Below are 121,896 nucleotides of genomic sequence, written 5' to 3' on the forward strand. Positions count from 1 at the left end.
AGAACAGAATAACAGGGTTGGAAGGGACTTTGGAGGTCTTCTAGTGCAACCCCCTGCCCATGGTTGGAGATCCTATACCATTCCAGATAAATGGCTATTCAGTCTCTTCTTGTACTCCTAGCAATGGAGCCCACACAACTTCTGGAGGCAAGCCATTCCACTAATTAATTGTTCTCACTGTCAGGAAATTTCTTCTTAGTTCTAAGTTGGATCTCTCTTTAATAATCTTCTATGTTATTTTTTGTCCTGCCCTCAGGTGCTTTGGAGTCCCTCAAATACTGGAAAAATACTATCATATCACTCCTAATCTCTCTTTTTATTAAACTAGACATACCTAGTTCCCTCAGTCATTCATCATATAGTTTAGCCTCTAGATCCCTTATTATATTTGTTGCTCTTCTCTGTACTCTTTCTAGTGTAGAAAGTCAGCACCTATCCCCTCCTAGAAGAATGAAATACTTTGAGGAATATTTTTAAAAGGTAGATTATATTTCCCTAAATGAGAAATGGAGAAACATGTTTTTAGAGGCAAAAAGCAGCCCCCACCTTTTCTTAATAGCCCACAGCAGATGTCAGCACTTAAGAGATAAACAGCTTATTGAAAGAAGAAAAGTATCTAGATAGCTGTATTTATAAGCAATACTCTCACCCAAGAACCAAAACAGGACTAAAGCCATTAAGCCACAATAGGAATTGCCCAACACCCTTTCAGAGCAGTCCAAATTTCAACCAAACTTTGCTCAGAAAAATACCTAGGATTTGTGTTTCCTCTTTGCCTATAGAGCCAGCTATGACCCCTACATGACCCCATAGGAATCTGACAACAGCCAATAGAAGACATGTTCTTGCACAGGAACAGGGAGCTCAAATACAAAGCTCAAAGAAGTTATAAAAATCCCTGAATCTCAACTCCATTTTGTCAGCTTCCCAGAATCACATGTATTTCTTCTTCAACATTAAACCATCTTTCCAATCAGTCCCCATAATGTTTCAAGTGCCTTTCTCCTAGCTAGGAACTGAACCAGATAGATATTTCTTCCCACACTAGAGCCTCAACTGTTGCGGCAGTTTCTGTCTTTTTTTTTAATTGTGGTAAATAGAATTGGATACAGTATTCTAAGTGTGGTCTCATCAGTGTGGCATAAAGTGGTACAATCACTTTATATGATCTTGAAAGTATCCCTCTGTTGGTAATAAGATCCTCTTGTGTAGCATGATTTGTACTTTCATGGGAGGCAATGTTTGACTTGTTCTAATTAGCCCATCATGCCTGGGTTGGCAGCATTATATAAAGGGGCTCTATACAAAATTGCAGCGTGAGAAGATATGCTGCTATCGTGGACATACAGGAAACAGGAAGAATTTGAGTTTAGGTGCGAGATAAAATAGTTTTTGTACAGCAAATGAAACCAAAATGAGATTTCTTTGTATTCAATATTAACAAGGAAGGATAACGTGTGATATTCTTCAATTGCTGTAAATATGAAAGCAAGTGAAAAAGCTTGTTTCAATGGACTCTTACATCCAAAAATATTGGGAAATTGTTTTAATTGTGAGATTGGATGACTTGGATAATAGAAAGCTCATCACTTGGAAGTCTCCTGAGATCACAATTCACTGAGGACTTTGCACAGGTGAAATGAATATAGTTAGCTGGCTGCAATATTTCTTTGGCTGAAATCTACAATTTCTAAGTGACAAATTGAATCAGCTTTAATCCCCTTAAAACGTACGTGTTGCCAGGGCTGATTATAGGGGCAAATCATTGCTGAAATGGTTGGTTCATTTCTATTCAGCTACTCAACTTTCTGTTCAACAGATGACATAAATAATCCAAATAATTTGTCTTTTTTTCATGCTGTCAAGGCCTATAGCAAGATAATGTGTTTGCATGTACATGTCATGAAATAATATGCAATTTTTTTTCCCCAGTGGACAAATAACGTCCTATGACTGCTTATGGTAAAACTTATGAATGAAAAAATATCATCTTATATAGCAGGAATCATATATACAAATCATGATTGAAGCCCTAAAAAGGGCAACAGATCCAAACAAAGGTGACAGTACAGAATCCTTACTTGAAGTGTATTTTTGTTGGAGGCTAATCTGCACCTGTATTTTTCAGAATTGGAATTCCTTTTTTGCTATTTCAGTATTTCTTCTGAACAGTTGAGCACTTGATTATATATCCAGCAACTTGGTTTAAATTTAGCTGGATTTTACAATTTGTAGGCATGCTTCAGATAACAGGATTATCCAATTGATGTATCTGTCTGTTCTGCAATACAGAACAAAGGGAAACACATTCATTTGCCAATGCAATACAGAACAGCATTATGTTGTCTGCAGATGGAAAATGCTACCCCAGAGTCTCTGTACCTAGTTAAAGGGGTTCCATTTCACCACGGCTTCTTTCATCTATGGAGATCAAAAGCTGTGCTGTAAACTGAATTACCCCAAACATGTAGCAACCTATAGAAACTGTTCTGTATGATGTTTTAATGGCTCGTGAGTGACACCCTGCAAATTTCTTTTCCTCTGTTGTTGGAGGGACAAGTGAAAAAAAAAATCAATAATACGCAAAAGAGAAATATTGATTTTTACTGGAAATGATTTCTTCCTTCTCCAAAGTGTCATAGGTTGTGTTTAAAGGAGCATTGGGTATTTGATATGCTTAAAGCTTCAAGCAAATGCTACATTTAATAAAGCTTTCAGATCAATGTGGGTTCTATGTAAATTTCTTTGTAGAGGGAAAGTGAATTAAATCAACCCGTGGCATAAGTCTTTTCTTTATTCTTGTATTCAGACTAAGATATAAACTTAACATACATATTAATAGTTAAACTTCATAAGAGGATGGGGCACATACCTTTCCAAAACTGGAAAAGAGAAACAGTAACCCCTTTCCATTTTAATTTGGATTTATTTTATTTTCCAGCTGCTCAATAACCACATTTACCTAGGCTAAGTCCGTACAGTATAGCATATAAAATGAAACTTAAAATAAAAGGCTGATGTTGTTGCCTCCTGGAATGATTTGTTTTCCTTTGCCCAATGTAGGCCTGGCCCTGTTCCCACAAGTCTCTGATTCTTTATACTGGTCAGTGTCCACATTGGCATATTCTTGGAGATGCTTCACAAGGCAAGGCAGAAGAATACATACTTTATGTGGGAAAGACTCCAGATGTTCTTCCCAGGATCTTTGATAGTAAGGACATCTTAAATCCTGAGAAACTGCTGTCTGCCAAGAAACAGCAAAATTGGATTGAGAGAATTAGAGGCCTATCAGCCCCTTCACATAGCTGGATCCTATTTAGCAACATTCCCAACATTCTGTTGAAGATACTTGAATACAAATCTACACAAGCAATTATGAAAAGTAATTTTTAAAGTTGGAATATGAATTGATGGGGAAGGCAATGGTCCTTAGAGGTAGATAAGACACCCTCCAAAACTATCATCTGACCAACGTCTTGTGGCCACAGGTCCTGTTCAGAATAAGGTAGACATCTGAGCCAACATTAAGCATAAGAATGAAAAATAGTAAATTCAATTTGAAATAACACTGGAGGTATAATGAAGCAATGCTTCTTCAGAATTGTTTTTCAATAAATGATGCTTTGATTCAATAAAATTATTAACAGAAGAAGAAATGTTTCTTTGACGTCATTATCAGGTGATTTTGTAACAGATAGAAATTATCCAAAGAATATTTTTGTCAATGGCCCAATACTGTCCAATGGTTGCTTATTTACATCATGCAATGACAACTATTACTAGTTTGAAATAATTAGTACGAATAATTGGATGTTCCTAATTTTTTATACATTATATTTCTTATGTCTGATAAGCTGTTTTAATGATACAACGAGCATAAAAAGTGTTGTAAGTTCTTTCGGGCTTGAAGGTCACATATATTTAGGAGTACGGGTTTGTGATTACGAAATGGTGTCACACATCTTTTAGCACATTCTTACTTTATGTTTGGGCACCAATTAGCAGTGTCAGAAAAAATGTAAAGAATTAAGCAATATCAGACTTAGAATGTAAAGGATAAGCTCATGTTATAAGAAACTCATTAAACAACAATTAAACTGTCCTTATTTCTTAATGAGACATGGGGATAAATCTTTACAGTTCCATTTTTCTTGTTTAATCTTCTCTCATGCTGCATAACTCATGCTGCAGTTTTTCTCTTTTTTAAAAAAAAAATCTTTTTTCAAGGTCACTTGCTACCACTTGAGAGAACATGTTTAATTTTTCACCAGAGATAATACAACTGTTTCTTAATATTCCTGGTGTAAACTTTTGCTTGCTCATTTTATTTAACATATGCTCTGTTACAGTTGTACCTACTGGGACAGAAAAGTGTAAAGACTTCAAGATTACTGGCAGGATATCTCTCTGTTTTTCTGATTTGCAGTTAAACAGAGGGGCATGAATTTCTGTGAGAGTGCAATACCTTTTTTTAAAAAAAGATTAAGTTGGCTAGGGAAAGGTTCAAATAGGAAATGTAGCTTGCATTCTACTTCATGGTTTCTCATGCTTTTCCTTTTTTTTTTTTTTTTTTGAAAGTTTGATTTGGGTTTTACAAAAACAAAATACAAATAAAACATCTTTTTTGAAAATAGCATGGTCCCAGGTTATCATTCCTTCATATAGACACCAAACTCAATTTCATGCTCATTTTTATATTCTATTCCATATCTTATTACCGTTTTATATTTTCTACATAGTTTTTCCCCTCTTTTAATTTTCTCAACTTTATTTTAATTATCTCATCTCAATCAAATCATTATATTTATACTTTTGTCTGTCTTGTTTCAATTTCATATTATCTTTTCTTATTAAACAATCTTTTCCCTGTAGTTACCAACTGGAGTATGACACCTTTATATCTTTTAATTTTATCCATTCAAACTCTTATTTAAGCTTCAATGTATACCTTTAAGATTATAGCATTCAATATAATACATAACTTCCAATCGAATTCTGCTTGGTACATTCTTAAAATACACACTATATTCTTAAAAAGAAAAGATTATATATATATATATATATATATATATATATATATATATATATATATATATATATATATATATATATATATATATATATATATATAGCACACATTCCATTCCAGTTCAATTTTATCATTAATATTCATTAAAATCTTAACATTTCTTTTCAATTAAATATCATACTTCCTTGGGAACACTTATAAACTTTCCATAGTTAATTCTTTTTTTTCCCCATATTTCTCACTTATATTTTTATAAATCATTACTAATAATTAAAAATGTTCCCATTTAATTCTCTCAATCATTTTAATTCATTTATTTGTTACCAAACATTCAACTACATTAAATATTTTATCCATCATTTTAATCATATTTTTAAAAATTATTTCTGTTTATAATATAACAATGCTATCTTATGTACCTTTGCAGAATCCCTTTTGCAATTAAATTTTCACCCATTATCTCTAAACAAGCTTATAGTTACAATCCTTATATCTTTTCCCTGTTTCTCCATTTCTTGTTTCTGTCTTTTACAACTTCTTTTCCTTGCCTTCTTCCCCCTCTTCTTCTCCCTCCCCTTTTTACCCCCTCGTCTCTCTACTTCTAACTCTCTCATCTGTAATCCCTCTTCTGTTGCTTTCTAATATTATACTTATCTTTCAAATTCTTCTTCTTCTTTTTGGTTCATGCTTCTTTCATGCTTTTCCTTGAGGCATTATGAAACTAGGGACATCAGGAGTGCCTTTGACATCTCACTGAAGTTAATGCAAAGCTTCATTTTTATTACAGGTCAGGATTATATCCTTTATAGCTTGATGCTATAAGCAATCTTGCCACAACATAAGGCTATCATGTAGAAAGTATATGATAAATTGTCCCCTTCAGCTCTAACACTTATTTGAGAAATTATTAATCACCATATTAACATCAGTTGCCCGATGGCATCAGAGTCATGAAATCCTGACTTCTGGGTCTTCAAAATACAGACAGCTTAGTTTCTTTGGACAAAAGAATGGATTCAATGTTAAGAAAAGAATACAGAGAATACAATAATTAGAATATATATAACATGTACTGTCATTGTAGGAGCTTCTAAGATCCATTGGGTCCACCTTGAATGTGCTAAAAGTATTTAGCTGATATATCATAATGAGTCGCTGTATAGGACAGGCCTATCTCAGTGCAATAAAAATCTCAGCCTAACAATAGAATTCTAAAAGTTACAAATTCTCCTAACTTTTCTGTCTCATGGGCTTTATTTCCCATTTCTGGAAGCAGATGTGTGCACAAGAAAGTTCTAAGCCTTCACATTACGGTAATCTTTCTAACAGTGGTTAAATTATTACCATTATATCAGTTCTCCAAAAAGGGCAAAATAATGAACATATAGTTCTCACATAATTTTTTCATTGTGATTTAAGTTGTTGAAAATTTTAGGGCACCCATTTTGTCCATTAATCTTCCATTCTTGAGTGTGGGTGGGTGGGTGTGGGTGTGGGTGGGTGGGTGTGGGTGGATGTGGTGTAAAATTTGATATATCCATTGGTGTAGGCTCCATGGATTGAAAAAGAGGTGTAGTTTTTTTTTCAAGCTGTGCATTTCTCATCCTTGATTTTGGAGTTTTTATCATACCCTTTTATTATGTTTAAGAGAATAGCAAAATCAATAAAACAGTATAACACTATCAAAATAATAATAAAAAAAACCCTCAACAAAGCACAGTCCTACATTTAGGTTTTTGAAAGTAAATTGTATTTATTTCACTTAGGCTTAATTTAAAGGCCTCTTCAGATGTTAGGAATCTGTATACTGAGCCCACCAATCATTCCTTGGGCTTTGGAGATCTGACATGGGTCCTTACTTGAATGTGAATACCGCTTCCTCCACAATGAGGAAACCTGCTTTATTGGGCCCCAGATCACAGGGAATGCTGCATTTGCATTCAAATAAATATGATTATAATTCCTTTTCAGAATTTGCAACTGAACATGTGAACTTTGGGGGGGGGGAAAGGACATTCTCAAGCCATTTTCAAGCATTCAGCTGAACTTTAAAAAATTAAAATGCGAGTCACAATGGAGGGGAAACCCAGATCACACAAATATAGCTAAAAGCAATTGCAATTAAGTTTTAATTGCTTTATGGTATCATTTTTCTCCATCAGTATAAATTGGGGCCTAATAATTTGTTATCTGTAGATTTTACATTAACTGGGGAGCATTAAGGGACGATTCTTGCAGTATGAAGGGTAGGCTTAAGCTACATTAGAATTGAGTCTGTTGTATTCCATTCTCTCTTCCTTCAGTTTTCTCTCTGTGCTTCTTTTCTACTGTATATCTATTGAACATATTCAGTCCTTATTGAGTTACTTTGGGATTATCTCTTATTTGTGTTTGTTTCCTACAAATGTTTTTTCTCCTTCAAATCTCAAGGTTCCCCCAGGTTTGCTTCTATCTATCCTGCATGTACTTTAATAAAGAAGGAAGATTTTTGATGGTGGAAACAATAATTAATCAAAAAAGATTTTGATAATAGCAATATATACACCAAATAATAAGCAACAAATTTTGTACCAATAATTACATAAGAAAATATTGGAAATGGAATATCCAAACATTTGTCATTTAGGACAGGGTTCGCCAACCTTTTGGACCTTGGGGACCACCAAACTCATTATTTTAAATCCCAGGGACCACTAGTGTGAATTTTGACTGATGTGGCTTGCTGCCATTGGTGAGAGGGAGAAGGAGAGAGAGACAGAGAGATCTGATCTAACCTCGGAGGGCTGGTGATGTTCTCTCTCTCTCTCTCTCTCTCTCTCACACACACACACACACACACACACACACACACAAACACACACACACAAACACTCCAAGGTAGCCCCATTCCTATCCTGCTTTGAGCTATGTTCTCAGAGGGAGGGGGGAAAGAGAGATCTAACCTTGAGGGCTGGTGATTTTCTTTCTCTTTCGCTCTCTCCCTCACACATCCCCACTCCTTCTAAGGCAGCCCCATTCCTAGCCTGCTTTTGAGCTCCATTCTCAGGCTACGTGGAAGGAAAGCAGCAGAACTCTTTCTTTCTCTCCCCCCAAACTCTGCCAGAAATGAGTCTGCTGGTGCAGCCTCTTGGAGTAGGACGCCTTGCAGGGTCCCAAAGACTCATTTCTGGTGGAGTTTGGGGGAGAGAAAGAAGGACTTTTGCTGCTTTCCTTGCATGCAGCCAAAAGCAGAAGAAGAAAGAAGCAGAAGAAGCAACCCGGTGGCCAGGCAAGTTCCCTCCTCTTTCCCCTTTCCCCGCTCCCCTCACTACCTCATGTTGTTCCTAATGCAAGCAACACAAGCCTTGTGTTCCCACGGGCCATGTGGGTGGTGCAGCCTTGTGTTCCCCCACAGCCTGGGGGGGTGCTTTTGGGTGGCATTTCTCTGTGGACCACCAAAATTTTCTCGTGAACCACCAGTGGGCTGCAGCCCACCAGTTGGTGACCACTGTTTTAGGAGACTTTAATGCAATTGTGGATGAAACACTAGACTATAAAATCACTAAATTAGGAGGGAAAGGAAGAAAAAGATTACCTAAGATGGTTTTTTTAAAAACTTCTACCAGCAGATATATCCTGCATGTGATTTGCAGAAATGGGGGCTTCTTTGTTAACTAATGAGAGGACATGGCATAATGGAACAATTGAATGTGAAGTTTATTTCTTTAGAGATGCTCATGTAGATTCTTCATTTGTTGTCATGCAGCTGAGAATATTTACTGCCACCTATTTGATACTTAGGATATACTTGCACATGTCTCTTTCAGATAATTGGACGTTTAATACCTGTGGTGCCAGTGGATCACAAGGGCCTACTCAGACCCAGTGCAATGATATCTATAGGAGCACTAATATCAGCGTACTGGTAGGAACAGAGGAACATTTTCCTGGTGTACAAATATGGAGAGTTCCTGCAGCCAATATATACAGGTGAGCTTTCTTTTATTTACTCATTGAAACATTGATATCCTAGTCTTCAGCCCTAAAATGTTCCCAGACTGACTTAATAATATGAGCAAGACAGTTGCTACTCTAAGACACACACACACACACACGTGCGTGTGTGTGTATAAATATACAATAATATAAAACATGATGCATGTATACAATACCCATGCAGCTCTTGCAACATGGTAGCAAGTACAAGTACAAGAAGCAGAAGCAATCAGTACCACCAGAAATACCAGCACTGAAGGCCAGAAGCAGTATAATGCAGAGGCTATATTGCAAGGATAAAACAACTCTTATATGCAAATCAGTCAAACTAAGCCATGGCCAGGCTCTGAGATGTCTGGGTCACCAAACAGTCCCCATTGGCTGACTTGTTACCATATCTATTCCAATTCATGAACTCTTATCATAATGTATTAGTTTCTTACAACAGTTACTATGTTAAAAATGAGCTGGCAAAAAATCTGCAGAGCTTGATCTCTAAAATCTATTTTCACTAAACTTTGAAGCTTTAAAACATGAAAAAATGAAAAGATTAAGAAATTTCCCCATTGCCTTCAAGGGGCAGAACTGGATTTTATCAACTATTTCAGAGACTAGAAAGAAAGAAAAAATCCTTACTCCTGAAAAATGTAGGGTGAACTAATGACCGTAGATTTTATCTTTGGCCAGTTCCATTTAAAAGAGCTTAATTAGCCTGTTGTGCAGATCAGCCCATTTCTAAGAGGTATGATTAGCAATTACAATTGTAGCAGATATGAAATGGCATAAGGAACTCTCACATCTGTACTATAGTATGAGTAGAGCAGTAAAGCTATCATACTTTAAGGAGAGAATTGTGCAGAGTTAAATATGAAACGTCTAGTCTTATGGGAGTGGTAGCACAGTATCCAAGGATACCATAACACCTTTGGCAATTCCAAGAAATCTTTCTCATCCCATTATAATTAAATAAATATTTAAAGCTTATGGTGTAATCCAGTGCAAGAATTTAGGAGATGACCAAAATCTTGCAAGAACTTATTGAGAACTCCTCAAGGTTTTCTTTTGTAATATCTTTGTAGTTTTGTATAATTGTCTCCTTTTCTGTGTGTGTATTTATGGGGAGCAGGAGTTGTCAGATTTGCTATTTCACAACAGTTGATGACTTTTGGTTTAGAATTTCTAGATTTCAGTGAATAATGAAATTACCAAAGGGCTGCCAACCTGACTTAATCCAAAGTGCTGCACAGAAACCAATATGAAGTATAGAATTGTTATACAGTTGAGAAGCACAATTACAATGCTACTAAGTTCAACCCATTTGTAGGTTTAAAAAAATTGCCAAAAGAATCACGTTTGGCTGTTTCTGTAAAGAAATGAAAGTACTGCATTGTTTAAAAAACATTGGAAAAATTGAGAAGATTGGGGTAGGCAATGTGTGATTCAGTTTATTTCTAAACTGTGCCACTTCCACATGAATTAATATAGTTGATCCAACCTACAATATAGGTTGATATATATATGAATTAATATAGTTGATCCAACCTACAATATTTTAACATTGCTTTTCTTTTTTCCAAAATATACATATTTGTTGTACACATATCATACAAAACATTTTTTGAAAATGCATTCTCAGTTGCAATGTATTTTCCATAACCATATGGTGTATTTTTGAGCTTCAAACTGTATCATCAAATTCTGAATTTTTAAGCTAAACTGTACAGAAAATGGAATCTTGCCTAACATCAAGGTTGCCAAGGAGTACCAAATGTTGCAAAGGGATCTGCACTGGGATGCAAGGAGTAAGATAATATTTTAATGGCACAATTTTACTTTTGTCATTTATTTGTCACCTCATAAAGCATTCCTGGCCTGCTCTTGAGTTGCCATAGTCAGGAGGGGGGGACTGACGGAGCAGCAGAGCAGCCACAACCAGAAGCACATTCCACGCATACCTTCTTCAAGGCTGTATCCCAGGTTACCGGGACCAACCAGAGCCCCCAAAAGTGCTATGTTGGAGAATGCGATTTATGACACACCCTGCGGGAGGGGGGAAACAGGGTCATAGGTGGACCGTAAATTACATGAGGCAGAGCTGACTTCATTTGGCTATGTGCCGACATGTTGCTCCTAATAAATAACTGGATTTCTTTTGAAACTTGGCTCAAGGCAGCGTGGTTTAATTAGGGCATCTGTCAGAACCCTGACATTATTAAATATCATTTTTATTAAGAATATTAATTACAATAGTAAAATTAATGCAAACTAAATATAGAGAAAGAGAAAAGAATGGAAAAAAGAGTGATAGTGCAGGAAAAAAAGAAAAAGAAAAGAAAGAATATAATATAGAAAAAGAAAAGAATATATAAAGAAGTGGTTTCCAACCTTCATCGCAACAGGTATGAATAAATTCATACTCCAACAGATTACAAACAAATATATTTTCATCCTGTATACATCCCTTATTTATAAGCAATTCCTTAAAACATTAACTTTTCAATTATTATGTCAAAATAAAGGGTTATCATGCCTTTGCAGAAAATGCCTTCAATCTTGATCAGCTAAACTAACTAAATATCCCTTAATAGTCTTAAATTTCAATCAAATATTGTTGTAGGAATTGATATCCCTTCAATTCTTTATCCCATTGCACAGAATTCTTCAAAGCTTTAACGAATCTCTTTATTAGATTCAATAAGGAAACATTTTCCATATCATTCTCTTGGTTTATCATTTGTATTTCCCTTGCAATTTTTAAAACTTCAACTAGGTTCTTATGCATATCCAGTAAATCATCCTTTTCCAAATCATTCCCATGAGCTTCTTCTACTTTTCAGATAAAATTTGCTCCTTATCTGTCATTCCTTCATTAACATATTTTAAATGTAGTCTAGCATTGAAGCAAACATCATTACTGACAGTGTTGATATTGCAGTTAGTAATTTCTTGTTCCATTCTTCAAAGATATCCTTTAATATTTTCACTGTTATAACATTTTGTGTTTTTTTTAATTCACAGTATAAACTGATATAAAAAATAGGCTTGTATTTTGTTTTCTGCTTAGAACCTTTAGTCCTCTCTAGCATCCAATTTCTAATATTATCACTTATCTTTGTTCTGATGTTGGATAGCCATAATAAATCTGTTTCTCAGTAGAAACTGTTTATTTTTAATAGCTAATTCCAACCTCTAATAATAAAAATCAATGTTCCATATTTATCTGGACCATTAATCCATATATAACTTTCTTAGATAAAAATCCTACTTAGTTTTCTGCTATTTATTTCAAATTCTTTTTCTTAAGTTTACATTTAATTTTTCTTTTGTTCAGAGTTGAAAAAAAACTTACCAGATAGACTTTTCCAATACGGTATTTCAAAGGCCTCTAATAGTTGGTTGTAGGCAATTTTGGAAATGATTAGAAAATACAGCTTGTGAATGTATTGTCATTTAAAAGACTCATTGATGAGGAAGTTTGCTGATCATTTCAATACCCAGCACTCAAAATGTCCTGTGGTCTTCTCACGAACAGCAGTTGTCTAAACTTAGTACACATGGGTGATCTTTAATCCTCTTCTTATCCAGAGAGGTTCTAAAGAACTAGTCTGTTCATTGGAAATTCCTATGATTCCATTTTCCTGATTATTCTGAAGGGCTATTTCTGAATATTCTATGATAGATTAGATAGATGATAGATAGATAGATAGATAGATAGATAGATAGATAGATAGATAGATAGATAGATAGATAGATAGATAGGCAGGCAGGCAGGCAGGCAGGCAGGCAGGCAGGCAGGCAGGCAGGCAGGCAGGCAGGCAGGCAGGCAAAGAAAGCTCCCTGCAGTGCCCAGATTAGCCCATAGTAATTTAAACAGCTGAGACACAATTTGGTGAAATTGAGTAGAAAAAGTACCCAAATCTGCTCGCCTGTCCATTTTTAGGGAAATTGCTGGTAATGAAAAAAAAAATAGTGTTTCATTCAAAAGAATGACTTGACCATGGGAGAGCAGGTGAGAAGAATTTTTCAAGGCTAGCATGTAGTATGAGTGCATATAAAATATTGCCCTAATGTAAAAAGAGAAAAGTACTAGATTATATGTACAGAAGTCTCATTTATTTAATGTTAATGCTGTGGGAAGAAACAACAGTTAATAGTATCCCAAGGCTGATTTTATTCTTTAATACACTAACAAGTAGATCCAAACTTACAACTCATTAATATAATGTCTAGCTTTTTAAATGGGATGTTGTGCATTTTGTCATTCATGTTTTAATGCTTAATTCTGCTTATTTTAGAGATATGCTAACATTCTCCCTATTGCAAGATATTTTAACCTGTTGCACAATACCAGACATAGAAGCTTATATAGAATATCATGGAAGCACTTTCCTTTGATTGACATCTCTGGCTAAGAGAAATTACTGCAATTGGCTTAGCGGAGTTGATCAGAACATTCCTTTGGGTCAATTTCCCTAGCAACTTATATTGTTTCTGTTGTTAGATCTTCAGTATTCTTGGCCCTGGTTCCATGAATGGTATCAGCTGAAGCTCTTTGGTCCCAAGACATCATGGGGTGTGGGGTATGACATTGGACAAAAGGATGGTTTTCATTTTTGGCTAAACTATGACAAAATGAATGAGCATTTTGCTCCCTTACAAAGGAGCAAAAAAGCGAACAATTAAACGTATATGAAATAAATTGTCCACGTGGAGCATTTTATTGGTGGTTCCCCCTAAGATTAAGAGTCTAGTATATCTTTAAGGAGAATGAGTTCAGTTAGATTCCATATAGACATCAATGATAGAAAAATCTGATACTTGATTTATCTATTGGAAATCAGCACTATGCTTTTGAACACCAATTAATCCATTCCAACAATAGTGTTTCTCAACCTTGCCAATTTAAGATATGTGGCCTTCAATTTCCAGAAATTCCCCAGACAGCATGCTATGCTTATAGGCTGCTTGTGATGAACATTTTCAAATCTCTCTCTCTCTCTCTCTCTCTCTCTCTCTCTCTCTCTCTCTCTCTCTCTCTCTCTCTCTCTAAGATGCATTTCAGTAGACATTTGTTCTTGCTGCCTACTCCTTGATTTTTCTTTCTTCTATTATTGCCATGGAATGAAAGCAGACTAAATTCTTACAAATTTAGTGGAGGAAGAGGATTATTTTCTTAAATACAAACATTTATGGTTTTAGTGGTTTGGTTTGGTGTGGTTTGGGCCAAGAAAAGCCCATTGCCAATGACTTATTGAAAACCAGAGACATTTTCCCCAGTTTCCAGCTCAACTACATCATTCATTTCATTTCTTAAGGCAGAATGAGACTGATTCAAATTGTTAAGAAAGGGCAGAAAAACATTATTTTTAAGGCTATTGTTGGAAGCAAAGTGCTTGGAAGTTTTTCTACCTGACATGCAAAATAACATAGTCAGCTATGGGTTATGTGCATTCTGATGTATTTTGGAGTGAAGACACCACTGGTACCAACATTCAGCATTTGTGCATTTGTTAGGAATGTAAGTCACATAACAGCTATTTGGGTTGGAAATATATAAACCAGGATAGACATTTTAATACTGTCTCTTTAAGAGAATCCAAAACTGTAATTGGGTGTGGTTTCTCAAATGGCCATAAGATGGAGCCAGAAACCTGGGTTGTCTTAGTCTTAGTCTCAGAAGAAGTCTCAGTGAGTCTCTTTTTCCTTCTGTTGGAGATTATTGCCGTTCCTTCTAATTGACTGCTATTTCTGGATTTGATGTAAGTCTGATACTGAACTGTTTTTTGATACTGGACTTTGTTATTGGATTATCCCTGGACTGAAAATTGACTGTCTTACCTGTGAATGACTTTGGACTGCTTGTTTTGAACTTTGCTTAAAAGTTTCTGGAAGTAAAAACCTACATTTACTGTAAAGTGTATCTGTGTGCTGTGTGTGTATTATTCAAACACTACTCTCAATACGTCTCCCTGTATGCGTTCATTTTCCTAATGGGGAATTACCTCAACAGCATTGCCCTTATTACATAATCTATGTTTGTCTATAAACAATGGAGTAGTTCTCATTGCTGATAGAGGTTTTCATCTCAAACTGAACTAGGGGGAGATGAGTAGACATCAACAACAACTGCAGGAACATTATGATTTTCAGTATTGTGAAGGGACTTGAGCTCCATGAGGTTCCTTACAGTGGTGGTATTTGAAAGTTCCCACCACCATTTCTATGGGCGTGGCTTGGCAGGCTTGGCTGCAGGGGTGGGATTGCATGACTTGTGCGCTGCATACAATCATGCGATTATGCACACGCGCCAAACACATGCTTTGTGCATGCATTAAAACAGTAAAAACTAAGCTACTGCACCTCACAACTGTTTATAACAGCAATCCGCTCTACTGCCCCAAACAGCTGAGAGATTAAAAAGGACCAAGGAGCATGGGCCGGCAGGTGGGTCCAATTGTAGAGCGTTGGAGAGGCTCGGAGCAAACTGGTTCTCTGCCAGCTGATCTTCAGTGCTACTGGTGCACCAGAACCAGGCCGAACTGGTAGAATACCACCACTGGTTCCTTAATTATAATCATTCCCTTCTTATTTTGTGGCAATGTTTCCTTTTTTTAGTCAGGCAAACTGACAATATGCCTTCATCTAGCTGGTGACTTCTAACAAGTAATGAGTCTGGTCTTCTCTTTCATTATTCTCAACCTTAGCAAGGGTCCTCTGAAACTAGTTCCATCTTCCTCTTTAAGACACTTTATAGATATAATACTGTTTACAAACTAAGAAGCTTTCAGTAGTGCAAGAAATACTTAGTCCATTTTAGAATCAATCTCTACAGTAGTTTTTCTCTAGATTGAAACCAGCAACCCATCTATAACAACCACTAGAGTTCTTGGGCTGAAAGCCATCAGCTCTATTTTGAAGCTGCTTCTTCCCAGAAGTTTTCCTGGGTGATATTTAAAATGTGTCCTTTTGCCTTACCATATCTGCTGCCTCTCTTTTTCTCCTAAATCTAAACTTTTTTTTTACAAATATGGATAATTTTTTTTGATTGCGTGTCCGCATGGATGCATGAAGAGCCAAAAGAAAACTAATTCTGAGGACAAACCAGGGGTGGGCTTCAAAAAAATATCAGCAACCGGTTCTCTGCCCAGTTGCTGGGTGGGTGTGGCCATGATGGGCATGGCCTAGTCAGCCTCCTACACCATGGCGGGGAGGGCAACAATGGCCTCCCTGGGTTCCAGAGGCCCTCCAGAAGCTGGAAACAGGTCCATTTCCAAACTTCCTGTACTTCCAGTTTGGCTGTTCTTTGCCTTCCCCGGAGTCTGGAGGCTTCCCTTGGGCCTCTGGGAGGGTGAAAATGGCCTCCCCTGGGCTCCAGAGGCCCTCCAGAAGCCCATTTTTCACCCTCCCCGAGCCTCCATGCAGGCCCTGTACTTACCTGCTATCCAAAACAGGCTGTGTGGGGACTCCTGGGAGGGGAGGGGAGGGGTGGAGGGGCCAGCCAGGGGTGGGATTTGCGAGTTTGCTGAACCATGCAGAATCTTAGCTAAAGGATTGCCCAAACCCATGCAAACCCAAAGCAGCCCATCCCTGGGGCAAATTCATCATAAGAAGGCTCCATAGAGTTCTTCTAGTATCTGCAGATTTATACTGTATATTAGTTGTAAAATATATATTCTCTTCCCATTTTCAATGCACGTAAGGACAATTCATGCCCTCACAGGCTTAAGCACTTTCTCTTAGGACTGGTGCCCAGCTCAATTTCTTTTTTCTGTCATTTGGCTGATTGATTATTAGTGAAGGGGCAAGGCACATATAATTGATTCTGTCAGCAGCAGCAACAAAATATTAGGTATATTCAGATCCAACTCCTTATCATCTTTGAGAAAAGCCTAATGGCTGTTCCTTAGCAGCAAACCTTCACTTTTGAAATGCATTGCCAAAGAAGATACTGGGTGTCTGGGATCCATTCTTATTTTATTTTTTTACATCAGGATACAATTTTTTTTTAAATTCTTCCACATTTGTTAACTTTTAATTTTAATTTTAGTACCACAGCCTGTTCTGTTACTAATTTTATTCCTGCTATTTAATGGTGACAACAGAATGGAAATTAATTTTATATGTATTTTTAAATAGCTTTTTTTGCTCTATGTTGCTCTGGTAAGTGCTTTATAGGAAAAAGAAAATTAAATAGAACTCAATGAAATACATGCAATCAATCCAAGGGAAAAGAAGATGAAGATCTCAATTTGTTAGTATTTTCTATCTACATTTCTCAGAACCCCTCAAATTCTATAGCAGTCAGTCCAACCCAAGTCATAGAAAAGACCATCCATTGGCTTCTTACAGCATGATTTAGTGTCCCTCAAAATAATAATAATGCAGCAAGCATGGATTTCTTTTGCAAAACAAATCCCCATTTTGGTATCCACAGATATTGTCAAAAACACCATTGTATGCTTTCTTGCTGCTTCAACTACTGTCATTCATCCCAACAAGATGATAATTGGCACTATAGGAGCTGTGCAAATTTGCCATGCATTATCGATAGCAGAACAAATTCCCTCTTTGTAGCTATAAGCTACGACAAATATGTAGAGTTGTAACCTGAAGCTAACTGTTCTTCTTTTACAGCTGCTGAATGAGGCACTAAGAGCATCTCTCTGGGTTCCTGACTTTATTGCTTATATGCAAAATCTACTCTTACACAGAAAAATATGGCCCCTAATTGCTGCCAATTAGCCCTGCCAGCTTGCCTTGCTGAATAGCGCACCTCATTAGCCATTACAGTTTCCTGCTGAAAATCAGTTCAGTGCCTCCTGCTCCTCCTAGCATCTGTTCAGGAGCTCCTATCTCATGGCCATCATGTCCTCTCATGTGTCAATTGCTGCCTTATTAAAGAATGATAGCTTGGGTTATGGAAAGTGACACATTAGCACCATCAGATCAGATTCCAAGAACTCCCCCTACTTTATGAGCTATTTGGAGCTAGGGAGCCAATTTTTTCAGCAACTCCTTTGCCAGCTTCTGATCATCTTGAATGAGTTTAGATTCTGGGCTAGTTAAACCTGTAACCAAGATAGAGCAAAGAAGTATCACTTAGTTGTCAAGCAAATGTAAGGTTTAGAAAATGACAAACCCGGGAAACAAAATCTGTACTAGGTTATTCTTTGGCCAGTATAAATAATTCTGGTTGTATTTCTCCTATGACTTTTTGCCTTTTTGCTCTTTTGTTATTCTTTTACCTGCAGCATCTCAGGCTATGGAGCAGCTGGTGGCAAAGGGAAAAATAGCATGATGAGATCACATGGTGTGAGTGTTGTGGGAATATTTCCGCTCGAGAAGAATGATACTTTATACATCTTGGTGGGACAACAAGGAGAAGATGCTTGTCCCAGTGTAAGTGATTGTCCTTCCAACATACATGATGGTATTTCTTCTCATTTCTGTGCAGCTGCTAAAAACTTGGCATCCTGAGCTTCCCAGACTTTGTCCTATTGATTGTAGCCTGTTCTTATATGCCTCCCTTCATCCAACAAAAGTATCTGGCCCAGGAAAAATGGCCTGTCCTGATCCAATGATGTCCCCACATACAAACATTTCCTCTGCTCCCTGCCAAGTGCCACTGTAGATCAATCACTCCATCTGCCATCCTGACTGCACACAGCCTATCATCACATCAGGCAATGCATTTTCAGATATTTAAAATGATGTCCATCTTTTGTCAAGTCTGTTCTTCTGAATGGGAATTTGATTTCTGGTATAAAATGCTGCTGCAGCATCTGGATAAACTGTCTAATGGAGGAGGGGAAAGAATGGATGTGACTGCTGATAAGTTGGGTATCAAGCAAGAAGCTGGTACTAACCATTGCTACAGCTCTCTACTTACCCAGTAAATAAAACTCATCCATCTTGGGAGTTAGTGTGAATGAAGCATCTTAGTGTACAAACTGGAAGCTTGCTTGGTTCTAGAACACCAGGTATGGCAGCTGGATTCCTGCAGGCAATTGGAGGGGGGAGATGGTAGGACAATGATTTAACTGAATTATGAGTATGGTGGATTCAGGCACTTTTTTTTTCAATTTCATTTTTTTAATTTTGATTTCTTTTTCTCATGGGAACTCCAAGATGTGGAAAATATTCAGTGATATATTTTGAAAATGCCCAGCTTTTTGCTCTTTGTATTCTTCAGGGCTCTTGTCTTGAGGATCTTTTGAATGGCTAAGATCCAAACAGTGGTTCTTTATGAACAAATGAAATTGGGGGTCTCCATGGCAAGGGTTAACTGCACAATTTTTGGAAAAATAGCTATCTAACAAAATGAAATTCAGTGGTGAGAAAAAGTAAGGTTCTACATTTAGGCAAGGAAAACCAAATGCATAGGTGTAGCATAGGTGGTACCTGGCTCAACAGTAGTAACTGAGAGAGGGAACTTGGAATCCTAGTGGACAATCACTTAAATATGAGCCAGAAGTGTGCTGCAGCTGCCAAAATAGAGTCTTAGGCTGCATTAACAGAGAGATAGAATCAAGATAATGTGAAATGTTAATACCACTTCATACCACTTAGTAAGTACCACACTTGAAATACTGCATCCAGTTTTGGTTGCCACCAGGGGTGGGATTCTACCAGTTTGCACCTATTCGCTACAATCGGTTGTTAACTTTCTAAGCAGTTCAGAGAACCGGTTGTTAGAAGAAATTACTGGCCTAATCCTGTAAGGAAGGCAGGAAGGAAACATGCTGGTGTTGCTTATAGAAACTGCCTCTCCGTTAACCCTTATTACATTCTTGGCAGGACTAGACTTCCTGTCTCAGAAACTTCTCTGGAAATTTTTTTCCCCATCCTTTGCTGGTACTTTGCTTGTGTGAGTGACCATTCAAAGTTACAATGGCACTGAAAAAAGTGACTTATGACTGTTTTTCACACTTATGACTGTTGCAGCTTCCCCACAGACATGAGAGGCCAGGCTAGGAGATGCGTGCCTCGATGTGAGTGATATTGAATTGGCCATGCCCAGCCAATAACATGACCACCAAGCCACATCCACCCAGTCACATGACCACCAAGCCATGCCCACCAACTAAGTCATGCCCACAGAACCGGTTGTTAAAAAATTTGAATCCCACCCCTGGTTGCCACGATATCAAAAAATATTGAGACTTAGAAAAAGAACAAAGAAGAGCACAAAGATTATTAGGGGATTGAAGGCTAAAATATATGAAGAACAGTTGCAGGGATTGCATATGTCTACTTAAATGAAAAGAAGCACTAGTGCTTGATATGATAGTCCCAAAAGTGCTTTTACAAGAGGCAACTGGACTTTCTGGTTTTTCTTTGAAGAAATCCATTCATTTTCCCTCACTATTTGAAGGGTGTTCATCACAAAGTGTATTGCTAAATGTCTGTGGAGATTCTCAGTCATCCAGGTCATGGTTGTCCCAAGCTGCTTTTTCAAGAAGCAACTTTTTTTTCAAGAGGCAAATTTCTTCAAAATTTCTTGAAAAAACACTTTTGGGACAACCATGACCTGGATGACTGAGAATCTTTCCAGGCGCTTGACATGATGGCAGTGTTCCAATATCTAAGAGCTGACACAAAGAAGAGGAGGTCAACCTATTCTCCAGTACATCTGAAGGCAGGACAAGAAGCAAGGGATGGAAACTAATCAAGGAAAGAAGCAATCTAGAACTAAGGAGAAATTTCCTGACAGAAGAATTAATAAGTGGAACAATTTGCATCCAGAAGTTGTGGGTGCTCCAAAATTGGAGATTTTTAAGAAGAAATTGGACAACTATTTGTCTGAAATTGTATATGGTTTCCTGCCTGCAGAAGGGGCTGGACTAGAAGACCTCCAACATTCTTTCCAAGTCTGTTATTCTGTTATTCAAATTTCCCTGTTGTTGCTTATAAATGAATACAAGAGGTTGTTTGTCCTTTTGGAACCACTTTTGTTTATTTTTTTATCAGTGATCTGGGCATTGTGGCATTCTCTAATATATGAAGTCATTAAATTACAGGCCACTGTAATCTTTACAAGAATTTATTGAGTGGTAATGTAATCAAGGCAAAGATATTGCATTGACTTTGTGAAAGTAGTAGCACTTCATTGGATTATAATCGGTTATGTGTTTGCTTGAAGTGTGTTTCATATGTATAGTGTGTGTGTGTGTGTTGTGGGATTCAAAAAAATTTGCTACCGGTTCTGTGGGTGTGGCTTGGTGGGCACGGCAGGGGAAGGATACTGTAAAATCTTCAATCAGAGGTGATATTTGCCTGTTCTCCGAACTACTCAACATTTCTTCAGAACTGGTCAGAAACTGCTGAATACCACCTCTGGTGTGTGTGTGTGTGTGTGTGTGTAAGAACCCAACCCAACTGTGAGATGTCACAATTGGAGAAGCAATGGCTAATCAAACAGCTGAGTCACTGCAATGAAGTTGTTTGATTAGTCATTCCTCCTCCAATTGCGAATTGGATGGAGCTAGTTGATCTTTTCTTATGCCACCAAATGGCCCTTGAAGGACCAATTCTAGTCAAGTGCCTAATGATCAACAAATTAAACATAAAAGATATATGTTTAGTAAATTAGTACTGATTAGGTTCTCTTTTTCTTCTTATAAAAGTTACATTATTGTAGCTGGTTAATAATGTAAACTACAAAGTAAGAATAATGCATGTTTTTCTGTCTTTGAAATACTTATTGTGAAGCAGTATCATAATCCAAGATCTCTCCCTTTTGTATGTATGATGATGTGGCACGCACATACAAAAGGGACAGGGTTTGGCTCACAATGCTATGCCTATCATCTTCTAGATTTTGAAAATGCCACAAAATACCTTCGGGTGCAATAAATCAGTTGCAAAAGAGTCACCTCCAGGTGAGATGGGAAGCATATAAGATGGATGGATGGGTGAGTGAGTGAGTGGTGAATGAATGAATGAATGAATAAAACATTCAAGGAAGTACATAAATATTCTGTGGCTATTTGATCACTGTTCAGAGACAGAATAATGGATTATGACGAACAAATGATCCAATTTGATTGATTGATTTAAATGTTTATGGCTGCCTATTTCAAATTCATGACTCTGGGAAGCTAACAGCAATTTAAAACTATACAATAAAATAAAACAATTTAAAAAAAACAGCACAAATATAATTGGCTTCTACCTGCATGGCCAGTTCAAAAATTAGGCAAGCAGACATTCAAAACATCTAGAGGAAATTGGCCTCATTATCCTTAGAGTGTTGGGTTATGAAATCAAACTCCTATTGAAGTGATTATTTTTCAACATAATCTTATCCCTCAAACATGAAAAGTCAGGTTTGTATGTCACCTTAAAATTCACGGAAAAAAAAAAAGCTGGAATATAAGTAAGCATTTTAACAATGTTAAACAGGTTTAGTTCCAACCCCTGAATAGGCTCTGGGGTGAATGCATTCAGTCACAGGTAATTTTTCATCTGTATGTTAGAAGTTCCCTAGAAACAGAACATATCCTTTTTTGCACTGTGTCTATTCTGGCAATAAAAGTTTATTAACAATATTTATAAGACATCCCCATCCACATGGACTGTGTGCCAATTTAAAGTATCCAATTTTTAATTAGTACCTCTCCACACACAGCATATGTCTCAGTGTGTAAGCCTACTTTTAGAAAAGAGTATACTGAACTTCTGAGTCTCACAGTAGTAGTATGCTAACATACAATTAAAATTTGTGCTGTTTCCCAATACAGCTGGGGTTGAAGCAAGGTCTTCTTGCTGGGCCAAGGAGCAGAATGACAGACCCAACATTCATAACTCGGCTACTTATGTCGTCTCTGAGCTCAGTAGAGCAATGTGGTGCATTAGGAAATAAATTTGTAATAATTAAGCTTTGATGACAAATCTCTTGAAATATTCAGGAAGACCAAATGGTTACTGGCAGGAAGATGGGGTTGTTTTTCAATCATCTCTTTGCAAATAAAAATACACCATTGCCTGAGGGAATTGCCTAGCACTTTTATCATTACATTAAACAGCAAATTAGCACAGTTAAAAGCCAGACAAGAACCTAATTTCTATTCCATAGCACCTGTAACCTACTGTCAGTTTCCTGCCAATTAGCTTGGACCTGTTCTAGACATGCATCAGAATGAAGTGATGCTGTAAATCCCATGGTGACTCCTCAGTCCTTTTGCTGCAGACTGTCTTACTTCATTGCTTTCTAGTGTGTCATGCTGTGTTTCCTGTAATAAAATTGAAAAATCAAAACCTATCAGGAAGTAAAGGTCTCTAGCATACTTCTTTTCATACTAAGCTAATTGCAAACTGTTCCTTATGCAAAAGAGGACTCAGCCACAGTTTGAAAGAGCCAGACTGTAAATTTAATAACAAAGGTTGACGATTCCAGAATTTAATGTTCCAGTACAACTGAGGACAACTGGATTAGAGAAAACAGCTCTTTCACTTTGGAATCTTCTCCTTCTACTCCAGGTGTAAGCTAAGAATTAGCTAGGAATAATACAGGTTGTGGGTAGCTCTGGTTTCTACGGAGGGAGGCCAAGAAGAGGTTTCTCCATCTGAATTTGTTTACCTGGTTGTATGTGCAGATCCATCATGCCGTACAGAAAGTCTGCCGTGGAGAGAATAATGTGGTTGAAGATGAAATTAAAGCAAATGGAAGCATCCAAGAATGGGCAGGAGGAGGAGGTGGAGGAGGAGGTGCAACTTACATATTTAAGGTACTATTATATTAAGGAATACCTTATATTCTGATTATGAGCTCTTCTTTTGGCGGCAGAGGGTTGAATTTGAAATGTTTTTTCCAGGCAAAATATTTCTCTAACATTGGGTTGTATTAAGAGAAAAGGGTAAGTAGAAAAATTGAGGGTGTCAAAAACAGAATGAGCAGCTCTTTAGGAATCTGGCTTTGGGGAACTACCTCTGAAAGAATGTAAACCTTGAAGCAAAGCCCCTGGTGCCGGTACTTACCTTCCCTCTTTGATCACAGCCTCAAGAAAGTCTTTATTTCTTTTTTTTTCTTAATTTCACTTGAGTACTGTGCCCAAAGCATTAACTGTTTTTAGACGTTTTGGCTTATTGCAGTTCCTTCATAGGGAGGAAAATAGGGCTTTCTTGAGTGACATGGTCCATATTTAAAATGTATGCAAGGTAAAGAGCTGCAAAGAAAATTACACATGAACAGGTTTGTGGTTTTAAGGGTTGCCTGCCACTTTTTTATACCAAGATATACCTGTGTAATAGTTTGCATTACAGCTTTTCTATATTTTCAGCTTAAAGTGGTAGAAAACTGTCACAGGTTTTCAGCGAACATGATGAGCCAAGTCAGTTTATAATCTTACCAAATTAGTAAAGCTTGCTGTTTTTAACTGAAATGAAAAATAGCATTTTTAAAAGGTTGATGGTATTAATTCTAAATCCTGCAATTCTGCAAGTACTGAACAGCTATAGCTTATATATTGTCTATTATGCTATAGATCATTGTACGCATAGTGGAGAATGACAAAAAGGTTAAGTCAAGGTAATGATTAATATAGACGATTTAGTTCTCTAAAGAATGATTATATTTTACCATAAACATCTGGAACAGTCTGTAGGCCACCAACATACTATCTGGAAGACTTCTCCATCAGTTCATGTGGGATAATTGGGGGGCACCAACTCCAAAACGAGACTGGGCTAATTAAAGCAGCCTGCTCCAAATGCCTGATGTATCTGGCAACTGGTTTTTCTCCTGATCTTGATTTGCATTGAAGCTGTCATCTATTGATAGGGTATTATCAATACACTGATGACATCCAAGTACATCTCTCTCCACTGAGCTGGGAGATCTGATAGAAGTCCTCCTCCAATGCCTAGCCTCTGTCAGGGCCTAAACAGTGAGAGGCAGATTCAGTCCAAGCAAGACTGGGTGGCTCTTTGTTCAAATTCTGAGGTGATTTCAGTATTGAAGGGTTTGTATTAAAAGAAAAGACTTGTAACCAAATAGCCACCAGTGTATATCACTTATACTGAAAAAGCAGTAGAGACAGTGACCAGGAGGGTTTTTGCCCAGGTGGATCAGGACATAACGAAGGCAACCACTCACATCTTTGACACTTCACAGTTGGATTTCTGAAATATGATCTCTTGCCCTTGAAGACTTCCTGAAAACTTCAGCTGGTGCAAAATGTGGTTGCCCATGTGCTTACAAGACAATGACAGTATAGTCATATGATACTATTCTTATGGGATTTGCACTGGTTACAATTCATTTCTGAGCATAATTCAAGGCACTGGTTATCATCTACAAAGCTCTACATGACTCAGGGCCTGGGTATCTTCGTGACCACTTATCCTTCATAAATTCTGAACAGAGACTGTTTGTGGAAAGTACCTTCTTATCAATAGGTACAACTGAAGGGAGCATTGAAAAGGCATTTGTAATGGCTGCTTCCATGTTTTGGAATAGCTTAGCCTTCAGAGCAAGGATCTTATAGCCATCTGGAGAATGATTAATCCTAGCTAGTTCAGAAGGCCACAGCTGAAATCAGATCTGTGGCCACCAGTGACACTGTGATTGTTATTGTGTTGCAGTTTTATCATGTATCATTGATTTTTTATCCGTATTGCATTATGCATTGTTTGCAGAAGAGTGAGGCAGTTTATAAATTGATCAACTAGGGAAGTGACTCATACATTCTAAAATTGCTTTTTGCTGCCCACCATTGGATTCTTTGAAGCCTTTAAAGCCACAGTAGCAGCACTTCAAAATTAAAGCCAGAGGACCTAAAACAACAAATACCAGCCCATCAAGATTGACAGTACAGGCACAGAAGCAACAGCTGTCTGGTTTATTTGGGGGGGGGGAATAAACATCTGTAAATTGTGGGTGGCATCCAAAAACAAAATTTGCCTATAGCATCCAAAATCTATGAAGCCAAGATTTGTTAAATCAAGGGTTCACTGTGCATAAAAATGCAACAGTAATTTAGATCAATCTACAGCCCTGTGGGGCTTGTGAAGTACAGCTTACACATAAGGAACACGTTTATTATTTGCACACCTGGCACAGTTAAACTCTCATTTTATTTCTACCTTTGAAGATGGAAAACGGAAAGCCGGTGCCCTTGATTGTTGCAGCAGGAGGAGGTGGCAGGGCCTACAGAGCCAAAGCCTATGTATTAGACCATGAAAGGCTGGAGAATGATATATCTATTCCGGGGTTCAATGGGAAATCTGGAGCCGCAGGTAAGGAATTATTCCAATCTCTTTGCCAGGCTTAACAAAAGATTTGGTGTAAAAGCCATGGCTTGTGAGCCACAAAGGAATTTCCAAGCAGTCAGAGCATGCATTTGGCATCAGTTGATCTATTTCTGCTGCCTAAAAATCAAGGGTTGTGTGTTGGAAAAGCAGCGGTCGGTGTCCTCAGCCTGCTGCAGTGACAATTCATCAGACTAGGTTCCCACTATCCATATGTACATTCATAAAATTATTTAGATCACAGCCATGAACATTAGTGAAGAAGGATTGCTGGAGCACTATTGGTGGGAACGTGGAATCTACAGCTGTTGTTTTTTTCCCATATCGTTTTGCAGAATTATTCATGTTACTTTGCCCAAATTATAAATATTCATGAGATTTGGTCAAAGAGAATGATGTGCTTCTGAATATATACAGTGCTTGAAAAGCAGAAAAAGTCTAAATTATATTTTGACCAATTAATCAGAGTAATATCTTCCACAAGAATTTAAGAATAAATAAACTCAGAGTGAAGATTATTCCCTACAGGTTAGCCATCTTTTATCCTTACGGCATATGGCAACAGTTTGTCTTTTCAGTTTAATAGATTTAAAATCATTTTAGTATATATGTCTTCTGCTCTATTGTTGATGAAAAAAATAATAACTTTTGCAAATCAATCCACCTCTAAATGTTTTTTAATTATCATATAGGTTAATACAGGATTTAAAAAATGTTTCTCAAAAATGTATACTTTAGAAAGGGATCTTTTGCTCTGTTATTCTTCCAGAGTCCTAATGTAGCTTCCTGAGGCTAGATCAAGGATTTAAGGACAATTTATCTTTAAAAATAATAATTTAATCCCTGTTGCTGACTATGGGGGTAAAACCAATATATGCTACTTATTCTGTGGCTCTGTGCTGAGTTAGAATGATCTTGCAAACAACCCATGTGTCTAGCTTGGTTTCATGATCATTATTTCTATTATAACAACCATTTTAATGTAATAGGTATTCTATTCAGTCCAGACTTCTTCCTTACAGATAATCAGAGTTGGAAGGGACCTTGTAAGTCATCTAGTCCAATCCCCCACCTAAGTACACCATTTCTGACAAATGGCAGTCCAATCTCCCTGATTTTTCCTTTCTAACTGCTCAAATTCCTTCAAAATATGAACTTAAAAGGTGCTCAGACTGTGTAACTTTCTGCCTCTGGTAATGCAAAAACTGTCTGAGACTGCTCGGTTCAGACTTCTGATAAGAGTTGCCGACTGCTTCTCTGAGCACATGCTGTTTGGGCGACAGATGGGCCCACAGGATATGGTCAAAAAAGTCATGATAGCAGCTCTAACAATGCAAGTTTTTTCCATCTTCCTTCCTTTCTCTTTCTTTCTTTTTCTCTTTCTTTCTTTCTTCCTTTCTTCCTTTCTTTCTTCCATTGTATGTTAAAAACAGTTAAGAGCTTTGATTGCATCTGTCACAGGCATCACCTTGACCATAGCAGCAGACACCTATTTTGGGAGAGAAAAAGCAGGATATGAGAAAGAGTAAATGGCAGTTTTAATGACTTTGGACACATTCCTTCCCATCACCAGCATGTCACCACCAATACATTGTCACAAGGATATATATGCAGTTTTTGACAGTTCAAACGCAAATGAAGACATTTCAATGATCTTGTGTACTGGACGTAAATGTAGACAATAAAATGCTTACAAAGTGTATTGCACAGAAACAATGAAAAGTAAATGTCAGTTTGTTATGTCTGGCTCGGGTGGGATTCAATTTTTTTAACAACCGGTTAGTTGGTGGGTGTGGCTTGGTGGTCATGTGACTGGCTGGGCGTGGCCAACTCAACATCACTCACATTGAGGCACACATCTCCTCGCCTGGCTTCTCGTGACCATGGGGATGCTGCAATAGTCATAAGTGTGAAAAATGGTTTTAAGTCACTTTTTTCAGTGCCATTGTAACTTTGAATGGTCACTCCACACAAGCAAAGTACCAGCAAAGGAGGGGGAAAAAACTCCAGAGAAGTTCCTGAGACAGGAAGTCTAGTCCTGCCAAGAATGTAATAAGAGTTAATGGAGAGGCAGTTTCTGTAAGCAACACCAGCATGTTTCCTTCCTGCCTTCCTCACAGGATTAGGCCAGCAATTTCTTCTAACAACCGGTTCTCCAAACTGCTTAGAATGTTAACAACCGGTTCTAGCGAATAGGTGCGAAACTATAGAATCCCACCCCTGGTCTGGCTGACTTTGTGACCAACAATAGTAAAATAGGAAATTAGAAATATAAATAAAACAGCTGATATGAACTACGGAAATGATAAGTTAGGAAAAGTAACAATAAAACCAGTAATGGCCAGCACTGAAACTATTCCTGGCAGCTTAGTGTCATCTGCAAATTTCATGAGTTCCCCTTCAGTCCTCTCGTGTAGATCATTTATGAATATATTGAAGAGCACTGGGCCTAATACAGAACCAGTGGGATACCCCACTGATTACTTCCCTCCATGCGGATGTAGTTCCATTGAGTACAATTTTTTCAGCCAGTTGCAAACCCATCAGGTGGTGGTGGTATATATCCCACATTTTACTACCTTGCAAGAAGTAGATTCTTCAAAAGAAAGAACCTTCAAACCTACGTCTTCTGTTTTTCTAATCAAAAGGAGACATTTGATTCATTACCACATAGTTAGATCATCAAATATTTGAAAATAACTATTATCAATAAAAAATCATCAGAATGTTTCTAGAAAAATTAATGAAACAGTGGAAGACAAATTGGTAGTTGGAAATGAAAACTATGGGCTTGTCAATATTAGGGGAGGCATCTTCCAGGGCTACTCATATAACATTTCTTGTTATGTGCCATTGATATGATCCCACTTGCAGTGATTTTGAAGAAAAAAAATCTTGGATACCACACAGCAAAATATGCTAATAGACTCTCACATCTGTTTTATATTGATGATCTGAAACTTTCTGGAAAATCAGAAACTGAAATCCTTAATTGGCAAATACTGTAAAAGATTTTAGCACAGCTATAGCCATGGACTTTGGCCTAGAAAAATGTGCTGTGGTAGCAATAAATTGAGCTAAAATCAGTAATGGAATTGAAATGCCAAATGGCTAAACCATTAGAAGCCATCAGGACAAAACCTACAAGTGCTTGAGCTTTTTATAATTGGATAACATGAAGTGTGGCCAAATGTAAAAAGTGATTAGTAAAGAATACATCCAGAGAGTGACAAAATTGAATGGAAGAAACAACATCAAGGCCATGAATACCTGGATCATAACAATAAACTGCTAGAATTATTAACTGAACATAAGCTGAGCAGGACAGTTTGTACCAAAACACAAGAAAACCTATTACTATTCACTATGCATTACATCCCCATCATGATATTGATAGATTATACCTGCCCCGCAGCAATGGCGGCAGAGATTTATTTCAAGTCCAACAAACTGACAAAGAAAAAAAAGTATACATCAGCTGACTATGTGAAATACAGCCAAGAACAAGCATTGATGCAAGTTAAAAATGGGAACTTGCTGAATATGCAAAACCAAAACATGACTATTGAAATAATGTAATAAAAGTATTCACAGATTGCTGGCAAGGGAAAACTCTGCATAGTCAATCTCAACAAAAGACAGAGGGCAAAGTGGATAAAAGATAAAACTTGTCAATAACTTACAGTTGGAACATTAAGAAAAGAAACTGAAAGCTAGATTTGGGTTGATCAAGACCAAGCTATCTATACCAATCCAATTTAGGCTAGAACTTTAAAATTGTCAAATGATTCAAAGTGCAGATTGTGCAAAAAAGCAGAAGAAACAATAAATTACTTATTCAGTTTGTGCAAAAAGTTTCACAAACAAATTATAAACGACATGATGTCAAAAATAATTCATTGGAACATCTGTAAAATTATAAAGTACCCAATACTGAAAAATTGTTGGGATGATAGAGTTGGAAATGTAGTTGAAAATGAGCAGGTCAAAATATTGTGAGATTTCTTTGGAACATATTACCATGTATGGTGGAAATGTGAAAAAGCCCAAATATATTGACTGAAAATCAGAAGTTGCTTAAAAGAGATGTGTAAAATTAAAATAGAGTTCAGACCTGAAATTTTCTTATTGGGAATTAATGTGGGGAAATATAATAGATAATATACCTAATAATCCATGTCAACACTGCCGTGAGACCAGCTCTTGCCCAAAGATGGAAAGGAAATGATATGCCAGAAGAGAAGGAAATAATTAGAAAAATTTGGTCATGCACTAAAATGGATAGAATAACTCAAGAATTAAAAGATAAGACTGAATCTGATTATTACAGAATTTGGGAGTAGTTTTACCACTGGTTTTAAAAAAGAAAGGAGTAATTGTAGCAAAGATTATCAATATTTATGTACATATGTACATTTGTATTTTTTGTTATGTATGCACCACGTCCATTGTTTTTAATGTTTTTTTCTGTTTGTTGTTCATTAATAAAAATTTAAAAAAATATTGTGAGATTTCTGTATGCAAACTGGTGAACTCTTGGATTTTAACACAGATTTAACAGCGGTTGAAAAGAAGAAAGTGTAGATAACTGATGTGGCAATACCAGGGGATAGTAGAATAGAAGACAAAGAATTGGAGAAGTATGACATAAACCAGCATGATGATCCCAGTGGTCAATAGCACATTGGGTACTATACAAAAAAAATATTGGATGGCACTTCAAAAGTTTGCACATTGACAAAAAATTCCACCTGTCAAATACAGTGCTTGGCTCAACATATATATGATACAATGTGAGATCATAGTTTCTTGGAAAGAACTTGATGCATATGAAGATAAAAGAACCTATGTGTATGAAGGCCTAAATAACTGGCAGGTGTGACTTCACATGATTGTGAACAAGTCAGCTTTATCCTAAACAGCTTACATCCTGCAATGATATCTGTAAGACCATCAAACATCCACACCTGCCCATTCCAGCTCCTTGGGAAAAAGTCAATAAGTGGACAAAAATGCCAAATACAATCTGAACATCTGGCTGACTGTGACAAACCACAGTAACAACAGAATAAAAGACAAAGAACTAGAGAAAATCACAAAATATAAAGATCTACACATAGAAGTAGCAAAACTCTGGCAAAAGAAAGCAAAGGCCCAGTACTCTTCAATATCTTCATTAACGACTTAGATGAGGGAATAGAAGGGGAACTTACCAAATTTCCAGAGGATACTAAGCTGGCAGGAATAGCTAACACCCAAGAAGATAAGCTCAAGATCCAGATGATCTTGACAGACTAGAACACTGGGCCATATCTAATAAAATGAAATTCAATGTAGAGAAAAGTAAAGTCCTACACTTAGGCAAATAAAAACAAAAGTACGCATGTAGACTGGGTGAAACCAGGCTCAATAGCAGTAACTGTGAGAGGGATCTTGGAGTCTTAGTGGACAACTAGCTAAATATGAGCCAGCAGTGTGCAGCAGCAGCCAAAAAAGCTCATGCAATCCTAAATTGCATTAACAGAGGTACTAATCAAGTGAGGTACTAATACCACTCTATAAAGCCTTAGTAAGACCACACCTAGAGTACTTCATCCAGTTTTGTTCACCACATTATAAAAAAGATGTTGAGACTCTTAAAAAAGTACAGAGAAGAGCAACTAGAGGACTAGAGACTAAAACATATGAAGAAAGGTTACAGGAACTGGGCTTGGCTAGTCTAATGAAGAGAAGGACCAGGGGAGACATGATAGCAGTCTTCCAATATTTGAGGGGCTGCCACATGGAGGAAGGGGTCAAGTTATTTTCTAAAGCGCCTTTAGGCCAGACAAGGAATAATGGATGGAAACTGAACAAGGAGAGATTTAACCTGGAAATAAGGATAAATTTTCTGACAGTGAGAACAATTAACCAATGGAACAGTTTGCCCTCGGAAGTTGTGGGAGCACCATCACTTGAGACTTTCAAGAAGAGATTGGACTGCCATTAGTCAGAAATGGTGTAGGGTCTCCCGCTTGCGCGGGGGGTTGGACTAGATGACCTATAAGGTCCCTTCCAACTCTGATTATCTGTTAAAGAGAGTACAAATAGTAGTGGGCAGCTGGGGTGGATTCCTAAAACATCTGGAATATCACTTGAACACCATCATCATTGACAAAATCACCATCAGTCAATTGCAAATAGTAGCATTACTTGGAACAGATCATATCCTGTGATGATACCTTTAACACCATGAAACAACATATTGAGAAGGGTTCTGTAGGTGGACAAAAATGCAAATCTAGTGTAAACATCTGGCTGACTTTGTAACCAAACATCTTCATCATCATCATTATTGCAAAAAACAGCTTTACTCACAATCTCATCTGATATCTTGTGATGATACCTTTAACACCATCAAACATCAACACCTGCCTATTCCAACTCCTTGGGAAAGACTCGATAGGTTGATAAAAATGCTAAATCCAGTCTGAACATCTGGCTGACTGTGCAATGAACCATAATAATAATAAAATCCCAAAGAGAAAAGGTTTAAAGAAATATAAACATGGTACTGCTAGGAAAACAGGCAAAGAATTGTTATGCAATTTCTGTTCCCTGTTAAGCAGAGGTTTTTTTAAAAAAAAGCTGCAATGCTATTTATTACATTTATGTTCTGCATCTCTTGTCAAAGTTACTGCTGAATGACACATAATTATTTCATGGGAATACAGTTAGGAACAGGTTTTATGCCTTTAAGTCTGTTTTGTACTAATCCAGTGCCCACTCCCAGATGTATTTAATTGTATTTCCAGTATACAGCAAGCCCAAGGGTTTGCCTCTCTATAAATATCAAGACAGCTGCTCCTATGAGCCTTAGACAGATCAGATTGTGATAATGTTTCAGAGCATCAGTGTGTGATGCTTTATTACTTATTTTAATTTCTAATGTCATATTTCGCACTATTTGTTTTTCCAATGGCAGCTTGTATAAACATTTTAAAAACAATGTGTAAAATGTTATTTCTAAATCATTTGCATAAAAATACATTGAAAAGGAAACAAATGAAATGGGCTAAAATAAATAAAGGGATAATAACAAAGAGTAATAAAACAGCAGGAGTCAACAGACACAAAAGTGTAATTAAAAACCCATAATGTGGGACTAAGTACAAAAAAAAGGAAATTAAGTTACAAAGCTTAGGAGCATTAAAATGTACTATATTTATCACAAAGGAAGACAAGTCCAACTGTCAGGCAAAGTAGATTAAAAAAACTGTAACTCTATACAATGTGCATTTTCCCATTTTGTTAGGATTGCAATTGCTTGTTGACATTGTTCCTTGCAATTTTCCCTTCTGTGTGTATGTGAGAAAAAGAAACAGTCTTGTATTTATAGGTATCTATTTTAGCCAACAGGAAAAAGGAATACAAAAATACCTTTCAGTGTTTTCTAAATAAACCATATGGCTGATCATTCACTTTAGGGGAATGAAAATTCCTTCTATTTCTTAATTTCTCAACCCCTCTTCAGCAGTGACCGTAGTGAAAAGGTTCACTAGAAAAAGTTGCTTTGGGATTTAAGTGAAGCAGACCCCCTGGAAATTTCAGGACCCTGGAGACATTCCCACATAGCCCTTAACCACCTTAACAACAAAAGAAGTCCAAACAAAAAAAAAAAAAATCACAATGGGCTCATTTCTCCCAAATTCTCTTCTCCTTTGAAAGCATTTCTATAGGAAATTCTCTTTCATTATCTTGAATAAGATCCACAGAGGAACAAAAATGATATTGTTACCACCCATTCACCGTAGGCAGGAGGAAATATAAAGAGCATGGGGAAAGCATCAAATTATTACAGAAATATCATTTGTTCTGGGCTCCCTTTAACCTACACTATGCTTAATTCTATTGTACATTTTAGGGACAAGGAATCTATTAGATATTAGAGCAGGTTGTTTGTCAAAATTGTCTAGGAGACAGCAATTTGACTTCCTACATTCCTGTATGTGGCCCCCCTTTTTTGGCAGCACTCAGTTTTGTAGTTGAAAATTGGTGACATCCTAATTTTGAAACGAAAAACATTCAGAAACTTTGCTATAAATGTAAAATCCTACAGCTACTTCATTTCTTAAACTTAGTATAGTCCTATTTCAAGACATAGATTCTCAAACAATTTGTGTTCTAATCATGCCCATTACAGCATCGGATAATCTCCAAACAATGCAAATTATAGCTATCAAAAGATTTGGTCCAATCTAGTCTACTCCATCTGGTGGTGGCTTTCAAGAATTTTCCATTTAGTATGGTTATCTGCTCTTTTACTTGGAAGTGGCAAGAACTGGATCTTGGTTCATCTGAATGGCAAACCTGAATTTTGGCACCCTATTTTTTTCTCCCTAGAAAATCCTATTTCCAAATGCACCAACTATACATGTGTGCTGGGAACAGGAGATATTTATAAGTTTCCTCATATTGATTATTTCAGTACCAAGGAACACACCACACACACACACACACACACACACACACACACACACAAGCTAACAGTAGACTGACTTTGTCTAAGAAATTCAATTCCTGAAACAGGCAAATGTGTTTTACTCAGATTTAATATATTACATGTACTTTTACACTAATTAGATGGCATTTATCTTTCACATACCAATGTGATATCAATTATTTGAATGGATAAGTTTATAGACAGGGCCATACTCCATGAATCTAACTGGCTCAGTAACATCATATAAACCTCTTCCAGGATGTGTATGTCCTAGGACTGCTGTATAATCTGTACTCTAGATGAGCAGAATTAGGTTTAAGAATTTAGGTTTTGTTGCCTTGAGAGGATTGTTAAATGTGTATGTACAGGCTTGCATACTACACTACAAAGCCCAAAGAAATGTTTAGCCTTTCTTAGGAAACCTGTACAAATTCTTCCTACGGGAAGCATGATTTCATCCTGATGGTCTGTGCCTTCTAAGGGACTGCAATAAATACCTTATGCATGTTATTTTTCCTTCTGTTGAACTGCAGGTGGTGGAGGCGGCTGGAATGATAACACTTCCTTCCTCTGGTCGGGAAAATCCTTGCTGGAAGGCGCTACCGGAGGAAAATCCTGCCCCCAAGCCATGAAGAAGTGGGGGTGGGAGACAAGAGGGGGTTTCGGAGGGGGTGGAGGGGGGTGCTCCTCAGGTGGAGGAGGCGGAGGATATATAGGTAAAGTGGCTTTGTGTTCAAGGTGTCCCTTTCCCTCCCTTAGTGCTAATACTCAGCAAAATCTTGAATTTTTTCCCCTATAATTGACATATCTATATTTACCTTGACATCTATCTGTATATGAAATTTTTCATAATGCTGCATATTTATACAGGGTGTCCAAGAATCTGCATGGTTGTATTATAGCAACTTACCCATTGCTAGATTTAAAATTCTGTAGATAACCTTGGCTAAAAGGCAAGGAAGGACAGTAGTGAGGAACTTCTGTTTTTCCAAAGGCAAAAAAAAGCATGTCACTTTTCACAGCTTGACACTAAGATGCATAAGTGTTCTGGAAAGTGATCTTCAATGTTCTTTGCTTTCCGATTTCAAATTGTGCAATGACCATTCTGCAAAAAATGGAAACCTACAAGAAATTATACCTGATTGATTTCAACTATATGTTTTTAGGATCTTTATTGACAAACATTGATTTGGAAAAAATTGTATGCAGAATTCTGGACCTCTGGGTATATATTGCCTTTTAATGCTAGGTGAATGTTGTCAAATATATTTTAATGAAAAGCAGCCCAGAGAAATGAAGGCTGGTGTATATCCCCATGGTTGGAACTGGGAGAGAGATATTTAGTTGGCATTACTTTGTGACATCAAATCTCTGCAAATTACATTAGTATCTGTGTCAAACTGTTGAAATATCCCTTGGCATTAGTGCAAGTCCAAATCTGTGGCACAGTCAATGTGGCAGAACGTTTGACAAAAGTTATTCAAATGCATCTTATTTGGTGAAAAGAGAATTCTAATGAGGACATGCCATCAACCTTCAAGATTCTGCTGCAAATGTTTACGAGATGGTGGTGTTTGCTTTTTGTTCCTTAACTTTACAAAAGAGTAAATCACACAAACCATTGGATGGTATGGATGTGGTGATGTCAAAGTACTGTTTTCATTAAGAGGTTTTTGTTTTTTTTACCATGAACATCCCTCAGCCCAAAGTTCAAGAGATTAAGCAAATAAATCAGGGCTCTTATCTTCTTTGCAAATGGATTGCCGAGAAAATTAACAGAACCACCAGAATAGAAGGCTTACAAGAATAAGCCTTAGTGCTTACTGGCTGTTAGACACTGTCTAGCTTAAAATGGCCATTTCAAGGAAAACAAAAATTTTGCAAAAAAAAAAATCATCTTCAATTACTTTGAGCATCCTGAATTCCCCTTCTTCTCAGTTATAGATAAATTATGATACCTTATATTACTAACACCTTTGACTACAAGTGAGGTAGATGTGCTGATTACTGTGTTTTTATTATAATGAGTTGAATATTTTAAGTTGATTGTTTGAATACCAGAATGTGAGGACCAGTTCTATATCAAATACATGGTAATCTGTGCAGTTCAGAAGAGCTTGTAGAAAATCCTATTCCAGACACATTGTTGACTGATGCAAATGGTACAGATGACCTTTTACACCAAACTAAAAGCACATTAGAGTAACTCTATCATGGTACTCAGCTCTTCCAAAATATATTTGAGAATCTCGGAGGAAACTAATAAATATTTACAGCATTTAATTTAACCACAGATGTATTACATAAATACATCTAGCACTCTCAAAAGATATTTTGGATTATAATTGCCAATAATCAGGAGAGATGTTATAACCCAAAGATTTATCCACATTCTCTCATATGCACATACTTTCTCTTGGAAAAAATAGAATGATGTCTCCTCTATGAATATTTAAATTTACCTATGATTTAGTTATGTATTCTACTCTTGAAAAAGCAACTGGGAATGGTTGAATGATTGGTTGGTAGATTGGCTTGAACAAAAAAGTAGAATGGAATGGATTGGAATGGAATGGAATGGAACGGAACGGAAAGGAACAGAACAGAACAGAACAGAACAAAACAGAACAGAATAGAAGAACAGAGTTGGAAGGGACCTTGGAGGTCTTCTAGTCCAACCTCCTGCTTAGGCAGGAAACCCTATACCATAGGATTAAATAAATAAATAATGAGAAATAAATGCACAGTTTCATAACCCAGTTTAACATTGGCTGCCATTTCAGAATTACCATATTTATCCATAAGTTTCCATACTGGAGAGATTGTTGAAGACTAAATAAGCTAATAAAAATTATTACTATTGCTGTGTATAGCTTAATTTTTGCATATCATGTTTTTTTCAGTCTTTCATTCAAATGGCTGTACAGAGTTTATGTTATGCCTTTTTTTCTAATTTGTCATCGTTGTGGTGGGGACTTTGCCATAATGCCCGTTTATTTCATTAATAACCAAAAAGTTTTGTTAATCTGAGATTCAGAATGTTAGAAGCTTAAAAAACCATTAAGCTGCAACCATATGGAATTTATTGTATATTTTGCCAGGTGTATGCTTTTTTTTCTCTGTTAGATGTTTTTTGTTTTGAAGTGTTGATCACTGGTATAATTTATTTACCTGCATTTGACAAATACCAAAAAGGTAACCATGTTGCATGAAAAAAATGTTTTGTGTCACCTGAAAGATATATTGTGGCATAAACCTTAGAAGGTCAGACCACTTAATCAGATCTATTTCCACTGGTGATGAATAGACAAAGTATCTTTAAAGTATAAACAAATTCTTGAAAATGGATAAGTACTTTCTAGGGCTCCAAGTCTGTAAGGTTGAGTTTATACATATATTCCAATTGGCCGAATGTATGTGTATTAAGTACAAGAATTTTGTAAATCTATGGTAGACTAAAATGATCCTTCTTTGATTGTTCAAAGGGAACAATCAAAAGAGAAAGTTACATAGAGGCCTTGATCTCATTTCTCTGTCACTGGAGAGGGAATTCACAAACCTTCATGTATTTAGAATTCCTGATCACAAGAGGTTTCTTAAGATGATCACTTTAATTGAAGTTGGAATACCCAAAGTGAATTGTCCAAACATCTGGTGATTTTTTTTTCATGAGTGATATCTTTTTTAATATGTGATAACTTATGGTATCTAGTGGTCTGTTATCACTATGCCAATGGACCATTTCATCTATTGGATTTAATTCTATATTCATTTGTATTCAAAATATAATTTTATCTCTTATACTAATTGGCCTTTTGGCCTCATTATCCCAAAAGATGGTGAGTTTTATTTTTTCAACATTCATGAAGATATATTTATATCAGATTACTCACATAAAGCTCACACAAAAAATTATGCTACAATGTATTATTTAATTTTAAGGTGCCGCAAGAGATTTTGTTGTTCTTTGATATGCATTAGTGGAATCCATACAACAATTATTTAAGTTGTTTTCCAATTCTGTAGGTGGCAATGCAGCAGAACAAAATGACCCAGAAATGGATGGGGAGGATGGTGTATCCTTTATTAATAGCCAGTATGGTTCACTCTTTACTCCTGCGTTAAAAGGTATTTTCCGTTATTTATTTTATCACATGTACAGAAGAGATAGAATATCAGCAATATGTCTTCTGAAACAGCTTAAAAATATTCCATATTAAATTAGGCATTATAAAAACCTCTTAGGAAGGTATTAAGTTCTACATTCCTAGAGAACAATATTTTCTAAGCTAATGCTCTTCAAATGTTTTGATTACTATTCCCCTAAAACTGAAATATTATGCCCAGGAAATGTACTGGTTAGGAACTATAGTTCTAACATAACTGGAGCAATACCATGTTGGGAGGGTGATCTCCCACAGAGATGGGTAGAATCTGGAGCAATTCAAACCCAGTATCTTCCAGTAAAGGTCGAAAGCAGAGTGGGACTAAGTTTACATCTCCTCTTCTGTATATGTTCATTTGTAGTAAAAAAAAAATCCGTAGAAAAAAAGAATCATATACAAGTATAATTTGAGCATAAATCATATGTGAAAATAGTAATATTATACTATGACTGAAAACACAGGGCAGCTATTCCTGCTTACTACCCCCATCCTGCCACTTCCAATAACTAAAGCTATTTGACACCATCAGTTTTGCTGGTAGTTTCACAATTATCCTACTTGCTGTTTTTTTTATTTAGAGTGTTACGAATGTTTGACCTACAGGTATTATACAAATCAATAATTCTTACATCTACTCTCTAGTGACAGAGGGGCATGGTGAAGTCAGCATTAAGCTATATTTGAACTGCAGTCATTGTGATCATGATATGTGCCATGGAGATTTGAAAACTCAGGAAATTGTTTGCATTTGTGGCTATGGATATGTGTTGGCTAATGACGGTGTTTCTTGCATAGGTAAGCATTACAAACTTTAAACGTTTTGCTCTCTGACTATGTTGGATTACCCCCAATCAGACTCCATTGCTGATTTTGGATTCTGGTTACAGTGGCAAAAAATTTTTTAGGGCAGCTCATTGTGGAAGTTTAATTGATCATTTGTGCAATGATACTAGATACCTACCTCCACATGACACTACATTTTTAAATGTGTGCATCCAAAACATCTTTTTTACTAATACAAAAACATGTGGGGTTGGAAGTTTTCTACAGATACAGATTTTTTTTTTTGAAGGGAAAGGTAACAGGAAGAGAAGTTGAAAATAACTAATGTGTTGTCATGTTTATATTCCAGATGAACTGATCCTGCCCACCAAGAATCCTCCTCTTTCTTTGGTCTTGTCAGTAGTGACTTCAGCTCTGGTTGCTGGTCTTATTCTAGCCTTCTCAGGGATTATGATAGGTGAGTTCTTTGTTCACACCCAATGTATAAATTATCCACATAACTCATTGAATGACTGACTGACTCGCTGGCCAGCTGGCTAATTGATTGATTGATTGATTATGTGCCATCAAGTTGGTGTTGATTCTTAGTGACAATGATCTTCTCCAGGATGATCTAACCCCAAATAGGATCTTCAGAACTCCCAATGGTGTACCTATTGCCACTATAATTGAGTCCATCCATCTTTCTGCTGAACATCAACTTCTATTTCCTCTTTTCCCAGGATTATGGGCTACTCAAGGGAGTCTTGGCATAGCACATTCACAATATCTAATTTATCCATATAAATTACATTTGTGCCTCAAGTAAGGATTCTACATTGAGTTTTTCTATGGTTCATTTGTTTGTTTCTTTTGCTATCTGTGATATTTTCAAGTGTCTTCTCCAACATCAAAATTCAAAAATGTCGATGCTCTTTTCATTCTACTTTTACACAGTTCAGTTTTGTGGAATATTGTACAATAGTCCTCATTCTGTTAAGTCTCCTTTCTCAGTTATTGTATATAGATTGACCTCTTCCAATCTGTTGCCAAGTATGTCATTCGCCACATTTGCTGGCATAATTAAGTTAGAACCTTTACTGATTTTTCTTCCATTGCTTGCCATATTTTTATAGATATTCTATCAATTCCTTTAAACTTCCACCTTGTTAATGACTGGGATGCCAGTCTAACATCATCTTCTAGTGCTAGAGGTAAAAAGGAATATCTTCTAAGATATCTTGGATGTTGATATCTTTATTGTACAGAATTCCAGTAAACACCTTCCATCTTTGTTCAATCTAATTCAAAGCAATTACTATCTGTCCATTGGCATTCCTTAGTGTAGCAATTCCAAATTGGAACCTTCTCTCTGAGTTTGGAGGTCTTTTAGAAGACTTTCCTTGTTTTTCGATGTCTGTTTCCATCTTGAATGTCTTTACAGATGACATTGTAATACTGTTTCTTACCTCTTCTAACAGCACTCTGAAATTCTTGTTTTCCTTTTTAAGATTTTTGTCTTTCTTGGCTTTGGCTTCTCTTTTCTCCTTGGCAATTCCCATTGTCTGTTCTGACATGCTGTATGCTTTCTTCTGTTTCTTGATCTTTAGCAGTCTCTCATTCATCCTTAATAACTGCTTTGATTTCATTCCATAGTTCCTATCAATGAGGTTTCCTATCAATGAGGTTCAGGACTACAAAACAATTCCTGTTATTCTCCCTGAAAATGGTGAGTATCTAGTCAAGATCCTATCATGGAAACTGTCTGGCTTTGTTCTACTACTTTATCTTGACTTGGAACATCCACATAGCTCTCAATTAGTCCTGACCACAACATTGCTATTATAAGTGAGCCTTTATATTAATAATATAAACAGGTATTTGTATAGTCCATCTGGTGACGTCCATGTTTGCAACCATTGTTTTGGTTGTTTCAAGAACTGTTAGCAATAAAGAAACAAATAAGTCAGACTGATAAGTCATTCTTCTACTTTTTTCTTTTCCTAGACTATATTGTCCTATGTTTTCCTCCTTATTATTTCTAACTTTGGATTTCAGTCTCTCCAACCACAAAGAGACATCTTGCTTGCGTATGTTCTGTTAATTCTAGCTTAAACTTGACATAAAATTCATCAACCACCTCTTCTTGGTTGATGGGGCATAAACTTGGATAAGCAATATATGCCAAATCTAATTGATACTATTTGGTCATTGACTGCATTGTACCATGTACTGTCTTTGTTATATCTTTTTGGACCATGAAAGCGGTGCTGATCCTTCTTTGTTTTTCACATCCTGAGTAATAAACAATATGGATTTCTGACTGAAAGTATCCAATTCCAATCCATTTCAATTAGTTCATACCTAAGATAACAGTCTCTTATAGAGGCATTTCATCTTCCATTGTGCAGAGTTTTCTCATGTTCAAGTTTCTTACATTCCACATTTCCACTGTGACTTCACAATTGCAACTTGATATTTTTCTGCATGCAACATCAGCAACTAGACATCCCTAAAGCTTTATTATAACTGCATAAGTACCGTTATTACTCTGAAAGATCCTCAGTTGTTCCTCAGTAATATGGTGAATGCCGGTCAACTTGAGGAGCCCATCATTTGGCACTATATTGTCAGTTACTTTATTTTGTATATCTGTATGGTTTTCCTGATCAAATACAGGAGTGGTTTATAATTGCCCTTTCTCATGCTGTTTGCAATGGATGCCTTTGAAATTGTTACTAAATAATCATTTGACTTCCTGCTTACTTTTACTAGTCAGATGGGATGATGTGCATAGCTTGGGTGACCCTGCTGGGAGTATATACTCTTGACATACATTCCTGCTGTTCTCTGCTTACCCCTTCCTGGAATATACACACACCTCTGCCACAATAAGGCAACATGGCAGGACTTGAGAGGCAGAGACATTTCCCGCTATGTATCAACTGTGTAATCTGGTGCCCTCAAGGCTAAGCTTGGTGATATTTCTGTCACTATGATCCCAATGCATTTCAATGGCACAAGGTTGGTAAGGCTGCTTAATTGACTAAATGACATGAAAAGGTATTCATTCTAATTATTTTAAATATTGTTGCAATTTAGATGCCATTGCATCTGTCCTCTGGAACATCTTACCCTCCCACCCCAAGTGGGGTCATCTCTGCCAGTTGGCTAGGGGCTCCAAAGGAGGGGTTTTCACATTGGGGTGGCTGATAAATTAACAGCCCCCTTCTCATTGTCAGCATTCCAACTAACAAACTCCAACCCAATAAACTCCAAGGCAAGCATTTTCTCAAAGTTCCATTTTATTAGAGTTGTCATATTGGCACATCTGGGAAAACCCGAATCTGAGAGTTCCAGGTTTTCCCTCCCAAAAGAAATTTAAAAATCCATTCCCCCACACCCCCCAGTCCATCACATTTTTTGAGTGCGGCAGCTGCTGGAGCAAATGTGAGTTTATCTTGTGTTGATTTTGCTTATCTGTGTTCCTGGCGTCTTCCCAACCGTGTTGATTTATTGCTGTGCTTTCACATCTGGAATTCTTGCTCCTGCCCTATCGGAATAATTACCTCATTTTGCCTTGATTGGACTTATAGTTACAGTTTTTGTTGACCACATTTTGGATTTGATTTTCTGCAGCCAAAGACTGTTCCTGGGGGAATTTTTCTCCAGCCAGAAGGTAACCAGGACATTGAGGGCAAGGTTGGAGCTAATAAAGGCTTTCCTACTGATTATCTGACTTTATGCCACTCCTTTGTGCCACACCCCGGGTCATCACAAGCAACATTGCAAGTAAAATTGTGAATAACAGTCTTAAAACCCTTCAGATATATTCTTCTCTGCAATCCTTATAACATTATGCAGAACAGGCCAGCTTTGTAATTCTTATTATTGTGGTTGGGAAGGTGAGAATAAGCAATAAAGATTTAATTAGGATCATCTTATGAATTCATTTGAGAGGCAAGATTCAAACCTGGAAAAATATGGTCTCGTTACTTTGGACCATAGAATATGATTCCAGGATTAGATCCTGCCTGTGACATGATAGACAGTCATTTCTTCTCCAAACAGCCAACAGATTAGGTGTAAATTTCTGGAGTCAGAGCAAATACAATAATTAACAGATAGGTTTTAATTATCTTTTTAGAAATTAAAAAAAAACCACTATATGTGTGTGGGCAGATTGCGATATTTTCTAGCTGCTTCCTCCCCCTCCTCCTTCCCAAAGACATTAACTTCTTATACTCTCATTACAAAATTTTGAATGAATATTTTATTTGACTTTTAAAAGCCATCATCCTTTATTGGGAGAAATTATAATTGGTTTCTCAAATCCTGTCCTACATCTTGCACACAGCCTAGTAATTTATCAGTTGAAACAGAAATAATGTCACTGTGGCAAAATCTACAACACAGCACAGGGTTAAATTTCCCAGAATCAAGAACGTGCTGTGGGAAATTTTGTGCCCAGTTCCAATTACTCTTTTAAAGTAACTTTTTACATGTCCAATTAATTTTGATCTACACTCTACTTCTCCACCATTCCCACCCACCCCATACAGCATGTATTGCTCCCACAGGATTTTGAAAGGTTAGAACAGAGGCTAGTTGAAGTCTGAAGACCATATAAAGTTATTTATTTCCTTTTAAAAAAGAAAACCTCAAGAACTTCACAAAGGCAAAATAATATTGGAAAACTAGCAATAAAAATAGGCTCTAAAATATATTTTTTTAATACTGACGATATTTACACATATGTCCTTATTTTATGTTTTGTATGAATCATCTCAAAGTTCAGATGAGAAAATACTTATGAAAATTGTAGAAAGGGGTTCAAACCCTTGCAGGTATTGTCTGATCTCACAAAGCAGAAATACCATTTCAGTTTTGCTAGCAGGAGAGAACGCTTTTTAGGGAAGGACATGGTTTATTCATCCTGCAACAGATTTGCATTTTTAAGGCTGTTTTATTATTCAGAAGAGACCAAGTTTAGAATGTTACTGATAGTTATTATCTCCTATTAACCTGATAAACATATAAAGGTATCCAGGGGCCAATGCAATTTTGAGACAATCTTGGGAACAATTGTTAAATAATAGGAATGATAAGCATTAAAATTTTTAATTGCACTATAAGACAGACAGACAGCATCATCTTATCCTAAGCACTCTAGGACTGTATATAGGTACTTCTTGACTTGTGACTACAATTTGAGCCCAAAATTTATGTTGTTAAGTGTGACATTTGTTAAGTGAGTTTTTCCCCATTTTACTACCCTTCTTGTTAAGTGAATCATTGCAGTTGATAAGTTAGTAACCCAGTTGTTAAATGAATTGGAGTTTGCTTGTCAGAAGGTCACAAAAGGCAATCTCATGACCTTGGAAGACAGCAATGGTCATAAAAATGAATCAGTTGCCAGGCATCTGAATTTTGATCACATGATCATAGGGATGCTACAAAAGTCATAACTGAAAAAACATTCCTAAGTCGCATTTTTCAGTGCGGTTGTAACTTTGAACAGTCACTAAATGAACTATTGAAAGCCGAGGACTACCTATACAGTAAGTAATTATTAAAAAAAATAAATGAGTCTCCCACTTCCCGGGTTTGGGACTGCTGACAGCAATAGACTCCTTTGGAGAATAAAAACCAAAACTAAAGTTCAAATGATATTTCATATCATTGAATACAGTTTTCAGGCCCTTGTAGGGAAAACAAAAACAAAATAAAACAGAACACTAGATCATATTTAAAAGGTAATGACCTCTGAGGATCAGAGGAATAACAAGGAAAAGAATTGTAGTAGTTGGTAGATATGTAATTTGATATGGACCAACTAGGCAGGCTGACTCATGAAATATGCTATCTTTTGAGAGCATGAATCAGAACAATTACAAAGATACTTCAAGATAATTTTAAGGTATCCCTTCCTGCTCTACCTTCTGGGGACAGACAATGTGAATTTCACCCATGTGAATTTCTATCACATCCTCTCTGACTTTAGAATGTTAGAAAGAAACCTGAATCAGTCAATTCATAGTTCCACATCATTACTCATTGGTTAAATTCAACTGGAGCCTAATTGTGGACACAACACCATGTGAGGGTTCTTTGCTTTCCAAGGACTTCACGTATCATGACATAGCAAATCTGTACGTAAATGCTTTATGGCAATACACATCTTCCCCAGCAACAGGCTATTGCTCTGAATCAACATTCGAGACCAGATGATGTTGCCACAAAAATATGCATTTAATACTCAGTCCTTTGTACTCTGTCTTTCAATATTCAGTTCAAACAAAAATCTCAAATCCTACAAAGTAGCATATGTTTGCCTTTTTCCAAAAGTTCTTGTACTAGTTGGGATGAAGTGCTGTCTCAATGCGGCAATTCCTTTTCTAATAGCTACCAAGCTCTTGGCAAAATTCCAAGCTCCATGCAGGACTCCTACCAGAATGTCCTGCTCATCATAGCATGTGATTCAGGCAGTTGAATGAGTCCTGTTGCCTGCTTGTAACAGCTGCCAATCTCCAGACATTGCCTCCATTTCTCACCTTTGGAGATAACCACTTGTTAGGAATATGAGTCACCTAACAACTATTTGGGTTAGAAATATATAAACCAGGATAAACATTTTAAAACTGTATCTTTAAGAAAATGCAAAACTGTAATTAGGTGTGGTTTCTCAAACAGCCATAAGATGGAGCCAGAAACCTGGGTTGTCTTAGTCTGAGTCTCAGAAGAGAGTGTGAGTGTATTTCTGTTTCCTTCTGTTGGAAAGGATTGCCGTTCCTCCATTTTTCCTAACTGACTGATATTCCTGGATTTAATGTAAGTCTGTTACTGAACTTTTTTCTAACACTGGACTTTGTTATTGAATTATCCCTGGATTGAAAACTGACTGATTTAATGTGTGAATGACTTTGGACTGCTTATTTTGAACTTTGCTTAAACCTTTATTGAAAGTAAAACCCTACATTTACTGTGCAGTGTATCTGTATGCTGTGTGTGTATTATTCAAACACTATTTTCTATATGTCTCCCTGTATGCCATCATTCTCCTAACGGGAAATTACCTCAACACCACTCACTTTGCTCATCATTTTTCCTCCTACATCCATCCCACTCTCCACACTCTGTTTTTGGCATTTGCTTTTGTAAGCTAAAGGCTTGGGTTCAGTGAGCCTGCCTCTGGACATTACCACATTCTTGAAACAATCAAGGAGTGTTGTTCATTTATCACAAGCAGCTTGGGTGCTTGGGAGTAACCAGATTGGGTGCTTGGGAGTAACGAGTTATCTTATGAGTGAAGGTATGAATGCAAGAGAGAGGCCTTTCTGCATGAATGCAGCTAGTTTCCAAAAGAGCAAACAGCAACCCCAAGTTGACTCCCTCACAGGGAAGGAGAATTTGACAATGGGGTCTGTAAAGGGTAGCAAAGGGAATAAGGAGAATTATAAAGGGAGACTGTCGTAAAAGGAAAATATTTAGCCTTCATAAGACTATGGACAAATATGAATGTACTCCTCAAATACCTGAAGATATCATACAAAGATCTATTCATCATATTTATTTATTTCCAGAGAGAGACCTCCATCAGATCTGTCATATCAAAATATAGAACAAGAAATAATAGCTTAAAGTTACAGGAAGGTATATTCCAGTTAAATTTCAAAAATACTTCTTATAGTAAGAGCAATTTGACTGTAAGAGCTAAGAGACAGATTATGAATTCCTCTACATAGGAGGCATTCAAAAGAAATTGGACAGATCAGAGATGCTTTCATTTGAATTTCTGCACCAAGCAGGGGGTAAGACTTAACCGCATAAATTATAACTCCATGTTGTTGTTGCAACATCTCAACCAGAGCACAACTACTTTGGGTGTCCTTGGGGAAAACTGCTGGATCAAAGTTTGAGACAAACATTCCCCTAAAACAATAAAATTTTAGCAAATTGTCAGCCTTTCCCGGTAGTGTTTTCAAGAAATTGCAATGCTGTTTCCTCTAAGCACCTCATCATTCTGAGCTGGTGACAAAGAAGCCTTCCAACTTTCCTGTTTCTGGGAAGGCTGTCACTAAAAAATAGCATTTGGTATCTGAAGCATTAGCTTCAAGGGATTCTGGTTGCTAAGAAATTCTGAAGTACCTCGGACCTCTTTCTCCCATTTGATTAGGTACATTGAGGGGCTGGCAATAAAAGTAATTTTTATTTCCGTTATAATCATGATATGTTAGTAGCTCACTGTTCATAGCAAACTGTTGAAGATTGCTTGCCTTCAGAAGTTGTGGGAGCTTCACCACTGGAAGCTTTCTAGAAGAGGCTGGACTGCCATCTGTCAGAAATGGTATAGGGTTTGCTCCTTAGGTGAGGGTTTGGTCTAGATCAGGGGTCTCCAACCTTAGCAACTTTACAACTTGTGGACTTCAACTCTAAGAATTCCTCAACCAGTGCACATCCACAAGTTGTAAAGTTGTCAAGGTTGGAGACCCCTGGTCTAAATGACCTAGAAAGTCCCTTCCAACTCTGTTATTCTGTTCAGATCTCAAATCTTCCTCCTTGCAGAAATCACGTGCAAATTCTGGATTAGTCTTCTCTGGATTAGTCTTCTCTCTTAATGGTTACAATCATGTAGTAATGCCAAACCCATTATTTCCCTGAACAGTGCTCCACATAAAACCTTTTTCTTTGTCCCCAATATCTCACAAATAGTTATTGGTGAGTATGTAGCCTTATTCTATAAGTCGCACTCTTGCCTGTCACTCTTGAAGTCAATCTGCACAACACAATCCCCATGTATCTTTGTGTGCTTTTAACCTTATGGCATTTCTCAATCCCATTCCTGATTCTCTTACTTTTTCTAGTGTATCGGCGGAAACACCAAGAGCTGCAAGCTGTGCAGATGGAGTTACAGAGCCCTGAGTACAAGCTGAGCAAGCTGCGCACTTCCACAATTATGACAGACTATAACCCCAATTACTGCTTTGCAGGAAAAACTACTTCCATTAGTGACCTCAAAGAGGTGCCCCGGAAAAATATTTCTTTGATAAGGTAAACCAATCTGCCTGGCTTCCTTATGTTCACATTTAGTCTGCTAGAAATGTGGGCACACCAGTTCACATGTGTGCACCTTTTGTTTACTCTCAAAAGTCTCAAATGGAGTGGAGAATATAGTTGAAATCTGAATTTCTAGTCTGATCTAGCAGTTCTTAAGATTGACAGTTAAATCTGTTTCCTGTGATTGATTGAAAAGGTCATCTTTTCTAGGAGTTGAAGTCCATTTATTTTAAAGACAGTGAGATTCAGAAACAGTTTCAGTTTAATACATTATTGGTAGCTGCAAGGTCATTTTGACTTGTAAACTTACAGGGTAATAATGCCTAATTGCTGGCATGCCATGCAGCCCTAATTCACTAAGAAAGCAAAACATCAACAACTGTACTCAAAACTTTAATCAAATGTCTAGAAAGTGTAATATAATTCAAGCACTGCTTCTAATGTTTTGTATCTACTCAGGAGGGGCATGAAAGACAAAGCAAAACCTTTACCACATGGCTTATTTGATTCTGGATAAAAAGCTTACATAATAAAATATATGTTTTTTTGACCAAACCCACACCTCACAGGGGATAAAAGTGGGTGTGTTTTCTCCTGAAACTTTGTACGGGAAAAAGTTTAACCTGACTTCAGCTTTTCTTCATGAATGACTATTTTTGTGGGCTGCCTTGTGATTTTCTGTGAGTAAGACTTTATCAGTTCGGACTTGGCAGGCAGGACATGTGGGAATGCCAAGAAATACTTCCTCACTAAAGATATCCTATGGAGACTGATTCTGACTACAGTTACTATTTTTTCCAGAGGCAGGTTAATGTTTTTTTCTCTGTCATTTTTACTATTTAATTTTCCACCTGAAGTTCCTAGTATTCCTATTTCCTAGGGCACAATCCAGATATTTATTGTTTAAATGTGCAGTTACCTTCTACCCAATCAGATCACTTGACTGTTTAGTTCATATTCTGGCAGCTAGAGACATGGACAGATTTTTTTTTTTCTCAGAAAACCTATTCAAGTCACTTTCTACTGACTTCAGCTCCCAGAATTCCTGAGCTAACAGGACTGGAGGAGGAAATCTGGGTGTTGAAGTCCACGTCTTAAAGCTGTCAAGTTTGAAGACCCCTGTGCTGGTGTCATATTCAGGACCCTTTCTCTGCCACTAAACTGGACTTCTTTCAAAGCAAGTCTCTTAAGCAAGTGAGAAGACTGGGAGAATTTATATTGGGAAAATATAGAAAGGAGCTTTTTAAAAAAATAACCCTCTTCAATACCGTCCCATTTAAACTACTCGGAAGATGCTATAAAGTTTTTTTTAATCTGGAAGGATTATATAACACACACACAAACACACACACACACATTGATACACATATACATATACATGGATATACAATGGGGGAGAATCACAGGTCAATGTCTTTCTTTTCAGGGTAACCTGGTAATGAAGACAGGTGCTATCCCGCTTTCTGCCAAATATTGTTAGTAAATGTCACATGATAGTACAAAATTGTAAAACTTCTGCCTGTTCCATTTGAACTGTGCTTAGCTTTCCATCCATCCAGGCCACTGACCTTAACATTGATCCTTCTTATTTTGCTCTACAGACACCATGCACAAAGTATGCTGATAGTTTTCTTAGGAAAAACCAACTACGGCACTTTTCACTTTGTGAGAAATTGCATTTTGAAAGTATGCAATATACTACCGTGTTTCTCTTATAATAAGGCCAGGTCTTTTTTTTTTTTTTTGAGCCCCCCAAAAATGGCTAGGCTGTCTTTTCGGGGGTGACTTAATTCCCCCCCCCCCTTGCATCTTCAGGCAGGTGGCAACGGCTTGGATGTTGACCTTGGCATTGGTGGGGTACTTCGTATCGGGGTCAATGCAGGCAGCACCATATCCAGGTGTGCAACAAAAGTACTTCCTAACAGCAAGCCCCCCCACCATTCCCCCCATTTCACATGTTTTAATTTGGGGGGAGGGGCTTAATTTCATTTCATGCCTATAAAATATGCTGGGACTTCCTATTGGGGGAGGCCGTATTGTTGGAGAAACAGAATAGGAACAAAAGTATCACTATTTAAACATAAAACTAAATCAAACATTGAAAAGAACTGAAGAAGAAAGCCTCTTGATAACCTCATCATTCCACTATTGGGTATTGATTTTATAAGTTCTAGTTATAAAATTCTGCAAGATCAGCTTTTCAAGACAATGCTATGAGGCTCAGAAAAACCATCCTCTTCTTCCCTCTTTATATTAGTTTGTAGAATAAAAAATGAATTTCATTTTTTTTTAATGTTGTGTTTTCCCACAGTTGCTTTTCTTGGAAGGGGGTTATCTGTGATGTCCTCTTCTTTTCAGTTTCTTGCTGTTTCTTGCAGTTTTGAAGAGTGATTGTTATTCTCTCCTATCTGTATAAAACCAGCCAAATTTTACAATTTCTACACACATGGAAAGAACTCACTTTCCCCTTTAATACCCTATAAGCAGCCCTACATATTTTTTTAAAAAAATGCTTTTAAAAAGTTTGCAAATGTTTCAACTCAACAATCCCTCAACCATGTTATGCTTCTGAACCTATAACTACCTCTTGGGATTTGGTTGTTGCTGCATGTACAATATTTTTTTAACACTTTTATTAATTGAATCCTGAAATGAACAGTGACAGAAAATCTGTATAATGAGCACACGGGAGAATATATATAATAGAAAGGTGTATGATTTATTTATTAGGTTTTTTTTTCAATTTTCCTAAATAATTAACCCTCCAATCCTCTTTATGAAACTTGCGCAGTGTCTACAGCAGAGGTCTCCAAACTTGGCAACTTTAAGACTTGTAGATTTCAACTCCCAGAATTCTGGGAGTTGAAGTCCACAAGTCTTAAAGTTGTCAAGTTTGGGGACCCCTGGTCTACAGCAATAATGTTTAGGCCCAGATGTAATGAATCTTACATCTAATATAAAATTATTTCTTTCCAGTTTAAGGACATAAAAGGCTAATATTACAACCAGAGGACTGTAGTTAGCAATTGCAAGAGCAGTTGACAAAGAGATCAATATGGTCATTTGGATGGGTGACATCTGTCAGGAGAGACACAGGAGGGATTTGATTTGATTCATGTTTCTGTGCCACTCAGCATTATTTTTAACACAAGCAACTGTAGTTTCGTTCTGAATATCTGGGATGAGAATTAGTGGCACCAGATGAAATGACCGCATAATACAGTTTCCATCTGATCCAAGCTTCTTTCATACCTTCCCCTTAATCCTTAATATGAATGCCATATTAAGGATCAAGGCTGAACAGAAGATAACATTTTGAGACATCTCTTTGCCCTTGTTGCTATTATCCTATAAAGTCCCTCCTATTTGGCTCCATCTTCTTTTCAAGATCTCCTTGAAGCTGGTGAGGTTCAAACTGAAGTTAAACATGTAGCAACAGCAATAGCATTTAGGTCTGCTTTACAGTACTATCTGGGTGGCTTACATGAAAAGGCTTTATTTTCAGACCCTCATTTTGCTCACCACAAAAGGATGGAAGGCTGAGTCAACCTTGAGCTCTGTCAGGATTGAACCCCAGACTTTGGGCAAAGCATGCCTGCAATCCTACACATAACCACTTAACCACTGCACCACCAGGGCTCCTGCATATAGGATGCAGATGGCCTGTTTCCTTTTTTTAATTCTAAATAAGCAGAGTAACAATCAACATAGACATTGTCTACAATGCAAAGAAAGATTTTAATGCTTCTAATCAGCTGCTTGCTTCCTGAAAACTAACCCTGTACATGGAGGTAGAGTGGAGTTTCCATTGGTGCCAACATTAATAAGATCAACTGCATTCTACTTATTTATTATATTGTTGAAATGGTTTCTGGATGGCACTACTGAAGAGAGATGTTGCCATGAAGCAATCACAATGTACATACTATAAAAAGAATCAGGTTTTAGACATCACAAGATTTAGGGGTGGGATGGTTGAATTTCTGACATTGCTTGCTGGTTTGTTTTTCTTAGTGCAAAAAAAAAATAGCACACCTATCTCTTTTGGAAACTATGGCATTCTAGTACTCCTTGTCCCACCTAATTCACTGGAGGCAGTAAAAAATAATGAACTAGAACTGGAATGTAATTATTGACTATGTGAGAGCCAATAAATTGGTGCTAACAGTTCCACAATATTTTTAGGCATTTCTAAGAGTGCCTTCTAATCAGCCTTGGCTGGCATGCCAACTTGCATTTGTAATGTAGTTTTTATTACCCTGATTTGCTAATTTCTAATTTTTAGAATAACACACTATACAGTAATATATTATCCATGAGGCTTCTTTTTACAGATAATATGAAAACTGCAGTTATTTCAGATAACTGGGAAATAGGCAGTTCTCCTCTGTTTAAATATATGCGCTGTCTTGATTCCTGCTTATTTCAGGATCCAGAATATGGGTTCTTATCTTTCAAGGTCTGTATAACTTGAAAGAATAAGAAGATCTAGTATTTCAGTGGGAAAAGATTCTAACATAGTTGATATCCTGCTGTGCTTGGATTTTTTTTTTAACCTGCAATGATGCCTTTTCTTCATAGAATATTTAAACATTGAACTCCCTTACAGGCATGTGAATGAAATCCGTTCTAGCATAGAAAACCATGACTGAATCTCCTCTGTTTTAAACCTAAAAAAATGCAAACCTATGTATTTGGTACTTGATAAGAGTTACAGGAATCTTGTTCTCTAATATCAAAAATTGTTGTTCTTTTGTGTATAACAGCTGCTGGTATTACAAATGAAAGAAGAAAGACTGGCAGTGGTATGACTATGTGGGCGTAGTGAAATTGACTCCTATTTTTAAAAAATATCTCTTAGAGTAGTTCTTTTTTTAATATTTCCCTTGAGTAGCTCCTACATTGGATAGTAAGACTGCATTAAGAAATCTCTCACTATTTACATAATAGTTCAATGCAGTTAATAAAACACCAAGACGTTTCTATTTGAACATTCTAGTATATACAGTATTTAAGAATATATATTGTAAGAATTGTGCCTTTGGGTTATGTTAAAATCATCTTCCCTCTTCTGGTTTTGTCAGGGGTCTAGGCCATGGAGCTTTTGGGGAAGTATATGAAGGCCAGGTGATTGGGATCCCCACTGACCCCACTCCTCTTCAAGTGGCTGTAAAAGTAAGTTTCAGTGAGACAAATCTGCCTCATGGGACATGTCACATAAGGAAAGGGCTACGGTTGAGTTCATTTTCTACTTTTTCTGAGTGGAAAAATGGTGAATGTATTCCTGATTATAGACATTGGAGGTATTAAGAATCCAAAACTGCCACTCAGATTATTATTGCTGAAGTTCATAAAAGTTATTAATTTCAATTCATTGGCGTGTTTTTGAAACTCTGGTTCTTTCAAATATTACTGATACCAAGCAGGAAATACTTGGATTATGTTCCCTTCTCTCCAAAAGTATTGTCATTATGACTCTGATAACTTCTATATCAGTGGCTATTGTCCATGCTAGTTGGAAATTATGACCATTTAATCTAGCACCTATACAACTATCCATTTGGGAAGTTAGTTCAGACTTTTGCTATTTAACATCCTTATCCTGTCACAGTTCACCCCTCTATGTTGTTGTTGATGTGCTAACTGAAAGCTAAAGTTTTCTCAAAATAGTTGAGTGATGGAAGAAAATGTTTGTGGTTATTATTGTCTGAGACATATGTATTAAATCCAGTGTTTTTTTTTCTGATAACATGTCATCTTTCTCAACTTGGACTCTGCAAATAGTGTTGAACTACATTTCTCATCGTTCCACCCAGAAAGCTAAATAGTTGAGTTTCTTATATGGAGTTTCTCTAGAGAATTTCTAATAGGGAGTTTCTAAAGATTTAGGTATCTTTTAAATGGCTTAGAATAGTCTTTGGAAAGTTGATATCTAAAACACTTTCCACATGAAAGAAATTTCACTTTCCCTCTCTTCTTTCTTGACTAGACATTGCCAGAGGTTTGCTCAGAGCAAGATGAGTTGGATTTCCTAATGGAAGCTCTTATAATAAGGTGTGTTAATTCAAATTGGTTGCCTGCTTTTCTACTTCAAATGCATATCTACCAGTATTAAAAGCACTGGTCATTTTTACTCTCCAGCTTTTATACAGATGAATCACATATAAATGAAGTAAAATTGTCCAAAGCAATTGCATTTCCCTTATTTTCTTCAAACTTCACAATTTGCTTATAAAATAATCTTCTGTCAGTACTATCATTCATAAGAGATGGGATTAGTTTAAAATCACCACAGAAGACAGATAAATTTAGGATTATCTCCTAAATATAACACTGAGGTTATCTTAAAAATCTCAGATTTTCTGGTTTGTTAAAGAGTCTCTTAAAATTATAAGAATACTTGAAATTCACAGAGTAGTAAAGAATAACATTTTAGTGAATGTTGGCTTGCAATATTCTTCTATACTCCAATCTAACAGCAGTTTTCTCTTGACCACCATACTGCATTGATCTGGCTTAACAGAAATGTTGATCTGTAATTCTATAATGTCCACTGAGAGCCAAATGTGATAGGCACTAAAGTCCAATGCACCAGGACAGCAAGAGAGCTAAAAAGTGTGTTGAGGGGGGGGCTTGGTTAGATAAACAAATCACAAGGCTCAATCTGTGTCTTTTGCATTTAAAGCCTTTTCCCCTCAATCTTCCTTGCAGCAAGTTCAATCACCAGAATATTGTACGCTGCATTGGAGTGAGCTTACAGGCTCTGCCTCGCTTTATCTTGCTGGAGCTTATGGCTGGAGGAGACTTGAAATCTTTCCTGAGGGAGACACGGCCAAAGCCGGTAAGAAAAAAAAAAATAGTTCAGTGTAGTCTCAGCTTCCAGCTCACCTTGAAAGTTTTGCCTAACTTAAATGTAGCCTAGTTCTTTTTGCTAATGTTCCATATTTGCTTTTAAAAGCTGCAGTGTTACAAGGATTTTTAGTACTTTGACCGATTAAATTGAGCAGGTCTTATGTTGCTGATTAGGGAACTGAACAATAGATTGATTAAGTGAACAACTCACCAGCAGTTACTTTGAAGGAAAGTTGATTTAGCATATATTTAGGAGCAATGTTTCACACTTAAAGTGAACCAACTCTAGCACCGCTACTGATTCAAAGAGTAGCCTGCACTAAAAGAGAAGGCACCATTACTCCTCTATAAGGGCAACACTATATAATTCCAGGGACTATTCTTCGCTTGTGCAACTCTACCAAAATTCTACCCAGCTTGTGGGGCAAATTCAGCCTTCACAAAGGGAATTCTGGGAAGTAATGATCTGGAGAGCAGTAGGTTAGTGAAGGTTATTATATCAGTTGACTCAATTAGGCATTGTTTTCATGTTTTCCAAGTAGGACAAAAGACTACTTAGAGAGGACCACCACTGGTGAATCCAAAGAAATAATCCTCTGTACCTTGAACATTCAAGGTATATAGGATTACTTCTCATGCATAAACAGCATTGCTGAAATAAAATCAAGAAGATATAATTCCCTTATTATGGTTGAAGTGTCATATCACCATTTTTGTTGCTGTTCCCTCACCTCCACTGAAAAATGTACTATAAGATGCCAAGCTATCTAAAGATTTGTTGTTCGTTTTAACAACATAGTAGCATGAGATTTTAAAGCTGTTATACTCTAGACCAGGGGTGTGAAACTGGCGGCCCATGAACCAGATGCGTCACACACAGGCCACATCCACCCCAGCTCCACGAAGGGGAAAAATGTCGTGAAATGTCATGTGATGGCAATGTAGTGCCATGAGTTTGACACCCATGCTGTACAGAGTCTTTTCTACTAGTGACCAGCACCTTCTACATATAAGTAATTTGGGTTTTCCATGGAAAATTAACTCTTCCAGAAGCCTTTGAAGAATTATACCATTGGTTAATTGTGTTGCTGCTGTTGCTGCTGTTAATGATAGTGGTGATATTTTTATTTTATTCAATATTACTTTGTACATTATGTTGTGGGGTGTGTGTGTGTGTGTGTGTGTGTGTGTACCATTGACGTTTTATTATAGCATATGCTATGTGGTTAAATCTGTGGCATAGCCTCTCCTTGAAAATTCAGGGTAAAGGAGCAAACACAACTTCTGTAGGTAATTAGTTTCCATGTCTAACATTCAATTGGACTCGGCTTCCTGTAACTTAAATCCACTGTTTTGTGTCCTGCACTTTTGGTGATAAAGAAGAGGTCTTGACCTTCTCTGCATCATCCTCTCAGATATTGAAGTGTGCTATTACATACAGCTCAGTCATTTCTTCCTCAAGGCTAAAAATTCTCAGTTCTTTTAGCTTCATAGTTTCTAGTTTTTCTAGGCATTCTAGTTGACAAGAGGGGAAAAAACAAGAAAACATACTCATTTCATTGTGAATGAAACATTTTTTTAAACAATCACTTTCACATCAAACTTAGCCTATGAACAAGAAAAGCAGAAAAAATGAATTCCCATGCACATGAGTTTAAATGCAAACATAAAACCAGAGAGACAGATCTATGAACATCTTTTAAGACATAGACTACAACAGGCAACCTTTCTGCAACTGTTGAATGCAATTTTCCACTAAGGCAGGGGTGTCAAACTCACATCACAGTGGCATCACGTGATGTATTGGGTCTTTTTTCCCCTTCACAAAACCCATCATGGCCGTGGCCAGCATGTGACGCCTCCGGCCTACAGGCTGGGAGTTTGACAACCCTGCACTAAGGAATGTGGCAGCAGTGCAGTGATATCACCACAGAAGACCGAATTCCTTGGAAGAGGAGAGGTAGCCAAGAGTCTGCAACCAGAAACAGAGATCAGAAAATGTCTACAGGAGCTAGGGAGATTTTTCAAGGGAGCTGAGAGAGAGGAGAACAAGAGAATAGGACACTGAAATAATCACATCATTAAACCTAAATTAATAATCATTACAAATCCAGAGAGGTGAATGTGTGATGTTTGTGTAGATCACATGATGCCCCTGGTGTGAAGGTTGCTCACATTAAGCATCATCTAGATAAGCTGCTGGATAATGCACAGAAAGCAGTGGTAATGGTCCACATTGGCTCCATGATATTAGAACAGGGGTGTAAAACTGGCAGCCCATGGGACGGATGCATCATGCACAGGCTACATCCATCCCAGCTCTGCAAATGGGAAAAACGTCACAAAAGTCACATGACAGCAACATGACGCAGCGAGTTTGACACCCATGCATTAAAAAATTGATGTGTCTTGGAATGATAATACCAGGCAGAGAGGCACTGGGTTAGGCACTGGGAAACTTTTTGGCACAAACCAAATCTTTAAAAGAGACATACTTCCACATGAACCAAAATAAAACCAAACTGCTCATACAGTAACATCAGAAAGATACTAAAGCAGATTTTAAAAATATCTCTGGGGAAAGGTTAACAGATGATGGATAAGATCTAGTTCAAAAAGGTGGAGATGTTTCAGAAAACACTTTAAAGGTGCAGAAACATAAGTTAATGGGTGGATATGACAGGAGATGAAAAGAAGACCAAAAGGATCATAGCACATTTGAAAAAGAACATGGTATATAGGTGTCCACATCAGAGGTGGTATTCAGCAGGTTCTGACCAGTTCTGGAGAACTGGTAGCAGAAATTTTGAGTAGTTCGGAGAACCGGCAAATACCACCTCTGACTGAAGATTTTACAGTATCCTTCCCCTGCCACGCCCCCCAAGCCACGCCCACAGAACTGGTAGTAAAAAAAAATTGAATCCTACCACTGGTCCACATCAATGCTGGAAGCCTCTGAAGCAAAGTCAAATGATGTATTGTTAAGAAAAAGTACTGGTTAAGATGCTCATATGTAAAGCTAGAATTAGAATGTTGATATATGAGCATTGGCATTGTTTTACTTTTAGGCAATTGGGAGCTTTTTTAAAAAAAACAAATAAACTTTTGACACCTATTTTTCCTTCCATTTAATCATGTCCAATTTTTGAAGACTACATGGAGAAACCTCTTAGCAAAGGTTTTGCAGAAATGGTTTGCCATTGCGTCCTTCCTAGGGCTAAGATAAAGTGACTGGCCCAAGGTCATCCAACTGATTTCGTGCCGAGGCAGGACTATAACTTATAGTCTCCCAGTTTACAGCATAATGCCTTGCCCACTGCACTACCCTTTATTATACAGAACATATAATTTCCCTTTAAACAAATATTTTCCTTCTAAATGCTGGAGGCACCATTTTCAATAGCTCTTATGGCTACAAAAGAAGCTGAATGCTGCCTATTATGATAAACTGAAAACTACTCAAACCATACTCTATTTGGTTTGGTTTGGTTTGGTTAGCTAGACTTACTATTTTTCTTTCAACTCCTCCAAGTCCATTTCAATTTAATTCAGAAAGTTTTTAATGGTAAGGTCTTATTGCTGCAAGAATATGATGCTAATAGAGGTAGAAATACAAGACTATTCATATCTTCAGAACTGAAATGAGCAGAAGCTCAGAACATAAAACTATTTCTTAAGCAGTTAAAAGCTTTTTGTGCATTAGAAAAGCAATTGGGAGAAGTTTGGGGGAAGAAAAGCATTAATTTCTCTCCATTGTATCATACAGCTTGGTGCTCAGAGCGGTGATTATGCTGAACAATGGAATCAATTTGTTTTGCAGTCACCTTTTACAAAGTTTGACCTAACAAGGGAAGGTGTTACTTTAACTCTTCCCAACCTGATCCTGCAAATGGCAGCTACATCCTTTCTAGCTGGCTGCCTCATTCTTTCATCTGGGTGAAGAGCAGCCAAGAACCGGAAAATGAATTTCCTCAGCATTTCAAGGCTACCACTGCACTCTGCCTCTCTCTACAAAATGGGTGCAAACGCTTCACATCTCAAACAAATTACTCTGTTAAATTGCCCTTGGTGGAGAAAGAGCTTCTACTTCAACAGACATAAAATAAAAGGCAGTACAAGAGGTTTTCTGTTTCCATTAATCCAAACTGTGACAAAAGCTTTGCATGACATTTTTACATAAAAGGTATATAGTCTATTTTCCATCATCCCCAATCCCCAAAGGTCAACTGTGCTTCCTCATCATGGCACGGGAAGGGGGTGTCCCTGGGAGGGATGAGTAAAGAACATCCGGAGAGTATGTCAAATGTATATTTCTCAGCAAGGTCACCCGAAGCATCAAGGTCATCCCATCTTCCCAGTTAAAACAAGTAGGTACCTATACTGGACAGTAGCATATAGAAAGATTCAGGAGGTAGATGATCACTTTGGTGACAATGGAAAGGCATCAAATCATACCGCATAGGTAAAAGCCATGGTGAACCACTCCTACACTTTTAACCAAGGAAACTGCAGTGATAGAAAATATAAAACAATTGACTATACAGTATCAAAGTAGGTGGAGGGGAGGCAGGTCAGATGGCACTCAACATGCTACTGAGGAAGAGCTGAGGTTCTTTTAAAATACTAATGGTGTTTATGACATAGCTGGATTAAAGCCTTTCACATGTCTAGTTCTTGATGTGGCCATACAGAAGATGAAAATCCAAAGCATCTCTTTTTGAAGATGGAACAATTTCACAAGCAATAAATAAAGTTACCTTATATTTTTACCCAGTAAAAAGAAAGAAAATGCAAAAAGTGTTTTTTTTAGCTGCTTTAACTAGTCAATGATACACCAGATGGGAGCAAAGGAGAAAAAAATATAGAGATATTCAAAACAGAAACAATGTTTTCAAAAGGATCTCTCTCCCTCCTTCCCTCCCTCCCTCTCTCTCTCTCTCTCTCTCAAAAAAAGGGATAGTGCAAGATTGGAGCAGATAACAAATGAGGATAGATTTTCTCCTAATATAAGGAACTTGCCACAAGATGTATCAAACATAGAGTAACTGAACTTTCAGAACAATAATAGATATACTGCAATGGACACTCCAAACATCTTAAAAACACATTGAAGATAAATATCCCTAGTACAATACTAAGTAGACATTTACTCAGGGGTGGGATTCTACCAGTTCGCATCTATTCGCTAGAACAGGTTGTTAACATTCTAAACAGTTTGGAGAACCGGTTGTTAAAAGAAATTACTGGCCTAATCCTGTAAGGAAGGCAGGAAGGAAACATTCTGGTGTTGCTTACAGAAACTGCCTCTCCATTAACCCTTATTACATTCTTGGCAGGACTAGACTTCCTGTCTCAGGAATGTCTCTGGAGTTTTTTTTCCCCTCCTTTGCTGGTACTTTGCTTGTGTGGAGTGACCATTTAAAGTTACAATGGCACTGAAAAAAGTGACTTATGACCATTTTTCACACTTACAACTGTTGCAGCATCCCCACAGTCATGAGAGGCCAGGGGAAGAGATGCGTGCCTCGATGTGAGTGATATTGAGTCAGCCACACCCAGCCAATAACATGACCACCAAGCCATGACCACCCAGTCACATGACCACCAAGCCACTCCCACCACCTAAGCCACACCCACAGAACTGGTTGTTAAAAATTTGAATCCCACCCCTGCATTTACTACTTGTTGAATCAGAACTCCCTGCATGATTGACTTTTTCTTAGACTTGTTCTTTGGTTTTCTACAAATTCTTAACCTTTAATTGGGGGTGAGGGTTGCTTTTAAAGCTTACTCCTTTAGCTCCTCTGGGGATTCTTTTCTCCGAGTGGTTTTTTTTTTTTTTTTTTTAAGATAGGTATTTTTCTTTTTAGCAGAAGTAGGGAAGGGAATAGGAGTAGCTTTGCAGAGGGAGATGGGCAGCATATAAATTTACTCTATAAATACATGAACTGGAGCATTTCACACTCTGATGTATTAGCCATTTAGGATAAGAATCAACAATCTGGAGCCTTCCGTGAACATGAACGTGGATGTGCTTATCTGAAAATTTTCTATAATCCTGAAATACTTACATTATTTGACCCTTTACTTTCTCATTCATTCTTAGTTCTATCAGACTGGCAGAGATTGTTTTATTGCAATATTTTCCTGCATGTGGTTTTTCAGGTTTCCTAAAAAGAACTGCCTAGTAATTATTTAACTCCATGCTGGATTTGCAAATGTAAATGTTTTGCAAAAGAACATAGAGACATCATGTTTCTGCTTGGAAAATAATGAGGACTTAGGAAATCCGTTGGAAAAAAACTAAAATAAATAAATATAAATATAAAAATGTAAAAAATAAAATTCCTAAAAGGAATTGGGGGAGATGCAAGTGTTTTGGTACCATAAAATAGGGCGAGACTGGCTCAATTGTACTGGTATTTTTCCAATGAAAAATATTTTTTGTTTATAATCTCCTCTGCCCCTGGACTATCAAAATCTAGAAATGCTGTTTATCATGCCAGAAATAATTTCCCTGGTGGTCTCTATTGGTCTATATCTGTACAGGATCTGATTTGAAGAAAATCTGTCTTTCAAAACAGGCAGATCATTCTGTCAAATAATTTCCTGGGTTCTTGAAATGTGGGGGAAATATTTGAGAACTGTTCTTTTTTATTATATAGTTTCATGCTTCCTCTTCAGAAATTTAGGTTCTGTAGTAAAATTTTAAAAAAAATGGTGGAAGGGAAGCTCATTTGAGCACTAGAAATTAACACTGATGATGCACTACCATATATTTAGTTGGGAATGACTTCAAAGATTGTTCAGTCAAGCTTCTGCTGATTAGAAAATTTGTCCCTTTATTCATGCTTGCTTTGCATAGAATTGTTTATAAGCAACAAAGAAAGAAGAGACAATGGGATGCCCAGAAAACAAGAGGATAGTCCCTTTGAAATGCAGGGATCAAGACCTTAGGAAGAAGCATTTAGAATTGCTAAAATGTGCTGGAGGAGGAGGGGGAATATATACACTTTTGAATTGTTTAGCAATAACTAATTCTAACAGATTCTGAGATTGCCCATTAAAAAAAAGTTTCTTGTAAGCCCTTTAAATGAATTCATGCTCCTGAAATAATTCTTTGATTCTTCCTTTTAGACCCATCCCTCCTCGCTAACCATGCTGGATTTGCTCCACGTAGCTCGTGACATTGCTTGTGGTTGTCAGTATTTGGAAGAAAATCACTTCATTCACAGGTCAGTAGGAAAAGCTGTTATTACAGAAGGACCATTCTCTCTCTCTCTCTCTCTCTCTCTCTCTCCCTCTCCCCCCCTTTCTCTCTGGGGGGGTCATGTGGCTGACTTGCATCAGGTTAGTATACAAGCCACTGACAACAATGGTTGTGTACTACCACCCTCTAGAGGTCTGTTGTTTTGAACATAAAAAGAAGAAAGAACTGAGGCATTGTGGTTTTTTTTTAATTTCTTGAACAGATTTATATTCTGCCTTTTCTTCAGGACCTCAAAATGTCCTAGATATAAATTATTATTTTTCAAAGCAAGTTTGAAGTTTTCTACTTCTGGATTTTCTAGTTTGGCTTTCCTATTTGGAAAATGAGTGTGCTCAATTGTTTTAACAATAATAGTTTTATTATTAGCTTTCCAGTAAGTTAACAGCTGGTCTGTCTAGGTTACCACATGAATTTAATTTTATTAATCATTTTTTAAACAGTCAATGTTCTTTCTCTAGAGACATTGCTGCTCGAAATTGCCTCCTTACATGTAAAGGTCCTGGAAGAATAGCTAAAATTGGAGACTTTGGGATGGCCAGGGACATATATAGGTGAGAAATATTAGCTATTATTTCTTATTATAACTTCTATAAAGGAATATATAACATTCCTTTATATAATTCTCTCTCTCTCTCTCTCTCTCTCTCTCTCTCTCTCTCTCTCTCTCTCTCTCTCTCTCTCTCTCTCTCTCTCTCTCTCCCTCCCTCCCTCTCTCTCTCTCTCTCTCTCTCTCTCTCTCTCTCTCTTGAATGTAGGCTTCCACAGGATTTATTTCATTGTATGCATTGGTCTTTTTCAGATATTTATATTTTGCAAGATTCAGGAGCATACGTATGCTGTCTTCACTAAAATTCTATGTTCAATCTGTGGAATTTTCCCTGGCTTACTTTTATTATTATTTTATCAGACACTTTCAGTATTGCATTGAAACAGAATCCTCTTCAATCTTGTTTTCTCTACTTTCCTCATACCAAAAACAAGACCTTCTCCTGAAGCTTTATCCCTTTAAGTGTTGACCAGACCCATACACGCCCTTGCACTGCTGTCTCTGTTTATCACATATAAAAGTAGGAAAGAAGGGTCAGGAGAATGTAATTACTGACTCTGGAATTTCTCCAGGGCACCAGGATTAATGATTCTGCAGTTGTTAAATAGGAAGACTTTAATAATCTACTATAATACAGTAGATCTTATTGATAATGTACTGTTACTGTCCTCACAGTGCCCTCTAATGTCATCCTGGGGAATTACTTCACCTCATATTTCTGTACAGTATTGATTCTGGCAACAAACCAAAAGCTTGGACTATTTATAAGCAGGGTTGGATAAGGGGAGTTTCTTGACATTTTGCAAGCTGAAAACTTCCCTTTGAGAATGCATTCTTCGTAGTAATCATACAAGACATAAAAGAAGTGAATTGTTTGGATTATTCATTCCAGGACAATGAGGTTTATGGGCATATTGCATGTCAAGCAACTAAAGTGAATCTACAATTCCTAGTATTATTTTAGGCAGTGCTGGATAGAAATGGCAAAAACCCAATGTAGCTGGAGAGTTCTAGTTTCAGGAGGATGGTTAATATAGTCATATCACTTATAATACCTGCATAAAACACCATGGCTCAGCCCAATTTGCAAATGAGATAACCTCAATTCTGCCTATCCTTTGTCAGATGAGCTGAAAACAAGGGCAGCTTTGTCACAGGACCATCGAAAGACAAATACAAGATGGCAAGAACCATAATCAGATCTACTGACCTGTGAAAATAAAGAAATAATTAAGGAAGTATAAGAGAACCCAGATCCAGACTAAACCATTCATGTAAGGGGACACAGCTTTGGCCAGCCTTGAATGGCATCATATGTTGGAGTCAGTGAAGCCAGGAAGAAACCTAAATTTGCTTTGATTCTTCTGAATTAAAACTATATACGGTTAATATCATTACCAGTGGTAGGATTCTATTTTTTTTTACTACCGGTTCTGTGGGCATGGCTTGATAGGCGTGGCAGGGGAAGGAGACTGTAAAATCTCCAGTCAGAGGTGGTATTTGCCAGTTTTCCGAACTACTCAAAATTTCTGCTACCAGTTCTCCAGAACTGGTGAGAACCTGCTGAATACCACCTCTGATCATTACTCTCCAATTATGTATTTACATATTTACCAGATAGGGAGAGAATTTTTCTCCAAGATGTGAATTGATAGGAGACCTCATATAGGGGGCGTGCATAAGCGCACTAAAACGTGCCTACCATCCCTGTCCTATTGTTTCTTTTTTTCTTATTCATATCCATTTCATGTATTTATAACCATGTTTATACTTATACCTGTAATCTAATAATTGTTTGACAAAATAAATAAATAAATAAATTCTCTGATTGAGAATATTAAAAGCTAAAAGAAGACTTTTTTTTGGAAACTAAGGTTGCCAGAGAAGTGTGGATGGCCATGGGTCTTCTACTAGGAAGAAGATCTCTTTGAAGAAGAGCAGGAAGCTTATGTCTTGCTTGGAAGGGCTGGGGAATTTCAACTCTTTGTAATCCTAATTGGGTTTTCTCCCCTTTTCATTTTCTGTTGCATTATTCCATGCTTTGGTTCTGTACAGTTCTTTTTAAACTCTTTTTTGCCCTTTCCATTTAGTCACAATTTTACTTTTTCTCTCTTTTTCTTTTTTCCCCAACTTTTGCCATTTTTATTGGAAGAAAGGAGGTCAATCTGTGTGTTTCAGATATAGGATGCATTGTGTGATTTTGTGTGAAATCAGACTTGTCTCTGAGAAAGAAGGGCACAACAGTAAAGGATTCATTGGCTTGCAAATGGAGTACATTATTTTGCAGACTGTTCATCTCATTAATAATTAATTAATGCAATATTATTTGTGTGGAATGTGTTCCATACAAACATTGACTGATTGATTGATTGATCGATCTCTGGCAATGGATTCATATAGAATTGACAAATCTAGATGGACAAAGTAGGAAAAGCATTTTGCTTTTTGATCACTTATTCCTTATTTATGGGGATCTCCTGAGATTTAAGGCCATCTGTCTTTTGGGTAAATGGCTTAAAATGTCCTCTTCTTCTACATCTTACTGATTTCTAGGCCAAATTCTAAGCTTTGTGTTTTATAGTCTACCTTAAAGAATAAAGATTCCAACCCTCCTTCTCCACATACTATTCTGTCAAATGCCAGGGAAATCGGGACATTCAGGCAGCTCAAATGAGTGTAAAGATTTACTGCAAGCTTAAATTCACTACAAGAATCTAAGCTACTAACAGTCAAGAGAAATGAGCAAGATTAAGAAAGCATTCAAGGTGAGCTGGACTTAGATCTCTTTTGGGGGCATACAGGGACTCAACTGATGACACATTTATCTTCTCCCTCAGGCTGAGCCTGGGCATCTCCTACATATTCCTGATATTCTACCTCTAGTCCCAAAGTCATGACAAAAATGCCACACACACCCCATCTTCTGAAAGCAGGTACATCCCTGAAATTCTTACCTGATTCCCACATTGCAATTATAGTCACAGTTTGGTATCTCATACTCAAACTGTTGCCATCGAAGAATTGAACTATTGCTTCAAGCAGATTTAAGGAGGCAATTATATGTAACAAACAATCCTCAATGTCATTTCCCTCGTTTAGAAAAGTAAAAGAGGGGTATTCCCCCTTTTTCTTATAAAAGGGAGAATTTGTCCTATTGTTTCAGAAAGGAAAAAGTCTCATGTCTGCCATCAGCAGAGCTCTCAGAGCCACCCACTTCAATCAACCGCTGAAGGAGCCAATACTTAACTCTTGTTAATATTCTTGCTTCAACTGCAGAGCCAGCTACTATAGAAAAGGAGGGTGTGCAATGCTGCCTGTCAAATGGATGCCACCTGAAGCCTTCATGGAAGGGATATTCACGTCCAAAACAGATACCTGGTAGGCTTGCTCAGAATTTTCTTTCCATTTTGCAAGCCAACAGCTGCTTGGGGGTTTAAAATATCACTGCCCGCAATTTTTTTTTTGTCTGATAGAAGGCAAAAAGTTCTTTATGCATGCCTTTTTCTTCTGCCTAATAATATAGCTTGTCAAACAGCTGCCAGTTCCTTGACACACTATAGAAACGAGTAGATCCAAAGCCACCGACAGAGAAAGAAAGCAACATAAAGGACTTGTCCTAATGTTTAGATAACTTTGCTCAGATTTTTGCAAATAAATCTGTAATCTTATTTCTTGCTTTTCTGTGTCCAGGTCATTTGGAGTGTTGCTGTGGGAAATATTCTCGCTTGGATATATGCCCTATCCCAGCAAAAGTAACCAGGAGGTCTTGGAATTCGTCACAAATGGGGGAAGGATGGATCCACCCAAAAACTGCCCTGGCCCTGTGTAGGAAAACTTTCAAGCTCCATAAGCGCATGCCGAACATTAAATAGATTTCATTTCTGATATTTTTTTTCAGCTATGTGTATATATAGTCAGTCAGACTTGTATGTAGGGCATCTATCTGATAAAACAAGTAATGTTAGACGCAAAGGGCTGTGATATAGAGAACTCCTTTCATAGGTACTAAGCTACCAGCATTCAGAGGGCATGGAAATAAGCTATTTAGGGAGCTTCTTATTGTCTAGAAATTTGTGGTGATTCTGCAACACTTGAGTTCCCCCAAACTTAACATGCCATTTTGTCTCAGAAGCAGCATCTGGAATAACAGATTAATTATTCATTAGGACATAGGAGGGCTGTTCTTGCTTGGTTCAAGAGATGCCAAATTTTTGATGAATAGTCCCAGCCATCATAGCCCACCCTAATCAATAAATACTCTGTCATCCAGATTTCTTATTCTCTACTATTAATTAAATACCTTTCCTTGTAGATTTAATTTATTTAATTACAGGCAATTGTGTAGATGTATAGTATAAATAGGTTCATGCTTCTAAGAAATTGCTAATCAAAGAATCCCCATTTTTTTTTCTTATATAGATAGATGTTAGAGACCTACTTTGTGTAGTGATTAAGCATCAGTCTAGAAACTAAGAGATTGTGAGTTCTAATCTTACCTTAGGCACAAAGCCAGTTGAGTGGCCTTGTCCCATTCATTCTCTCTAAGCCCTAAGAACATGGCAATGGCAAACTACTTCTGAAAATCTTGCCAGAAAACTTCAGGGACTAACCCAGGCAATTGCCAAGAGTCAAATGTGACTCAAACACACACACATAGCGAAATGTATCTTATTTGGCCAGTATCCCAATATATAGCTTAGTCTAGATCAGTGGTAGTCAGCCTGATCCCTACTGCCCATTAGTGGGCATTCCAGCTTTCATGGTGGGTGGTAGGAATTTTGTCCCTTACTTTATAAATTACCATTACTGTGGAACCGGTGGGCGGTTAGAAAATTTTACTACTAACAGAGATACAAAAGTGGGCGGTAGGTATAAAAAGGTTGACTACCCCTGGTCTAGATTAAGCATCTAGCTTTAGCCAAGCAATGGCTGCATGCCATTCTATTGTTATCATTCAAATTGCAGCTATGATGCTAGTTGACAAGGATCAAAAATTTATTTGTGAATGGTAATATAAAAAATGTCATTGTGACATTTTTCCTCTTATGCTGTGACAAACTGAATGTCAACCTAAATCTATCCTTTAGTGCCATTTTCTTCTTCTGCTGTTCTAGATATCGAATAATGACCCAATGCTGGCAACACCAGCCAGAAGACAGGCCAGACTTTGCCATTGTTCTGGAGAGGATTGAATATTGCACCCAGGTAACCATCTCTCTCAGGCTCCCTCACTGTGTGTAACATGGTGCAGGAGAAGACAAAAGGGAAACATGCCAAGCCCACCAAGTATAGTATACTGATAATGTCTTTTTCTCAAAAGAATGCAAGCAATTGCTGAAAGAGTATTTCAAACCATCCAACAACCACATAAAGAATAGGCCATCCATATCTAAAATGAATGTTTAGCTTTGATAGATACTTATCTATGGACTTTATTGTCCTTCTTTAATAAACCATATTTGCACAGACCTGTAAGTCTTCAGCACACCTTGAGTTCATTGCATTTGGTTCCCCCAAACTAGAGTATTCTTTTTTAGCATCTAGTGCAGGCACAACTTGAAGTCAGTGCGCTAGAAAAAGCTACATTCTAGAAATATACTCCAGATCCACATATACCCATCCCACATCATTTTCTCTTACACGTTCAATACACCCAAAGTGGGTAAAGGTTTGAAAAACAGAACGCAATATAATCAGAGTAGTTATTTTCCTAGCATATGTTTCAAAGTCAGTTTTAATGTCTTCTAGGTGTAGCTGATGGTCCTCGTGGAACTGCAGATCAGAAGTATAGAGAAGAATCTGTCTCTTAAATATTTCTTCCACCCAATCCTAATACTATATATCTGGAAAAAGTTTTTTTTTTTGTTTTAATCAATTAACTATTGCTCTTATAATTCCATTAAATACAATACGCTGGGATCAATCAACCACAGTGAGACTGTGCACACTTCAGAAATTATCTAAAAGAAGTTCTTTGGATTATGCATCTTCTTTTAAGAAGAGCAGGCTTTCTCTGCTCTTCTTAAAGCAACTTAACTAATTTCATGAGCATAAGAAAGTGCTACTGTCTTAAGGAATCCACTCAGAAACGTGAGTTCCACATGGAAAACATGGAATCCATACATTTATTTATTCATATGAAAGTTTTTTTTATCAGTCTCATTTTCTGCCTAACAGATTTATTGTGCAATTGTGAATTTTAATATTAAAATTATGTATAATTTTATGCCATTATAATATTATGTCAGGAAGATGAGGGAGAGAATATCTCTGTTTATTCCAAAATATATTATTCCACTAGTGTTTTAGCCATAACTAGAAGATAAATACATGTTGCACTACTCTCTCTCCTTCCCTATAGGATCCTGATGTCATCAATACGGTTCTGCCTGTGGAGTATGGTCCATGCATTGAAGAAGAAGAAAAGGTTCCTGTGCGTCCTGAAGATCCTGAAGCAATTCCTCCTCTGTTAGTGTTGCCGCAGCGAGAGAAAAGGGGTGCTGAGCAGCTCCTGCCTTCCCCATCCTCTCTCCCTTTTGTCATTCCAGCAGGAAAAGCTCTCATGAAAGCAGCTCCTGTTGAGCCAATTAGCCAGGCTAACATCCAGGCCTCCCTAGAAGGGGGACATGTCAACATGGCGTACACTCAATCAATTCCTGCAACAGAGCTCCACAAAACCCGGGGGTCCAGAAATAAGCCTACCAACCTCTGGAACCCAACATATGGCTCTTGGTTTTCAGAGAAGCCAGTTGTCAAAAAGACTTCTCAGCTGGAGAAAGAGGCAACAGAGCAGGAAGATTCAAGGCATGAAGGCAGCTGTACTTTGGGGCCCAGCATAATGGCTGGAAGGCTGCCAAGCTCTTCCCTTCTTCTAGAACCATCTTCACTTACAGCCAGTGTTAAGGAAGTGCCTCTCTTCAGGCTCCGCCATTTTCCTTGTGGCAATGTTAACTATGGATACCAACAGCAAGGCCTTCCCTTGGAAACCTCAGCCCCACCTCTGTGCCCGCAGTTACGAGGACCTTCACCTTAGGAACCAGCTCAATCAACCTCTAATCTTCTTGACTTTCTTCCCATGTGACTTGTGAGCCTTGGCACAAACTTCAGTGTCAACCATATAGCAAGCACGAGAACAGAACAAAATTCCCTTCTGTTATGTGCCAATCTGCTCTAAAGTGCCATCTCCCCTGAAGCTTGTTTTTTTTAAAATCTCTTAATAAGTTTCAAATTATCAGTGCTCCTTTATATACACACCTACACAATCACACCTTTAAACACACATAACTATCTGAGATAATAGTCACTATTACAAGCAAGGTCCTGCCCTCAATTGCATAATATCACTTGCATGGTTGTTTGCTATGGCCTTTCCTGTGTGCTGCTTTCTCTTCATTGTTTATATGCCACTTCAAAACTTGCTGACCAAGTGTTTAATGTTTAGGGATTTTCTATCCTGCCAAACAATATTTTGGATGTCCTCATGATTTCAGAGAAGGTAGGGGAATGTCATCAAAGGCAAAGTCACATAACATGGACTCTGAAAGAGCTCACACTCAAATAGCATCATAGCTACCACATGCATGCAAAACTGGAGATCTAGCAACAGAATAGCTAAGTGTGTCAATGTCACTCCTTTTATTCTGAGGTGGAAATTGTAGAAAGTCAAAGAACCTGACCAGATGAAATGGATTACTTTGGCAAGGCAGTAAAAACCCTGTCCCTTTCCCATCTATTGTGATTGTTGGTTGGCAGCAGTTGAGCAGTTAAATCTAACACTTATCTTTCAGCATGTATTCATGTCATTGATGGATCTGCCAAAATGTGGCAGATGAGCAAAGGATTATCAAGATAGTAAAGACCAGATTGCATACTACTGAAACTCTCATTATGTCACTGTCATTATGTCATTGCTGAGGGCAAAGCTTGGCAATCAGAGGAAGAGAGTCCTTTGGTGTGAAGATACTAATTATTATAATATGCACAGTAGTTTAGGAACCAAGCCAAAGGCTTTTATAGAACAAAAATGTAGGAGAAAGGGATGTTAGAAAATCCTCACTGCCATTTTTCAAAGCATATATAATATATGCATATATTGATAAATTCAGCATGCCATAGAACCACAATCCAACATGCTTCACTGCTTGTTAGAAACAGCCATTAATTTGACTTGAATTGAGCCACAATGGCACAGTGGTTAGAGTGCAGTATTGCAGGCTACTTCCACTGACTGCAATTTGGCAGCTCAAAATCTCACCAGGCTCAAGGTTGACTCAGCCTTCCCTTCTCCCGATGTGGGTAAAATGAGGTCCCAAACTTGTTGGAGGCAATATGCTGACTCTGTAAACTGCTTAGAGAGGGCTGTAAAGCACTGTAAATCTAAGTGCTATTGCTACTGAATTGGAAAGGTTTATTAAAATATTTTACTTTGTTATTAGTTGCCAAAATTATACCTACACAGTATTAGGTGAAAAAATTAAAGAGATGTTGATGCTTATGGTATGAGAATATTGATACAAAGGAAGATGTTGGCATTGTTCCAAGCAGGTAAACTAGCACATTGAGCCAAAGTTGCTACTCAGGTGTGCAACTTTCAACCAATTTCTAGCTTAAGTGAAAAAAGTAGTATCTTATGCTAACCCAATCTTTGCATCATTGTGAAGATAAATGAAGACCAATTTGTGCTTCCTGTCTTTGTTTTAAGTTCCTAATAGTTCTGTGCAATTTGCATTGCATAAGACAATTAGGTTACTTAGGCCTTATATGCAAATGAAGATGAGTGATCTTCCTCAATGAAAGCAAATGTTATTGACTGTCAGGCGCTCTTGGCTTCTGTAATAACAGTCAATCAGAATTGCTCTGTAAATTAGGCAAATAGAACATTTATTAACCCATCCCATTGACAGAATATCATGGTCCTGCCAGGAAATAACCAAGAATCTTAAAATATAGTTAAAAGTCAGACTGTCGTTCTTTCTGCTCTGAACAACCGCTTATTATCATTTTTACATAGGCAGCCCCATGTTCTGTAGTTGAATCAGGGAGCTTAAATTAGTAAGTATGTGGGTTTCTTGTTTGACATTTCTACTTGCACATAACAGAAATCACATTCTTTGTGAGAATTGTTCCTTATACTGATAAGACCAGCAATTACCAAACCAATCAACAGTTACATTCCGTCTTGCTTTCACAAGAGGGAACAGCCAGCCCCCTTAATTGCAAGAGTATGAGAAACTGGACAAGAGATTTTACCATACAGTAATTGCTTCTACGTAACAGAATCATCTGAAATAAATTTATTGGAATAAGTATGAAGTTTGTCTCCTGAAAGTCTGGGCAAGAAACAGTTAATCCAAGGAACAAATTTTTCAAATCCAATAGTACATTAAATTACAAGGAAATTTAAGGTTGCAACCGAATTCTAGCAAATACCTTATTTTCAAATAAGATGCTTATATATAAGCAATTATGGAGGCAAAACTATTACCTATTTTCTCACATACTTACAGTTTTAAGAGAGCAGTTTGCTCTCTTGTGAAGATGGGACAAAATGTACCATCGGATCGTTTTGATCGATGCTAGTCCTATCACTGTGATTCCTGTTTGTTTCAGCTCAGGATACTTAAAAGCAGAGTTCTGGATTCTGTAAAATAATGAATTCTGAAGCAGGTTGTGGTGTTGCAGTGATTATACCCAAAGCTCATGTCATAGCTTATTTGTGTACATTATGTAGCTTTGTGTGTTGTACCCTTGTTTTGCCTCTTCCAATAGCTAAGGACAGCACTGGCCAAGAATTTCTCTGGAATGTTGTTAATTATAGTTTTAGTATATGCCAGAATTCATAGAAAGCTCTACAAACCAGTAGCCATTCTTACCTTCCCAGCAAAAGGCCCTCAATGGTGTGTAATTTCAGTTCAAATCATTGAACTGAGATGTAGTTGCCTAAGATTATTGCGTATAAGGTAGTAAGCCATATAATTCTCTAAAGGAAATTTAAAGATAGATTTCTCTAAAGATAAATTTATCTTGATGCTTGCAAAGCTTACAAACCTCATTATGAAGAGAATCTTGAGTCTTTCCACAACAGTTATTTTTAGAGAATATTGCTGGAAAAAATTAGCTGACAAGCCTAAGTATCTAGCACAAGTGCATCATCAACCATTTGAGTTACATTACAGAATAGCATCAAATGCTATGCCAGGGACAGCAAACAGACCACAACTCAAGCTGTAAAACCATCACAAGTACATGGGAATCAAGAAGTGTGCTCCCCAAGAATAACCCCCACCTGGGCAGATAACTTATATGGCCAAAATGGCAAGTTTAGGGAAGAGCTGAAGGAATCTATCACACAATTTGCCTTTTAGCTGATGAGAGATGCAAATCTCTTTCTGAGGCATTAGCTCTGAAGCTATATGGAAAACATACATTCATGCTTCTCTACATTGAAGTCATACAGGGAAAAGCAATGAGCAAAAAAATGAATGTGGTTGCTGCAAAGTCTTGATGTTATGCACACACTATAGTTGCACAGCAGCAGAAGTGAAACACCACAGAGAAAGAGAGAAGTTCCCCCATAATTATAGTTGGGAGAAAAATATACAGTTATAGGAAAATCAATGAAGCATAGGCAAGGAGAAACTAGGATACTACTGTATTTATGGTATGAATCATTTCTCCAAGTATTCTCCTGCAACATCTGTCTTGATGGCTGCCTCCAAAACATTGTCAATTTCTTTAGCTTGAGTAATAAACTTAATTAAATTGTACTAGAAAACATTGGAAGGATCCTTCTTTCAGAACTATCCTATATGAGGATAAAATGAATTACAGATCAACTACTGATTTGTCATAATACAACCAGTCAACCTAGTTCTTATCCCATGTGAACCCAGAATCTTTTGTAAAATTAAAATAGAATTGGAATTTGCTTTGCTTTGCAATATAGCAGCTTTTTTAAAAAAAGGTGTACAGCAAACATGGTGAGCTTCATGAGAAGTATCTGGCTCAGTGGAACCCCAGTATCACACTAGAAAGGCCAATCTTGAACTGTAGCTTCCATTCAATTGGAGGTTCATTGGCTTTGAAAAACATATTAAGAAGTTAAATAAGGTAGGATGGGGTCATGTTCGTGGGTAAGACTAATAGAAGGTATGCTCCTAGATCCACAGCTACACCCACATTTGTAGCTTTTTCAGGTTCTGAAATTCAGGAAGAATATTCTCTTCGTGGGAAAGGGAGTGGAATTCTAACCTAGGTCCAAGGGATGGTACATTCAAACAGAACATCTTTTTTCTCCATTTCGTCTGGAATGACACTGCTGTAGGTGTAACTTTTACATTGCAACTCTCCTCCGGTATTAGATGCATGAGAAGTCAAATAGAAAGCATATTGCAAAAATTAGCCTGTTTTTCGTGGGATATACTCTTGGAGTGGACATACATAAAAGCGCCGCAACACACAAAACATACAGTAAATGTATTTTATTTCCTTTCATTCTAAATCTAGAGTTTGGGCCAGGGGAATGAAGTTTTGCTGGGCTCATTTTGCAGTGCACGATAGCTACTGTTCTTTTAAGAATTTCCTTTCAGAAATCCGTTTCTGTAAGTGAAGCTATCAAGCTACGCCCAAACTTTGAATAAGTACTACAGTTTCAAAGGCCTTTTGCAGTTACACCTGGATGTCTCAACCCTCTGTGCCTCTCTTTGTATTAGAGCTTTGTCATTAGGAACGTGATTCATGTTTGTACAGAAGCTTGTGCAACATTACTCATAGACCAAGGGCCTATGCACTTCAGGGATCCTTCTCAAAGATCAAATACTAATATATGGTCATTACATATTTTCTATTGTATTTGTATTGTAATCGAGTGTAGTGAACCTAAAGGCATGAAAATAAAATGACTGTAAAGGAAGGCATGTGTACAATGGTGTATTATCTTTATAACTCAAAAATTCCTGTTACTGGAATATGAAATACATTTGGTCAGTATATAAAAGTCAGGCAATGGTTAAATACCTAACAATAATTCTAACAAGGAATGAAAATTAGAATTTGAATAGAAAGCTTGCTATTAATTTAAGAAATGCTAACTTGATCAAAATTGCAAACGTCTGATTGAACTAGATTAGCAATAATTCAGACTATGAGGGCCAATAATTACAATCTTTGCTGGTTAAAGGGGAACTATTGATTTAAATGACAGCCAGTTTGGCACAGTGGTGAAGGAATTGGGTTGGAAACAGGGAGACTGCAAGTTCTAGTCCCACCTTAGGCACAAAAGGTGACTTTGGGCCAGTTGTTTTCTCTCAGCCTTAGGAAGGAAGCAATGGCAAATCACTTCTGAAAAAAAAACTTGCCAGAAAACTGCAGTTGTCCAGGCAGTCTCCAAGAATCAGGAAAAGAAACAAAATCATTTAAATAGGACAGGGCAACTGTTCTAAATATACTACTTCTAAAAACTTGCAAAACCTTACCTCCGATAACATCACATCACGGTGAATTGGTTTTAAACTAGAAGAAAAGTTGTTATTTAGACTTACTAGAATAATGGACAGACCATTCTTTCATTACAGTATTATTTCTTGTTGAGAAATACAGTACTTGGCCGTCATAGTAGAACCATTTTCCCTTCTAAGCTGCACTTAAGCTTAACATGATTCCAACAGAATTGAAGTCAAAGGTAATGTGGGTGATTATTTGAATGATGATTTAAAAAAAAAACACTAACTCTCCAAGGGGGAAAAGTGAAGTAGTCACTTCTGTTTAACCAAATATCACACCAGACTATATTTTTTGTTGAAATGTGATATTTTTGACAGTTGCTGAAATGTTTTGATCAAGTGTACTTTCATGTATTACAATCAGTGACCTGAATTATCAATGCTTTACTACCCCATTTGAACAAGCAAACATGTGGAAAACTTAAAAACATCACTGGCTTCAGCAAACCTCCTTCCCAGGCAGAAGGAAAACAACAACTAGCAGATGATCTGAATGTGTTTTACTGCAGGTTTGAAAAGAAACTACAGCCACCTATCTCCACAACCCACTTCTCAAACACACCAACAACAGCCAAGCCTCCTACAACTGGCCCCAATCCATTGGGCTCACAACCTCTAGTGATCACAGAAAAAGAAGTGCAAGATCTATTACACAGACAGAAGCCAGGAAAAGCACCAGGGCCAGACAAGATAACTCCTTCTTGCTTAAAAGTCTGTGCTGACCAATTGGTCCCCATCTTCACCCAAATCTTCAACAGATCACTAGAGATGTGCTATGTTCCTTCCTGCTTCAAACGTTCTACCATCATCCCAGTGCCAAAGAAGCTATCAAGGAACTGAATGACTACAGACCAGTTGCTCTAACATCTGTAGTTATGAAAATCTTTGAAAGGCTTGTGCTGTCCTACATGAAAACCATCACGGATCCGCTGTTAGATCCCATGCAGTTTGCATACCAAGCAAATAGATCGACAGATGATGCTGTTAACATGGCTCTGCATTACCTCCTACAACACCTTGAATCTCCAAATACCTACGCAAGGGTCCTCTTTGTAGACTTCAGTTCAGCATTCAATACCATCATTCCAGACATTCTTCTAAGTAAATTAAACCAACTAGTGGTACCTGAACACACTTGTAAGTGGATCATAAGCTTCCTAACAGACAGGAAGCAGCAGGTGAAGCTAGGTGGAATTACATCCAATACCTGGACAAGCAGCACAGGGGTCCCCCAAGGCTGTGTGCTTTCTCCACTTCTCCCTATATACCAATGACTGCATCTCAAACGATCCATCTGTTAAAATACTGAAGTTTGCTGATGACACAACAGTGATTGGTCTCATTCGAGACAACGATGAATCTGCATACAGACAGGAGGTTATACAACTTGCCTCGATGGTGTAACCGGAACAATCTGGAACTGAACACACTCAAAACCGTAGAAATGGTGGTAGACTTTAGAAGAAACCCTCCTATACTACCACCTCTTACAATACTAGACAACACAGTATCAACAGTAGAGACCTTCAAATTTCTGGGTTCTACTATATCACATGACCTAAAATGGACACCTAACATCAAAAACATCATCAAAAAAGCACAACAAAGAATGTTCTTTCTGCACCAACTCAGAAAGCTCAAACTGCCCAAGGAGCTGCTGATACAGTTCTACAGAGGAATTATTGAGTCTATCATCTGCACCTCTATAACTGTCTGGTTTGGTTCTGCAACCCAACAGGACAGACACAGACTTCAGAGGATAATTAGGACTGCAGAAAAAACAATTACTACCCACCTGCCTTCAATTGTGGACCTGTATACTGCACGAGTCAAAAAGAGGGCTGTGAAAATGTTTACAGACCCCTCACATCCCGGACATAAACTGTTTTAACTCCTTCCCTCAAAACGACGCTATAGAGCACTGCACACCAGAACAACTAGATACAAGAACAGTTTTTCCCCCGAAAGCTATCACTCTGCTAAACAAATAATTCCCTCAACACTGTTCAACTATTTACGAAGTGTACACTAGTATTACTGTTAATCTTCTCACCACTCCTTATCACCCATCCCCTCCCACTTGACTGTTTCCTAGTATGATTTGATTGTTGATTGTCCCCTATGACTATCATTAAGTGTTGTACGTTATGATTCTTGATTCTTAATGAATGTACCTTTTCTTTATGTATACTGAGAGTATTTACACTAAGACAAATTCCTTGTGTGTCCAATCACACTTGGCCAATAAAGTATTCTATTCTATTCAAACATTGTTTGGCATCAAAAGTAATTACAATCTAGAAAGTAAAGTTATATTTTAATGTCATTCATTCATTTATACAGTATATTTCCACAGAATGCCCAAAGGCAGCTTAGTCTTGTACGTTTCAATTTTATACTTATTTTCAACAATTGGAATTATTGCAGATACAGTGTAAAATATGAATATCTAAAGTAGCCCCACACTACTTATGATTAGAGAGTTTGCTCTAGAAGTTAAGATGCTGGACTAGGAGCTGGGAAACCTGAGTTTTTATCCAGATTTACGCATGGAAGTTGACTTGACAGCCTTGGACCATTCACTTTCTCTAAGACCTAGAAAGTAATGTTAAAACACTTCCAAAAATATTGCCTAACCACTGGTTCTCAACTTGTGGTCTGTAGACCCCTAGGGGTCCGCGATGTCATCACAGGGGATCCACGAAGGCTTGAAGAAATGTTATGATTTAAATCTTAAGTTTTGGGGGTCCCTGGCCATGGTCCATGACCACAAAAGATATTTAAAGGGGGTCCATGATGAAGAAAAGGTTGAGAACCACTAGCCTAGGTTGCATGTATTTGTAAGTGTAGTTGCCAGGAGTCAAGAGTCAGTTGAGAGCAAGCAAACAAAAATAATAATACATGACTTCAAGGAATACTCAAAATATCTAAGGGATCCCACAAAACTTCAGTTTGAATGTTTCTGATGTAACAGGTTCTATTTTTCTGAAATTATATATCAAACTGAATTATGTCAATCCTGGATTGAATTATCAGGAGTAAACCCAATGGAAATCAGTGGGCATGGTTAGTCTTCCAAAATTCTTTCTGAATGGCTTAGCAATTATTTTCAGAAGTATTATAGTGGCAACAATTAACTTTGTGGTCATGATTCACTCTTTCAAGTTTTTAGCATGCATTTTATTAATTTAATTTGGCTTCCTAGTACCCAGACACTGATTTGATATTAGTTGGAAAATAAAAAACTATACTTAATCTAATTTGGATCAAACACGTAATAACAAAGTTACTTCAGAGTTGAGCCAAGTTATAAACCAAGGAAAGTATATTATATTATAAAGCCATGGCTTCTGATAATTTTATCTGATGAAACCACAAAATAACTGTTGCATTACATTGAGTATACATACCAGGACTGTTTATATGCTTTGAAACTAATTTGGAAAAAATGCTTAAGGTCTGGCAAAAGCTCAAGCCTTTTCTATTATTCATTAATGCAAGTCAACTTTTTCAGGGTTCTGCGTAAGTCTGGGGGGGGGGGGAATTGCAATTGCTCATTAAAGTCTGAAGTACTTTTTTCAAATTATTGCCCAAAAGTGTTCACCTCTAGTACAAGGTATGTATACTTGCACAGCAATTATGTAGAAAAATTTTGTGTAATAAGTTTGTCTAAAAATATATAGTGCAATCCTATACTAAACTGGGAATAAGCTACACTAAACTCAGCAGAGTTTGTTATTATGTAGAAAATTGCACTCATTAACATTCTGTGAAACTGAATAATGTGATTGAAGCAAACTACTATTACAATCACCAGAGTAACAATAACAATTGAGGGATATAAATGTAACAAATAACAATGATAATCTGTAAATATTGCAAAAATACACCAATAATTGATCACAGAACTGTTGCAACGAGAAGTATCAATACATTTTTACTCTTTAATTATATTAAGCATTTCCCTGGAAGCTTCATTAGTCAAATATGAAGAGGGTGAAAGAGAAATATAATGCAAAAAATACAGTATACAAGGAATGTATAAACACTTTTATGTTCAACATCAAGATATCTACAGACCAATTAAAACAAAGTTTTTCATTGAGGGAGGTGCTCGATGAGAACACATGGAACTTCGAGAGAATGTTTTGGGCAATATTATAAAACAGATGCGACCATGGGACTGGTCATGATGAAGACTTTACCTGAAGGCAAATGAGGCCCTGAACTAGGCTGGATCTCTGTGGAGCCCAAAGGCACTGTTGGAAATACAGATAATGTATGAGGCTGGTGTTTCATAGCATGTTAGATTGCCATTTATTGTGCTTGACTAAAAGAATCTTTGAATTCAAGTGGGGTGAATTGCCTAATGAGCACCAAGGAGCATATCAGTGATTACATTGTTGCTCTTGAGTTTCTCTGAAATTTCAGGTTTTACAGACATAAATAGAATTTTAAAACTTATACTTTATTTTGTATAACTGGTGGCAGCATCCCTTTTGGAATTCTAAGGCAGATGCTTCTTTTCCTAGGCCTCATGATGCTTAATATAGTAACTTGTTTCATACACATGTACAACTCTTGAACCTCAAAAAGCATATGAATTCCATGAGCCTTGAAAAGAGGGGCCTTGAAAAGAGAAGAGAGCAGCTTTGCACACACTCCTATGTATACTAAACACCTCTTTCAAAAGATTTGCACAACCATGCTTAGTAATAACCCTATCAATATAAATAAATAACAAAATAAAATTTAACTATTAAGAAAGCAAATTTTGGATTAGGAAATATCAAACATCAAAGTGCAACTTCTTCCTTAAATTCATTAACTACTTTTTACATGATCTTACAACTAAAAATAAGCTTATAGTCATATTATGCAACTATTTCCTTTAGTCAAAAGTATTCATTAATAAAAAGTAACGGTGCTGCTATATCATGAGAAATATAAATCAGGAAAACTTCTTCTAACAAAGCTGAAAATATCATAAACGTTTTATATAGATTAAATAAATCTTGCCAAAAGCAAGATCCTTAAAAGCATTTGTTTTTCCAATATTATTATTTTGCAATTAATTCCTTAAAGTAAAGCCATTTTAGAATTATGTTATCCAATGCTTTAAAGATGTTTGATATTTCTTTTAAAGGTATACCAAACACACAATATTGTGACCATCTTTTTCTAACAAAAATGTCTATAATACTTTTTTAAAATGTATTTTGGATGCAGGTAGCAAACTATAGGTTTGCACATAATTTTTTGGCATCTATGTTGGCTTCTGTTGGTCTGCAGGCTAAGTAGTCAACTTCTATTCAGCTGAACTTTCCTCTGGCTTGATGTATTGGCTGTAAAACAGCCTAGCGCCTGAGGTAGCCAAAGAAACACTTAAAAATACAGCAAAACATTCACAGAGTTTCTGCAATTTCAGTTCCTAAAAGGCAATCATGATCAAATCATCCTGGAGAGTTGAAGATGATAATACTATTGACTTACTTCCCACCTGCCATAGCAAGGAGGTGCATGTTTTCTGAAGCAGGAGAGGTTGTATATCCAAGCACATATTTCTCCAGGATCTTAATACTTATTGATCTCCTAGCCTCTTCTGGATACAGTACTTGGGACATATATAACTGGTGCAATGCTACAGTCTACAGTCTTAACTTACCAAACAGTTTATCCAAAGGATCATAGAAAATACTTCAGGGGAAATGAAAGTGCACACTAAATGTCCCAAAGGCGGTTGTTTTTTTAAAGTGCTTCTGGCATACCTATTCTTGAAGCATGTTTGCGCGTACACACAGAGAGAGAGTTTAAAAGTGCTTTTGCTGGAAAACTGAAAATATACATTTTTGTAGCTTCCATGTCATATCAAATAAGCAAATTCTGCTTTTCAGAGTTTTCTTTCCACTGATCATTTTGTGCTTCCAGGGAACTGTCTAAAGCTAACAGCTTCCCAGAGTTCTTTCCCCCTCGCTTTTCTACCTTACTGTTTTTTTTTCCTAGAGAAAGCAGTTTAAACAGTTATTTAACAAGCTGTATGATCTCTTGATGCATTATAGCTTCACTAAAATACAGGATGAAAAAGTCATTTTGAAGAGACAAAGCCTGTCTCTTAAACTCTCAATGGAGTTAGTTCGAATAATAGCTATTATTGGAGTAACAGAGCAGCTCATATCCGAGATGTTTCTAATACAAGAAGTATTCAAGCAAGAAATGTTTTATAGTGAAAGCTACCAAGATCTCATTGTGCACACTTCCAAACTGTGAACATCTTAGTGCCACGAAGCTTTAGGATGTTAGGTAAAGACGGGGTTCCATGCAGGCAAGTCAGGTTTTCCTCATGTTTTTGTAAGAGCCTCATCTTAAGTGAAACAATATTCTTCAACAGATGTCATCAACAAGTTTCACTCCATTAATCCCACGATAAGTTACTCGACTTGGACGCACCAAGAGTCCATATTTTGGCTTGCAACTGAAATAGCGCTTGTCGCCCACAGAACCATCATTCTTGCCCTTGGCACTCCGAAGTTCCAGGCCAAGCCAAACGCCTGGAGCAAAATTGGTGGGCCCAATGTAGCGAATTGTGCCCATCTCACTGGAGCTGGTCAGGAGGACCTGAGAGCCTTCGTGTAATTTCACTGGGGCATCTGTGCTTGTAGTAGTAGTGTTGCTCCAACTACGACGCAAAGAAGAATTTTTTGATCTGGACAGAGAAAAAGAGGCAATAACATTTATTCCCAAATGAAAATTTTAAAAAAAGTAAAACAAAAAATACAACATTGCACAGCAATGTGTTAAATTAAGCCCAAGGACCTCTTTTCTACTAATTGATTCTAACTGAATTTTCAAAGCAATATATGTATTCATTTGACTTATTCTTTGATCAGTTTACTATATTTCTATTTTGTCAGTGTTATGCAAGAAAGAAACTTTTAAATAATCTTCCTCATTCACATTAAACTGAAAGTCAGGAAGATTTTACAAGTATAACCCTTTCCTCTCAATGCCCATATTACCTGTGGAAGAGCTAAATATGCCAAGATGCTGCATAAGAAGAAAAAAAACTGCTCTCCTGTTGCAATCCTAATAACTATCAGTTTAACATGTGACAAATACGCTCACTATATTTTAACAAGGATGTTAAAATCAAGTATTTAATGTTACTTCCAGGGTGGTCTAAGCAAGGTTACAATAAAAAGTAGCACAAAGTATGAAGATGAGAGAGGCAAGAGTTTAGAAAATATTAGCCCTTTAGTCTAGCATGAGCTGATAGGAATGTGGCAACGATTTTTAATATAGACCTGGGTTTTTTAACATCTTGAGTTATTCATTTCACAGTAGTTTACTGCTTGTTTTTAACAATTATCAACCACTGCAGCATGACAATTCATAGATATGCAGAACATCATTGGCATTGTTCTTCTTACAGACATTCAGAAATAGATATGGGATTTGCATGCATATACCAAAATGATTCCTTAATCATGAAGTTGCACGCCTTCTCAGGTAAAAGGAGTCTTCTAATCTCAGAAAATTAGGAATATATAAATTCTGTTCTTTCTTCTATAAAGTCACTTACTTGACAAAGAAATTTCTCCTGTTTATCTCTTTTTGTGAAGCTGCAGAGGTTGTACTGAAACTCCGTTGGAAACCTGAATGGAAAAAAGCAGAATAAGCTTTTAATTGAACATGCAATAATTTCTATGATGGTCTTGTAACTATGAATCTTCAAGTATTTTGGATTATGAGAAAAAATTGAGGTCAGCCAATGAGGAAGGCTACACAAAAAACCAAAGATCTGTAAACAAAGAAAGTATTTGGAAAATAGAAAGCAGGATGGGTCACAAGAAGATAATTGATAAATAGCTGTAGCAGTAGACAGGATGTTGAAAAAGCTAAAGTTCAGAATAAATTGTGGCTGTCAAAAGATACTAATGAAATCAAAATGGTTTATTAAGATAAACTCAAATAATTGGGGGGGGGGAGTAGTATGCTAACAGCTCAATAAACACAGCAAAATCTAACAAATAGCAAAGGAAATCTACTCCGAATCATTTTTTATCATTTCACGGAGAGGAAGCTTCAACATGATGGAAATATGGCTGTGGAATATCTATTCTCTATTAGTATGTTTAAATCTCCAGATTACCGGTAGCTGCATCCTCTAGGGTAATGAAAGAACTCTCCACCAATGTGGTCAAATATTTATCTGTAAGTAATACTGGGGAACTGGTAACGTGTCAGTTAACTAGAAAAGAACTAAATCTCCATCTACCAAAAAAAGAAAAAAGGAGAACCAGGAACTACAACCTGGCCAGTCTGACACTGAAGCCTGGGAAGAGACAGAACAAGTTGTAAAGATTGGCCCTTTGAAAATAATGCACTAAGAAGCAGATGTTAGTATGGACTTGTCAAGAACAAGCCCGATCAGACTATCATGTCATCTTTTGATGTAGTAACTTCTTTAGTACTTTGCAATTATATAGATGTAATTTCAACAAAGATTTTAATAAAATCCCCTCTCCTGTGATATTTTGGTTAACAAGATGGTCAACTGTGGGCTGGTTAGCATCACAATTACATGAAAACAGAGTTGGCTCAAAAGTGCACTTCTCAATGAATCATCATCAAAATGGAGAAAGGTGTCAGTTGACGTGCTGCACAAACTGGAAAGAGCTATCATATTCCATGATGGTCTGTGTTAGTACAAACTTCAGCTTAAGCAGTCTGTCTAATTCTGAAAACTCTAAGAAGGATTCATAGAAAAATTCAGAAGAGAATAATGAAGATGATATAGGGATAGAAATTAAGAAACTAGGTTAACTTAATCCTGAGAAGAATGAAGCAGGATATGATAGCATTCTTTAAAATAGTTGAATATATGTCAAAACAAAATAATTGTTCTTCATCCAGGTTCCAAGTATAAGAAATGGATTTATGAACGTGAGATGCAAGAAGGCAGATTCCAATTGAATGCTAAAGGGAAAATGAGAGCAATTCAAAAATAGAACTAATTTGCAGAAGTGAAGTCTCAATTGCTCAGGGTATTAAAATGGAAACTAGACAGCCATCTTTCACAGATGATTCAATTTGCATTTCTCTATTAAGTTGGGTATTGGTTTTGAAAGCGTAAATGGCCCCTTCCACTTCCAACATTCCCAGCCACTATGCCTAACAACCAATCTAGTTACAGGAAATATTTATGAATATACTGATATATGCACATTAAAAAATATAGGACACAAAAACTCTAAGTAATTAATTTCTAATTTGCTATCCCTAATGATTCAGTCTGTGTTGAAAATACAATTGGGTTTTTTTTTTTCTAACATGAAACTTTAAACTTAATCTTTGAACTGAAATACTTAATGGACACTTTTGGATTGATCTTCAATAGAAACCTCAGAATTAGAATACTAACTCAGATCTAATATTAATATTAGAATACTAATAATAAAACCTCACACTTTGGATTTTATACAAAAATATGTAAGATATGATATACATTCAACATTTAAGCTTTTAACTGCAGTTCACAAAGAGATATATCTGTAGATCTCTGGAATCTAGGAATATAATCAAAAGATCTCTGGAATCTCACAAAAAAAATCCACTCTTCTTAAAAAAACATATTTCAATCCAGAAATGCATTAAAAAAGAAAAAGCATGTAAAACTTATATTTCCCGAACTTCCGGTTTGTCGGCCCGGCGGCAGGGATTTGCGAAGCTGCGCGATCCCTGCCGCGCTAGCCGCTTCTGGGCTCCGACCCAGGCGGGTGCGGAGCTAGGCTGCCCTGCAGGGGCAGCTGAAGGTAGGGGATCCGGAGAGGGGTTTGGGGGTGTTGCAGACCCCCTCCCGGCCGGTAGAACCCCTTTTCCCAGGACGGTGCAGCGGCGGTCCGTAATGGCCGCCACAAAGAAGCTGGCAGCCGGGTAAGAATGCGCAGGAGGAAGTGGAGAAAGTGCTTGAGAGGAGAAAGTTTTCTTGGCTCCTAGGACTCTAAGACATATTTAATAAAATTCCTGAAAAGTATGACTTTCTGAATAATACCTGCCAGAAGAGGAAAAAAGCGGCTGTTTGATGGTGCTGAAAGGATAGCTTTCCCTCTTTTCCTACGGAATAAATAACTGGATATTAAGAAACCTATTTTTTTTAGGTGAAAATTGGTTTTAAGCGATGAGTGGGAAGAGAGAGGATTAAAAGAAAATATTTGTATGCTAAGACTTTGTTGGAGCAGATGCCTTAAGGATTTGAAGACTAGAATATATTGCAATAAGATTTTAAACAGATTTGGACTTTCTTTCTCTTTGATTGATATTACCCCAGAAGGAGAAAGTGAGAACTCTGCCTTGGTTTGGACTGACTGATAACTTTGGGACTGTTTTATTTTTTTTTTTTCTTTTGAATATTCTGGTTGTTGTAAGAAGAAAGAAGGGGAAAAGAAAAGAAAAGATTTATAATGGCTCTTTCTGTTGAGGAACTAAGAAAAGAATATGAACAAGCAAAAAAAATGGTAAAGATGGTGTGGAAGAAGCTTTCCTTTTTTTAGAAATGGCGCTTACTAACTATCAACAAACATTACAACAGATGAAGACAGCAGAGGAACAAGAAAGAAAGGAAGGAGCCATTTTTAATGAATCTCAGAATTTGATCAAGAAAGAAGGAAGAGAGAAAAGAAGAAAACTAAAGGACTTAAGATCTAAAAAACATTTAAGAAAGGGAAAATAAAGGTGCAAAACCAATATGATGATAGTAAACAAAAGGGAAAAGGAATACGACAGAGAAGGGAAGCCAGTAAGGCAGAGGATAGAAGAAGGGGGTAGAAAGGTTTGTTGGGAGAAGAAAGAAAGGGAAAAGGTGGAGAAAAGCTACAATGTTTTGAAATTAAATGAAAAAAGGAATTTTTATGGATAATGGATAAAGTATAATTTTTTTAAAAAAAAGATTTTGCAAGGTACATAAGATGAGATGGTAGTATTGTAATGGTTTAAGAGTTGATAAGAGATTAAAATGTTAAAATGTTTAAAAATGATTGGCTTTAAAATTTAATAATAGGGAGGTTTAGAATACTGTTTTAATTAAAGAGTTTAATAAGATTATGGTATTGATGTTATTATAAAATTTTTATTATAGTATCTTTTTTTAATATTTGGATTTATTGTCTAATTATGTACTTAATTATTTTGGATGTATTAGTTAGATAGAATGTACCAAGCAAAATCGGATTGGGTATTGGATATTATTTTAAAGATTAATTTGATTAACTTAGGGGAGATAGAAAGGCATCATACTCTGATTAATGATTTCAGGAGAAACTTATTTTCTTCTTTTTATAAGGAATGAGACAAAGGGATGATAAAAAATGGACAAAAGATACAAATATAATGATTCAAACTAAGATGATTAATTAAGATAGAATTAAGAAGGGTGAAATATGTGGAGAAGTTAATATAGAAGGCTTAGAATGGTAAATAAAATAAGTAATGATATGTAAGATGAGCATGAATATAATTGAAGTCCATGAAGAGAGAGACACCTGGGTCCAAGTTACTTTCCAAAAAGATTTTTTTATGTTTTGTGTGTTGTGTGTATATGTCTTTTTGGGGGAGAATTAGTAAAAACTTGTAGAAATATAGAATGAGAATAATGGTAACTAAGTCAGAAAGAAATAGATGAAATAATAATAATGATATTGAATAAGAGTAAAGAGAAGTAAAGAGAAATTGAATAAGAGGTTTTGGTATGTTATATGGAAATGGTTTAAAACAGAATCATAATTTATCTGACTTGTTAAATTTACAATGAAAAAAGGTTTAAACATGTAATGAATAATGATAATTTGTGTGTTTTAAAAATTAATAAAACTTGTTTTAAAAAAAAAACTTATATTTCCCAATTCATTCCCACTTTACATCATCTACGGCAAATATATCATCTTCAAGAAACTACAATTTCTGTAACTTGCCTAGGTAATAGAAAACAAAAACAGATTCATGTTGTATTCTTACCAGGGAAAGAATGATTCATTTTACTTGAAGTATCTGTGAGAGATTCTAGTGATCCTGTTAACCTGCAAATGAAAGCATGTATTTTTTTTCTCACTCAAAATAACAAAAGAAAAATAAAAGCAGTGTAATTCTTCCTTTACTCTACCACTGGTAAACATCCTTCAGCATATAGCAACATACTACAGATTGAATTTTCTGAAATCAGAATACAATCTTCCTGAGACTTACCACCATAATTGAGCCCAATTTTTTTGTTGTTAAGTGAGACATTTGTCAAGTTAGTTTTGCCCCATTTTCTTGCCTTTCTTACCACAGCTGTTAAGTGAATCACTGCAATTGATAAGTTAGTAAGCCAGTTATTAAGTGAATCTGGCTTCCCCATTGACTTTGTTTGTCAGAAAGCTGCAAAAGGTGATCACATGACCTTGGGACACAGCAACGGTCATAAATAGGAACCAGCTGCCAAGCATCTGAATTTTGATCACATGATCCTGGGGGTGCTTCAAAGGTTGTAACTGTGAAAAATGGTCATAAATCACATTTTTCAGTACCGTTGTAATTTTGAACAGTCACTAAACAAACTGTTGTAAGTCAAGGACTATCTATAATGCCCCGAAGATGGATTTGCCCTAAGTGCTCATAATCCTGAATCAAGATCCTTTTACTAGTTGAAAAAAACTGATTGAACATAATCAAGAATGAAGTGCTGGGACGTCACTGAGAAAAACTGGTAATGGAAGGCTCAACTGGAAATGGTCTTTAGAAGAGATAAATAATTTTCCCCATGATTCACACTATCCCCATTCTTCTCATTCCCCAGATGCAAGAGGGACAGAATAAATATCTATTAAAGTTCCCTAATGAATAAAGCATTTCAGGGATCAAATACTCTGCAGCAGCATGTGCAGCAGCAAAGTATGTATCCTGTAAATCAGCTTTTAGGAGCCCTGTATCAGAATTCTGTTTTTCACCTCTTGTAGTTAAGTAGCTATGAATCCCCAAACAGCAACTACAGCTAGGAAAATCTCAATTCCAAGATGTGGAAAATATGTAACTCAGACACAAAATTTCTGACACTAGTGGAAGATAATCATGGATCCAGTCCAACTTCTTGTCTAGCTAACAGCCAACACAAACTTTTTTAATTGGTGCATCTTTGTTCTCTTTTTTTCTCTGTAAAGAATCTATTGTTTCTGCTGAATCCATGTCATTCTTTTATTCCATCTGTGTCAGTGTTAATTTCAATTTTCCACTGTATGTTCACCAAGATACTCCTCAACCTAACCGTGTTTTAGCCTCATTTACCACTATTTCCCCTTATTTTCCCACCATGATATTTTCTTTTCTACTCTCCATGCCACCTCAAAGTCTTTCTCATTCACAACACTGAGTACTGTCTGCTATGCTACATCATAATGTAGTTAATAGTAACCAAAGTGCCATCAAAGTGTTGTCAGCTCTGAATGCCCACATAGATAGACCTGTTTCCAACCTGGCCCTTCAAGCATCCCCATCAATCATTTCAGTCTGCTTTATATGGCACTAGAAGTTAAAGGAAGATTTCAGAAATCTTTCTTTCAATTATGAGATTTCATAAACTAACATCAGGTGCAACTACTTTTATTTTAAAAACTGAAAATACAACTCAACTCTATTGATTATCTCATATTAATCTTGAAGATTTATTAGTTTCTTTGGCCAAGCTTGTATCAGAATAGGGGTAATCAAAATTTGATAGAAGAGAATATTGCACTGATATTACCTAGTTTGGTAATGAAACCTCTGCAACACCAAGCTCAGAAAGCACCAAGGACCTACAGCTTGGCAAGAGTGACACTGACCAGAAAAGGTTGAATGAAAGTAATACAATAAAAATAGTTGATGCTGCAACCACAGTTTTTGACACTTACTTTTGCACTCTAGATGGTGGTGCAAAAACACCATATCTGGGGGGGCATCTGAAGTACTGTATGCCTGCAACTGAGCCATCATTCTTGCCACGAGGTTTATCCAGTTCTATGCCATACCAAAGCCCTGCAACAAAAAATACCATTTTTTTCAAGCAAGGTATTATTTTTCAACTGATAAAAAGAGTTTCATTTGAAAAGAAATGTGCCTCACATCTTGAATCTGCAGAACCAAGGGAGGGGAAAAGCTGTTTCAAAGAAATAAATCAGCTTCAGTAAACTATCAAGACAATAGTGTTCCCTCAAAATTTGTTTCAGCTTGTATTTTAAGCATTTAATTCCATTACTTATACAAAAAAGCTGATGGAATAAGGAGAGGAGAGTATAATATCAATTGCTAAACATTGTAATTCAACCTAGGGAAGAACAATAAAGCTTTAAAATCAGAGTCTTCAATTTAGAGGAACAATCAGTGCTTTAGAGGCAATAGTGGCATCTGTAAGTTTATCAGTAACTATGCATTTAAGTAAGTTTTAGGAAACTGTACTTTAAATTCTCTCAGCTAAAGTAAAATACAATCTTTTGAAAAAAGAGAAGACATGCTCAATTATTGTTGTTGACTAGCAACTTGACTTCTTCAGCCTTTTTGTAAAACTCAGAACAGTCATTTTTTTTCTATTAATTTTTCCAACATGCAACCAATCAGGTGAAAGCATAATGTCTCTAGGTGTTCTGTTATCTACTCTGGTAAAGTAGATAGAGAATAGACTCTGATAACGAACAGCCTCTTTACCCTATCTACACTTTCAATATGCTCTTTCATCTATTAAAAAGATAGAAGTCAATTTGTTTATTCATTCATCTCTTCCTTGTTTGTAACCAAATAGCAGTTTATGTAGAATATAAAACAAGTGAAAATCTCCAAGGCCTAATTAAAATCCCAAGAAGAACTATCCAAAACAACATAAAAAAGATAACAATAAATAACTAACCAAGCTAAGAGTCAGAATTCCAGATGACAAAACCATTTATCAACCATGATGACTGATAGCATTTTAACTTAACATTACATGGGATTTTTCAAAATAAAATAAGCAGGGAGCTAAATGTTCTGCTACCTATAAAACCAGTAATTTACACTCAACACAAAATTAAAATGATTTTTTAACTTACTAGACAAGATGCCTATCACTAAAATACTGCATACAAAGTACCTTATTAGTATATATAGTTTGGCCAATAGGATGTTACTTTTTTTTCAAGAGGTTCAGGACTTTCCAGTAAGACAATCTGGCCAATTATTCATATTCCAGAAATATACATATTAAGTTACTTCAGTGTACAATGTGCATGAAAAACTATTTTTGAAAGATTTAAAAATTAGAACATGAAACCATTTTAATCAGTTAGGTTCTGTCCCTTGTATCTCTACGTGTCTCATCCTGATATATTTCTGGACACAATTTAAATGCTCAGAAAAATTCCTTCATTATTTCCAATAAGAAAACAAAAGTTGATTCTACTCTAATGTATTTGTAGCAGAATATTTTCTTCAGAGGTTACCCATTAATAATTTATTTAGGTAGTAGCTTACTTTATACCACAATTAGCTGATTAATAAACTAATTTTTACAATTGATGTTTAGTGTAATTGCTTCTGGTTTTTTACTGTAAATCTATTATTTTATTAACTGTAAATATTTAATTGATATTGTATATTGTTTCTTATGGAAATCACATTACATACTTTAATGGCAAATGAAAGGCGAACATGTGATAAACAGTAAAGTTACCTGGCGCAAACTTGGTTGTCCCATAGAATCTAACTATTCCAGTTCTTTGTCCTACCACCAGTACTTTTTCTCCAATCTGAATTTCTCCTTCATCAAATATTTTTTTCTTTCCAGATAGAAAAATATTATCTCCTTCTGTGTTCATTGGGTTCACAAAATGCAAGAGATATACAAATTACATAAAATAAGAAAATACCTATGAACTCATTATTCACATATAGGCTCATCACAGTCAATTATGTTCAGAATTAACAGAATTAAACAGAATTACAGTATAAGATCTAATGTATTATATCTGTATGATTTTTATATTTAGCAAAGACAATTACCTACAAATATAAGAAATTAAGATTGGTACTATACAAGAGACTTTCAAATATGTGAAATCTAAACAATTTCTGCCAAAGAAGTCTTAGCTCCTGCTACCATTTGTGATAATCTATTTTCTTCCAGACGTGCTAATGATTTTAGATAAGATATATTTCCCAGAGTGGAATAAAGCAATCAGAAGCTCTCCTCATAGCAGCAGCTGCATCCCGTGGAAAGCTAAGATAGCTACTTTGAAAATTGAGCCTAGTTATCTATGCATGCAGAGACCACAATTGGAGCATTCTCTGATACTGGGAGAACATAAGAAAATTTGGGGAAATTGCTTTTTTTCCTATTAAGTATAAACTAGATAAATGAAGTTTACACAGAGTTTGCATAAGGTCCATAGCTGGGCTAGTGGTGTGAGGTCAACTGCACTTACCAAATATTCTCTTGCCACTTCACTCACACTTCCAGGAACAAAAAAAAATTACTTGGAAGATCTCAAGTATTACAGATTTTAACAGCTGCTTTAGATATGAAAACTTGCCATATCTCTATCATTATAATGGTTTATTACAACAAATAATTAAGCAGAAATTATACCAGCCATAGATTTGAATGAAATTGGGTGGTCTTTCAAGTTTTCCTTCTTCTTCTTACTTGCGGAATTACATTTCTTGGGACAATTCAGCTTGCTGTCTAATGATACAGTTGATGATGAAGAGCTACTGGAACCAAGGTAATTTGCTAAAAATAATAAAACAAAGTTATTCAGTTAGAAAACACATAAACACATGAAAGAAATGTCAATTTGTCACATTTTTCATTCCTTGTGAGCATAAAATTAACTGATCATGATGGACACCACTTAGTTTTTAAAGTCTATGTTACTAGTATGTAATACTTGTTAAGCCTAGAGCATAAATGTAAAAATAATACAGCCTTAAGTAATAAAAAATCTCGGTTCTTTGCTTTTGATAGCTAGTCTATTAAATCTTTGATGAGAAACAGGGGGAATGACATTTTGTAGATGAATTATGAAGTGCATGGACTAGTGCCTACAGCATGCTGTTATGCACCGTATTAATATTAAAATTCTGTCTATAAAGTAAGATTGGAAGGTAAATCACTTTCATTTCAATTTGTGAAATGTTGATGTACAAGCTCCTTATCAAGATTTATGTATATCTGTCTCTTCTTTTTATAACTTCCTCTTCTGGCATTTTTCACCTGACACTAAGGATTTTTATGATTAGTCCTGAGGTAATTCATCCATAGACCTGGAGATAATGCAAGTTTTTCTTTTAGTTACAAACAGAATATGGGCTTTAAAATGTACAAGTATCAAATATGGAAAACAGCACAAAGAGGTTTCAAGTAGCTGCAGCTCCTTGTAGCTTGTACCCTTGCAGTATTTACTTTTAAATCGCAATCTATATGATATTAGAACTTTGAACTAGTATTTTGCCAAACATCCTGAGATCTTCAGCAAGGTTCATAATCTTTACAAGAGAATGCCCTATTTCATGAACAATGTAGAACATGGTGAAAAATTATAGTGCAATAAAAGGGATGGAACATTTCCAACGACAGAGAGCTCAAATCACCAAGTATTTTACCAGTCGCATCCCATTCCATTCCATTAGACCTTAATAAATGCTGCTGTCTTGGTGTTAAAAAGGTATATTATAAGGATAATTTCAGAAACATTAAAATAATGAAATACGGAGAGCCTGAAAGTGTAACCCTTTTTGACTCCCAATGAGGAAGAAATCTGACAGAGCTATAAAGTTTAGCACTCCATCAGTGGTGGCGAAAGTGTATATGTTAACTATGTAAAACTCACGTTTCCTCCTTTTTAAAATATTCAGTTCATTTCTCTGTAGGGTTTAATTTATTCCCCTGTTTGATTTAACATAGTGAATTTATTCAGATTTATTTATATTTTATCAATGTATCTATTTTGTTGCATTTCACTGCATAAGTTTTATGGATTGCCTTGAGATCCATAGCATACACTTATTTATGAACACTGTGACTACTTATAATTATCTGTGCACTTAGGAATATTATTTATACTGTCAAATAATAATCTTATTCACAGCTTCATTGATCTCCTTTCCTCCTGCACTTTTCTGAGGCAAAACTAAAGTATTCCATTTTGAAAACCATTGCTTCTCTTTTGCACTGCCTTGGGAATAAGGTCAGTAAAGTTACTGCCCTCGCATGAAGATAGCAATTGCTGCTGTGGGTGAGTGAAGCAGCTGTAATCTGTAGCAAGCTCTCTGGTAAGAGGCCAATGCAGTCTTAGCCCAGTATTTGAATCACAGAATGAGAAGAATGGGCAAAGGCTCCTAGACATGACTTGCAGCCTTCTCAACCAAAGTATCAGAAGGTGGACTCAGGACTAAGCAGTAGGCAACCTGTTCTTCCTTGAAACATTACATTCATCTCTGGCCATGTGCAGACAGCCCACACCCAGCTCCACTTCTATCATCACCTCCCATCTTTCCTCTCCCTGTGGGCAAATAGAGCAGCAACCATCTAGTGCAACCAATGAAACTATGCGTGCTCTTCCCAGCTTCTGGGGGAGTTTGGATTAATAGCACCTACGTAATTTAGAAAGTATAGCTTAACAAGGATTAAGGAACTACCCAGAGTGGAGGACTCTCTAAACCCATTGGCCACTTTTCCAGCACATCTTTGCTAGGAGCTTAACAATGGGAAAAAATAAATTTGGTCTTCTACAAAGTCAATACTTCCTTCACCTAATAAGCTAAAAATAAATTAGCTTTGCTTTGGCTGTTCTCTCTACAGCTAAACAGAAATAGGCACAGAAGCATAAAGCTCAGCAGCTGGTTGGGACAAGATAACCCTCCAGTGGACCAACTAAGATCCAACACGTTGCTGACCTCTGAACACTCTTCCTCCACATGCATTGGAATCTATCTGATGCAAAAGCAGTTTATGACTGAAATAACGATGAATTATTATTCTATGTTTTACCTCGTTAGCTTTCAAGCCAAGCACTAGCATATATAAATAAGTGTCACTGAAAAAGAATTATATATCCTGGCATAAGCAAACAAGATGTTCACGGTATGGAGAACTTTATCTAAAATTACTAATACAGTATCATTATAGATTTCCCTCATCCAGACCAAATATAGCAGCCAAAAATATCCAGAAGACACATTACCTTGTTTACCTGATACAGTTTTCTTTACTTCTTCACTGCCTACAAATGTGGAATTGGAAGTACCATCTTTTCTTGATAAACCTGTAAGCCAAACCAAACCTATGAAACCACCATAGTCTAAATAACACATCCAAACATCTTTATATATATATATATATAACAATTAAACATGTAAACAGATATTTATACAAATCCTCTATTTTCCTCTAATGGATAATGGAATATTGGAAGTAAGTAAACTCATCTATAAGTGCATGAAGGCCTTTTCTTGCATTTCACAAGCCAATAAAAATCAATATTTTATCAACATGCCTTCTTCAATTTTCAGTTGAAGAGATCTCAGAGATACAGTAGCGACTGGACCAGGGGTTGCCAGCCTTTTGAACCTCAGGGACCACCAAAATCATAATTTTATATACAGGGGACCACTAACCAGTTCTGTGGGTGTGGCCTAATTTGTGATTGTGGCTTAGTGGTCATGTAACTGGCTGGGCATGGCTTGTATGTAAGTATTATAAATATTTATATAAATATTGAATTTTTTATTTAAAAAAGAGCAACTTTTACCCCAAAGCAGGCAAAGCAGGCAGGCAGATTGAGTTGCTCACATAATCACAGATTCGTTCAGAGATCTATCTTTCTGCCATCGGCTAGCTCAGTCTGTCACATAAAATTTGCTTGCAAGCAAACCCATAAAATTTGAGCAAATTAACTCATAACACACCATGTATGTAAATTTTGAATTTTTTATTTAAAAAAGAGCAACTTTTACTGCAAAGCAGGCAGGCAGATTGAGTTGCTCACAGAATCACAGATTCACTTAGAGATCTGTGTTTCTGCCATCGGCTAGCTCAGTCTGCACTGCTTCAGTCCTAAGGAAGATTTGGCTCATCTAAAGATTAGCTAGAAAGCAAGAAATCCAACGATTTCCTGCTTTCTAGCTAATTTAAATCTCCTGGCACAGCAGAACAGCTGATGGTCAGAAAAAGGAAAAGTAGCAATTTAGCAGGCAAGTTTGCCAGGTAAGGAGTGAGTGGGCAGGGAGAGTTCCAGTGGGTCATGTGGGTGGCGCAGCCTTGTGTTCCTGCGCAGCCTGGATTAATTGCTTTGGGGGGGGTGCTATGGGGGGGACATTTCTCTGCGGACCACCAACATTTTCTCGCCAACCACCAGTAGGCTGCGGCCCACCAGTTGGAGACCGCTGAACTAGACAATCCATGACCCTTGGGTAAACATTTCAGAGATACTGCCTTACCAGATTCCTCAATGCCTTCACAAATGGCAGAGCTTCTAATACACTTGAAAAGTTCTTAAAACTTCAAATAGATATTCAGAAAAATATCTGCCTTGAAAATAGCTCATGTTGATCTGTATAGCTCAGTCAAATATCAGGAGTTGATCACATGAGATTTTTAAAGATACTTTTATTATGTTACGTTTTATAAAATTCACCAAATTTCAATTCTATGGGAGTCATGTCCTAGATTTCTGTGAGTTACCGGTTTGGTCCAAAAACTGTTGTGCTATGACTATATTGCCCAGTTAAAAGTTATGGGAACAAGTGTTTTAGTAGTACATAAATAGATGGGTCTGCTTTTAAATAAACTATAGGAGCTTTTAAGCAAAGCTCTTTTACATTATATCAGTTGTAACCTGTCATTTGTATAAGCTAGCACAAAACACATTTGAAATACCCAAGCCTATTTTTAAACAGAAATGTAAAAGCATTGTACAATATAATCAATTATTTGCCAAAAGAATATTGTCTAAAGTATACAACTTTCCATGCAAACAAAATAACAATGCTTAGCAATATTTCATTTAGCCTCTAAAAATGTACATGATTGAATATTAAAAACATGCTTTAAATTCCTAAAAGAAATTCAGGAAAAAGAATCCAGAACACAAAGAAAAGATCAGAGAACTTGTCCAGTGTATTGAGCACATATTTTGCATCAAAAGTTTTGAGCTTTAGGGTTGGGAAAGACTCTTATCTAAATCCTAAGACAGTTACAGATAGGTAATGTCTGTTAAATATGCCAAGAAAGCAAAATAATTACAATAGGAGAAAACACACATTAGTCCTGAATTTCAATGCATGTTGAATTTGTTCCTAATTAATCTTTGCCAACCTAACATTATCATACCTTTTATTGCTTAAGTCTCTGAAAAACAAAGGCTACTTACAAACCATGAATTTTGATTTTAGTCTGTAAATTGTTATACTTCCTGAAGCGTTCTTTTACTTCAAAATAAATGCTTACCAGAATTCACTTTAGAGGTTATGTGGGTTACATCAATTTTCTTGGATCTGATTATAGGCAAAGGTCGTGAAGAAGCAGTTTTTGTACTTTTTTTGTGTCCAGAAATTTTACTTATTTTAGAGAGTGGTGCAAAGATACCTAGAAGAAAAGATACATAAGGTACAATCCTTTTTTTAAAAAGAGGTTTGCACAGTACATTTAAAGAAATTATAAGGTTTCATGTGTAAAGAAAACTTGAAAGCAATATAAGGCAAGAGCCAATCAAACAAAACATTGCAAATAGTCTTTGATTTATGAACGCAACTTAGATCGTAATTTCCATCTCTAAACAATATGGTAGTAAAGCAAGATAACATATGACTCCATCACTTAGCAAGGAAATCCCAACACTCCTCGTTACCGTTGTTAAACAAACTCCAGTGGTTCTTAGCAGAGGACCTACCTCAAAAGCCAAGCCATTCTGGACTTGGTTCCTTCCAGTCACGTGCCTCAATAAGATAAGAAACTGCCTCCAACTCTCCTCACTTGCCTATATCCCCCCACCATCTCTGCTCTTCTGGCTGCCCCATACCCTGCCTAGTGGGATGGCAAGCAGCTCCAGAAATACACAGCTCTGGGGCTGCTTGCCATGTGGTAGTTCTGGGCTGCAGCTTCCCCATCCCGGCCCAACAGTATGGTGCCAAGATGAAACACCTGGGAAGCCCCAGCAAGCATTCATTCAACCAGCTACCTTCTCTCCCAGTTTCCCAAACCAACCTTTCATATTTTGCATTCAGCTGTTGTGAGGCTGGGAGACACATGTAGGAAGTGTGAGCCAATCCTAAACCAAAGCCTGGTGCCTTCCCATTGGAGGAAACCACTTGCAGCTTTCCCCATTGGCTGGCATTCTAATTTGCACTGCACTGCAGGACTGGGTTGGGGGGGGGGATATTTAGGAAGCATTTGCCAGAGAAGCTGGAGCAGCTGGGGTGGCATGGTGATTGCAGGTCTGAAAAGAGACAGCAAAGGCGGCAAGGCGCTTGTACTCTAGCTGCAGCTAGGAGCAAAAAGTGAAAGGTTGGTGTGGGGAACTGGGACAGAAGGCTTCTGGGCAAACAAATATTTGCTAGCGGACTGTTGCGCCAGTTGCTGGTGATCGCTGAAAGTGGTTACAACTGGTGCAACCGGTGAATTGGTGCAGCTCAGGGGATTCTTGCATCCACAGAGCCACAGAGCACCAAGAAGCCCCTGAGGCACACCGGTTCTAGAGCTGCTTGCCACTTCCCAAGGCAGAATGTAGGCAAATACAATAATTTATTAAATATCAATTTTAGTTAACCTACCTAAATTCAGGTATATCACAGGTAATCAAAGTACATAACAGTATTGGAAAGAGGAATAAGAAATATCAATCTGAATAACAACACTGGCATGCAGAGTGAGAAAATATCAATAACTATTTAAGTGCTTAGTTGGATAATTTTCAATGAAAGACTCAAATAGTATTAGAGAAATTTAAAGAATGGCTTAATATGAGAGAAATATGAAGAAGTTTAAAAATTAAAAACAATACCATGTTTTGGAGTACACTTGAAGTACTGTACTTTTCCAACAGTACCATTATTTTTGCCATCAGGTTCATCCAATTCTATACCAGCCCACTGCCCACTGGCAAATTCTGTCATGCCACAAAATCGTAATATGCCAATCTGGAAAAAAAAATATTTCAACTAGGTTGAAAGTTGAAGTGACAACAGCTGAAAGTGATAACAGAATATTATATTAAAAAATTGAAACATAGAATGTGTTATTCTCAATAGTTCTTCACTCCAACACAGGAACTGAAGGCTTATATATGAGCTCTTCCATACATCATGTTGAACAGGAGAAACTTCTTGAAAGGAAGTGTGGTATGACAATACAACCATCACCCGGAGGGATGGTAGGGTATTTTATTTTATTTTATTATTTTTGGCAGTTCTTAAGCAGAGACTAGAAAATATTATGGGATTCTTTTATTTTTTTGTCTTTTATATTTTATGTCTCACATTTTATACATCTATATTGTTTTATTCTATTACAGCTCTAAGAACAAAAGTCTCTTCTCATATTCTCTTGTTTTACTCATGGCTAATTTGGGATTTAGAAAAGGACAAGTGCGCTTCCATATTTTCTTCCTTCTTGTCCCTCTGTTCTTTAATTTCCTTTTCTGCTTTTTTCACTGTTAACTCCAAGGCATGCTCACCAAGATGTTCCCTCTGGCTTTATTTCTATTCCTTCCACCCCCTGCTTGTATTATCCTCTTGATTTTAAAGCTTACCTACATCCATTATGTTTAAAGCTTGTGTCAAAACGCGGTAAAGAGAAAAAGAAGTGTAACAAGGCAAAAGAGTTGTTCCTCTGCTGCTCTTCTCTCAATTCCAAAATTTAAAATGAAAGCGCCATTTCCCTTTGGCCTGTCTGCAAATGCTCCTAATTTTCTTAAGAAAAGCCTTCAAGTGGGAATCTCTCCGTGCTCCATTTCCTTCAACCAGCAGCTATTCCAAGAGCAACTTTCATTTTAAAGCCCAAGTGAATACAGTTCCATCCTCCTGAAGGCTGTGCAGTAATTTACTAGGCTGTTGAAGGGCTCTGAAACAGCAAGTGAAGTATCTTTTCCAGGCCCAAAGCAGGTGGTCGATTGACTTCTGCAGAACTGACAGTGCAATGTGCAGAAAGCCTCTTTGAGGTTTTATTTTCTCCTCTGCTGCCTAGTTTTATAAATCTGAGATAGTCTTCACCTAATGCCATAGAAGGGAGGAGGACCCCAACTAAGAGCTATTATGGGTCCAGGGAAGTGTAGCTCTTGGAATTAACAAACAAAGAAAGGAACTGAACATCTGATTTTTTTACAGAGATGCTGGTTCTTCCCATTCAGACAAGTATGGTAACCATACTGCCTCATCCCCTGGCCTGCAGTGCAGGTGCAATTCTTAAATGGTGGATCAGTGAATAAGATTTATCTCATTGGCTATTTAATTATGAGGTTCCATTTGGTTTGTACCATTTTAACTTGGATCAGAGAGCTGCCATGCACATATGTGGGATAGTCTTAGTCCTTATTGCAGCTCCAAAACAGATCAGATGAGAAGAGCGAGCAATTAAAGGATAAAGAAATATTCTTCTTGTTTTAGACTTGCTGCCTATGCAGAGCCAATCTAGAATATTTGACTGAATATTGTGTACTAAGAATAGTACAGGATTTGTGTCAGAGAACCATCTCCTTTCTACTCAGCATTCTCCCCAACTGACAGAGATGGTTTTGGTTTTGGACTTGGTCCCGAAGCCTTCCAGAATAACAGTTCTAGAGGAATTCATTATCCAGGACAGCCATGATTGCAGTTCCTCAAGATTTTGTGATAATGATGAGTCTGCGTACAGGGATGAAGTTCATCAGCTGTCCCTCTGGTGCAAAGTAAACAATCTTATTTTTAATATAAATAAGATGAAGGAATTCATAGTGGATTACAGGAAGAGCAGTTCGGACATTCAGCCATTGTACATCGATGGTGTTTTGGTAGAACAGGTGGCAGAATGTAAGTTTTTAGGTATCACCCTGAAACAGGATCTAACATGGGGGGCAAATACTTTAGCCCTAGAAAAAAAGGCTCATCAACGACTGTATTTTTTAAGACTTTTAAGATCACAACAACTGCCAGAGAGTCTGTTGCTTGCCTTTTATCGAAGCTCTATAGAGAGCATTTTATCTTATTGCCTCTGTGTGTGGTTTAGGAGTTGTACAGAGGCGGAGAAAAGGGCACTCCAAAGAGTGATAAAAGGGGCACAAAAGGTCAGCGGATGTCCTCTTCCCTCATTGGAGGATTTGTATAACATGGGATGTAGAAGGAAGATACAAAAGATCTTGAGAGACCCTTCGCATCCAGGCCACCCGATGTTTGATATCCTACCATCAGGAAGACGATATAGAGTGCTGAAAGCCAGGACAAGTAGATTTCAACATAGCTTTTACCCAAGTGCTGTGATCAGGTTAAATGCAGAGTTATGAATCTGGTGGTCTTAACATATATATATCCTGGTTGTACAGTTTTTAATTGTTATCTGTTTTAATTTGTTTTATATTGTTATTTGTATATGTATTTTGGTGTTGTTTAGTTGTATGTTGCGAAAGAGCACCTTATTTCGTTGTTCTCAGGTTCCTGAGCACAATGACAATAAATTTATCTAAGCCATAATGAACATGGTTCTGCCCAACTTATCATTGTTTAACCCAGGTAATAGATGCTTAGATCTATTGAACAGAACAATGGTCTGAACCAGGGGAATTTAAATCTGTTCTTTGTCATAGTGAGAACATTTCTAATTTATACTTGCAATAACTTCCTCTCTGAAGAACTGAAGTACTAATTAGAATTGTCCAAACTGAAAAATAATGGTTTATGATGGATTCTACAAAAGGGTAGAATAGTGATAGATGCTCTTTTTAAAACCTAAGTTAACCTTTTTCTTAATATGACTTGGGTAGTTCACATGATCACTTCTGGATATCCTCTACCATTATGCAGCACCCCATTTAGCCTTATTACATATTCCAGCTGAAGACTATAAAAGAAGACAACTAAAACACAGATGGCAGAAAATTAATATTAAATTTGATCCCTTTAATGGCAATGATGAAGAAGCAATTTCTTCTCCACCACTACTAAGTCCTCTCAATGATGTCCATTAAAGTCTTTCCAAATGAGTCTTCTGGAATCTGGTTCAGAACAAGCTAATATCTGTTTAGACACTTTGAGGAGAAAAAAATGTATTTGCCATAAAATCTAACTATGAACTAGAGGCGCAAGAATCCTCAGTGGAACACAATTTCTTCTTGCTTGATATTGCGTACCCATTACAAACCCATTCGGACAGAGCTTGCTACCTCAATCCACGTCCTGGTAATTTGTTGGTTTGATTATCTGAATGCATTCATACACGAAACTATCCTTGAAGACAGTTCAGAAACTTCAGTTAATTACTACAGTGAGAGTACTGACTGGATTTAAGTATAATGAACATAGTATGTCATTGTATACAATCTTTACTGGATCTCAATTTCATTTTTAATTCTAGAAAGCTCTTCACTTAGAAAAGCCTTTCAGAGCTTGCAATTACAGTAATGGAAATAATGTCTCTTCCAGCTTGTGTCCTATTTATATCTTAATTATCATATTTATATAGACAGAAATTCAGGATATAGGCAGACTAAATAAATAAATACAGAGAGTTGTAAGTGGGACTTATGAACTGGCTTTTTCCAGTGGTTCTTGCCCAACTCTGGGCTAACTTCCCTAGGCATGGAGCCAACATTATTGTCTTCTCAGCAACCAAGAAATATGTTTTTACTCTCCCACATTTTAATTAATTGTTTTAATATTAAACAGGTATAACAAATGCAAACACTTTGCTGTGCTGTTTTTAATTATCTTAGTGTTTATATCATCATGCATTTTATTATTATGTTTTTGTGCAGATAAAGTTAAACTCTTCCAGTTTTATGATTCTATAACTAAATACATACAATATCTAAAAATATTATACACACACACACACACACGCACGCACACATCTCAAACTATATTGATAAACATCATCAATTCATTGGGAAGAACAAAAACAATTGACCATGCCAACACTCGCTATACTTGTGAATTTATTGACGCCTGGTACTCTACTAAAGGAGCAATTAACAAGCATATTCATCTAGATCCAGCATATGAATACGTAAGAAACCACACCGTTTGAACAACCATTCAACAAGAGAACCAATCAGCTGCTCAGAATTTAAATATAGCTCTAAATCAGGGGTGGGCAAACTTTTTGGCTCAGGGGCCTCATTGACTTTTAAAATTTGACAGACGGGCCGGGTCAGCACAAGATACGATACATATAAAAAACTGCAAAATCTCCGCAAAATCAAGTCACTGCGCCTAATGCGTCACCTGGTGTCGAAATGCCTGTCATTACAAGTCAAAATCAAATGAATGCAATCATTCAATCATTCACATCAAACCTTAATTCTGTACCAATCTTCGGCGGGCCAGATTAAAAAGACCAACAGGCCGGACGTGGCCCGCGGGCCGTAGTTTGCCCACCCCTGCTCTAAATGAACAACCACTCCCATGACCAACTGACCACATTGGTCAATTTATTTATAAGCTAAAGAAGAATAAGACAAGAAACCTACTGATGATGTTACCTTGTCTGATAACGAAACTTTCAGAAACTAAATTGAAACAAGCTTAGAGAGCAAACCATTGCCAAAATAATTTTTTATGTTTGAAGCAAAATTCTCAAAATGCTAAATTTGGCTCAGCATATTTATACAAAATTTTAACACACAAACTACTAATTTCAAATTATTTGTTGGTCACTAAATACAATTGCATTACTATCAAACATGCTAAATTATAATATAACATTTAACCAAAACTTCCTATTATATTATTTATTTAAAAAATAGAAGTTTTAAATCAGTTCTGCTTAAAAATTTAGCTTGTTTCAAAACTTTTATTGGAACCATTGTGCTTTGCATGTTACATTTTACATTAAAGCTAAGAATTTGCTTTGAGCAGTGTCTAGAAATAACAACTAGGGTAGCTATCAGATATCTAATCTTCTAACACATCAGAAATGTGACAGTTCTATGAAGTTCCAGATACTGAATTTCTGTTCAAAGTTGTTTGCTTTCCAAAATATATTTGCATCAATTCTTTTTAAAGGTAATGAAGCACAATTTATATTTCATTAAAAGTTAAAATTAATAAAATACTGTGGAAGCAACATATGGATCGATAAAACTTTGCAACATGCATTTTAAAGTGCAAAGTATAGCACAGTTTTATGAAACTTGCAATCAACCTGGTACCATGTTTGCTACTTTACGACAAGGATGATATAATTTTCACATAGTGTATCCAAGTAAGCCAGTTACAGATCTCCTTTAAAAAAATTAAATTTTACTAGCTGATGTGACAGAGCTACCAGGAGAATCATTTAGCTCATTGTGATTAACAGCCCGACATATAAATCCAGAAATATTTTCAATCCAGTTAATTTTTCTTTCACAATTTGCTTATTAACCATACCTTCTGTCCTGCAATGACAACTCGATCTCCCAGTTTTAGACCAAGGGATTCAAGCGTGTCTTTTCCAGTGACATTATCATAATTTGGAAGCATTATATTGGAAAGGTCGCAAACCAGAGGTACTGCATCTAAAAGCATCTGTTTGATTTCTTTAGCGCTGGCTGCTGCATCAGCCATTTCCAATGGCATATCTACTGGATCAGGAACCACATCAGCAGGTGTCTGCCCTTTGTCATTCTGTGGAACAATAACCACCAAAATAAGGGAGTAAATTCACACACAGTATTGATCCAAATCAAAACAGAGCTATTAATACATTAACACCTACTATATAACTAAATATGCCATCATCGTCATCATCATCAAACACAACTAATCCTAAACTTCCATTGCCAGGGTAAACAAATTTCGAATAATTTACAAAAGGATCTAAAAATAAACTGAAATACAAATATAATTTACATATAATTTTCCTGTGCATTTTTGATGTTTCCAATATAAAACTAAACTGCATTTTTAAACAATCATTGTAATTCAGATTCAGTCAGATAAAACAAATATTTGACAAAATCAACATCTCACCCTAAAAGCAGGGTTAGCACCATTTTCCAATAGACACTTTACAGCTCCAGTACATAAATTGAAGGCAGCAATATGCAAGGCAGTTCCAAAATCAAAGTCACTGCAAGTGGCATCAACATCTACAATTAAGAACCAATATCCTTAATGACATACTATGAGCAAATACAATTACTAAGTCAACATTAGATATAGCCAATAAAATTTCAAATTCAAGACAGAGAGGTCAAACAGTCAGTCACCCACTAAACAAACCCAAAAATATTTTTAATTTATTAAATGTATATGCAACTACTGCTTTCCAAATTGACTTTTTAGCAATAAGAGAAACAATATCAATTTGCTTGAATACAATTCATGTGTCAGATTAATAAACAGCAACTTTAAGGTTGTCTGAAAACATTGGGACCAGAGAAGCTGGGATATGAGAATTCAACATCAGCAATAATAATAAGTGAGAGCAAAAAAAGTATGAGCAAAAAGCATTCCTCCTCAAAGTGTCAGATCAGTTGTGATCTCCAGAAAACTAGGCAGAAGTACTTTGAAATCTTTCTCCAGTTTGTGCATATTTATGTTTCATGTTCACATTGGTCACTACACACAAAAGTGTTATCTAAGCATGCATATGCTGATGGTTTAAATTCATCATTTTTTTAAAAGGCAGATACAAATTCTTTCCTGATTGTTTGAACAATTTAACTCTGGAAATTAAACATAAAGTATCAAAAGGAAGCTCTCAGTTGCACAAGTATTCTCTCTATTTAAAGACAGAATGAACAAGAATAAAAAGGAGCAAAGCTAGCTTAATACTCATGGGTAAAACTAAACATACATTTGAAACAACTGAAAGAAGGCAATATTTAGAGAGAATCTGCACAATGCAGCAACTAATTATAATCATTAAATTTCTAATACGATAGATAGCTCCCTTCCATTGGTTGTGTTTTGGTAGAGTCTAGATTTCCATTTGTGATGGATGAATTTGGATTCCTGTATAGAGTAGGAAATTGAATTGATCCTGTGATTTATTCAATTTATTGTCTGATGTGTTAGTTTTTCAGCTTCTTCACTCTTATTCCCTGGCCTAATTAAACATAATGTGGGGAAAGGGCCAATAGTTTTCAGGCATTAAATAGTTCTCAGGCATTTTTAAGGATCAATTGTTCCTCTGCTTTTAGAAAAATAGCAATGGGAAGGGAAAATAGGACTTCCTTCCTTCAAAGGTTCTGCTAAAATTTCCCCTTCAATGGAACAAGATGCAGCAAACCTTCTAGCATCAGAGAAAACACTGCCTGTTACTGGAAGCCCGCATGGCTGCTAACTTTATGTAACAACCATGTTGTTTCGAAGTGCTGACATTGGTTAAGAACTTGCTTAAAGTCATCCTCTATGAACCAATGCTCCCTTCTAGGTAAACATGAAGGCTTTACAAAAAACAAATTAATATTTTCAAACATCATGAACCTGGGCTCACAAGGAATATACTCTTTCATGTGACTACCATCATATAACTTATTCACACTCTCTGCCTCTTATAATATAGCTAATCTTATGCTGTCATCTCATATGTTTGAGAAGACAGAAAGAAGTTCTAATGATTTACTGGAGAAGTGAAGAGCTTACTCCTTATCATCCACATCAATAAAAAATGTGCTAAAAGAAACTGGTAATATAAATCTTTGCACTATTGAAAAGAAGAACCTGTGCTAGAAATTCTGAGAAATTTTGAAGGAGAAAAATACATTTGGGAACAAAAGAAAGAGAAATCAAAAAGCAGAAAGGAGTAAACAGTTCTATCTGTTCTAATTCAGTTTAAAGCTAAAACCCAAAGTAAAAAATTATGAATACATTAAATTTTTATAACATTAAGTGATGAAAAAAATTGACATGAAACCTCATAAGATGATCAGAAAGCAGTCATTAATTCCTATTTTCCACAAACTCAATATCATTATGAAAATAAAAGGGGTGGGGAGGATAAGACATAACTATATCTGTATGATTGAGCTACTTAAAGAAAATGTTTTAAAGAAATAAATAAAATGAAAATATGTGGTATCAGTATGTTCTACATCACCTGTCTATGACAAGTCCATAGACATAAGCATAAAAAAAGCCACCATGAGGAAGGGGAGATCAGTTGTCATGTGTTATTAAGAAAACAAAGATGGATATAATTTTCAAAACAATAATATATTACACATAATAATTAAATCCATCTCAAATTCTCTCTGAAGAATCTACCTCAAAGGAAGGCCACATATTATCTTTCATCTTTTTTAACTGAATGTTCAGAGCCATAATTTACGAAATAAATACCATTTAACCCAGTTGCTTTGTTAATGATTGACCTCATAATGTACAATGCAATATATATATATAACACAATTTTTTTTTGAGTATATGGCAATTCAAAGTTTCCACTAAAATAGTGGCAATTGATATGGAATTTTAGGAACTAACAGAATAAACAGAAATTCAAAACTTCAATATGAAAAATGTGTATGCAATTTATAGGTACTGATACACACACACACACACACACACACTTTTCTAATATTTCTTTCCATACTTATTTTAAGATATACTGTATATCTTAGAGCTAAATTATTTCACTTTCAAGAGATTATTAAAGATATTTAGTAATAGTATGCTCAGGTAGACACAATGATGGTAAATATCAGTGATCAGTGATGTGGCTATATATCTAAACACTGTAGGAGCAAAACATTTCCCTTTCCCTTTCTACACCCTCCAATTGCCAGTAATAGTATAGACACGTGATAACAAATCTATGGCACATGTGCCCAAAGTGGCACGCGAAGCCATGTCTCCTGGCACGCATGGCCTTGCCTGTTTGTCTTCCGGGTTTCTGGCGAGCATGTGTGTGCAATGATCAGCTGTCCTTCGCCCATGTGCCAGTGCTGATAACCGGTGTGCACATGCATGACAGCCAGCTGATTGTTGGGAGCGCATGTGCACCAGAACCCAGAAGTTCGGCTTTTCCGGAGCATGGCTCTGACGAGCGCGTATACACACGACATTTCCGCATGACCTTTTTGGCACTCGGTGCCGAAAAGGTTCGCCATCACTGGTATAGACGGAAACCAGGAAGGCAGGAAGGCAGGCAGGCAGGCAGGCAAACACAGAGATAGAGATAATTAATAAATACTGCAGCTAAAATGAGTAATTCATTGATGTGTGATAATTTGGAGATTTTAGCAACATTGTTATCACATTACAGTATGCATCTTTGTCCAAGTTTTTAAATTGTCCTCATATTCAGGGCAACATCAATTTGGGAATAGTCTTACTGGCAAGGGAAAGGAGCATTTTATTTATTGGTATTAAATCTGACAAGATTTACCTTTTGGTTTTGCATTTTTCAAAAGGATAGTAATGAGTTCTGGAACATCAAAATAGGAAGCATAGTGCAGAGCATTCATATTAGTCCAGCGACTCCTCAAATTGATATCTGCACCCAACTCAATAAGTTGAGAGGCAAATTTTTCTGCTGTTTTCACATCCCCTGCAAATAGTTTGAAAACATAGCTTATATGTACTTTAGTGGGTTCTTGGTAGATTTTCACAACATACTAGATAACAGAAGACTATGTCCAAAATTGGCAAGTTTCCATATAGCCAGTCCTTACAAGATGTTTCCTTACCAGAGTTTGAAGATTAGTCAGACTATAACTACATCAACAATGAAGAAAAAACTCAGTAAAGTTTCCTAGTACTTTATATATAGCCTTTTTCTCTGGATGTCCAGGGCAATAGCTTTTTTGATTTTAAATAACTATAGCCAATGACTGGAATTAATGACAACTGCTATCTCAACACATCTGGAGAGATTCAAATTGGGGAAACTTGTTCTACAGATATATATGCAGCAAAAAAGATGCTTCAGTTTTGTCTTATTTTCTGTAGAAAAATATATTTTATGGTATGCCATGCAATTTTCTATGTCTCGATTTGAATTAAATTGTCTTGTTTCTGTTTTAGGACAGCAGAAATACTCCAAGATCCACTGCATCTCATACAATAGGAACAGATGTTCAAGTAACAACATCTCCTTCCTTGCACAGATGCTGGAATAACAGTTGTGGTGGTGGTGGTGGTGATGATGATAACTTAAACATCACGTGTTACTATTCTAGATCATGATAGAGAGCTAATGGATAACTAACCAATGGTAGAGAGAGTCCCATAATCAATCCAGCAATGCTAAAAGACATCTGACCAAAATATTAGTGAAATTATACCTATGCTATGACTTCAGTGGAATACTACTATTGATTTCTACATAGCAATTAGGACTAAAACTATTTAATTCAACTGTTAAATTATGTTACATTTTTATCTGTACCACGTACTAACATGTAATTCTATTATTTCCTAGGATTTTCAAATGATAAAATATAAAGTTTCTGTCAGTTTCCACCCCATTAATTTAAAATTGCAGCTGTATAGGAGGTTACATGGCTACAGAACAATGGGAAAATAGAAAAGGTAATAAGATTATTTCAGTTTAGCAACAATTCCATTTAGAAAGTTTGGAGAGAAAGGGCAGCGTACAAAGTCTGTGATTACATATAGTAAATATAGCCACTTCATGAATTTTAAAATGCTATTTGATGTATCAGAACCTAATTTATCATCTATACAAAGCCTTATAGGAAGTGATGTTGTGAAGTTACGCATCACTTTGGCCAGTTCAGAAATTCAGTAAAGTGATTTTTGGGGTGCTCAGGAAGATATGTGGCTTTTGAACAGAATTTGCTGAAGGTGGGAAAACTGCTGCAGAAGATCCAAACTATTCAAATTGGTAGAATTTTGGACACAGAGGGAGGTGGAATTTCTAATATATTAGAATATTACAGGTAGATGATTTGAAGAGGAATGACACTTTATTCTTGTCTATATTGGCATAAGCAATATACCTGGATAAAGTTTGGAAAAGCAATTACTATTCTTGCTGGAAAAACTAGTCACAGAAAATTTCCAATTCATTTTCTTACCAATTCCATGAGCTCCTGACTTGCAAGTATAGTGCAAAAGAGTCATGTCAGTCAAGCCATCTCTGTCATTCACGTTACAGCCTCTCTTAATGATCTGTTTTTTGGGGAAAAAAATATCATTTATGGTTCTGATGCAGCAACTCCTATTTCCTGGAAGGTAAAATATATATCACTTTCATAGTGATACCTAGTAACAAATTATTTTTACTGCCAAAGGGATTAGCTGATACATTTCACAGCAATGATGACATAAACATCTGGGTTCATGTGATTACCAATTTGCATTTCATCAGTTCACTTAGTACTATAGAGTTACTTAAATTAAAAAAACTTGCCAAAATCATGTAAACCCCAAAAGATATATAGTTCTTAATGCATTTTTAATGAAGGATTCTGCTCTTAGCAGATCATGAAAAGTTCTAATTAATAAGGATGCAGATGTAAAGACATATTTGGTAACATTGAACTGTAAACAAAAATTAAACAAATATTTCCATATATTAAATGAGGGCATAACATAAAAATTTATAGATAAATCCAGGAAATTAATAAATATCTCACCTCATTTCCTATCATATCAATATTTTGCTGAACTTGGGGAACCCACTGTCTTAAGATAGCAAATAATTCAGACACAGATGTTTTGGGATTGAAAAGAATTTCCTGGCATGCTGCATCATTTGGATCAAAAAAAGAGAACTCTACAGGAATGAAAAAATGAAAGAAAAAATTAGTTGATAAAAATATTCAGAAAGATTTTAAAAACACTTTTAGTCAGTACAACTTAACAAACCATCACCACCTAGTGCCTTGAAGATGCTAGCTAAAGATACAGTGTTCAAATGTAAAACATCTGGACAATCTACAATTGGAAAACATTTTACTATGTAATCAATAAGGGATTCTCTAATTTGATGATATTGAATATTCCACATAGGATTTTTTTTTTACAATTTTTATGATGTCTTATTATTTATTTAAATGTGGCAGTCTCAGGGTACTACTCTTTCATATTTTGCTATAGAAAATCTTCCTTCTTAACCCAGAAAATCTATTAAGGAAAAACATGTTTTACTTGACAAGATAGAGATGGCACTTAAAGTGGATATACAATTGACAAGCTATGAGAATGACATGAAAAAGAAAAGAAATGGGTTGATATTTAAAAATCAAAAAGGAAATAAAATAATAAACCATGATTTGGATAATTCTTTTATACTGGATTTACAAAAAAGCTTGTTAAAACTTTGAACAATCTCATCAGAAGGGAAAAAGAAAAAATGAAAAGAAAGCAAATTCTATGGCATTTCAATGGATTAAAGATTAAGATTGTCAAAATTAAAAGCAAGGAATATAAACTTGGCTTATTTGATCAAGGTTAAAATAAAATAATTTATTATTTCTGGTAATGCTGCAGGTCCCATCCCCGAGAGATTTACCTGCTGGGACCCAGAAGAAGGGCCTTCCCCGTGGTGGCTCCCTCTCTGGAACATCATTTCCCCAGAGATTAGAATGCCCCCCACTCTTCCAGAAGGCACTGAAGACTTGGTTCTGCCAGTGAGCCTGGGGATCCCAGAGCAGGATGGAGCCCGTTAAATGGCTTGTGTGATCTGCTGTTGCCAGGGCGGGGGATGGGGGTGACTTTATTATATTTTACTATATTAATTTGATTCTTTTTATTAGTTTTATTGTTTTAAATGTGCTTTTATATTCTGTAAGCTGCCTTGAGTCACCATGGATGAATAGGCGGCAATTAGTGAGCCGTAGTGGCTCAGTGGTTAGAGTGCAGTACTGCAGGCTACTTCTGCTGACTGTTTGCCAGCAGTTCAAGTCCCACCGGCTCAAGGTTGACTCAGCCTTCCATCCTTCCAAGGTTGGTAAAATGAGGACCCATATTGTTGGGGGCAATATTCTAACTCTGTAAATCGCTTAGTGAGGACTGTAAAAGCACTGTAAAGTGATGTATATGTCTAAGTGCTATTGCTAATATAAATTCGATAAATAAATACTTAATGAACATTCTACTGACATTAGGGCTATGATATTTTATGGACTTCTCTATAGATAAAACATTGGATATTGGATCAAGAGATCATTGGTTGTAAATTAGGAGGGAGTGAAGAGTTACAAAAACAGCTTATATTTATATATTTATTATGATGAAGATTGGAAGTCATTCCTTTATATATGGCTTTTTTCTTTCATTGCTATATTTTTATTTTTTATTTTTATTTTCTATGTTTTTTCTTCTCCTTTGCACCATTTACTTTCTATTTTACTTTTAGTTTGCATTAGATTCTTCCATTGTAATTAAAATTCTTAATACAAATTATATATACACAAAAACCATTTAGGATATACGATTTAGTTTTATAGATATTCAAAAATATCACTAGATTTTTATTGAGATTCCAAAAAAAAAACCCTAAAGAATCATCAGTGTTTGCAGAGAATGGAGTGGAATTCTTTAGGTGGTGACTTACACTTCAGATTGCAAAAAAGAAAAATAAGTTATTGTGCAATAGGAAAACACTTTTGATTAAATCACTATTGTGAAAAGTTTCCCCCTAAAGAGGATGAATGTGAGGGAGGAGGGAGGAGTGTTTTAAACCAAAGAACAATAACTGTACAATATCTGAAGTAGGATGAATGACTCTGTTCAAACAATTTTAACTATGCAGAAAGAAAAATAGGAAAAGAGATTTTAGAAGAGCATTTTACATTTCTTCACTCTTGGATTCAACAGCAAGCATTTCTTTTTTCATTTTTAAACATGAATCTATTAATGGGAAGCATCGATGGATCTGGCTGTCTTGGCACTCTATATATTAAGCCATAAATATTGAAATAAAGATTGCAATAACAGAGTCAAAGTCACATTTCTGCAGATTGAGTGCTATATCAATTCTAAAATAAATAAAATGTCCCTGAAATGACCAATTAGCTAAACCAGTACTGAATGGTTTTAAACATCTGAATCTCTAATACTTTTAAAATAGACTATTAATACTGGAATCATTTAGAGCACTGATAAAAAATATTAGACCATGTTTAGTCCTCTCTGACAACAAAAGAATTCTGTCTTATTTTGGAAATCAAAGAAGCTCATATAAAAGAGGCAAGCTCATCAGTTAGACAAGAAGGGTAACTGGGTTTTTTTTTTTAAATACAACATGAAGCTATTTCAGAATTAGTTATGGACTGCATTTGAACTTTAAAAAAACCAAACTGGGTTCTGGAAAATACTTTATCAGAACTGTAACAATTGTTTCCCAGAACGAAGAGGTATGTCATTTTAAATCTATCTTTTAACAGAAGGACAGATAAAAGCATCCTCTGAAATTTACTCTACACTTATTTGGTACCCTGTTACAGATAACAAGTTATTAGTTATTAGTTCTTACTACTTTACCTTCTGCTATTGTTCAGATACTAATTATATGGCTAATTATATAAAATAAACCTGAATTTGTAGTGCCAATTTTTGTAAAATCTTTTATAATAAAAATTGACTGATCATATGCCAACTGGATAGAAATTTAAGCACATGGAGCTTAAAAGCATGCATACAAGACGTATAAGATTTTTTTAAGTGGGAGTAGGTAACTGTCATTAATTAAAGAACAATTACTTTGATAAAGATTGTGGCTGAGATATATGTGCAATTTCTTTTAATAAAATTAGAGATATTGGCATAATATATTTTCAGAACAAGCAAAACCTGTAGTAGGTGTTCATGTACTCTATTGTTGATAGAGCTTATATTTTAAATCATTTATTTAATAAACATACAGAGATCAGGATGGGCAAATTATTTGCTTTCTTTGTGGATGTTGGCATTCAATACAATTTATACTTAATTTTATCACAGGAATTTTTTTCATCACCTTCTATATCTTGTCTATGCCTCATATTTTAAGGGACGCCTAATCTTCATGTTATCCTCTCTAAACAGAGACAGGAAATAAAATTGTGATTTGGCACCTTCCCTTTTTGATTAGTCAATGAACTAATTATCTGTTTCACTTTTACTCTGTGCAGATAATAACAATTTTACTTTACATTTATTTTATTTCATTTATCCAAAGTCTTAAAAACCACATGAGCCACTTACCAGGATAACCATTTGACAATTTATTATAAGCTTAAGCATCTAAGTTTAATAGCCAAAATTGAGAGAAATCTTCTTATTCTAGATACTACTGTTAATAGAAAAGAGTTGTCTAACCTCAAGCTGTTAGACATAGAGACCAAAACATGCAGCTTAGAAATTTTCAAATTCTAAATTTTATTTTAAAAATGTAGCTTCTCTAAGTCATATGTCTCCCAATGTGAACAAGTGTAGACAAAACAAGACTTCATACAATCAGATAAGCATTCTTACAGAAATTTATCCTCCTGGAGTAAAATCAAGATAGCTTTCTGTTTAACTAAGTTAAAACAGAAACCATGAGCTATAGCAGGGTCCCAACCACCGGGCCGCGGACCGGTACCGGGCGTGGAGCACTCTTTACCGGGCCGCAAAGAAAATAAATAAAAAAAATGGCGGCTTTCTTCGCGCGGTGAATGCTGCTGGGATCGGGGATCAAGGACACAAATGAAAGAAGGGGAGGGAGGAAGCAACCGAAGCCTGTCCTGCTCTCTGGCTCAGCTCTCTCCAGTCGCTTTCTCGCTCCTCCACCAGCCCAGGAAGAAACTGCTTCAAAGAAGTTTATAGCTGCTATAGCATACCTTGTTGCATTACAAAAAGTGTATATACAATGGTAAATGTTGTTGCCATTTGCTTCAGTGCCAAGGAATATTCAAAAGCTTTTTATCCATTTTATTGTTGTAATTCTAACCTGTCAGAAAGTCATCTGCATTGTCTATTTGATCTTTTGAGTAAGTTAATAATCAGAAGCAAGTGCTTCCAACATAGTCTGAAGCTGTGCATAAACTGGTCTTCACTAAAACTATATTTTAGTCACTCTTATTGTTAAGATTATTAAAGAAGCGGCTACAATTCATTTTGTTCTTTCTTAATTTCTCAATTTCATTTTTAAATTTAGTTCAGCTTAACAAATATGTTATTTATTAATATTTTATTTAGCTTTGTATTAAATTACACATTTTATGTATTGAGCTGCCTTCTTTAATTGCAATATGATTTAATTAATTACAATATATGCAAATCTGACATAATTTGTTTTTGTGCAAGTTTATTTTGTCAGAGAATATTTATTCACCTGCTTGCTTCTAGTCTTGCACCAAGGAAAGATGCCCAAAGAGGAAAGAAGTTCTAATATATCAGTTTTTCACATGACTAGCATATAAAATATTGTACAACAGCTTCCATGACACTTGCACAATTTTTTTTCTCATAGCACTCAAAATTGCTCTTGATGCCCTGGTAGGAAAATAATTTTATATATTTCATACTAAACTACTTTCTTCTGTTGGAACCCAAATGATTTTCCAAGATGTGTGTTGCGCACCGTTTATATAATAAAGATATTCTGAGAAAGATAATTCACTACATCTAGCATACAGCACATTTTTAAAAAGAATTGTAATATTTTGCCAGATAATGTTGATTAGTTTTAAGTTCCGATCATCCCTTTGGAATCAATCTCTACTCATTCAATATTTTGAAAACAGCTCTGCATAGTTACCTCCTTCTATAAATAGTCTTACCATATTCTGAAGGCATTGGTGCAGCAGAGACTGAATGTGTAATTGGATCTTCAGAGCCCAAGATAAAATACTGGTGTCTTCTACTTAATGAAATTTCATCTTCAGATGGGTCAGGAAATTCTTCTATGGTCATCTTTTAGAAAGCCACCTTTGGCAAAAAAGGATTTTTTTCAAAAATATCTCATCAATTGACAAATGACTGGAAATATTATCTGCTCATGCAATTTGTATTTCTATTACTTATTAAAATATATTAAATATATGTCCAAATATTTTGAACATCATGTGAATTCATAGGTTATTGCATCATCATTTCATCACTCCTAAATATTAGAATTTTATCACAAGGCTTGAGATGAAATTAGAAGGCAAAATGAAATCTTACTTAGCAAGGTATAATTAATTGACAATATGGTATAGGGTTAGCAGATCTCCTTATCTAAATTGAAATATTGCATACGGTCTTAAATCCAAAAATTATTTTCCTGCAATTTTCTAGATAAAATTTGGTCCTCACATTGCTTGAAAATATGGCCAAGAACATACTTGCTGCAGATATAAAGTTATGAAACATGTAGTTCAATATCCATTCTTTGAAAATCTTAATTTGTTGTTTACATATTCTATTTCTTTTAATAGTTCTGGTCAAATCTTTTAAGACACATTTGTTCTAATTAATCTGAAATTTAGGAACTATTTCTAGAGAACTGAGGAGCAAAATGTAGGAAAGGTTGCTCAAAGGATATTACTTTTTCTGTCTCACTGTTACGGTTACTATTAGGCTTGCTAACAGTAACAGCATTGCATCTTTAATTTTTAATTAAATAATATTTACTTTTCAGCAAAAATAACTTTAAGGTCACTACTACGTAAGGTAGGTAATAAAATACTTTCCCCAAATGTGAAGTTATAGAAATAAAAACCTATTCATTGTTTTTAATGCAATGAAGCATTTAAAAAAAAACAAAAGGTTTGTCATTGAATAGCATTTTGTGTTATTTATAGTAGTATATAATCTAGTATAATAACCTATAATACAAATTAAAGAAGACTAATCTGCAATCTAGTATTATAGATTAATATATAAGGATGGTTTTAAATAGAATGAAGGCTTACAGGATGACTATTATCCATATGTAAATATAGAGCTATTGCTGATCACCTGAATTCTTTGTAAACATTTATCAACTATTCTGTGGGAAATTATTGTATGAGCCACTGTATAGCACTCAAGATTAAAAAAGCTATAAATATGATTCAAGTCAGACTTGCATAGATTTCACTAAATCAAAATTGAAGAGTGTTTCTCAATCATGGGATAAGAAAAATAATTGTACTACTAAATGCATGAGAGTCAATTTTGTGTAATGGTTAAGACATCAGGCTAGAAGCCAGGAGACTTCTAATCCAGCCTTAGGCACGAAGCCACAGGATTTATTTATTTTAAGGTAATGATACATTAGCTAGGAGACTACAGGGTTACTACAGAGTAGTTGTTTGCCTGCCTAAGACTGCTAGCTAGTCCATTCGGTTCATGCTCACACGCTATCTAAAAGTATACCACAGGGGGTGAGCTAGAATGCACTCAGAATGGCTAATGGCATTCAGCAGCAGCAGCCAGGGCTTTTTCCCTCTACCGATGTTGCCTCGCATTCAGACATTGCACTCGGGCAGATCCAGCATCGATTGTGTTTGTACTTCCACATAAAGTTCTGTTATTTGTCCCACTGAAGTGGAACCTATTTATCTACTTGCATGTAGCATGCTCTCAAATTGCTAGCTTGGTAGAAGCCAAGGCAAGTGTAGGAGCTCACCCCGTTCTAGGACTCAAAAGTGCCAGAGCATAGACTTTCTCCAGACTCTTTAAGCCACTGAGCCACCATGCTTCCAGCCACTCAGAATCCATATTTTTTTTCAAATGAAATGTTTTCTTAACAGCAAACTATAGTATAATCTTCTGTTATCATTTGCATGGACTTAAGTAAAACCCTTCACTTGTTTGTTTCTTAGATTTGGCAGAAATATCTCTAAATTCATATCAATTTGTTTTACAAATATTTTTTTATTGTATGAAAAGAAAATATGTAAAAATCAATTTCTTTTCATTTTTATTTTTTGGAGAAAAAAAAAGCCTTAGATGAAGCAGAAAAACACCTCCTTTTCTTTCCAGATATCTTAGAATGCATATGTTCTGTTTTAGCACTGCTATTCCATGATCTACTGATTATTCGAAGTTAAATATAGAAAAATAAATTAGGATGTCTGAAAAGCACTGTTTTTCTACATTTCTAGAGACAGTTCTTATTAGCTTGATTCATTGCAATCAGCTAGCTTAGATAAATCTGGGTCAATAACTGTAAATTATCTGAGAATTATATTCTGCAGACCTCTAAAGACAATGAGTCAATTTTAGTGCACTGCAACAATACATAAAGCAAAATTTTCCAGCAAAATACAAAAAACATTTTAATATTCTTTAAACCTAATTACAACCTGTCAATCTCTTTTATTCTTTCATATACTTGGGAATGTTGTTTTAAGAAATAAATGGGTGAAATGATACATAAAATAAGAAAGCAACCATCATTTCTGTCTTTGGCCTATTGTTTTTATAGATTCCAATTGCACTAGTATTTTGAAGGAACTTTTTTCAGGATTCTATCCAATTTTATTTACTTATTTCATATGTTTATGAATATTTCTCTGACAGAGCATATTATAATATAATTTTTTACTTCAGGATATATCTGGGTGCTGTCTAAGCTTAGCTGTTTTCTGGCAGATGTTTCATTACCAAACAAGGTAACATCAGTGCTATAAAGGTGTAGGGTTTGTTCTCTTTTTATATACTAGTGTCACTGTTCTTGTGGTTCCTTGATTAGCCTGTTTACTATTAGTTTGTTGGGATATTGTAAACAAACAAGTAAACAATTACTGTTCTTGTATTAGTCTCGGAGTTTATCTGTGTGTTTTGTGATGGTGGGGTGGTGTTTTGGTTTCTTTCTTTCATTTTTGGCTTTTTGATTGTCTCTTTGGAATGTGGTGTGTGTGTGTATGTGTGTGTATTGTTTACTTCTATGTACCTGTTGATGGCTGCTTTGTCTGAGTGCCAAGTTTCCAGGAATTCTCTAGTGTTATTCTCTAGACTTAGCCAAAAACCAGTGTCTGGGTATTGTGAGCTAGAATATTTGAACTGATTAAATCTACTACTTTAATCTTGATTATAAAATACATTTAAGAATATAAAATAATTTATACTATCTTAAATTGCAAATTAGATATTATTTATACTTTAATAGGGCTGCCTACTCATCAATGACTCTGGGTGACTTCCAGAAATATTTAATGTTACAGATCTTGTGTTTTGTAAATTGTGAACATAAGTAAGCATTTATTAGCAAAACAATTCTCCAATAATACTTAATAAGAGCTTTGTAACAAAAGAAAAGGCAAATACATATTTGATGGACTTGGCTATGAGTCACACCTTCCTTCAAAACATGTTTTGACTTTTCAACGCACCAGCTGCATGCATGTAGGTTATCTGAAGGAAGCCAAGCCACAAGTAACTAGGCTCAGTTTCTTCACTCACTGGATATCATTCAGCGAGTTGGTTTATTTCTCAAAGGATGTTATAACACACTCCACATCCTAAATGTGCTATACAGCTAGCTCAAGAGTCACCTTTCTTGACTCTTGACAAATGTATCTTTTCTTTTGTGTACACTGAGAGCATATGCACCAAGACAAATTCCTTATGTGTCCAATCACACTTGGCCAATAAAGAATTCTATTCTATTCCTACATCTAGTTGATTTCATTTAGTGAATAACCAAAGAATTCAAAGAGAGAAAGTGTTCTACATTTTAGTTGTTATGCACAGTTTAGGCTGTAAATAGCATTAAACACCCATTAGGTCTTATCCTGCTACTAAATATAGCACAAGCTTCATCAACTATAACCAACAGTTCTGTTAAGTTTCAGCAAGATGCAGGGCCTATAAAGTTTCATATTGTGATAACTGCACAGAAATCAAAAGGGTTTTTCTGTTGCAATTGGATATAAATATAATACATAAATAATAATAAAACCTAATCACCAAAACATTTCTAGTTTGACACGGAAGGCATTTATTAATCTTCATAAAATAAGGGATGTTTCCTGTTCCACCAATAAATTTTGACTGTGTTTCTGAATGTTCAAAAATAAACATGATAAAATGTTATACTATCTGCTCATTTAATAGAGGGACATTGGCAGAAAATTATTAAACAGAAATTATGTCACAAAAAGTTTGGTATGTCAAAGAAGTAACCAGGCTAGCTGCCCAAAATAGGGGGGGGGGGGTTTACTAGGACTGAAAGCTGCTCTATCTGGCTGCTTTACACATAGGGCAATAGTTCCCTTAGCTCAAATTAAATCCCACTTCAATTAATCAGTAGCAAATGGACAGAAGAAAAACGACAGGTAACTTCAACGTCAATCTATGGCCTTAGCCTGCAGTTTTGCCTTAAATGCCTCCACCTTAAAGACGTGACACCTATGAAAGCTTTATTAGTGAAATTGTTTCTTCTTGCCAAGGCTTGGGCAGACCAGGAAACCAAGTGGAGGGGAAATCAAGTCTGACTTCAAAAGTCTTGGGCTTTTCAAAAAAAATAAGAGGCTATTTGTTCTATGAAATTGATAAAAAGATGCGGCTGATCGTGGGAGATGGGGGTAAACGCCTTTAGAGGATACCGAAACAGTCCCCTCACTCCCTAAAAACCTGTGTTACATAACGTTTTTATACATGCAGAAACAGATCCTGGGTGGCATTCCAGCTGTCTTGACTTCGGCTCCCAGTTCTGCCCGCAAACATCGCCACCGTTCACCTTGCCACAAACCCTCAAGACGCGCTCCCGAAACCAGCGGTTATCAGCGCACGCAAACCGGCTTTCCACCGCGCCAGCCGGTGCACGTGCAGCCAAGCGGCAGGTTTCCTTTCAGACGTTAGGGTACCACGTGTCATCCCTCCTCTCCCCCCCCACCCCTCCGCCCACCCCTCACATCACAAAACTGGGCATACCGCCCCCCAGCGCGTCATTCTGCCTTCCCCCCTCCCCCAGTCTAACCCACGCCACGCCTCCGGTTTGGGGAATGGGGACCAACCCTTCGGCGTGCTCTGCCCCGAAGTCTTTCCAGATAACCCGCACGAAGACAGCAGCAGTAGGAACAACTCCCCGCCGCCCCGTCCCCACCCCCGGCCGCCCTCACCTGCCGTCCCCTCCGCAACTGCGGCTCCTGAGAACTGAGGGGGAAAAGTTACCGCCCATCAATCTGGGGCCCCGCCCACCGCACAGACGTCGGAGAGGGTAGATCAGGTAGTCCCGCTAAGCTGCAGCAATGTATCTGCATCAAAGGTTCTCTCCGGTCGCTTACCCTTCACTCCCATTCCGGCACGCAGCTGTCTGGCCTAGCCAATCAGCATCATTAACTCCGCCCCTTATTTGAAGTCTTTTGCATATCCAGGATTCCTCCTCCGCTGGCCTTCGCCGCCCGATGCGCCTCTTGCGTGGTTTAGCTCTCGGGAGGAGGGGAGCGCCTGAATTCGATCCCCCACGTTCGCTCTTCAGTTTTCTAAAGACGAAGAAAGAGATGCGCATGTGCAGACCTCGGAAAGCAACTCGAGCGGCTTCATCGGGTCTCAGCAATTTGTGTCTGGTTTCAAAGCAGATGGAGGGGGAAGACTTTCGCAGCGTCGTAAACATTGCAGAGCGTAGGCTCGTAAAGACATATATATATAGATATATATGATAGATAGATATATGATAGGCGACCTAAAAGGACTTCGTTTCTATAACTGTATCTGTGTACTTTGATTATTGCATCCCCAATACTAATTTTTGTCCTTTTATAGGAAGTTACACTAAATGATAATAGGACACAGTAACATGTTCTCTTTCACAAAAATAACTTCATCTTATTGCCTCGTATAATATCAAAATAGGCATTTTACAGTGCTGCTAAGTATGTATATACTAAGGAGGTAAATCCTTTAGACCGGAGTTTTGAATAAGCTTGTTTAGCATTGTGCTAATAGGTTATACATTTGTACTGGCTTTTCTGTTGGAATTAAACTACAGTATTCTTATTTTTAGATGGAA

General features: G+C 36.5%; 2 protein-coding genes across 9 annotated transcripts; one reads left to right on the forward strand and one right to left on the reverse strand.

Moving 5' to 3' along the window:
* The first annotated feature begins 40,051 nt into the window (after window positions 1-40,051).
* LOC113420116 (ALK tyrosine kinase receptor) lies at window positions 40,052-74,577 on the forward strand. 2 transcript variants are annotated; one of them, XM_026679915.2, is made up of 11 exons: window positions 40,052-40,142; window positions 48,529-48,715; window positions 53,806-53,896; window positions 54,711-54,775; window positions 55,433-55,562; window positions 62,711-62,808; window positions 63,302-63,394; window positions 66,667-66,768; window positions 67,081-67,215; window positions 68,505-68,595; window positions 69,752-74,577. In XM_026679915.2, exons 1-11 carry the CDS (start codon window positions 40,136-40,138, stop codon window positions 70,421-70,423), a joined length of 1,671 nt encoding a protein of 556 aa, XP_026535700.2. In that variant the 5' UTR covers window positions 40,052-40,135; the 3' UTR covers window positions 70,424-74,577. The 2 variants fall into 2 exon arrangements, with proteins under 2 accessions (XP_026535700.2, XP_087821248.1); XM_087965122.1 differs by lacking the exon at window positions 40,052-40,142 and adding an exon at window positions 43,228-43,343.
* A 5,237-nt stretch (window positions 74,578-79,814) lies between these two features.
* Window positions 79,815-121,298, reverse strand: CLIP4 (CAP-Gly domain containing linker protein family member 4). Of its 7 annotated transcripts, none has more exons than XM_087965096.1 (16): window positions 121,172-121,298; window positions 115,754-115,901; window positions 110,642-110,781; window positions 110,081-110,174; window positions 108,427-108,588; window positions 105,063-105,181; window positions 104,481-104,717; window positions 98,927-99,062; window positions 97,375-97,512; window positions 95,111-95,191; window positions 92,515-92,658; window positions 91,600-91,734; window positions 89,810-89,933; window positions 87,900-87,961; window positions 83,470-83,542; window positions 79,815-82,593 (listed from the first exon to the last, which is right to left on the reverse strand). In XM_087965096.1, exons 2-16 carry the CDS (start codon window positions 115,884-115,886, stop codon window positions 82,272-82,274), a joined length of 2,100 nt encoding a protein of 699 aa, XP_087821222.1. In that variant the 5' UTR covers window positions 115,887-115,901; window positions 121,172-121,298; the 3' UTR covers window positions 79,815-82,271. The 7 variants fall into 7 exon arrangements, with proteins under 7 accessions (XP_087821222.1, XP_026537545.1, XP_087821226.1 ...); XM_026681760.2 differs by lacking the exon at window positions 121,172-121,298 and adding an exon at window positions 121,007-121,123 and having other exon boundaries at window positions 95,120-95,191; XM_087965100.1 differs by lacking the exon at window positions 121,172-121,298 and adding an exon at window positions 121,007-121,123 and having other exon boundaries at window positions 91,600-91,731.
* Window positions 121,299-121,896: the final 598 nt, after the last annotated feature.

Source organism: Notechis scutatus, chromosome 1 (genome assembly GCF_049901735.1).
Source record: "Notechis scutatus isolate UNSWTSFEM ecotype Mainland chromosome 1, rNotScu1.2, whole genome shotgun sequence".
NCBI classification, from domain to species: domain Eukaryota; kingdom Metazoa; phylum Chordata; class Lepidosauria; order Squamata; family Elapidae; genus Notechis; species Notechis scutatus.

Excerpts from the sequence above, each read along its gene's own strand:
- LOC113420116 (XM_026679915.2), top strand. Across the intron at positions 67,216-68,504 it reads AAAAACTGCCCTGGCCCTGT|ATATCGAATAATGACCCAAT; the intron begins GTAGGAAAACTT and ends CTGCTGTTCTAG. Across the intron at positions 68,596-69,751 it reads GGATTGAATATTGCACCCAG|GATCCTGATGTCATCAATAC; the intron begins GTAACCATCTCT and ends CCTTCCCTATAG.
- CLIP4 (XM_087965096.1), bottom strand. The coding sequence starts at position 115,886 with ATGACCATAGAAGAATTTCCTGACCCATCTGAAGATGAAATTTCATTA. Across the intron at positions 105,182-108,426 it reads GAAAAATGCAAAACCAAAAG|ATGTTGATGCCACTTGCAGT; the intron begins GTAAATCTTGTC and ends TCTTAATTGTAG. Across the intron at positions 99,063-104,480 it reads TTGTCATTGCAGGACAGAAG|ATTGGCATATTACGATTTTG; the intron begins GTATGGTTAATA and ends TTTTTTTTCCAG.